At 38.0% G+C, this 144,179-nt stretch overlaps 1 protein-coding gene and 1 pseudogene across 8 annotated transcripts, besides 4 other annotated features; both read left to right on the top strand.

Annotated features, from left to right (window-relative positions):
- Nucleotides 35,979–36,478: an enhancer, noted in NCBI's record as "H3K4me1 hESC enhancer chr4:122159169-122159668 (GRCh37/hg19 assembly coordinates)". NCBI's record gives its function as "activates a minimal SCP1, AML or CMV promoter by ChIP-STARR-seq in naive H9 embryonic stem cells {active_cell/tissue: H9 hESC(naive)}" and the evidence as "EXISTENCE:reporter gene assay evidence [ECO:0000049][PMID:30033119]".
- TNIP3 (TNFAIP3 interacting protein 3) lies at nt 47,009–143,084 on the top strand. 8 transcript variants are annotated; one of them, XM_011532256.3, is made up of 15 exons: nt 47,009–47,107; nt 57,992–58,077; nt 91,696–91,816; nt 91,979–92,068; nt 110,346–110,432; nt 113,276–113,356; nt 115,740–115,805; nt 117,249–117,398; nt 119,813–119,941; nt 124,273–124,389; nt 127,318–127,443; nt 131,716–131,766; nt 132,578–132,676; nt 135,808–135,868; nt 141,830–143,084. In XM_011532256.3, the coding sequence occupies exons 1-15, from the start codon at nt 47,105–47,107 to the stop codon at nt 141,859–141,861; spliced, it is 1,299 nt and encodes a 432-aa protein (XP_011530558.1). In that variant the 5' UTR covers nt 47,009–47,104; the 3' UTR covers nt 141,862–143,084. The 8 variants fall into 8 exon arrangements, with proteins under 8 accessions (XP_011530558.1, XP_047272138.1, XP_011530559.1 ...); XM_047416182.1 differs by lacking the exon at nt 91,979–92,068; XM_011532257.4 differs by lacking the exon at nt 135,808–135,868.
- RNU6-948P (RNA, U6 small nuclear 948, pseudogene) lies at nt 81,589–81,695 on the top strand (annotated as a pseudogene).
- Nucleotides 105,086–105,135: an enhancer, noted in NCBI's record as "active region_21864". NCBI's record gives its function as "activates an Ori minimal core promoter by ATAC-STARR-seq in GM12878 lymphoblastoid cells {active_cell/tissue: GM12878}" and the evidence as "EXISTENCE:reporter gene assay evidence [ECO:0000049][PMID:35858748]".
- Nucleotides 105,706–105,765: an enhancer, noted in NCBI's record as "active region_21863". NCBI's record gives its function as "activates an Ori minimal core promoter by ATAC-STARR-seq in GM12878 lymphoblastoid cells {active_cell/tissue: GM12878}" and the evidence as "EXISTENCE:reporter gene assay evidence [ECO:0000049][PMID:35858748]".
- Nucleotides 118,244–118,538: an enhancer, noted in NCBI's record as "tiled region #6302; HepG2 Activating non-DNase unmatched - State 24:Quies". NCBI's record gives its function as "activates a minimal TATA promoter and a strong SV40 promoter by Sharpr-MPRA in HepG2 cells {active_cell/tissue: HepG2}" and the evidence as "EXISTENCE:reporter gene assay evidence [ECO:0000049][PMID:27701403]".
- Nucleotides 143,085–144,179: the final 1,095 nt, after the last annotated feature.

Genomic DNA, 144,179 nt, shown 5'->3' with positions numbered 1-144,179 from the left:
AGCTTTAAAGATGGTAGGGGGAAAAAAAATACTGAAGCCCTGATGCAGAGTATTACAATAAATTGCTTCTCACAGCTCTCATCCTCCTTTCCTGGACCTGGGAAACAGAGTGAAAACAAATCTTGTGAAGAACAAAGGAATGAGAAGCATGGATATTTTAATCTCTTGTTTCTTGTTAATTAAATAATCTTGTTTCATCTTGCACAGTCTTCTTCAGCTTAATAAAACATGATAATGATTACTTAGCTTTTAAAAAGCAGAAATTATAATCAATATTCTCAATAAAGAACTTGAGTAAACATTGGTTAAAAAAAAAGTGAGTACATTTTCTCTCCATGTATCAAGTCTTTGAAATGATCTTGTAGAAACTGAGCTGTGAGTTTGGGTAACACTTTTCTCATCTATTCCCAATCCTGGAATAGAATAATTAGCTCTAGGGGCTAGAACCCAATGGACAATTTTACCTACAGAAAAAGGAATGGAGCAAGTATTGCTATTACCTAAATATTTTTTAGAATAATATTTTACAGGAAATAAAGGGCAGTAAAATGATTTAGGCATATCTTTGTCTCTTATTATCTGAAATTTCCATGTCAGTGGAGAAAATGAATCAAGATATGCTTTGGTTTAGATGGTGGGACATGCAAAAATTTGGTAAATGCACTAAATATTGTGTTACAATGAATGAGTGAATGTTGCTTCATGTCCCAGGCAAAATAATCTTCAAGTAAGATCATAAGAAGTTATCTTAAGTGGATTTTGATATCTTTATTTTTATAATAATGAGAAAACCGAGATATATTTCCTTATGACCTAAAAATATCAATAATAAGAAATTTTATGTAGCTTAGAGACATATCAAGCTACAAGAAAGAATACATTTTAGGAAGAAGAAGAAGCAATTATTGTCTAATTTATAAATTAGAGTCATGTTTGCAAGTGTTCATTCAAAAAAAATTTTTTGAAAGCGACATAGCTTTTGCCTCTTTGCCTCTCTCTCTCTCTTTCTCTCTGCTTGTTCTTGGCATACATTCAACATTCTATGAGAAAGCCACCTGTAGAGGCCACATGTAAAGTTATACTGGCCACATAACTACCTGTGTGTGGTGAGCACAATGCGAGCTTCTGATGATTCAAGCCCCAGCCTTGAAGTCACTGAGCTTTGACATGCAGTGGATCAAATATAGGACCCTGCTTGTGGTCTGTCCAAATACAGGTGAGTAAAATACATGTTGTTTTAAGCTAAATGTTTTGGAGTGGTTTGTACGAAACAATAGAAAATGAGAACACACTAAGTAACCCTAAATTCAAGATAATAAATTACTTTTTCCTATTTGATAGAAAACATATATATTTTGATAGAAAACATATACGTTTCTGTTATCTTTTCCTCTCTGCATGAAAGGATATGTAGTCCTGTCTTTCTGTCTCATACACACACACTCTTTCTCTTATACACATCTGCCACATGCACGCTCACAGAGAAGTTCTAAGTTTTGCAACTACTTAAAGCTTGGGTCAAAACAAACCCTGAGATCAACCACAAAATAACTACCTGAATATAACTTGTTCCAGTAACAGGTAGCCCAACAGCATAAATGTGCTTCCCAACTCAAGCTATATGTTGATGACTTAAAGCTAAAAAACACATCTGGAGATGACACAGCTGATTGCAAATGACAGTAGGCTTAAGCGGACAGAGAGATGGTGTTTCCAGAAAACATTAGCATCCTGTTATGACTCACTATGTCCTCAGGCATGAGAAAGGTATGGTGTCAGTCCCTTATCTTTAGAATATTAGAGGCATTTTGTCCCTACTCAGCAACACTGAAAGAACAGATGACTAAGCAAAAAGAGTTGCAAGTAGCGCTGATTCTCCTGGCTGCATTCAGAAGCTCTCTAGTTATAATAATGTAAACATTTCCAGTAGTAAGAAAGAATTCAAGGTGAGTCACAGTTTACAATAAAGTTAAAATAGCTTATTAGAAACTACTCCAATCCAGAGTAGAGGGTCCTCAGAAAGCAAGAGGAGGAATACCCCTAACTCAAATGTAACACTTGCTTATGTTGGATATTAAAGATGAGAACAGTGTACTTTATTATAAAGGCTTGTGATTAGCTTGTGACAGACAATAATAATAATAATAATAATAGTGTAAACATATAATTTTCTCTATTTTTATCTGATGATCCTCAGTTTAAAGCAACAAATATTTATTTGGTTCTTCTTCTATGTCAGGCACTGTGCTAGGAACTTGGGTTACCATCCTGAACAAGGAACAACCCCTGGCTACATGAAACATGTATCCAAAAAAGAAACAGAAAAATATACAGGCAATCTCCATGTGGATGCTAAAGGCTACACTAGGGTGAAATACAGTGGTCTATGAGAGCCCAGAGAAGAGGCACTAAGCTAGCTTGAGAAGGGCTGGTTTCCAGGAAGACGTTATGGCAAAAGCGTAATCTGAATCCAGACCCGAAGGAAGCATAGGAAGTGAAGGGGAGGCAGTCAGGAATGTGTATAGATATTGGTTGCAGGGCAGGGTAGGGGACAGGCTGGAGGGAAGCTGTTTCATACAAAGGGCATAGGATGTCCGAAGGATCAGAAGCAAGACATTGCAACACTATCGGGGAATGAAAAGCTCAGTTTTCTTCCTTGTTTGGTTGGTTGGCTTAAAAAAATTTTTTTAAACAGTACGATGAAGAGAAGTGCTAATAGATGAGACTAGAGATGTGAGCCCCTGTCTAATTATGGAATATGAAAAAGTTTTCATTGGAGACCACTGAAGGAAGCTAAACCAGGGAGTAATATATCATATTTGTGCTTTAGAAAAAAAGCCACTCTGGTTTCACCATGAAAACCAAGTTAGAAGGGGCTACTAGAGCCAAACAAACAGAGTTACTGTTTTTCACACCCCTAAAGAGGAGAGCGCCCTCTGATAATTCCCTCAGTGCACCTCCTCCAGGTCCTGGGCTAAGGGTGATGGTGGCTTCTATGTCTGACACTCTCATAGTTTTCTGCGTGTGTCTGAGGACATCACGCCACCCTTTGTCAGCTTGTCTACCCAGCTCCTGGACAAGCACTTCAGCCTCAAGGCATGAACTTGGTGATTCATTTTCCCATCCCATATTTTATTTAAATCTGCTAACTCTCATAAATAAGGAATTAAAAAATAATTACCACGTTAAAGTTTAGATTTTATGTAACCAATAGAAAACAAAACAAAATAAATATTTTGATGCCTAATTTTTAGCAAGAAAAAGATAATATGCACAATGTTTAATGTTTTAAAGTTAATGTGTAGGCCGGGCACAGTGGCATAGGCCTGTAATCCCAGCACTTTGGGAGGCCGAGGCAGAAGGATCACTTGAGGTCAGGAGTTTGGGACCAGCCTGGCCGACATGGTGAAACCCTGTCTCCACTAAAATACGAAGATTAACTGGGTGTGGTGGTGGGCGTCTGTAATCCCAGCTACTCAGGAGGCTGAGGCAGAAGAATCCCTTGAACCTGGGAGGTGGAGGTTGCAGTGAGCCAAAATTGTGCCACAGCACTCCAGCCTGGGTGACAGAGCAAGACTCCCTCTCCAAAACAAAAACAAAACAAAACAAAACAAAAAAAACAAAAAAAAAACAAAAAACAGTTAATATGTATTATTTCTAAGCCCTAATTTCAAAATATCAAATCTATAGTCATTTTCTACAGTAATTTTATATAACTATCACTTTGTCAAATAAATTTAGAAACATCAGAAGTTATTATACCACACTTTTGAAGTCTATTTATAATGTTGATATTTAACTGACTCATTTATTTTGTGTTTTGAAACTGCTAAATTAAGAAATGGCTGATTTTGACATTTCTGAAAATGGAATCAGTGCAACAATTGTTGGGTTGACTAGGTGTGAGTCATGTATGCAGTGTTTCTGCAATGGAATTCAGGATGTACTTGAAGGCTGGTAAGGCTAGGTAAGGAGAGGACCCAAGGGGGGTCACCCTGTAGATGGATCACTTCTCAGTAGTGACTGTGGGCAATTACAATAGTCAATTTGTTTTGGTGGTTGGAAAACATTATCCTGACTCTATAAACCTAACATATAGGATTCTTTTATTTATTTATTTATTTTGAGACAGAGTCTCCATTTTGTTGCCCAGGCTGGAGTGCAATGAAACCATCTCAGCTCACTGCAACCTCTGACTCCCGGGTTCAAGCGATTCTCTTGCCTCAGCCTCCCAAGTAGCTGGGATTACAGGCATGCACCACCACACCCAGAAAATTTTTGTATTTTTAGTAGAGATGGGGTTTTACCATATTGGCCAAGTTAGTCCCGAACTCCTGACCTCAGGTGATCTACCTGCTTTGCCCTCTCAAAGTGCTGGAATTATAGGCATGAGCTACCGCACCCAGCCCTTATAGGATTCTTGATATGAAAATATACCTTTGTGTGTCTGTACACAGTTCTTGAAACAATTGCTCAATGGAAACATCCACCTAATGTCACTTAGTTTGCTTCTCTTAATGTCAGGTGAAATCATGTACATTGCCACACAAGAAGAATCCTTCAAGATGGTAGGAAGTGGAAATGCAGAGTAGTTAGGAGTGTATCCTCTGAAGGCAGGCATGTTTCTACCTCTTATTTGCCGCTGCAACAGGAATTAGCCTCTCTCAGCACTACTTCCTCATGAAAATAGAAGAATACCAACAAGAGCACTTACTCAGAGAGTTGTTCTCAAAAGATGCTAGCAGTTGTTTGACTCTAGTACCTTTTCCACTGCATCATACTGAACATATATAGAAGGAAATGTAATCCCATGGGCTTGGTTACATATTCTGTGTTAGAAATCTGCCTCTACCACTTACTACTTGAATGGCATTAGATATGCTAATTAGTTTCTCCAAAAGTCAGGTGCCTACCTCATAAGGTTGTTTTGAAGATTAAATTAGAAAATGCATATAAATTACTAAGTTGGTGCAAAACTAATTGCGGTTTTTGCCATTAGTTTTGCACCAACCTAACACTTATGCCATTATGGCAAAAATCACAATTAGGTTTGCACCAACCTAATACTTAGCACAGTGCCTGGTCCACAGTGAGCAGTCAAATAATGTCAGATGTGATCAATAGTTTCAAATGCTACAGAGAGGTTTGTAAAGATAAAGACAGAGAATATGCTCTTGGGCTTAGCAAGAAAAAGGCTTACTTCTTTATTTAACATGTATACATTGCCTGAATGCCAAGCATGTTCTAGGTGATGGGGTCAACAGCCTCTGCAATCTGATAAGAAAAGAGACTAAGTTAGGAGGAAATCTCCATGGAGTGTGATGAGTACAACCAGAGCAGAAATTTCAGCAGCTTCAATGGCTCCCATTTACTGTGTTATGTGCTTTACATATGCAGATTCCTTCAATCTTCACAACCGCTTCATGAGGTAGGCAGGGGTGAATTCAAGTTTTGTGGTGCTTGAATTTCAAATATTTGGGTCCCTCCTTAAGGAAAAGAACATGAAATTGCAAAAACAAAATGAGATACAATCACAACTATTCATTTAAAATGAGAAATCACTATAAAGTATACATTTTTAAAAAAGATGATGAATACAAGAACCATCACAAAATCAGCATTATCATTTTATTAAATAATTGCTAATATACATATACAACAGTTTATCCATAAATTTTTAGCTGCATAATCTTTGATCACCTCCTCATGTAACAATATTGTTGTAGTATTATTTATAGAGAGCATTAAATTTCAGAGATGGCCCCCATTTTCAGCCCTGCTAATATCCTCACCATTGTCATATAACTTTGTGGTGCTCACCTACTTTGATTTTGGGCTTAACCATGTGATTGGATTTGGTTAATGGGATGTTAACAAATGTGAAGCAACTGAAGGTTTGAAAAGTGCTTGCACAGTTGGCCTTCCTCTCTCTCACACCTCTGCCTTTTGATAAGAATGTACTTAGACCAGCTTAGATAAGTGCAGCATACCCCAGTCACCCTGGTTGTCAGCTGAAGCCAGCCTAGATCAACCTACTGGTAACCTACCCACAGAAAAGGAGAAAACCAAGCTAAGATCAAGAGAGCCATCTGGTCAACTCCCATCTGACTTCATTCTCATAAACAGTATGTTTATTGTTGAATGCCACTGAGGTGTTGCAGTCATTTGTTACACAGCACTACTGAGGCAATAGATAACTGATTCAGACAGAATAGAAAATTCCCTCTAACATGCTTGATAAAAAAAAATATTTATTATTGTTGATTTAGAAAAGTTTCAACTTCACAACTCATATTGGTGATGTCACCAATGTCAAGAATGGTTTGTTAATTTCATTATTCATAAAGTGATAACTTATCTTAGCAATATAATTTTTTAGTATTGTTGTCAAATTTTGGGAAAACTTTTCAGGCTTCCTTAACGTTTGTCACAGATATAAATGGTATTTATTTTAACAGTGCTGCTATTGGTTTGTGTCCTACAAGCATAGGAATTCAGGTAAGATTTATTTTGCACAATTTTTATCAAAATAAGGCAGAAAGCATAGGTGCATTCACATTTGTATTTGCTGTATTACTGAATATATCCCTGATAGTCAATACCTTCCATTCAAACTGATCTCTATTGGATCTGAATCCTCTGCTTTTTTGTACCTGATGGGAAGAGTTTTCCACAGACTATCTTCAGGCTTTGTACACTTCACATCTTGGTTTTCCTTTTGCATTTATGTACTTCTGATGCCAGGCTCTGTAGAAGATGTTTCTATTTTGCCATGACCACAGGTCCTGCATCTTTCTCCCATAATAACCTGGTGAGTTGCCACATGTGGCAGCAAAAATATTGCAGGCAGACATTTCTAGGTGGGGATAGCCAGCAAAATTTAATCATACATGAAAGCAATTGTGAAACACATAAATATATTTTTCTATACTCAAGTTGAATGTATCACCAACTAAACTTCCCTGTAGCTGGACCCAAAAATTGTTATGACCATTTCAGATACCATCCAGTGGAGGGGAATTACAACAGAAGAAGACAGACAGAAAAAAAGAAAAAAAGCACTTTTGCAAAATGTTAAAAAGACATGACTTAGAAAATACATTGCTCTGGTCCTTCCTCCCAGAGCTTGCCTTCCTCCCAGGCAAATGAAGGGCCCTAAAGCAGGAGCTTCATTTGGTGCTACTAATATCCCCCCTTATAGTTTAGAGAGACTGAGAGAGTTTAAGTAATTTGCCCCAGGTCACAGGATTAATTTGATAAACTTGTGAAGAAGACCTGGCGGTTCAGCTAGACTTGATTGCAGCAGCGATTACACAATCTCCAACTACGGAAAGAAGAGAAACCTGGAGGCTGAAAAGCCAGCCCAGCAGGGCCTGGAAGTCAGGTGGGCAAGAGAGGTGACCCTGGGGTGGGAAGATTGTCAAGTAGCTGAGAAGAAGGACCCCCCCACCAGACTGAAGGAAGGAATGACTAAAATGTGTGTTGAGTGGATAAAGAAATTATAGATTTTAGTGATTGAGTGGCATTTATAAGGTTCTGCATGTTTCATGAGTGTGGTTTAACTGACAGGAAAATGTGCAACCTAAATCTTTAACAAACAATTGGTTTTGAAGTTTCAAAGAATAGAGAGTTGGGGAGAAGATGGAAAGAAAAAAATTCAAGCTGAGTATTAAAGGCCTATCCGGAAGAGAAGGAAAAAAAATCATTGTCTCCTGTTCAAAACCTTCTACAGTTTGAAAACTATAACTAAGTCTCTTTCAAACTTCTCTATTAATCCAGTGTACCTTCAAGCCTTCATCAAAGGATATTCCCAAGTTTATAGTTGCTTTTGCCTTCTGAATATTCCTTAGGTTTCTCATTTTTAATTATGGTATCTCCAAATTAGCCTATTTTATGACCTTCTAATAATGATCTGGCTAAGGTTAGAAATGGAGAGAAAACCTTATTCCTACCAGTAAGCCACAGTCATGTGTTTACATCTATGATAATGTGGTGGTGCATCACCCCTATTGTATCAAATGCAGGTTTCACAATATTCAAGAATTTCAAGCTGAGCTAGTTAGTGTCTCCAAGGTCAATACCACCATGACTTTTCTTCCAGAGTTCATGGTTTTGTGTTCGTGACTATGGACATGAGGTCTAAACCAGATACACTTGGAGACAAGGCCTAAAGCACTTTAACTCTACAATGACAAATGGACTGTGGACTCTATTCTTTCAAAACACTTTGCATGAAAAGAACTGTAATAAACTAAAAACATAGATGGACATGGAGAGGTTTATTTTTCTTAGACAAATAATGAAAATAGAGCCCCACATTTTCTCCACTTGATTTTCTATTTAGACTGCAGCACTTCGTCTTTATCCTCTCCTGGGTGAAAGAGACCCCTTAGGCTAAGAGGAAATTGAAAGTCAGCAGCAGTCTCCTCAGTCCCTTGATCTGCCTGTTGACCTAATGGGCTCCATCTTTTGAAGAGAGTTGAGGCCAAAACTTTCATTTCTGAAATGTCAATGAATTATTAAACTCATAACACAAATGACATCAAAGGAAACCCATGGTGCTTTTGGTGTCCCGGGGAAAATTTCATCTTATATCTCAGATTAAATATAGTCTTGCATAAACAAACAAATGAACAAACAAACAAAAACGCAGAGCAGTTAAATTGTCAGTGATTTGGAAAGCCCAAATCAAATATTCTTGAGGATGTGGCTTGTTTAATAAACTTTTATGCAGTTTTGGCTGGCTTCATTACATAGAGGGCTAACCAGTGCTGCTTTGAACCACTGAAAAGAACAGATGAACTTGGAGATACTGTTTTCACTATCTAATGAGAATAAAATAGACCAAATGTGATTGTTAAGAAATTGCTGTTAGGGGAAAAACCTTTCATTGTTTTTATACAAAGTTGCTATTGCAATGTACCTATTTCAAATCATTTTAAGGTTTAACAAGTTTGTTTATAAACATGGATTTCTTTCACTAGTACAATAAACCCATTTGGTGGGCAATGCTTTTTTTTTTTTTTGAGACAGAGTCTCGCTCTGTCACCAGGTTGGGGTGCAGTGGTGCAATCTTGGTTCACTACAACCTCCACCTCCTGGGTTCAAGCGATTCTCCTGCCTCAGCCTCCCTAGTAGCTGGAACTACAGGCATGCGCCAACACACTAAGCTAAATTTTGTAGTTTTAGTAGAGACGGGGTTTCATCATGTTGGCCAGGATGGTCTCGGTCTCTTGACCTCAGCCTCCCAAAGCACTGGGATTACAAGTGTGAGCCACTGCTCCTGGCCTAATTTTTGTATTTTTAGTAGAGACGGGGTTTCACCATGTTGGCCGGAATGATCTCAGTCTCCTGACTTTGTGATCCACCTGCCTCGGCCTTCCAAAGTGCTGGGATTACAGGCGTGGGGTAATGCATATATTATTGCTACAGTTTATATATGAGGAAGCTGAGGATTTGTAATGCCAAGTTCACTTACAAAAGGCCACACAACTAATAAGAAGCACAGCCTGGACTTGAACCCAGGCTTCTGTCTTTTAGACCAGTGACGTTCTTATGTGTTAGTCATATTTTTAACTTTCTGTCTTTTATGATCTTTGATATCTTGGGTTCTTGCTAATGCTAGAAAATCTGCCCCTCCCATGGCTAGCTAATTCCTATAGAGAGTAAACAACTTGTCTTTCATATGCAAACCAACCAATCCAAAACCCATACCCTAAACCACCTGCTTTCTTTAACTCTCACACACCAAACTAGTATTTCCCCTGCATTAAATCAACTTAGGACCAGGAACTGATAGCTAGGGACCACCCCTATATTATGGAGTCAAGTGAAATTTTTCAAACTAGCCAGTCCTCAACTGCTTACCTTGCCTCGACTTTTCCTTTCCCCCCAAAACCACAATAAAAGCCCTTTGCCCATACTTTCTGCTCATTGTTTCTGCCTTCTGATCGAAGCTGGTGCTTCCCTGTGTGTGGCCTTGTATGGCATGGCATGCCCCTCCACTTGGGAACTGTGAGTAATAAAACTCTTTCTTCAAAGGTAGTTGTCTCTATGGCTGCCACCTTGGCACATCTGATTAAAAGAAAAAATTCCAGATACATATCTAGGCATCTTCCCACATCAGCATCATACCCCTTTGGTAGTTAGCATTACCCTTGCCCCGTCCCTGGACACTAAGGGAGGAAGCTACTTATAAGGTCCCCCAGAGCTTCTAAGTTATACAGGCCCCATGCAAATAATTTTTGTATGGTCCCTGTCCTTATTAACATTCTGATTAAAAATAGACTGCAAGATTCATCAGTCCTTGCAAGTTACAGTGTTTTATTGATGAAGATTTAGAATAATGGGTAGAGAAGAGGTACTTAGGTATTTGCATATGATCCAATCAGTGTACTGAAGATTCTTTGTGGTGTCCAGGCATTGTCTTGTTCAGATCCGGAAACCATTTTTTAAATGTTCTTTATTGACAAATGTGCAGTTTCTGGCTAATTTCATATTTCTTACCACAAGCAAATGATAGTAATGCTGTTATTACTCAAAATGTGATGGATCTTTAGAATCTGTTTCATGTGGGAAAATATAGCTATTCTTGCCTCTGTTGTTGCCCATTGCCATTTGTTTACTGCTGGTTAGATCATTACCTTTGATGCTATATTATCCATCATGCCACCCATGGATGTTGCCTTCCAGCGACTCTGAAAGGGTTTGTTTCTGTGCTTTGTTAATGAGGCCCACAAATGCAAGCCTTGCCCCATCTGTGCAAAAAATATGAGCAATAATTTGTTTGATGGTCATGTTAAATTTGCCATTCAGAACTTTGTAGCAAAAGCATGTCTTCCAACTGTATCTCCTATAAACTCTTTAGACGATAATCACTGTCTTCTTAAAACTATCACTTTTTCAATGTCACCTGCACACTTTCCTCTATACATTGCTGTCAACAAGAGGTATAAGCAAGGGGCTAGTGAGTGGAGTGAGAAGGGCATTCTTATATGTGCAAAAAATGGACTCCCTCATATGACATGATTTAAGACCTGAGAGAACAACATCATAATATCAATTAGAGACAAGAGAGGACATGGAATAAAAGGGCCCTTTGGAATAGCAGTCACTGGTCTTTAACACTTTCAGACTAGATAGGTGCAGCCTGCACTGTGACTGTCAACCATATGTGGCATGAAGCCTGCTGAGAGGGTGGGGTGACCTCCCTGGGTCTCACATAAGCTAAAGGAAGGATGCCTTCTGCCACTCTCACCACCCTCAAGTGCTGTAGACAAGAGGTGGATCCTGGATGGAATTTGGGCTGGTGAAAGGCCAAGAATGCAGCCATAGGCCAAGAATCCACAGTGGACCAGAGGCCTGACTGAGCTCACCCTGCATCTTTCCAGAGCAAAAGGTACTTCGTGTGAGTGTGCCAGCACCATGGTATAGCCCAATTTCTTGTGATCACATGAAAGAAAGCAAGCAGTCAGTAGAGAGCTGCTTACCAGGCCATCCTCCTAGAACCAGGGCCTGACCAGAGAGCCTGGGGACAACACCTCAGGCATAAATCCGGGCATCTGTTGATGCCTTGTATGGGAAAGAGAATCAGAGACTGCCCCAAATAGGAAGATGCAAAGACCAGAACCCACAGAGCCCTGAGCTCAGAGCATTCTGCCCTTGTGCCTCTGCCAGCTGGTCCCAGGCACCAGAGGGTCTTAGAAATGTCAAGAATGGCACTTCATAGCACAGGGCTCTTGAGCCGGGGCCCTGCTTGTTCAGGTGTTAGGGTGATACTATACTGATTCCCTGCCCCCACTGCATTTTGTTACTTTTTCTGATTAGCAAGACAATGAAAAGCTCCAGAATACATGATGAGAAGCCTCATTTTCTGTAACAAATATCATCCATGTGCCCCTTCAAATCCATTTCCACCCCTTTTCACCTCCTCTCTGCTCTGGAGTGCTGACTGATAAGGACTGCATCTTCAAGGTCTCTGACCCTCTCACTTCCAGGTGGATTTCACCAATGGAAAGCCCTGGTTGGGGATCAGAGGGACATGTCAAATGAAATAAGAGAACTATTCCCCCTCATTCTTTCCTTGTGAAATCATTTTAGGTTTGTTTCCCCACCCAAGACCACTACCCCTCTTAGTCCGCCCTTCCCCATTTTAATCTCTCTCCTGGGTTCTGGCCGCTTCTCTCCCAGTGGTACCAACTTGGCTGCTTCTAGCGCAAGGGTTCTGCACTATCTACAGGGGTAGTGTTACTTCCTTTGTAATTAACTCTTCTAGAATTGTCTTATATTGATACACTTACAAATGCAATGCCTTGTTAAAACATACACAAGTGAGAGATAGGCAGCAACTGGTGAGGGCTCCTGCTTATTGGCCCATGGCCAGTGCAAGCTGCCTACAAGCCTCATGAACAGGCTAGTCTCACTCAGTCAGCTATCAGGGCCTGCACTTTCTGTCTAAGACATGTGAGCTGTTTGCAACAGAAGACCTGGGCATCCCTCAGCTGGGCTCACAGATCATGACCCTCTGGCTGCTTCACGGAGCTCCATTTCCTGGTCCTCCTCAGAAAACGTTATGGTTTGGCACAGGGTTATAGCCAGTCATCATGCTTTCCCATCTGTAAAATAAAGAGGTTGGATTAGGGGATGTCTAAGATCCCTTCTGGCACTAGCGTTTGAGATTTGGAGAAATTGCCAAAGTGGAAGTGCTTCCTTCCAGGTCCACCCTTAACATTTGCAGAGCTTAGTAAAGAATGCAAATGGAAGTCATCTTAACTGTGATTCTAAATCTTTAGAAGTTTCAAATAACAGTACAAACAATTTTTAAAAATATGTTCTACATTTTCACCCTGACAAATGATTCTTTAATCACAATAAAATTTTTTAAATGTGTAAAGCTATAGTTTATCAGCAAAATAGCAAAGATGTGTGAATTTTAACCATGACTGCATAAATGTGATTATTATGTTGGTTGGCAATATTTGAATGAGTAATAAAATGAAGATGTGCATAAATTATAAATAATTCTGTATTACTTCCAAATTTAAAAAAATATTTATTGTAGTGAAGGTGCTAATTATGGCTTTGCCATCAAAATTTCTTTACAATTTTTGTTCTTCTAACAGGGTCTAAATGATTAAAAAAATAAAGGCAATCGTATTCAAAGTATACAAATATTTTAATAGATTTTTACACAAATATGACTTACCGTGTAAAAATTCCAAACATTAAAGTTATTTCTATATGTTAAATTAGTTTTCTTCTAAATATTCAAATTTCTTCTAAATATTCAAAATAATAAGCATTAAGATGTAAAATAATATTAATGAATAACAAACATTCAAATAAAAATTATTTAAATAAAGCTAAACTTTTTGTTTGAAAATTTAATTAAATTTTCTTTTATTAAAAATCTCCCACATTCTAGAGTTCATTATCAATTATCCAGCATCTATAAGAAACTTAAACAAACTTACAAGAAAAAAACAAACAATTTTATTAAAAAGTGGGCAAAGGACATGATCAGACACTTCTCAAAAGAAGACATACATGCAGCCAACAAACATGGAAAAAAGCTCAAGATCCCTGATCATTAGAGAAATGCAAATGAAAACCACAATGAGACACCATCTCACACCAGTCAGAATGGCTATTACTTAAAAGTCAAAAGACAACAGATGCTGGTGTGGTTGTGGAGAAAAAGGAAGACTTTTACACTGTTGGTGGGAGTGTAAATTAGTTCAACCATTGTGAAAGACAGTGTGGTGGTTCCTCAAAGACCTAGAGGCAGAAATACCATTTGACTTGGCATTCCCATTACTGGGCATATACACAAAGGAATAGAAATATTTCTATTATAAAGACATGAGCATGTGTATGTTCATTGCAGCAGTATTCACAATAGCAAAGACATGGAATCAATGATAAACTGGATAAAGAAAATGTGGTACATATACACTGTGGAAATCTATGCAGCCATGAAAAGGAATGAGGTCATGTCCTTTGCAGGGGCATAGATGGAGCTGGAGGCCATTATCTTTAGCAAACTAACACAGGAACAGAAAATCAAACTGCATGTTCTCACTTATAAGAAATGGGAGCTGAACAATGAGAACACATGGACACAACGAGGGGGAACAACATACATTGGGGCCTGTTGGGGTCGGGGTTGTGGGGAGGGAGAGCATCAAATATAGCTAATGCATGCTGGACTTAATACTAGGTGATGGGTGGATCCGTGCAGCTAACTACCATGGCACACGTTTACCTATGTAACAAAACTGTACACCCTGCACATGTAGCCCTGAACTTAAAAGTTGGAAATTAAAAAATATATATCCCACAATTCTAGAGTTCAGTGTCCATCTAGTTGTCTACGTAAAATGTATTCCTTTTACACATATTATTTCCACACCTGATATATACAAGCTTAAGATGAAGATGAATTGTTTAATAACCTAAAATCTTACTCACCAGTCATGTGCAACTGTTGTGAAGAGTAGGCTAATTTGCAAAACCTCCAGAAACACAAATTAGAACACAAAAAGTAGGAAGAAAACGAACATTTGGCACTACCAAGAAACAATATTTCATTACTCACAGGGGCTGACATGTGGTTGGGCACAATAAAATGTAATTTTTATTAGTAGAAGTATCAATAGTCATGAGTAATAGTTGTAGTATTAATTATGTTTATTTTAAAAATTTTGTTGCTTTCTGCAACAACAGAGAGCAACAAAAGCTTATATACAATAAGTTTGTATATATCAGGTCTGGAAATAATATGTGTGAAAGGAATACTTACTTTTTACATTGGCAGCTAGGTGGACACTGCTCTCTGCTTATTCTTTTGCTCTGTGTTGCAGAATTATTTGGGGGCTAATTTAAATAAACATAGCCTATTCAATTTCTCCTCTATTTAGACCTAATTAAATCCTAATTTCAATTCAATAGACAATTAGGGGGTTAATTAACTACTGTTGTCTCAATAGTTGTCTCAATTTTACCTAGAGAGAAGAGATTTTTAGTAAACAAAATCATCATTCTGTTAGAATCTAACTGATAAGTATTTAGCAAAAAGTTTCGATTCAGATACATTTTGAGCTAAATTGCCCTCATAATTTGAACACTGAATCTTGGCTTCTAATTTCAAGGACAGAAATGTAACTGCAAAGCAAAATTTTATACAAAGCCTGATACTTTATCTCTTTCAACCTCAACAGGCTAGGAGTATTATTAATAGAACTTTAAGAAATAATCTTTGCATTCCTTTGTCCTATATTAATTTTCATTTCTTTGCCTTTTGTCTTTTTAAAATTTCTCCACTACCTTATCAAAGAGAAATTGGCAATGATCACATTTTCTACTTCAATTTTCACAATGGGTATGTTTTAAAATGTAGACTAATAGACCAAAAGGAACGGAGTTGATCAGAGAGTTCTTGTGCTTTTGCTTTTGTGAAGTAAGCTCTTCACATCAACCGTCGCAAGATTTCTGTCACACTGGTACCTTTTGAAAGTTGGGTTCTTTCTCCTCCAAGAAGGAAAACAGAATTGAGCTTAAAGTGCTTTTAAAGTAGTAATGGCATCTGGAAAAATTATATTTTAATGCTATATGAAAGAACATCTCCAACAGAAATAACTTATCTTGAAATTAGCAGAAATGTCACCTAGATTGAGAATGCATGAGCACCTTTTATAAGTTAAGGTGGAACAATTTATAAATACAGTAATGAAACTACAGGTATTGGGATAGTATACTGCTTTTTTCAGCTGCTTACCAATTCCTTTTTTCCTTCCAATGAAAGAGAAGGATAGAAGCCACAAATCCTTCTCTGTTCTCTTTAGCGGAATAGTTATATCTAGAAGAATTCCCTAAAAATTTCCCAAGACATTCTGGCCTGACAGCAGAAAAGGAAAGCCCACTGTCAGATAGAGACCCTAAATCCATTTCCATCTGAATACAGATTATCCAAGACCTCTCTGCTTGTGGAAAATATTTCTAAATATCCAAACAAAGGAACAAGTCTCTGAAAAATGGGGCAATAATCAATGTTTGAAAAGGAACAGTCCTGGTAGTATCAAGCATGGCTTATGAATATTCAAATTTTAATTTTCAGTGGCCAGGCCCCGAGAGCCCCGACACAAAAAAATAAAATAACATACAAATACAAATAGCCACTGCACCTGGTCAGTATCTTAAAGATTCTTAGAATGTTTGAACTGGCATGGATTCTAAGTACCAGATTTTTCAGAAGAAAGAACACCAAGAGGTAGTGACCTGGCCAATGCCACAGCATTGGACCTTGGCAAAGGCAAGGACTGTGAAGATATAGAGGAAGTATAGTGGCGTAGAAAAATCAAGGGTTATGTGAAGAGGCAGACTTTGGTTCTAGTCTCAGTTCTGCCACTTCCAAGAATGTTGAGGAAGTCTCTTAATGACACTGCCTTTGCAAAATTATGACTGAGACAGCGAAAGAGATCTAACATAACTGATTCCACCTTGCTTCTAACCTCCAAGCTGTCCTTGTTCATTCCTGGGCGTAGACTGAACTAACTTTGGGAGAAACTTGGGGAGAAACTACTTTTTTTTTTTTTTTTTTGAGATGGAGTCTCGCTCTGTTGCCCAGGCTGGAGTGCAGTGGCGTGATCTCGTCTCACTGCAAGCTCCGCCTCCTGGGTTCACGCCATTCTCCTTCCTCAGCCTCCCGAGTAGCTTGGACTACAGCTGCCCACCACCATGCCTGGCTAATTTTTTTGCATTTTTAGTAGAGACGGGGGTCTCACTGTGTTAGCCAGGATGGTTTCGATCTCCTGACCTTGTGATTCGCCCTCCTCAGCCTCCCAAAGTGCTGGGATTACAGGCGTGAGCCACTGCGCCCAGCAGATACTTAGTTTATAGTTTAAGCAAAGACGGTAACAGCCCTTTCCCAAAGCAGACCTCCTTCTTGCCTGGGGACTAGATTGCCTTTGCACGACTAACATTAGCCACAAGATTAGAAATTATGGTTTAGGAGTCATGCAGCTGGAGGCTACAAGATTCTGACCCTCCTTAAACTGCTCCTAAAATCAGTGCTTGAGATATTTTGCAGACCCTGCACTTGATGGATCAGCTGGCACCACCCATATCAATAAATTGGCTCATCTGATCATGTGGCCCCCACCCAGGAACTGACTCAGCACAAGAAGACAGCTCTGACTCCCTATGATTTCATATCTGACCAATCAGCACTCCTGGCTCACTGGCTTTCCCCCACCCACCAAGTTATCCTTAAAAACGCTGCTCCCTAAATGCTCAGGGAGACTGATTTGAGAAATAATAAAACTCCGGTCTCCTGCACAGCCTGCATGAATTGCTCTTTCTCTATTGCAATTCCCCTGTCTTGATGAATCAGCTCTGTCTAGGCAGAGGGCAAGGTGAACCTTGGGTGGTTACATTAACATAACAGAGCCCCTGTATCCATTTTCTTGTTTTTCAGAGTGAAGACTACTATGTGCTTACGGATTAAATAGACAGTATATAAAGTGCCTAGCACAGACCAGATGTGTTGTGAACATAGATTATCTCTTTTTTTCTCAAATCAAGAATTCTTTGAAATACAGACCTCTGTATGTGATCCCACTAAAGGCACTGAATAAAGGGAAATGTATAGTAATATTTGAAAAAAAAATCTCTGACCTAGAAAGTCCTTACTTTCAAAGCAATAGGTGTCAGTGACTCATTACTATTGGACTCAAACAGAAGAAAAGGGATGGGGGTTGGGAGGTTCCTATCAAAGCAAAACATAGGACACAGATGAATAAAAATACACACATATATGTTTTATACACATGTTAAACTATCTGCATTTAGGTGGAACTAAAGAGAGTTCAATCATAACTGATTCTACCCTCTTCTGACTCATAAGCAGCATTAAGTAACTTCCTGTACTCTACTGAAATGAGTTTTCTCTCTGCCCACCCCAGCACCCTGTAGCCTGAGAACCTGGCTTCACTTCAGAAGTTGAGTCACTGCCTTTTTCTTAAAGACCATTTCTGCCAACACATTTCTCCATCTAATTTCAGAAAAGAAAGATTCACAAAGTCAAGGAGTCCCATTTGAGTAGTATCTTTTTTTCCCTGGTGCAGCTATAATGCCACCATGCATTTAAGGTCAACATTAAAGAAACAGAAGGGCAATTTTGAGAAGTCATCTAACCAAAGAAAATTAAAATAAAATTCAAATAAAAAGAAAAATATCAATGTTTCAACATCCCTCACAGTTGAATTCAGCTGCAATTTCTAATTTGCAAAAGGAAGTGGTTATTCATCTTAGTTCATAATGCTCCCCAAAGTGCTCAATTTCTCTTGCTTCTCTTAATCACAGACTCTAAAGGGACATGAGAGATGTGGATTAACAATGTGGAGATTTGAAATTGTTTTTAATTTTGGTACTATCAACTAAAATATGTAATCTTTGATTAATTTAAGGAATTTCAAATTGAAAGGAAAGATAATTTTCTTTTCTTTTTCTTTTTCTTTTTTTTTTAAGATGAAGTTTCACTCTTGTTGCCCAGGTTGGAGTACAATGGCATGATCTTGGCTCACTGCAACCTCTGCTTCCCGGGTTCAAGTGATCCACTTGCCTCCGCCTCCTGCATAGCTGGGATTACAGGCACCCGCCACCACACCCGGCTAAGTTTTGTATTTTTAGTAGAGATGGGGTTTCACCATGTTGGCCAGACTGGTCTCGAACTCCTGACTTCAGGTGATCTGCCCACCTCGGCCTCCCAAAGTGCTGGGATTACAGGCGTGAGCCACTGCACATGGCCAATGATTTTCTTAATTCAAGAGCACTATAAATTCATATAGAATTAAGCAATAGACACATTAACAATAAAACATGACTTATCACATGAAGTAAGAAGTTAATTATAGTGAATGTACTCAATTTCAATATTTTTTAAAACTCCAAGAGGAAATTGCTATGTTGAAAATAATAAGTGGTGTACACATGTATGAAAAGGAAGATCATGGGAAATGTGATGTATATGGTTACATCAGATGTACTTCTTTTCCATCCCTGTAGCTATGGTTTGGAGCAGGCTTCAACCAGGTTTGTACAGGCACGACCTGATAGTCTTGCTTTGAGCTATGTCATATACCTCATAGTGTGGCATGGGAAGCCCATGGGAAGCCACTTGGTGCTCACCCACGTGTAACCTGGAAGTACTGAAGAGTTAACACTGATAGAGCATACTTGACAAATGAAGGATGGGGCTGCTGGAAATGCTTCCCCCTTGGATCTTCTAGAGGGACAATTCTGACATTCATTACATAAGGCTCCTCAGAAGGTCCTGCTGGATGGAGCATCAGTTGACCATAGAAGTAACCAACACATGTCAGGCATGGTGGTTCATACCTATAATCGCAACACTTTGGGAGGCTGAGGCAGGTGAATCACTTGATCTCAGGAATTTGAAACCAGCCTGGGAAACATAGTGAATCCCCGTCTCTACAAAAAATACAAAAATTATCCAGGCATGGTGGCATGCGTGTGTAGTCCCAGCTACTCAGGAGGCTGAGGTGGGAGGATCACTTGAGCCCAGAAGGTTGAGGCTGCAGTGGACCAAGGTCATGCCACTGCACTCCAGCCTGGGTGACAGAGTAAGAGCCTGTCTCAAAAAAAAAAAAAAAAAAAAAAAGAAAAGAAAAAGAAAAAAAAAAGGTGACCAACACATTCTTACACTGCCTTTCCCTCCTCTGCTTGACTTCCTGTATCAGCTATCTATTGCCATGCAACAAATTACATAAAAAACTTAGTGATTTAAGACAACAATTTTTTTTTTTTTGAGGCGGAGTCTCTGTCTGTTGCCCAGGCTAAGAGTGCAGTGGCGCGATCTCGGCTCACTGCAACCTCCGCCTGCCGGGTTCACACTATTCTCCTGCCTCAGCCTCCTGAGTAGCTGGGACTACAGGCACCTGCCACCATGCCCTGCTAATTTTTTTGTATTTTTAGTAGAGATGGGGTTTTACCATGTTAGCCAGGGTGGTCTCGATCTCCTGACCTCGTGATCCGCCTGCCTCGGCCTCCCAAAGTGCTGGGATTACAGGCATGAGCCACTGCGCCCGGCCTAAGACAACAAACATTTATTCTCACAGTCTCTGTGGTCAACTTCAGAAGCAGCTTGGCTGAGTGGTTCTGTCTGTCTCAGGGTCTCTCATGAGGATGCATTCCAAATGTGAGCTAGGAGTGCATTCATCATAAGGCTTGGCTGGGGCTGGAGGACCCACTTCTAAAGTTACTTACAGGGATGTGAGCAGGAGCACTCAGTTTCTCACTACATGGACTGCTGCTCACGAGGTGGCAGCCAGCTTTCCCCAGAGTGAGCGATGTAACAGAGGGCAAAGGAGAGTGCAAGCAGGAAGCCACACTATCTTTAATGACCTAGTTTCAGAAGGGACATACTGTCACTTGTACTGTATGCTACTGGTGACATAGATCACCCCAGGTTCAATGCAGGAGGGGATTACACAAGAGTGTGAATACTAGGAGGCAGGGAACTAGGAGGCCATCTTGCAGGTGAGGCACACTTTCTCTATGCCTCACTCATGATCCCTGGGGTCATTTCAGAAAAAACACTTTTCTATTGACAGCACATTTGTTAAATTCCCCCAAATTCAGATATTGAAATCCTAATCCCCAAGTGGTGGTATCTGGAGGTGAAGGGTTTCACCCTTGGAAAGTAATTAACCATGAGGTTGGAGCTCTTGTGATGGGATTAGTACTCTTATAAGAAGAGACACAAGAGAGTTTGCTTCTTCTCTGTCCCCACCAGGTGAAGATACAGCAAGAAGGCATCTACTCGCAAACCAAGAAGAAGGCCCTCACCAGGAACCGAGTTACTTGCATCTTCATCTTGAACTTCCTGGTCTCCAGAAGAGTGAGAAATAAGTTTCTGTTCTTGACATCACCTATTTCATGTTATTTTTGTTACAGCAACTCAAGTTGACTAAGATACACTTGTATGAAACTCTTTTATCACAGGCTCTAGACTTGGATAAAAACTATGATAACATGGTGAATGATTTTCTCTCTGTGACTTTTCTAACGAGGTAGATCTATACGTGTATATGTTGATATATGGAAATATCTTTCCAAAAGATGTTATTTTGTGCAAAAAGTAAGTTGCAGAACTGTTCTATTGTATGCATAAAACCAAAACATTATAAAGGAAACTTAATAGTGGTAATTTCAGGGGGGAAGGAGATGAGGAAAGACTTTCTAATTTTCATTTTATTATTCTCAGCACTACTTGAATTTTTGAAATATATTTATGTATTCCTTTAAACATAATTTGATTTTTTGGGGTGGTGAGATTGTGGGTCACTTTAAATTTCTCTATAATTATCTATACACAAAAGTATCATAGTGTTTTTAAAAATAACAATTTTAACAGTCAAAGAGACCCTATTTTGTCAGGAACTATTAAAGATGTTCAAGAAATGGTTTAGTTAAAACAGTACATGAGGCCCCTATGTTTAATCTTTCCAGGTAGTGAGCTTCTGTGTTAACCCAATTATTTCACACAACAGAAGCAGGGAGACATTCCAAACTGCAAGAATCCATGCCCAAAGACAGCACACTTCTGTCAATCAGTCATTGTGCTGGCTGGGAGTCGATTCTCTTAACATTACGTTAAACCCGGGAGCACATGGAAGAATTACCTGGAACCATGCTCCAGAATTTTGCTCTTGTCCTCTGTTACTTTTCATGTGTTTCAAATTAACATAAACCCCTCAACAATACAGCACCAAGATAATGTGAATCCTGATAAAAAGCAATTGGCAATTGGTTGCTACTATTTTCTCAAGGGAGGTCAGGTAAAAGATCTTATCTTGGAAATGTCAGGCAACATTGTGTGATGAAGCAGGTGATAACGTGAAGGGTGGCTCCCTGCATCCTCAGTATTTTCCTAGCCTAATATCCCACAGTTACAGCCAGAGAAATGGGGATCAAATAACCAGAGCTGGGGTTTCATTGAGCCTGTCCTGGAAATCTCCTGACCACTGAGATAGTTAAGCTGTTGTGGACTACTGCCACCAGGTGGCAGCAAACTGAGTTGGGACTGGGATGGATTTAGATTATGCTTCCAGATCTCTCTTGTCAATTGGATACACAGATCCAACAAGCAACTCATTAACCTCGAATAATGCAACCCTGCATTTTACCCTTGGCTTTTTAAAACCCCACTTATGTAGTTATGGCAAGATTTTACTATCGTAAGATGTCTCTTACAGCCCAGATGATCTCTCAATAATACTAATTTATATCAAAACCAGAAAAGAACCTATAGTAATCTATTAAAGAATTTGAGTTTTCAACTTTATTTGACTGCAATTGTAAGGCATGGAGGAGACAGACCAAGATGCTAACAATGCTTTTTGAAATCATTTTTTTATAACAAGAAAAAAGGTGAAGGCATGTAGCCTTCCCAAATTATAGGAACATTTCTTGGTAAGAAAGTTTGTGGCCTAGAATTTTAATTGCAAATCCAAGTGTCCTTGCCAAGTTTTCCATGTTGTCGGTGAGGAACAGAGACGACTGTGGCTAAGACATTGCATCCTTTGGGTGCTGTGGGCCATGACCACTGTGCAGTGGACACTAGCAAGGTTCAGTATTACAGTCAGTATTGAAGTCTGTGAATATCTGGAATGCTAATATCAGTCAGTAGATTGGTGGATACCTAATATAGTGCATCACTTTCTGCTCATCCCAATATGAATTTAGTGTCCCCCACACTTCCAGCTTATTTTTGTGTTTAGCAGAGACATGAAAGCATGCAATGAGATCGAAATCTTGTTAACACGATAAAAGTTCAAAATGTGACGTAAATATAGAAAAAAAGTGGAAAGTTTTTTTGTATAAACTGTCTCTCTTGTCCTATAAGTTTTGTCCCCTTAAAAAGTTGTTGGTCCACTATACTCCTCTGAATGCCCCTCTGAGAGAAGTTATGTTTACTCAGGACTGATACATATTGTTGGATTTTCATTTTTGCCTTTTTATGGTGAATACATAGTGTGTGGATATAAGATTTAGCATACAGTAGATATTTTTTGAGTAAGGGTAAATGTGGCTACAAATATCCTTGCCTGCAACAGAAAGATCAGTAGGTATAAATTTAAATTCTATGCAAACCCACTTCCTTATACTCATTTACCCTTAGCTCCTTTTTATCACATTAGACTGAGGTAAATATTAATAAAATGTGCATATATTAACAAGTTTTCTCAGTTATTTTCCTCTGTTGTAAAAGGTTTTGAACCATAGAGACAGCAATTCTTCTTTTTCTCTGCCGATGACTCTTTTGGCTGGGAGAGACACTGCATTTTTGAAGCCCGACCCAGAATATTCTTCTCTTAACCCAATTAACTATTTTCATAATCACTGTAAAATTTAACCATAAAACTCATCTCTCCCACCTCAAGTTTTTTGTTTCTCAAGTGAAAGTAGAAAAACCTTGTTTATGTGAGTTCCTCATAATTGCTCATCATTTAGAGTTGTTGTTTGGAAAATCTTTGCAAAGATTCCTGTATCTTCAAGGATGTGGTAGCTCACTGACTGTAGAGACAAGACTTTACTGAAAGTTCTTTCTTAGATATGAAGAGTATAGTATTTACACTCTCCTTTTACTTAGGGAAATTAAAAAATATTATTTGGAAATTGATTTGTGGACATCAATGTAAATGCAAATAACAAAGAAAAAATTCTTTTCTTGGTCATATTCCAAGAGTTTCCACCCGGAGGAGACTCAGTTTTGGAGTTAACACTTTGGTGAGCCTGTTTGGAGTCTCCAGGGTTACAGGTTGGCTGGCACCTGAGATAGATTTCAAGGAATGAGGGAGAGCTCTACTATCTGCTTAGGAGGGGAGAGATTTGAGACTTCACATGGGAAGGATGGTCAGCGGGAGATCTAAAGGCTGGTAACTGAGAAGAAAGGTTGAGAAAAATTTATGGCGATTTTTGGAGTTAAATACCATATGTCATGCAATGCAAGCTCTCCCTTAATGTCCTCTGCAAAATCATTGGTAAATTTGCATTGCTCACTCATGCTTCATAGAGAAGAGTTTCTGTTGGGAAAAACTAAAAAGTACTGAATTAAGGTTTGTGTAAACTGAAAGAAGCTGTCTGCAGAAGAAATTACATATAATATGAAAAAATATTATAATAATATGATTTTCAAGCTGGAGAATCTCTTCCTTATCTAAGATGCCACACTTCTTATAATTTACATGAATAGAACATCAGTTTAGATGTCCTAAGAATAAATACTTACAGTATGTTAAAGGGAATGGTCATACTTAGTGTGTACCTCTCTGGGTTTGTTAGGGAGCAAGGACTTGAAGACAGAAATATATAAGCCTGATGCCTGAAGTACCTGAAACCTCTGGAATTGTAAATTACATAAACCAATGATTTCCATTTAAGTTGGTTTGGTTTGAATTTCCATCACATGCAGTGAAAACTCTCTTGCCTTTGATGCAGACAGTAATTCTAGTTATCATCAGAAGTAGTCAGAAAAGGAAGACTCATGGGGATGAGAGACTGAGAATAAGGAAGGAACCTGGTAACCATGGCGATTTGCCATCCTGTCTGCCTGGTCTGATCAGTATCCAAGTTCTAGCTTCAGCACTAGGCTGGGCGCCTGAAGAATTCCAAGGACTTCTTTATGTGAGAAACATTCTATCAAACCTTACCTGTGCCTTGGATATTGACGAGTGCTATGATTTGGATGTCCCCTCTAAAATTCATGTTAAAAGTTTAATTGCCATTGTAACAGGATTAAGAGGTGGCATGTTTAAGAGGTGATTAGGGCTTGAGGGCTCTGCCTTCATGAATGGTTTAGTGTCATTATCTCAGGAGTGGGTTAATTATTTCATGTGTGAGCTTTTGATAAAAAGGTGAAGTTCCGACTCCCATCCTCTCTGTCCCGCATTCTCTCTTGCCCTTCACTATGTTATGATTCCGCAAGAAGGCCCTCAGGAGAGGCTGACACCATCCTCTTGGACTTCCCAGTTTCCAGAACCGTAAGCCAAATAATCTTCTATTCTTTTTAAATTACTCTGTCTGTGGTATTCTGTTATAGCAGCAGAAAATGGTCTAAGACAAGGAGCTGGCCAGCTGCAGACTTGATCACAGAGGATGGATCACTGAGGGTAACTGGGATAAGAAGTAATGCATAATGGTGCACAATGAAGCAAAAAGGTCATTTCTGGTCTAAAGGTCTGTCTTACCTCTGAACTAGCCTTGACCCTCTTCCTTGACCATACTTCAGCCAGTTTTTCCAACTTGACTATGTACACTTCCTATTCATGACCCTGGCTGAAGCCATCTCCTTCATCCTTGACCCTGCTAACCCAGTCATTACCCCATACCTCCCTGGGGATTGCCTGAATCTATCTCCCACTGGGCTGACCATGCCCAACTCTCTAGCTATGTTTGCAGTTGTAAGTTTGGACTCCTGCCATCTGTTCCCTTTTTCACACAGGCCCTCAGTGGCCAGACCAACATAATGTTCTATCCATTATGTTTTAACAAGGCATTAACTTTGACTCTTTGGGGCCTGTGATTTACTACTGTGAGAGTTTTATTTGGAGGCTTGTGGGCGGTAATAACTGAACATGGTAGTTTAGAGGAAAGAGCAGTGAGAAGACACAGCTTCGAGACAGAAGGAATAAAAATTAAAGATTATTAATAATCTTATTGATTGCTTAATAATTTTGATCTTCACTTTCTTTCCATTTAAAAAAAAAAACTCTCTTGTGCTGTCTTCCATCTCCTAAAATTAGAGGAAGAATTCTAGTCATGATTCCCCAGGGGTTTGCGGTGAGCTACCGTGATGGTTTCTAACCTTTGACATCTGGGTATATCAAGGCCTGAGTCAGGGGAGGTCAACTGAACAGCAGAATACCAAGTTAATACTAAAATTTGTCTTGACTCCCACATTCTTCTATATTTTCTATAGCTCTCTCAATGTGGCTTTCACTTCAATCCTCCAAAATAAATAGCTCCTGTCAAGGTCACTAAATGAAGTCCACTTTTTAAAAACCAGTGGGAAATTTTCAGGTCGCTTACTTATCACAAGTGATTGCACAGCAGATCCTCCCTCCTCACTTGGCTTCCAGGGCACCATACTGTCTGGTTTTCTCCCTGGTAAGTTGATGCTTCTTACCAGTCTTTCTTCTGATTTCTCGTCTTTCCTATTCTTTTAATATTGGAGTGGCCCAGGGCTAAATCACTGGACCTCTTCTATACTCAGTGTGTTGGTGATCTCTCATGTAATCTCAGGGCCTTAAGTACCATCTATTTGCAGATGCTTCCCAAATCAATATCTCTGAGCTGATCTTCTCTCTTTAATTCCCAGGTGATATATACAACTTCCTACTTGATGGCTCTACTTGGATGTCTAATTTGCATCTTAACTCTAACATCTCACAAACTGAATTCTAGATCTTCCTCTTTAAACCTTCAACCTCCTCCTCACATAGGCTTCCCCATCTCAGTGAATGGCAACACAAGCTGTCTAGTTGCTCACACCAAAAACTTTGACATAATTCTTGTTTTTTAATTTAATTTAATTTAGTTTAATTTATTTATTTTTATTTTTTGGAGACAGAGTCTCAGTCTGTTGCCCAGGCTGGAGTGCAGAGGCATGATCTCAGCTCACTACAGAACTGTCTCCTGGGTTCAAGAGATTCTCCTGACTCAGCATTCCAAGTACCTGAGATTACAGGTGTCTGCCACCATGCCCAGCTAATTTTTGTATTTTTAGTAGAGAGGGGGCTTCACCATTTTGGCCAGGCTGGCCTTGAACTCCTGACCTCAAGTGATCCACCTGCCTCGGTGTGAGCCACAGCACCTGGCCTGACGTCATCCTTGAATTCTGATTTTTTTTTTTTTGGTGATGGAGTCTCACTCTGTTCTCCAGGCTAGAGTGCAGTGACATGATCTTGGCTCACTGCAACCTCCGCCTCCTGGGTTCGTGTCATTCTCCTGCCTCAGTCTCCCGAGTAGCTGGGACTACAGGCAGCTGCCACCACGACCGGCTAATTTTTTTTGTATTTTTAGTAGAGACGGGGTTTCATCACGTTAGCCAGGATGGTCTCGATCTCCTGACCTCATGATCCGCCCGCCTCAGCCTCCCAAAGTGCTGGGATTACAGGCGTGGGTCACCGTGCCTGGCCCATCCTTGAATATTTTTTCTCGAATACCTCCCATCCACTCCACCAGCAAATCCTTTTGGTCTAACTTCAGCTTATACTCCACCCACACAACCCTATCATCAGAATCCTGTGTCTGAAATAGCCTCCTACTGGTCCCATTTCTATCCCTGCTCCCCTAAAGTTTATTCTGAACATAGCAGCTAGAAAGATTCCTTTGGGGGAAAAAAAAAAAGTGAGATTACGTTTTTTCTCCACTCATAAATATCTAATGTCTTTCAGTGTCTTCCAGAGTAAAAGCCAACAGCCTTATGAAGGACTATGAGTCCTATGCAATGTGCCCTTTTTAATTCCTCTGACCTCATCCTCTCTCCTCTCCCTTCAGCATACCTCCTCTTTGTGACCTTTGCCCTTGCTGTTGCCTGGGCCTGGAACACCTTCCCACACTCCCTTGCCCTCTCTCTATCTGGGCTTCAATATCACCTTCTCAGTAGAGCCTTCTCTGACTACCAAATCCCACACCCCTTCCCCGTCTCTGTTTTGTATTTCTGCATACTTATCACCCTCTGACACATTCCATGTTTTGTTTGTTAGCATTCTGTCTTTCTCTAGTTAATCTTATGCTCCACCAGGGCATACAATTTTGTTTCGTTTACTTCTGTTCTCCACCTAAAACAGTGCCTGGCACATCAGAAGTACTCTATAGATATTGACTGAGTGAATAAATGACAAAAAATAAATTAATATTTCTACTCTTACTATGTAATCTCCCCTACCTCCCACAGAAAGAAAATTAGTAATAAACACTATCTGCTAGAGGCAGTGTTAAAGACACGGCTCTTTCCCTACTCATATGTATGCAGCAGAGTTTTATCATACATATTTCAAGACATTTAAGTATTAAAAATAAAGTTGATGCAGAAAAAATTTATGAATATAGTTTCTGGAAAATTAAATGTAAACAAAAAGTTTTAAAATATATAATTGTAAAAGATTTGGGGGGAAATTACATTTGGAGGATATGAAAGTCAAAGTAAACATTTTAAAATTATAAATAGGTAGGTATAAACTTAGTTTTAAAATCTGACACCAGATGACAAATTTTTATTCTTGTTATTGACCTGTTATGAAATATTTTAGATTACAGATAACCTAATAATTTCAAGGCTAGAGAGACTTTAGCCTAGCCAAGAAACAGTTTTTCTCATCCACATAACGCCAAATGGGAAACTTCTGAGATAATTACAATGACATTTAGCAGTATCTGACCAACTTTAGAAACACACAATGAGAGTCTGCCACTCACCGTTGTTCTGCTGAAACATTAATTTATATAAGCAATGGCACTGAACAAAGGGAAAGGTCATTATTTAAATGACAAAATTTCAATAAAATATCACTTTAATCAGAGGATAAATGAAACCTTACTTTATTATATTTAAATTCACTTAAGGAATGTATTTTACCAACAATTTATCTATAAATCAATTAAATCATTGAGATTTTCAAATATGATTTTGGAAAATATATGTAGAGATTTTTTTTCTTTTTCTTTTTCTTTTTTTTTTTTTTTTGAGACGGAGCTTCGCTCTTGTTGCCCAGGCTGGAGTGCAGTGGCGCCATCTCGGCTCACCGCAACCTCTGCCTCCTGGGTTCAAGTGATTCTCCTACCTCAGCCTCCCAAGTAGCTGGGATTACAGGCGCCTACCACCACGCCCAGCTAAGTTTTGTATTTTTAGTAGAGACGAGGTTTCACCATGTTGGCCAGGCTGGTCTCAAACTCCTGACCTCATGATCCACCTGTCTCGGCCTCCCAAAGTGCTGGGATTACAGGTATGAGCCACCGCACCCAGCCCGAGATTTTTTTTTCTTTCGCCAAAATAATATTTCAGGCTATCCTCAAAAGACTAGTTTCAATAATTTGAGATTGATGCTGAGAATTCCAGAGGTGCAGATGGGTCAATATAGATTTAGGTTTGCTAGTGATGAGTAGGAACACCTAGGGGAAAATGTCAGATAAACCAGGGGAAGCATACACCAATATCCTGCTTACCTTGTTACTGTGCCTGACTTCTCTCTATTTACCTATTTACTTCCTCTGTGTCAACCTTGGCCTACTCTCCTCTCACCTTCTTCTTCCCTAACCCACTAGAATCATATCCTATCAGAAACACTCTTAATTAAACAGACACACAGCATTTTATACATACACAAACACTTCCACACACCCTCTTGCACACACAAGGGCACACATACAGACACACAGGAGCACACATACACATATCCCATCGTATTCTCATATATATCAGACTTTATACTACATTTAAATATGGTGCATCTGTAAACACAGGTACCAATAAACTTGTTTATAGACCCTAACACAAAAGCTGAAAAATGAAATATTAAGCCAACACAGGACTTTTATTTGTATACAATTTATTGATACCAAGTCATTGAAGAAATGTTACTACAATAATGAAAATAAAGTGATACTACAATTTGCTTTAGAATGTTCTTGTGAAAATTATTTATTCTTTAGTGTTCAAGTTTCCTTTATTTTAGTAATTTGGTTAATAACATTTGGTTTGTTTTTTGTTTGTTTGTTTTTGTTTTTATTTTGTTTTCTTTTGAGGCAGAGTCTCGTCTCGCTCTGTCGCCCCGGCTGAAGTGCAGTGGCACAATATCGGCTCACTACAAGCTCCGCCTCCCGGGTTCATGTCATTCTCCTGCCTCAGCCTCCCGAGTAGCCGGGACTACAGGCGCCTGCAACCACGCCTGGCTAATTTTTTTTGTATTTTTAGTAGAGATGGGGTTTCACCGTGTTAGCCAGGATGGTCTCGATCTCCTGACCTCGTGATCTGTCCGCCTCGGCCTCCCAAAGTGCTGGGATTACAGGCGTGAGCCACTGCGCCCGGCCAATAGTATTTGTTTTCACCTCATTTCCTGTGATTGTTTCCCCTCCCTCTTGGAAGGTGTAGAAATTGATGTCTTATTGGATCTATTTATAAGTACGTTGGGAGCATTTTAGCATATAATTTGTAAAAGAAGGGGGAGAATGGGGAGAGGGGTTACATAAAAGAGTGTGTTTGTTTTTCTAGGGTAATGTAAAGGGTAGGTTCTAAGCTCAGTGGGAGTTGAAGTTGGTTCCAGTGTCTTTGGGATTGTGCTATGAGAACTATACTCAGAAGGAGCGTCCTTATCCAAGTTTCCAAAGTTCTAGAACTGTCCTTAACACATGAACCAGTTTATGTGTAGCTGAAGTGGATTGTGTATATTCCCTTTTCTCATCTAAATGCTTTATGTTACTTTGAAACAAGCTTTAGAGTGTTTTGCACACAGTCAACAATCTTTAGAGACTTTAAAACATATTTTTAGAGGAAGCATAATGAAATAGTCATCAAAATTCTTTATGCCTCTGCAAATAGTTGAATTCAGAGGGTTAAGCAGCTCAGCCAGAAAGTGCCGCTATGATGTGGATGAAACAAAATGAAAGCAAACTTTATTCAATGAGAAAATTAGCACCAAAGAAATATTATAAATGCTTACTAGATAAGTATTTACGCTATGAGTCATGACCCATGGTTAGTGAAGTATTCCTCTTCAGCTTTCAGTAACCATGAAGGTAATTTTTATAAAAGTAGTTTTTACCCTACCCATAGTGATAGCTGGAAAAGATAAACTCCTACACAAAGTAGTGGGGGCGGGTATCGGAGGAGGAGGTTACGATCTGTGTGGGAAGCTGTAGGTTGTTGGGGACGCTTTATAGTTCCAGATGGCTCCTACTCATTCAGCATTAGCAATTCCCCGCTTCTTTTTCGTTGCTTAATTGGTCTGTTCTCTCTCTCTCTCTAATCCAATACATAATTTCAAAAAACAGCTTACAGTTCTTATTAAAACGCTTGAGTTTGTATCAAATTGCATCAGCACATGGAATGAATTATTAAGATCTATTCACACACATTTTATTATTCAAGCTGTGTGTTCCTGTAAATACCTTATTGACTTGTTCCATTTTAAAATAAAGATGCTGTGTCATTCAATATACTAAATTCAGCATTTCATTTGAAATTATCCAAAGCCTTAGGTAATACTGTTCACAGCTTATTCCAAGGAAATAATTTCTATCTTTCGTGGTTTGATTTAAGATTGTGGCTCAAAATTACCTTAGTGGAGAATGTTGTCCCCCACAGAAGCATTTACCAAACAGGGATTGCTGCTCTGAATTTCTATGTCTCTTAAAACTGACTGAATTAATTTTCAGATCTTAATAACAATTTTAACTAGTTTTTATCAAAAAACAAAGAATCTCAAACTTTCAACATCATACATGTATTTATACAAATACATTTCTATGTACTATAAGTATCTATGTCTTATATATACTCTGTGTGTGTGCACAAACACACACACTCGTATATAGAAAAGTAAATGAAATGAAAAAAATAAAACAGAAGTCACAGCAGCAGCACACTACAGTTTCACAACCATTCTCAGGTATTTTTACAAGTTCACCTCACCTGAAGAGGTCTCTGGTGTGCAACGCTAATTTGAAAATCTGACATATAGAGGTAATCCCCAGTTTCCCTAAAGAGCTCTGATGATGAGGCTATGCCTCTCTGTCTTTTTAAGAACTCTTTTGCTCCTCATAGTGTGGGGTAAATTGAGTGTGATGCTTACTTCACCAGTCTCAACAGCCTGTCACTACAACCCAAACAGGAACTTCCTCTTTATCCACAATTTTGGCATAAGTCTCTGGCCTAATTTCCAAAACTTAGCTTCTCTCAAAATGTCATCTCAGTCATTTCTGAGAACCCAAGGGAACCATACCATATATCCCCCAGGACAAATGTCTCTGGGTTTTCAGATTCCAGCAGACTTGCCCGACAGTTGCTCAGCTGCCACAGCTGAGTTGACCTTCACAAGCTTGTGGCCTTCTGTGGACACCAGTCCTCCAGTGTGATTCTGCTGGTGTTCCCTAGATGGCTTCAGGGAGGGTGGCTGCTCTTCAAAATTCCTGTTGCACAACTGAGATCAGGCTGTAATTTTTATCAAGAATTTCCTGAAAAGTTAACAGAAATGTAACTCAGAAGACAGCTTACAACTGCTACTAGAGATCAAAAGTGGCCTTTATCTTCCCGGGTAGCCTGTGATCAAGGCCAGCTCAACTCCCTCTATTCCCACAAAAAATTTTAAATGTCTAAGCCTCATGATCCAGGGCCCTTCTTTTTTGCCCAAGCTGATTGACATAACATGTTCTAGGTACTGTACATACATCCTCTTCAATTCTCACAACAACTCCATAATGATGATTATAACAACAATAATAATCCTACTTGCAGATGTGAAAAATAAAGCCCAAAGAGGTTAAAAGTTATCCTAGCCGAGATCACAAAGCCAGGATTTGAAAATCATGTAAGTATCTGACTCCCTCACATTTAGCTTTGGGAATCTAGAAGCAACTAAAACTCTGATAGTGTTTAGAGCACTGACCTCAAGTACACATTTTAATGAAACTCTAGCAGGCTTACCAATTGATGCAGCAATTCCACTAGTGGGTATCTACCCAGAGAAAAAGAAGTCATTATATGAAAAAGATACTTGCACACACATGTTTATAGCAGTACAGTTAGCAATTGCAAAAATATGAAACCAGCCCAAATGCCCTTCAGTCAGTGAGTGGATAAAGATACCGTGAGTCCGGACGCTCACGCCTGTAATCCCAGCACTTTGAGAGGCCGAGGCAGGTGGATCACCTGAGGTCAGTAGTTCGAGACTGGCCTGGACAACATGGTGAAACCCTGTCTCTACTAAAAATACAAAGAATTAGTGTGATGGCAGGCACCTGTAATTCCAGATGGTTGGGAGGCTAAGGCAGGAGAATCGCTTGAACCCGGGAGTCAGAGGTTGCAGTGAGCCGAGATCATGCCATTGTACTCCAGCCTGGGCAGCAAAAGTGAAACTCCATCTCAATAAATAAATAAATAAATAAATAATTTAAAAAATTATATATATATATATATATATATATATATATATATATATATATATATATCTCAATACTACTCAGCCATAAAAAGGAATGAAATAATGGCATTCTCAGCAAATGGGTAGAATTGGAGACCATTATTCTAAGTGGTTATACTCAGGAATATTATACTCAGGAATGGAAACCAAATGTCCTATGTTCTCACTCATAAGTGGGAACTAATCTATGAGGATGCAAAGGCATGAGAGTAATACAATGGACTTTGGGTATTCCATGGCAAGGGTGGGAGGAGGGTGAGGGATAAAAGACTACAAATTAGGTACAGTGTACACTGCTCAGGTGATGGGTGCATCAAAATCTCAGAAATCACCACTAAAGAACCTATCCATGTATCAAAACACCCCCTGTTCCCCTAAAACCTATGGAAATAAACAATAAAAATAATAAAAAAAAACTCTGGCAGTCTTGAGTGAAAGAGATGAGTGGGTACATTGGCAGTGAGGAAGGAGCCAGGAGCAGGAGAGCAGCAGCCCATATTGTGGATAGGCTAGGAGGAAGAGCTGACTCAGGTAGACCCACATGGGAAATTTGAAACACCTACCTTTTTGGCCTACCAATCTCCAGCAGAATTAAAGCTTGTGTGCTCTGAATTCAGAGGAAGAAATGTTCCTTCCCTCTGGCTGCCTTGCCTTGTGGCAAGAATCTCAATAGATCTGGATACTGCACCCCAGTATCATGTGTAGCAGGGAGAGAGGGAGGCAATGCTGTTTCCATTGTCCTTAAGCAAAAGTTTCTTCCTATTCCAAAGAAAGTCCAAATCTTACAGGTAAGACATGAATTAAGCCATGGTTCATTTGATGGCTTGGACGTGAAGGTGGTTCTCCATAAGCCATAAGTCACCGTGCTGTTTGCAGAGGTGTGGAATGTGATGTGGAGACATTAGCACCAAAAGCTAGAACCTGGAGATCCAAGGCCAAGGCCAAGAAAGGCGTGTGAGCCCCAGAGAGGAAGCTCACCACTGGAGAGGCCAGAAATCAGAAGAAGCAATGGGTGTGTAACTGGTGGGCAGCCACAAGTCAAGCAATAAGGTCAAGGCAAATTATTCATCAGTGAGACAAGCAAGAACACAAGTTCTCTTCAAAAACGTGGATAACAATTTATAGCTGTATCTGCTTGACATAATTAACTGCAGATGGTACAATTCTTTGTAGTGTCATGTAGATTTCACAATTTCTCTAAAATATAGCTATTTTGATGGCCACTTATTTTATTTTATCTGCTCTCTCTAATTATTTGGGGCAACAGTCTCATCTTCAAGTCATTTTACCTTCACCTTCAAGATTCTACATGCTCTTATCAGCAAATAGAGTGACAACAATTCTTACAAGTTTGTATATTCAGGTCAAAATCTGAGCTGAGAAAGTAAAATGCCTTTTTGAGATTTTATTGCAGAAATTTCTGTGTTCCAACAACATGCTACTATCTTCAAGGTAATTTATACAGAACTAAGATAATACACTTCTTCCTCAGTTGTGATAAAAACATGATTATTAAAGATGTACATATATTCCTGAACAACATATTTTAGTTCTACCCTCTAAGTATAACTAAACCTGACTTCATAATCCTAAATTCTCAGGTCAATAGCCAGAAGGCTCCTTTTGACCACAGAACTTCCAGAATTGTACATACAAGCCTCATGGACAGGCAAGCCATCCTCCTTTCTAAAGAACAGTACTCATATGATAATTCTAGAATCTGCTCTACTCAGAACCACCTTCCTCAGGGAGTTATCTTTTACTTAACTTTCCAGACTCTGACCTAGCACTTTTGTTCAGTCACACTTTGTGTGTGATTTCAAGCTATCCTTTCACTGGTCAAGATTTCCAACAGATGGCAACTGGATGAACTCATAATCACTGAGGGAATTCTCCAGGTGAGAGATTGATTGTAATTTTTTTTTTTTAGTATTTATTGATCATTCTTGGGTGTTTCTCGGAGAGGGGGATTTGGCAGGGTCATAGGACAATAATGGAGAGAAGGTCAGCAGATAAACACGCAAACAAAGGTCTCTGGTTTTCCTAGGCAGAGGACCCTGCCGCCTTCCGCAGTGTTTGTGTCCCTGGGTACTTGAGATTAGGGAGTGGTGATGACTCTTAAGGAGCATGCTGCCTTCAAGCATCTGTTTAACAAAGCACATCTTGCACCGCCCTTAATCCATTTAACCCTGAGTTGACACAGCACATGTTTCAGAGAGCACGGGGTTGGGGGTAAGGTTATAGATTAACAGCATCCCAAGGCAGAAGAATTTTTCTTAGTACAGAACAAAATGGAGTCTCCTATGTCTACTTCTTTCTACACAGACACAGTAACAATCTGATCTCTCTTTCTTTTCCCCACATCTCCCCCTTTTCTATTTGACAAAACCGCCATCATCATCATGGCCCGTTCTCAATGAGCTGTTGGGTACACCTCCCAGACGTGGCGGCTGCCGGGCCGAGGCACTCCTCAGTTCCCAGACCGGGTCGCGGTCGGGCAAAGGCACTTCTCACTTTCCATACGGGGCGGCCGGGCAGAGGGGCTCCCCACTTCCCAGATGGGGTGGCTGCCGGGCAGAGGCACTCCTCACCTCCCAGGCGGGGTGGCCGGGCAGAGGCACTCCTCTCTTCCCAGTCGGGGCAGCTGGGCAGAGACGCTCCTCACATCCCAGACGGGGTGTTGGCCGGGCAGAGGCGCTCCTCACTTCCCAGGCGGGGTGGTGGCCGGGTAGAGCTGCTCCTCACCTCCCAGACGGGGCTGCCGGGCAGAGGCGCTCCTCACATCCCAGATGAGGCAGCCGGGCGGAGGGGCTCCTCACATCCCAGACAATGGGCGGCCAGGCAGAGACGCTCCTCACTTCCTAGACGGGGTGGCGGCCAGGCAGAGGCTGCGAGATCTCAGCACTTTGGGAGGCCAAGGCAGGCTGCTGGGAGGTGGAGGCTGTAGCCAGCCGAGATCACGCCACTGCACTCCAGCCTGGGCAACATTGAGCACTGAGTGAGCAAGACTCCGTCTGCAATCCCGGCACCTCGGGAGGCCGAGGCGGGCAGATCACTGGAGGTCAGTAGCTGGAGACCAGCCTGGCCAACAGGGCGAAACCCCCTCTCCACCAAAAATACAAAAACCAGTCAGGCGTGGCGGCGCACGCCTGCAATCCCAGGCACTCGGCAGGCTGAGGCAGGAGAATCAGGCAGGGAGGTTGCAGCCAGCCGAGATCACGGCAGTACAGTCCAGCCTTGGCAACAGAGGGAGACTGTGGAAATCGGGAGAGGGAGGGGGAGCGGGAGCGGGAGGTGGAGAGGGAGCGGGAGGGGGAGCTGGAGAGGGAGCGGGAGCGGGAGCGGGAGAGGGAGAGGAAGCGGGAGAGGGAGAGGGAGATTGTAATTTTTAACCCACAATATCTTTTCTACAATCTCCAATAACCACACAATTATTTTATTGAACCTTTCGAAATACTTTCAAATCTGCTTTATTGGGAGTAACTGCCACATTGATGTTTACCTTGATTCCTCTTCTTTTTGGCCAACCTAGTTTAACTGTCTACCTCTAACTATCACAGCAAAAAGTCAGGAAGTAGTTTCAGCTCAAGCCAAGACCTTTGATCTCCAATATTACTGTTCTATGATTGTGCAGATGTGGACCCAAAGAAAGGTCCTGGGAATTGGATACCCTCACAACCCTTTGATCTTTTCCACCCTTTGCTGCTCATAGGCAATGATCCTAAGTCTCACCTCACTGCCCATCCCGGGATTTTCTGAAGCATGAAGCAGGAAATATTGTCTAGATGAACTTTCCATTTATAGGATGACACAGACCCCTTATAGGAAGGGCAAGAACAGGTAGGAAATTTTAGTCTCATCTCAAAGGGTCCTGGGATACAGTAGTTGTTCTGACTACTGATGCTAATGGTTGATTCCACCATGTGATCTCTGATCCTGATCTAGCATGTCCTACTGTCTGACTACTCTGGCCTGTCTGCCCCTTGGTTCTGTGTTTTGAGTTTCTCCGGTAACTTAATATCCTGGTTCAATGTTTTGACTGGGTTTTCTGTACTCTCTGGCAAGTCAGACATCCTGGCCTCCCGCAGAGCACTCTGCTGCCCATAGTCTAGCAGTTCTGCCAGCTGAAGCTCAACTTGCACTGAGACATTTCCCATTAAGGCTTTAATAACTACTATAACAACAGTTGCTTTCCAATTTCTGCTTGTTCTGAAACTACTTGCTAACTTGAGGAAGTTATAAAAAGTTATCTTCTAATTCTAAACTTTGTTTGCACTAAGCCTCACCTCACTTTGTTTTTTCCCCATTTGAACTCTTAGTTCGGGTACATCCATTGGGGATGACTTTGGCCATTTATCCAAAAGGCGTATACAGAACTCTACATGAATGTGTGAATCATTCACAACTCTGAGGCTCTTTTATTTTCACTTATCAACCCCAGAAGGTTTTGCTTAGGTGCAAGGTGGATATCTTTTTCTGAAAGAGCTTTAGGAGTTTTTCCCATAAGAAAAGCAATCAAAGTGAGAACAGAGCCCAGCTTTCCAAGGAGCACTGGCCACAGCTGTCTTTATGAGCAAAGGACCAGAGGACGTGCAGCTGCTGGATCTTCAGGCTACCCCCAAATAGGCAGGGACAGGTCCCCAGAGTCACTCCCTCAGAGAGGCAGCAAAGCATGGCTCTGTCAGAGACGGGAATTGAGGAGCCTGGGCGGAGAGCGTGCTAGGCAGAAGTTTGAGATGTGGTTTCAGAATGAGGAAAGAAGGTCTCCAGACTTGCTTGAGAGATGTCAGAGCAAAAGATAATAGGTAATCATTTGCATTATTTGTTTCTTTTCTTGGAAGTGGGCCTGTGGGCTGTGAATTGGATATCCTTCAAAGTTTTCCAAAAGACAAAAGTAAAACTAGAATTAAATTGTAATGTTTAATAGTTGTACATATTTTAGTACCTGATAAGGCAGTCTATTAGTTTTTGCTGTATAGCAAATCACTCTAAAACTTAGTGATATAATATAACAACCAATTATTTAGCTCTTAATTCTCACAGAGGCTGGTGAGGCCAGGCAATCACACTTCTGGGGCTTGGCTGGCTTTAACAAGGAGGAGAGTGAGTAGGGCATGGGAGGCACCTGATAATATGTCTCTCCTCTTGGTGGAAGACAATAAAAAGTCACATTGCTTCTTTTATTAAGAGGTGGAATCTATTTTTCCAGGCCTTGAATCTGGAATGCCCTTGTAACTTGCTTTGGCCAATAAAATATGCAGGAAGCATAGTTGTACCATTTCTGAGCCTATGCCTCAAGAGATCTATTCCCATTTACTCTCTCTCTCTCTCTTTGTTTTTTTTTAGAACTCTGCTAGTCACCAATGAAATATTAATGAAATTTCATTGAAATCTGAATTGCAATTTTGGGAAGAATGCATGGTTTAAAACTGGCTATTTCAGGTAGAGAACCAAACTTACACAATATTGAGTTGCTTCAATAATTTAAGGAAAACTCATTATCTATCTTATGAAGCGGTAAATCTGCCATTACCTTTTACCCAACTCCATGAAGCACTAAATTTCTTAGGAAACAACAAGTGTTTAGGTTATTATTATTATTATTTTGGGACAGAGTCTTGCTCTGTTGCCCAGGCTGAAGTGCAGTGCCACAGTCTCAGGTCACTGCAACCTCTACCTCCCAAGTTCAAGCAATTCTCCTGCCTCAGCCCCCTGAGTAGCTGGGATTACAGGCGCCTGCCACCACACCCAGCTAATTTTTGTATTTTTAGTAGAGACGGAGTTTCACCACATTGGACAGGCTGGTCTTGAATTCCTGACCTCAGATGATCCACCTGCCTTGGCCTCCCAAAGTGCTGGGAATACAGGCATAAGCCACCATGTCCAGCCTTATGTTTGTTTTGATTATCAGAGACTTACTGCTCTGCTTCACTGATATAAACCAGATTCCATATGGAGGTAGCTATTACTGTATGACTTATAATCAAGCAGGCTTTTGAACCATGTGCATAAATTATTTTTAACATAAACTAGAGAAATTCATAGAAAGCACTTCTCTAAGATCCTGAGGAACAATTCTGAGTTTTGTTAGAATACACTAGTGACACAGACAGCACGGAAGCCTCAGAGTTTGAAAAAAATCAACAGCCATATATGAGATTCCACACCTCAACTCTGGGGTGGCTCATGGTCTCAGACACATACAAATCATATACAGGGGCCTCACTGCCCAAGAACAAGTGGTCTAGAGTAGACAGTGACTGAGATTCACATGGTTTCCTGTTCCATTTGGAAGGCAATCACATAGATCAGGTGGGAGAAGTGACAAAAAGATGCTTGAACAAAGAGAAATAGGCCAAGTCCAAGTGAAATACACTTATAGCCAAGAATGGCTGAAAAATCTTGATACTCCCACACTAGGATGAAATACGAAAAGATGTTTCCAGTGGCCCTTCAAGGGCAGGACAATGAAGGAGATCCAATTCAAGAAAATGTGGACTCCGAGAGCTGGAAAAAATGTAAGTTTGCCATAGCTTCTGAAGTCAGACCCAACAAACAAGAACCTGGGGCTAGAAATAAGCAAGTTCTCCAATTGCAGTCAGCAAACACCTCACCTATAACTTTATTCTCTGACTCCATACCCTCCGATCAGACTGGATCTCAGTTTGGAGACCCCATTCACTAATTTGTCTTCATCAGGATGGGATGAGTCACAAATGGGAGGGCCACTTATCCCTGGTATTCACAAACTCTGCCATGGATAGGTAATGAAAACACTATCTCCTTGATAACATTCTGCTTCTTGATGTGGGTGCTGGTTACGCTGGTGTATTTAGTTTTTGAAAACTCATCAAATGCAAATGTATATGTACTATTTCTATATATTATGCATCAATTTAAAATGTAAAAGAAAAAAAAGAAAGATTACCTCCTAAATGCTTTCAACATTGAGGTTTGGACATAGCCCTGTATTTTTTTCGAATGAGTTGAAAAGGGACATCTAGAGGCAGCTTGGCTTGTAACTTGAGACGATGTTTTCCAGAGAAACAAATACTCTCTTTCATGTTACCCATGGTCCCAGCCCGAGCACACTCCTCTTCCCAGTCCTAGGAATGAAAGAAGGAATCATCCAGACACTACTCTGCTAAATCTGGCAGAGGCTCCTGAGTGCAATGACACTGACCAGGAAAAACAAAGATGAGGATCCTGCTGGACTGTAACTAGGACTCTGGAGTGCAAAATGAATGTTGACTTTCTCAATGTGGACAGTGACATACGTTTTACTACAGTTTCTCCAGAAATGCTTCTTAACCATTTATTGTGAGAATTACAGTCAAGAGAGTAAATTATTACATTCTTTAGATGGTCCTTGCAGGTAAATGACCCAATCTGTGGAAAGTCAGGTTCTATCAGTCCTCAAGGGGACTGGGCTTTGTTTTATGGTGACTGAGACATCAAACTACTTTGGTGGGGTCTGGATATATTCAAGAGAAGTAAAGCAGAAAAAATGGAAGTGAATGCAGAAGTTGAATGGGCAGAGAGAAATTGGAAACAATGAAATCTTTAAAGTTTAGCTTTGGATCAGGTTTTCACCCCAACTGACTTTAGAAATTCTTGGTTTATTTGTATAAAAGTCATAATAATCACTGTATGAGATTGTGGGAAAAATACAGGCTTCTGAGACTCACAAACCAGGGTGTGTTGGGCCTTAGATTCTGCATTGCTATCAATTTTCCTGGTAATACCAGTACTGTTGATCCAAAGACTCCACTTTAAGTAGAAAGGAGATAATGTTTGTAAAGCATCTGGTATACCATAGATGATCAGAAATAATTGCTAATCATTATTTTCTATCATCATTGTCATCAAAATCACATGTGTGAATTCCTTCCATTACAATTAATTATATACCACAACAATGATAATGTTATTAAGTTAAACAATAATTGTAAAATACTTATTTCAGCAATAAACTCTGTCCATATATGCTTATTCCTTATATTACACAATTTTTTAGTATTTACAGTTTTAAAAACAAGAGACTATGAAAGCCTGTTGAATTTATGACATTTTTTATTCTCTCTCTTCATTGTAATAGATATAGAAGATTGTGTGAAGTATTCTTAGTATTGCCCAATTAGAAATATTATTACCAATAAGAATACTTGTTGGCTTCATTCAGTAACAAAATGTTACGCCTTGTACAATATCACTTATTATATGTATAGAGGAGATAAGTATTAGAAGAATATACACCAAATTTTCTGAAAATGACTGTCATCTTTGGAAATCACATTCTAATAATAGGAGTCTACTTCTCCTTTTTTTTCCTTTTCATGTAGTATAGTTTTATACTGCTTAAATTTTGCATGATTCTTATGTTTGGCTTTGTAATTTAAAATATTTTTAAAAATAATTATTATTTTGGGTCTTTGGCTATGCTTGACTTTCCAGAATCCTAGCATCTTTGTAAAATAGAGAAAATTGTCTTAAGACTGAAGTACTTCTTCTTAATGTCAAATGTTTTTACAGCACAATGAAGTACACAAGAAGACAGCTTTTCTAAAGGCCTAATTACTCCTTTTCAGGAAATTAAGCATTCTGTTATATAACTGTTAAATTGTACTGGGAGTCCAACTCTTTTAGGTCTTTGGTACTTTGGTTTAATATCTGAAATCAGTTATGCTATTAATTCTGTAAGTAGAATCAACTCAGAGTATACACACTGTAGAGCAATGTGAGGGTCATAGTTTTGGGATATTTTTTCACAATGATACAAAGGACCTTAAGAAGACTATTGTTTTCATGCCATAAAACCAATCAAAATGGAAATGTGTTGTTTGCTATTTGGGGTGATATCAAATTAAACTCTTCGACTGGGAAGGGATTTTTAGGCACTATGTATACCAGTCTCATTTTTAGATAAAGGAATTGAAGCCTCCAGGGATTAAATGAATCTGATATGTAATAAGTATGTTAGAACAAATGCCCCTGGAGAATAATGCATTGGTTTAAATTAAACTTCTATAAACAGTTTTCTCTCCTTGGTGTATAAAATTACTTTTGATACAAGCTTTAAAATGTCTTTGTGAGTTTCAAAGTGCTAGAGGTAAACTTTTACATTTGTTATATAATCTTTTGGGTCTTTTGGGATAAAACAATGAGGGCTCTTCTCAAACTTCAGCTTAGTGAATGACTTTACCTTAAAATATCCATAAACTTAATCATTTTCGTAACTGTTTTGATAGTTCCAGAGTTCCTGTCTATTCCCAAGTGCATGAACCCCACAATACCGTAGAGCTGGAGTGAAGATCTGAAGATCATATAAAAACAACTGACTGTAAATGAAGGTCATAGAAGGTGGAAACCACAGCTTAACATTAGAAGTTATTTTTTCCATTTTAGATTTTCAACTGAAAACAAGAAACTGCTATAAGAAAAATGTCCCTTCAAATGTCTCTGTATTAAAAAACAGAAAAGGATACAGATATGGTGAGGGTAAAAGTCAAAGGGCCCGAGTGTCAAGGAGTTCTTTGGGGACTTCTCTGTCAACACCTGGGATTGCCTTTTAAAGATCACCATGTCTTTTGGGCCTGGCTTACAGTGATAACTGGACTTTGGTCCCAAACAGCTGCATTTCTGATTTATCTACATCCATGGTTCATCTCCTTTTTTTCATCCTCTTTAGTAAGGAGATTTATGCCCATCCTCTGTCCCAATAGTTTACATGATATATCCTCTTTTTGGCAGCATTTTACAGAACAAAAGTTGACTACAGTTCTTAGGAAAAAGCAGAACTGTGATACTTTAATGATTTAAATCATGTGTTGTTTACCCCTTTGCTATCCATGTCAGAGTAAAGACAAAAGCACATATACAGTAATGGAAGAGAATGTAGCAAAAATGCATTGAACGACTTGTTTCTCTAAAATAAGAGTCATCAAATATTGAAATCAGCTAGCCATACTTCTAGTTGTGATATGAGTTTGTATCTGTGAGAAAAAAAATGCCATTCTTTTTTATGAAGAGCAGAAAGCCCAAACTAACACTAAAGTTTGTTCCTAATAAACTGAGCCAGGAGAGAGTAGAACACAAGCCCATATTATTACCCTTTCTAGTTTGATATCCAGTCCAGCTGAGACTTCTAGCACAGCCACCCTCTGTCCTTTAAGTAATATTACAGATGATGTTCTGAAGTTGCCATGGGAATATACTCTCTAGTTTGCCTCTCTCATCAAAACAATAAAGACCAAAGTTTGGCAAGAGGCCATGGCCTCCATCTTGAAAGACACCGGAGGGTCATTAAATGTCCCTAATCCACAGAAAGCTCTCACCTAACAGACAAAATCCAGATCGAACACTTCCTGAGGAAACTGTACTTAAATGGGACAAACATTGCCAGGTTGGCTTTATCACACTTTGTAGAAACACCCTATGGTGGTGAAGACTTTTAAAATAATTTCCTCAACTGTGACAACTACATTTATTGTCTCCACTCAATCTCCATTTCTTACCCATGATTTGGAACTTGAATGTTGGGAGGCCGAGAGGGAAAGCAGCCTGAGTCTGTGGTGGAGAGGGAGGGAGGAGAGTGCCTGGAATTTCGCCAGAAAGTAAGCATGTGGAAGCACTTTGCCTGTCTTCTCGAGGACACCTGTGGACAGCCTACACACGAGGCACGCGGTGAGGTCCATGAGATCTTACTCTTGAGTGACGCATTCAGCTCATCTTCAGAGACAAGTTGGATTTGCCCTTTCTCAAGCCTAAAGCTTGGAAATTTTGTTATCTTAGGCTCTTTAATACTCTCGATGAATAAAAGAAGAAACATTGAATATGACTGCTTTTTTCCCCCCAACTCTAAATGGCCTTGTCTTACTTCGCCAGTCTCATTTTCTCCTTTCCTCCCCCATTTCCTTCAGACACTTGTACCCTCAGACATGTGAAATTAATTTTGGATCGATCACTTTCGACACTGGTCTTCAAGTTTTATTAATTTTTTTCCTAACTCATTTCCTCATTTTTCCCTGAAGGTAAATCACTAAACAAAATACTCTATTGTGAACAGTAAAAATCATTTAGTTGGCACATTGCCAGTTTCTGCTCACAGTTGATGTCAGGTGGCTTAGATGTATACAAGAAGCAATACAGCATTTTATGTGCAAATAATGCATTTATTTCATGGTGGCATTCAACAGAGTCCAGTTTCCCCTCTACAGTTAGAACGGTGAGAAGCAGTGATAACAACATCTGTCTTTCTGTTTTATAGACTCTTCTCTGCCAATAACAGTTCCATGAGATAAATAAATATGGTGTCTTTCTACATTTTCATTTGACTAGCATTACCATCCTCACCATCCATCTCAGAGTTTGGGGTTTTTTTGTTTGTTTGTTTGTTTTGAAACGGAGTCTCACTCTGTTACCAGGCTGGAGTGCTGTGGTGCGATCTTGGCCCACTGCAACCGCTGACTCCCTGGTTCAAGCGATTCTCCTGCCTCAGCCTCCTGAGTAGCTGGGATTACAGGCAGGCGCCACCACACCCAACTAATTTTTGTATTTTTAGTAGAGATGGTGTTTCACCATGTTGAGCAGGATGGTCTTGATCTCCGGACCTCGTGATCTGCCTGCCTCGGCCTCCCAAAGTGCTGGGATTACAGGCGTGATTTGTTTTTTTTTTTTTTTTTGGAGACAGAGTCTCACTCTGTTGCCCAGGCTGGAGTGTAGTGGTGTGATCTCAGCTCACTGCAACCTCCACCTCCCAGGTTCAAGCAATTCTCCTGCCTCAGCCTCCTGAGTAGCTGGGACTACAGGTGCATGCCACCATGCCTGGCTAATTTTTTTGTATTTTAGTAGAGATGGGGTATCACTGTGTTGCCCAGGCTGGTTCTGAACTCCTGAGCTCAGGCAATACGCCTGCCTTGGCCTCCCAAAGTACTGGGATTACAGGCGTGAGCCACCGCACCCTGCCACGGGTGTTTGTTTTTTTAGAGGCAGAGTCTCACTATGTTGCCCAGGCTGGACTAGAATTCCTGGGCTCAACTGATCCTCCCACCTCAGCCTCCCAAGTAGCTGAGTTATCCCATAGTTTTTGATGGAAATAACTTCTTGCTTGGATCAGCACTCTCTGAAATATGCTTCTGTACTCTCCCTCCACACTTAAATTGATGTGATTGTCAAATGAAAAGACATGTGGCTTAAGACAAGATCGTCTTTCAACACACTTTGGGAAAACTTCAGTTCTAATAATAGCAATCACATTGTGAATTTGCATAGCATTCTGTAATTTTAAAAGTACTTTCAGGAAAGAAAGACATTAGTTAGATCTGAAGATTCCAGTCTGTAGGGATGGCTTAAACTTTTAACCTCCTTGCTGTTGACTGATTAATTTCTCCTTGTTCTTTTGATATTGCACTAAAATAGCATACTCTTATGAAATATTAAGTAATTAATTTTCTCACATTGAAAGAAACTAACAGGGTAAATGTCATTTTGTGTTCATTTAAAAGGCTTTTTAAAAGACATATTCAAAATGCTTTAGAGGACCTTGAAACAATGGAATTTTCATATCAGATGTATTTAATTTCATAACTCAGGTTAAGGATGGACTGTTTACTTCCTAAGCTCTGTTTTGATTTTCTTTTTCAGTTCACTGCATATGCAAGCTACATCATATAATAGATTATTTTTTAAAATTTTTGAAAATACAGAAACTAAGATACAGTACAGAAAAAGAAAATACAGTAAAGAAAAATGTAAGAAACAGTTACAGCTTTACCAACCAGGATTGATATTTACAGCATTTTGTAATGAAAAAGATAATGTTGAGGCCCCCTTTGTCTCACATTTCCCAAGGCATGTCTGTAGAAGTGGAAGTGTAGAAGGGGCTCATCGTTGTCCATCTGCTTTTCTGAAGTCTTAACTCCTGTTGTGATGAGAGTTAAAGTAGAGCAAACAATCAAACTCTGAGACAATGTCTCCTCCAGCATATCGCCAGTATGCTAGCTGCCATTTTCTTAATCTTACCATGCCTATCTGACAAATGAATACTTCAATATAAGCAAATGGTATAACTAATCAATAATAATCACTATTAGGCACTTCATCAGCAAACATTTTATTCCCAAACTGGTACAAATGTCTTTAGCAGTTTGGAGAGGTTTGCCACTACTAATGATTATGCAGACTGTTTTCTGGTATGGCAAGAAAAATTCACATAATTCCTAATGATATAGTGCCAGTGAAGCCACATAGAGACTCTAAATATAATTTCCCCTCTAAGTAAGAAAACACTCAGCAAGTCCTATTTTTAAAAGGTAACCAGCTTATTTCTAAATTACTTTAAAGGTTGACTGTTTAAATGTTAACCTGGGTGCTAGCTCTCTCAGGGAAAGAAATAGGAAGATGAAACACAGGAACATTCCTAGAAATGAGTGTGTGACCTATGTGGTCCTTACAGTAAGTTATACTAATTCTAAATTTATGTTTATGTGTTGTGGCCCTATTAAGCTGATCTAACTTTTCCATTAAGTGGGCAGGTAGATTTCCTGTAGTACTCCTGATTGCCTGAAGAGGTATACTGTTTTCTTGTGTTTCCATTACAACATAGAGACTAAGAGGGAATCCTCTGTGGTATTTTCACATAGGTTGTGAATCTTTTATCTGTAGGTTGTATTTGTATCTGAGAGGTGAATATTAATAGTCTCTTGGCAGCAGAATGACTTTCTTAAAAAAGGGGTTTCCCTGTGTATGGGTGGATTAACCTTTCAAAATACATGTTTCTACTTAAACCACTTAGTTACTGTTTGATTCAAAGAGTCTTAAAGACAGGTCTCCGTATTAGACCTTGTAATACGCTTACCTAGATCTGAGAAGGACTTTCAGGATAGAACATGGTGAGTAACATAATGTCTTGTGCCTTTACTTTCATTTCGCTTACTTACCAGGGTTGGTTGTAACTTAATTTCTTTTTTAAAATGCATAAAGTTCTCATATTAAAAAGACATATATAACTGATCAGGAACTCAGTAATATTAACAATTAAGATAAGGTTTTATGTGTTCCCGGTGAGAAATAAGATAGAACTTGTTGTAAATGTAATAATGCATGGTGTTTCCTTTACATTTTTTATTTTACAGCTTTTGTTAGTTAGCCCCTTTGTGCACATCAGATAAAATAAGCTTTGGAAATGACACATTTAACTAAGTGAATGTTACCCTATTTGCTTTATTACTTCTAAAAATCCTATAAATAATAACTAAATGTAAGTACTTATATGAATAATTATGCTTTCCCTCTTGGGATATTACAGGGTTGAACAATCTTGATTAAGCAATGAGCAGAGCCAGCATCCATTTAGTGTGTTCCTCTGCAGGGGACATTTTTCACCGTGTTCTTCATGGTGCTATAGAATCACATCAATGGGGAGCATAAAACATTCTAAAAGAATGTATTTCTGAATATAAAGTTACTGGACTGTTTTATTTAAACAGTCAAATTTCCCAAACGAGATTGCAAAATAAACTTCCCTAGGAATAATTTAAGTGTGAGCAGTTAAACTATCCTGCAAGGAAGGTTCATTTTAAAAGCCAGCAGTAGACAAAGGTAGACTAGATGCTTACAGGCGCAGTGCTGATATTTCTTGAATCTGATAACATTTGCTTTCTGGCTTAACCGCAAACTCCCTGCTGTGAAATGCTGAGAACTTTGTTCTTCTTAGGAATCTCGATCAATGCCCTGTGGCAGAGACTCCCAGAGTGTCCTTTCAAGTGGCACTGCATGCACAGACCTGTCCCCACAGTGGAAGGCCTGAATCAGGCCTTAACCTAATGAGCAAAAAGCAAATATTTGTGGAATGGATCAACGTTAACAAACTATTTTCAGATATGATCTTCTCAACTTTTTTAGTGTATTTTTTATATCAGAATTTTAATGAATTTTTAAAGTCTAGAAGAGAAAAACATTATGCCTTTTCATTTTCTCTTTTCCTTTTCACTCTGTCTCTCTTTCTTTGTGCCTCTGTCGCTCTCTCTCTCTCTCTTTCCTATGTGTACCTCTGCCTCTGTCTCTTTTCCTGTCACTCTCTGTCTCTGTCCCCCTTTGTCTATTTCTCTCTTTTTTGTCTTGATCTCTCACTGTGCCTGTTTTTCTGTCTCTCTCTCTTTCTGTCTCCCCTTCTGCTTGGTCCTACTGTCTCTCCAAGTATATATTTAATTATCATTGGCTTCCAGTACAATTCTCTCAATGAAATTTGCAGCCATTATACAATTTCCCAATTTTAATGACATTAATGAGGCATGAATGAGGAAGAAATAATAATTTTTAAACATGGGAAATTGACTGTTAAATATGACTCCTCCTGTTAAAGGAACCTAAAGCACATAGCTGTCAAAGAGACCTGTGGCACAGTGTAGAAGAGACAGGCAAAGTTCCCATTTATCTCATCAGTCAAAGTCCCTGATTCCTCAAAAGTCCTGGGGGCCTCCTTGTCCAGGTCGGGGGCCAAGGTAGAGAAGGAGTGAGAAGGGGAAGGCAAAGGTGCTTACTAAGTTTTTGGCCAACTAAATACTTCCTGCTGAGGATAAAACCTTAGACCTCACTTTGTTAACTTTTAAAAATTGCTCTTTAACACTTTACTCTTTAGCTCTTTTTCTAAACACTGCTTTCTTGTTAAGATCAGATAATGATGAATTATTAGAGGAACACCTATTACTCATAGTTGTACTCCCATCTGTTTGGAGTTGTGACAGTTTGGATCTTTCAAATATTTATTTCATGAAGGATAAAGACCTTAGAACAAAAAGAAATCACTTTTCACGTGTACATCCACAAGTCTTAAAGAAAAAAACAAGAAGAAAAAATGCTTTTCTAATGAAATTGCACAGAGCATGAGTAAAAAATCAATTATATTTGAAAACATGACCAAGATTAAATATCTCCATTGTTTTGAAACAAAGACATCATATGGGGGGAAAATATTCTAGCGGTTGCAAAGCACAATCCAAACAAATGAATCTCTTGATTAATCTAAGTATGTAAAAAACCTTGGATGACAGTCACAAGGGGCAATTAGTACATAGTTAATGGATCATTGTGATAAGTAATAAAAATTAGTCATTCTCTGCCATTGCTAATCTGACATGTATGAATTCTGCAAGAAGAAAGGATATAGGATGTAATGTAGTCTTAAGCAGTATAGTTAATAAAATACATTTGAAGGCAAATGATCCCTTTCTCAGTTTTCAATTACATCTTAAATTTCAAATATGGTGAAATGTTTCCTTTTGATGTGAATAAATATAGATATATAGATTACAGCCAGATGACTCTCGGACACAGTGTATGCTGACACACTATATTCAGTATGCTGTTCAGTATGTTGTCATTTTTTTTCAATATTAGAGAATATGTTGTCATTTTCCCCCAAACTCTTTACTTAGAAAGGTGTTCAAAAATCTTCTAGGAAGATAGTTCACATTTTTTAAATTACGAAAGGCAAAACAATTATAGATATTAAAATAAGAGAAAAATTGTTCAGCTTAACTTTAAGCTATAAAAATCAAATTTTATTTATAATGAAAAGAAATACCTAAAATCATTTAACAGAAAAAAATGAGTAGAAAGATTATCAACTTTAAAGAGTTTAAGGTAGACAAATTAAAACCTGCCTAAATATGGGTGAAAACAATAAGATGAATTTCTAATTAGAGAGTGTTCTGTCACTTGTTTAAAAGCAATAAAAATATCAAAAAACATAACCATGAACAACATGAACATTAAGGTATAATTAGTCTGAGAGGATCTTGAGCTTTACAGGTAAAAGCCAAAGTGTGGATTCTGTATCGGAAGTCCAGTGCTCAGGGATCAAGTCTCATCTCAACTTTTCTTTTTCTTTTTTCTTTTTTCTTTTTATTTTTTGAGACAGAGTCTTGCTCTGTTGCCCAGGCTAAAGTGCAGTAGCACAATCTCTGCTCACTGCAACCTCTGCCTCCTGGGTTCAAGTGATTCTCCTGTCTCAGCCTCCCAAGTAGTTGGGATTACAGGCGCCCACCACCACATTCAGCTAATTTTTGTACTTTTAGTAGAGATGGGGTTTCGCCACATTGGCCAGGCTGGTCTCAAACTCCTGACCTCAGGTGATCTTCCTGCCTTGGCCTCCCAAAGTGCTGGCATCTCAACTTTTTATTATCAGCAGAGAGCACTAATTAAAATCAGAGAGCTGAGATCATTCATTATTATTCATTATTATAATTGAACAGTCTTCCATTTATTTTCATTTGAGGAATTGAGACAGCATAGTTCTTTGTATTGATGTTTGTTAATCTGGGGATAATCATTGTGTAGCCTCCCGTGGTTAGATTTAGCACAACTGATTGATTTTAATAGTAATAATGTATGTTTTTTTGAAAGAATAGTCTCTGATATTGCTTCTATTGCTGAAAATTTGATGGAAATCAGAATTCATTATACTCTTTCCTCTTAGTTGCTAATGATCTGTTGACAGGAGTAGAAAAACTAGTATTACAATTATGCATATACCTACTGTGCTAATGGATAGGGAAGCTAAGAAAGGTGTTCAAGGACACAGCTCTGGCTTCTGCTCTTCATGCTCTGAATCTCATAAAGCTATGATGAAATGCACGTGTGATAATGAGGCATTTTTACCTTTTCTAGTTTCTGTGGAGCCTTGTAAGGTCTAAATAAATGTGGTGGAATTTAAATCTTGTTTGATATTCAAAACTCACTGGAAAGCAAGTAGCAAAAGTGATTTTCTTATAGGACATGAATATTATTGTGTGTTATTATTTAAAACCATCTTTCAGCTACTTTACCATGGAAATAATGAGAACGAATCCAGCATTAAAGTTTGAATTGTTTTTGTACAAGACCAGGTTTAAGTTTGGTCATTGCTTGCTAAACTGCATTCAAAATTAATGCATAGTTATAAAACAAAATTTATTACTTCAGAACAAAATCCTGGTATGCAAAGATATCTGATAAATTGGCTCAGGCTGTCCTTTACTTCCCTTTCAAGCGGGTGAGCATCTGCCTGGAGGAACTGATACAGTTAGCAGGAGGCTAAGGATGGGCCAAGGCTGGCACACCTGTAATGGATATGAAAGCGATCCGTTACTAGTTTCACCTGAAGCATATTCTCATAAAAACAAACACACCTGGCTGGGCGCGGTGGCTTGCGCCTGGAATCCCAGCACTTTGGGAGGCCGAGGCGGGCGGATCACGAGGTCAGGAGATCGAGACCATCCTGGCTAACACGGTGAAACCCTATCTCTACTAAAAATACTAAAAATTAGGCGGGCGTGGTGGTGGGCGCCTGTAGTCCCAGCTACTCGGGAGGCTGAGGCAGGAGAATAGCGTGAACCTGGGAGGCGGAGCTTGCAGTGAGCCAAGATCGCGCCACTGCACTCTAGCCTGGGTGACAGAGCGAGACTCCGTCTCAAAAAAAAAAAAAAAAAAACGCACAAAAAACACCCTCAGCTCCACATTTTCATGATTTTCAGCAGAACAACCAACAATTAATAACTAATAACATGTATAATAACATTTATGTCCCATAAAAATCGCTTTCTCTACAGGCTTTCCAGTGAGTTTTGAAGATTAAACAAAATTTAAATTCTCTCACATTTATTTGGAGCTTACTATCTGCCATGCAACACTAGAAAAGTCACCTTATAGTGCAATTGAGGTGAAAGTTGCTTGTAAATGCAGTGTCTTGTTTAATCATTATGGACTTTTCCTTGAAGAAGGGAAGTGTTATCCTTACTTTGTAGGTAAGGACAGTGGGGCTCAGAGTATTTAAATAATATGCCCAAAGACATATAGTCTGTTAAACGTGAGAGACAGATTTGAATACACATCTTTTGACTCTAAACCCAATCATCCTTCCAATACACGTTTGAAAAAGCGAATTTGTAATTTGGGGTGCTTTGATGAAATTTATCAGTAGAAATCCACAATACAGGAATATTCCCAAATAGAGCTGAATAAAGACTCAGAACAAGGATATGCTCATTTTTCTGCAGAATGAAGGAACATTCTATGGAAAACTAGGTCCTCTTCGCAGGGGAAGAAATTCACTAATATTTCACTAAGCCTCTAAGATGCATCAAGAGCAATATAGCAACATTGCAAAAATCCTAGGATGACCAGTTTTCATAACACTTAAGTATTAGGAGCACTCTTAGCTACTATAATGTACAATCTGTTCTCATTTTAGAGCTGGTGATCGACATTCAGGGACAAGCAAATGTAGTGATAGCCCTGGTGACAGACAGAATCTTAGTCTCCTGACTCCTGGTTCAGGAACTTTTTTAGATTCAGTCCTCAAATGTCAGTTTTGCATGAAGAAGAAATGCAGGTGTTCTGATGTGATTGAGCTGTAGAGAACCTGTGGTGGCAAAAAACTTTACTGCTATAAAACAAAAAGACTTCTTAGAAGGAAATAGGTGATGAAAGTCCCCTGATTTGACACCTTTCTCAGAAATATGAAGTGGAAAAAAAAATAGTTACAGCTCTGTTGGGTAGTTCTTTCTTTTGGTTTAGCCAAACGATGTGCAGCCAAAAATCTCTTTCTTGTTCTCAATTTCCCTTGAGCCATTACTGTAAATGAGAGTGGTGTGTAATTTTCCTCTCCTCCAATTTCTTCCACACTGTAATCAAAGGTCCTTAAGTACCTGTTGGGTATAGGAATCTTATTTGCTAGAGGAAATAAATGAATTAAAATGTGTAACATATCCTTTTTTTGAATATCATTATCATATTCTTAACAACATTGAGCATTTGCCTCATTTTGCATAGAAATTATCTGAAATCTTTTATTGCTGTTTTAGCTTTGTGCTTGTAAATTTAGGTTAGTTTTATAGTCACGTGATCTGCTTTACTGTTCCTGTTTCTAGGCTAAGTGAATTCCTTTTTCTTTTTTAATATTTATGGAGATAAAATGACTGATAGGGAACTTTAAGGATAAAACTTCTTGAACATACAAACTGGCTATTTTATATATTAAGAGTGATTTAGACTGAATATTAAAGATATTATTAGAAAAACATAACCAAGGTTTTATACTAAAAATGTTATAGTTCTTTACATTTCTTTCTTACCAATAATAGCAAGGATCTCAAAATGTTGTCCATTATCATCCACATATTGGCAACAAATATCTCAAGCTTTGGAAACTGCAAAAGGCCATGAGAATTGCTAACAGTAAACCAAAAATTTTTAAAGAGCATTATGTTTTATTTGTTCTCATTGATTTTTTTAAACAGAATTTTAATACCTTTGGGGAGGATATGTCTTCACTTACTCACCACAGCCCCTACCACCACTTGTCACCAATTTATGTCAGCTTCCTGACTCTGCAGGCATTTTCCCACTCTTGACTGAACGTATTGCTCTTTTTCATCCCCTACTCAGCCAAATCACAGCAGGAACGAATCCTGCTGTCCATTCGCTCAGTAAAACACACAGACTGGCACTTAAGGCACGCTGAATGCTCACAGCTAAGGACATTCACTTATTTCTGACTCTAAAAGTTAAGTGGTACGTTTACCCAGGATCAGCTTTGTTTATTCCCCCACGCTATTTATGACAATTTTACTTTTTTGCCATTATATATTTAAATAAAATGTATATAAGCCGATGATACATGAGTACCAAAAGGTTAAAAAAAAACATTGTTTCAGTACAAGCTAGTTTTAGCATCTTGGAAACATCTAGTAAAGGTTAAGTTACCAAATTTGAATTGGATGATGGTGAGGGCAAATACAAAAAAAAAGTAGTTAATTATCATAAAAACCTAAAAGCATTCTGTTTTCAGATTGCTTTATGTCTTAAAATTTTTGCTCCCTTGTAAAGAAACCAAAACTAGAATTCACCAAGGATTTATTGTGGGCCAGAAGACACATGTGGACAACCACTAATAGATCTCTCCTTAGAAAACAGAGCCTAGCAATGATGTTCACCTATGTATTTTCAGTGACATTAAATTAATATGGTATTAATGTATTATTCTTCATGAGTCCCAGCTTTAACTAATATTTTGATTAACTGACTGCCTACCTGTAGGTCTCTTATGTGATCAATAAGAAAGCTTTTCATGTATTCTTAAATGGTATAATGTCATTTCTAAAAAATTAATATAAGTACTTTTATATCTGTAAGCATGTGAATGTACACATATGTATGGTTTTCAGCCTATTACTTTATAGAATCTTTATTATTTATTATATATGGATACAAGGATAGTAATTTTCATGATGGTTTAGTACCTGATGAGGACATTTTATCCTAAATGTATTGAACCTGGTTAACATTTAATGTTAATTTAGTAAAGATAGTGAAATGAAACAGTTTCCAGGAAGGTATTATGTGTTGTAAATTGTATGACCCAGAAAGAAACACATTTTATTTAAATAAATATGCCTTGTCAGCTTCTAGTCCTTTCTACCTTAAGTTTTCATGCATTTGATTGTATGTGAATTACATTTGGACACCTCTCAATGTATAACATAGACTTGAGCAACATAAATGTAAACAATAGTATAAGAATTCGTTGGTAATTTTTTATATAACATTTTCAAGGTCTGTAAAACCTATGTGAGTAAACTTTGAGTATGACTGGTAATACGAACACCCTGCCCTTGAATCTGACTTTAGAAATCCAAGTATATTAAAAGCTGTCACCAGAAATGTCCAAAAGCTCATAAAACTTGGTTAACTTCCAAAAGTAAGTTTATCCTTCAAAGTTGGGTTATTTTGGAACTATGGATTGTGTAAACTTCTGCTTAAACAATCAAACAGCTTATGATCTTCACTGATGTGCTGAAATGCATCCAAGAACAGAGGACATCTTTCGGCTAAGTGAAACAGAAAGCAACAGCTGCTTCTTTAGCAGTATAGGAATTCCTTAAAAAAGAGGAAAAGGAGGAGGAGGGAGGAAAAAGGAGAAGTAATCAAAAGATGGAAACAAAGACATGTGTTTGCTTTTAGCTTCAGAGGATGCTCAGCCAGTTGGATACTCTTACTTCTATGGGTTTTTTGTTTGTTTGTTTGTTTGTTTGTTTGTAATGGAGTTTCATTCTTGTTGCCCAGGCTGGAGAGCAATGGTGTGATCTCGGCTCACTGCAACCTCCGCCTCCTTGGTTCAAGTGATTCTCCTGCCTCAGCCTCCTGAGTAGCTGGGATTACAGGTGCACACCACCACACCCAGCTAATTTTTGTATTTTTAGTAGAGACACCATTTCTCCATTTTGGTCAGGCTGGTCTCGAACTCCTGACCTCAGGTGATCCACCTGCCTCGGCCTCCCAAAGTTCTAGGATTACAGGCGTGAGCCACCATGGCTGGCCACTTCTGTGGTTTTTAATTGTAAATCTTTTGGTTCTCAGAAATTTTATGTGGCTATAGCTAGGGAAAGTAGTGCACACCTGTAGTCCCAGCTACTCAAGAGGCTGAGGGAGGAGAATTGCTTGAGCCCAGGAGTCCCAGCTACTCAGGATCCTGAGGGAGGGGAATTGCTTGAGCCCAAGAGTTCAGAACTATAGTGCACTGTAATGGTGCCTGTGAACAGCCACTGAACTCTAGCTTGGGTAATATAGTGAGACATCGTCTCAAAAGAAAGAGAGACAGAGAGAGGGAGAGGGAGAAGAAGAGGGACGGGGAGAAGGAGGAAGGAAGGGAGGGAGGCAGAAAGGAAGGAAGCAAGGAAGGAAAGAAGGAAGGAAGGAAGGGAGGGAGGGAGGAAGGAAGGAAAATAAACTATTGGAAATTATAATTATGCCTGGGATATTGACTTTTCTGATTGTCACTGGTTAATATTTTTACTTCCTGGATAGAATAATAACAAATGTAAAATTCTAGCCTAGGAAAAGGCAATTTAGGAAGGAAATACAATGTTCAGTAAACTAATTAATGTCTTTGAGACCATTTCCATCTTGTCTGTTTCCAGTGCCTCTAAGATATTATTTGTAAATCTTAAACTATACAATATTAAATCTGGAGATTTCCCTTTGCACATGCCATTTTTGGGGTGTTTACTACCAGAGTTCAAATAATACAATGACATTGCCTAAGAAATATAGTGTTATGATGTTGTATCTGTAATGTAAAAATTTTGTAGGTTAGTTTTAAAATATATTAGTATTAAAATATATCAGTATCTAATTTTATTTTATTTCAAACTTAAAATTTCCTCTGTATAATTTTCAGTTATGAACAACAATGGAAGATCATGACTAGGAGTCAGATGGTTTGGTGTTTAATCCTAGATCAGTCATTAATTAGCCAAGTCATTTGTTTTCTCTGGAGTTCTGTTTCCTCTACTGTAAAATGATGGCATTATAATTCTTAGCGTGTTCTCCACAGTGTCAGATTCTATCATTCCCTGATACTCCAGGACTCCATGTGTAATTTCGCATATGCTTGGAAATTAGCATTTTAACGGTAATTTTTGAAATAGTGAAAGAATATAAGACATTTTAAAAACCTTACTACAAATTTCTTTATTAGTTAAATATTTAAGCCTTCATGTTTCAGAAATGGACACTTATTGCAGTCACTCTATCAGATGGTTATCACTTGGTTTCCTCTTCAACATATTTGCAGAATTGTGTAATATCTCCAGCGTTCCATATAAACAAGATGGGCAGTTTTGCAATTTTGCATTTTTAAAACATAGCTCTACTAGTTGGTGGTCCAACTCCTCCAGTCATCCAGAAAGGCATTTGCTTTCATCTAGTAACTGGCTACCATGGTGGTAACAGATGATTTTCAAACAGCTGTCACAAGCCGAAAACAACACAAAACAAAATAAAAAGCCACCCTCCAACACTATGTACAGCCAGCTTGCCAATAGCTGAAATGAATCTTTCCTGGAGCATTTTAACAAACTTTTTTTTTTGGTTGTTGTTACAATTAAACAGAAATGCTTGAAACTCAGACAAACTGGCTTCGTGTTTCCCATGGGCCTAACTCCTAAATTTTCTGATGGGTTCTCAGCAATTGGTGGTTTCCAGATGCATTTAAAATGTGTTAATTGCCTGCAGGAATTGGCTTTTAAAGCATACACAATTCTTCAAATTCTTCAATCTCAAGATTCTACTGTAAGTCCCATGACATACTATGTAGTCTGTATAATATTTGTCCACAGTTTGGTGCTTAAGTTGCACCAAACTTAAGTGAAACTTAATAATAAATTTAAAAAATGAGAAACAAATTCTGTCGGAAGTACAGTTTTTTTTCTCTTTTTTTTCATTGTCCATTACCACTTCCCTTGTTACCCTGAAAATCATAGAAATAATCATAAACTCCTGTTGGAGAAAAAGCTGGCATGAGCGGTCTTCCTAGAAGAAAGCTGCTGGTGTCCTGGGGTCAGTAGGCACTCCTGGAGAACTCATTCCTAGACTGGGGTTAATTAAACTACAAACATGTCAGTCTGACAACTTTAACCGTTCATGCTCTATGTATTAGAATGTCTAGCTTTCTTTTACTTGCTCCTGGACAATTTCTCCCTGTCATGAGATTCTTCCTTAACTCACTGAGCCTGTGTTTACACCCAGTGGTTTACCTTTCATTGAAACTAGGCAGAAGGCAGGCTTGTGGTCTGTCTTCTCAGGTCTGGCAGGGCTGAAAACAAGACATGAGAATAAAAACATGGCTTTTGATGAAAAATGCATTTAACAGGTGGTTTTCTCCTTTGGTGACTGACATAGTTAACTTCCCTTGACGTACATCTGAGCCTCATGTCCTTCATATTTTTTTATTTTAGATTCCATGTGGATGGCTCATGAACAAAAATGAGAAACACGACGATAAACTGGTAATGTTCACCAATCAATCTGAAGATTCTGAAAGGTAATAACAGTTTATTTGGAGATTATATGCTTCTAATACTAATATTCTAATTAGAGCACTTCTGCTTTGTGGCAATGATAGTGTATTAAGAGTAGAAGAGAAGCTGTCTGAATGGAGCTATATAGAATAGAAAAGGAAAAGATGACGGGTAACAGTATGGCCTATCTATCTGAACATATTTTCTTTTATTGCTATCCAGAGGGCAAAAGTCATGGTAGGTTATGAAGATAATTTGATTTTTAAAGTATTTGTAAATTTCCATTGACAAGCCTTGGTGGATGGTTTTTCTGTAATTGCACAAATTTTTCTCCTAGGAAACAACTGTATTCCACCAGTAAGTTGAAGGAGTTGCTGTATCTTTTCTCCTGATTTGCTTAATCCTTAGCTCACCTGAAGGAGGGTGAGAAGTTTACTGAGTTCCTTATGAAAAAAAATCCCTTACTTAGGCGCTTTCCACATTCTATCAATCTTTCAAAGTTTTTTTTAAAGCCTCCTTCTATTCGTTGGTTCAGTTATTTCTTTTTTTTTTTTTTTAATGTGGCACCTAATACATGCAAGATATTGTGTTTGTTACTTGCAGAAGAGGAATCAGATTCAGACCCTATACTCAAGCTGCTTGAAGTTTAGAAGTGAAAAGCCATGCAGATGCCTAAGCATCATATATGGTAGGATGCTCTGCCTCATAAAAGAGGCACAGATAAACTGTTCTTGGAAATCTGAGGAAAGTGAGATTTCCAGAGAGTGGGATAGAAATACACGAAGAAGTGCTTTAACCTAATTTCTGGTAAAGAGAAACAGGAGAAAGATGGAAAAATAGAAGGAAAGGCTATTCCAAGCTGAAGGCAGAATGTGTACAAAGACGTGGTGGTAGGAAAGTCACGTATTTGTGTCTGGATCAACTAACAGTTTGTTTTGGCTTCCACAGGTGGTGTGTAGTAAAAAGAAGGAAACTCAGTTGATACTCTCTCTTGAGTGAGAGACTAAATAGCTGAGAATTTATTCTACAGGCCAATATTTCTGTTTATAAAGACAAAACTTCTATTTTGTGATACCTTTCAAGTGAAAGATAATTTCAAGAAATAATAATGATCAAGTTCTCAAGTCAGTATTTCTTAAACTAGGGTTCTGAGATCCTGTGTGTCTGGAGTCATATTCTCAGATTCTCTATGAGAACGTTTTCATTAAAAGAGGCCCATCTGTACTTTCAATATGAAAATCATGACTTGACAAGGGGTACCATTAAGAATTTTGAGCCAAGGATTTCCAATAGGCTACTCTAACAATAGTGTTTAAAATTAATTGGAAAGGGAAAAGATCTGAATTTCAAATAAATATAGAAATATTGATTTCTCCCATTCACCTCAATCAATTACATTCAGTATCTTTAACAAGCATTTTAGCCTTCAATTGTATATAATTTAGCATTTTCCTGTGCACTATACTTTATTATTCTAGAACTGTGTTGGGTGTGTAAGTCTCTCCTTGTCAATATGATTTTACCTACCTCAACGGAAAGACTCGACATGCAGCAGAATACTCCCCTCAAAGACTGTGGGTCTACAATAAGCATTGATCTGTTTTATATACATTTGAATAAAATATTAGTAAAATTGAAATTTACATCACAGGAGTCATTTAAGGATGAAGTTATTATACTGACAACCTCTAAGATACTATAGGCATTACAGAAGCAAAAAATATATGATGTGATGTTGAACAACTTCTAGGAAAGATGATACCCATCCTCCTTTGGTAGCAGAAGCATATGCTTGGCAAAATTTCACCGTGTAGACAAGAAAGAAAGAAGGAAGGGAAAAAGAAAGGAAGGGAGAAACCTATTATTTCTAAGAGGTAGGGGCAATCCTCACCCGGCCACCTCTCCATATTCACAAGCCATTTCCTTCTACATGGAGAATTCTGAGGACTTTGTGTGAGCTCCTGAGTCCCATTCTCTTGCCTCTTCTCCACAGCCAGCAATGCAATTTACTGTTTAGTTCTATTTAACAATGATGAAAATTATGTAGAATTTAGTAGTTAACATTTTTTCTACAGTGGTTAAAAATTTGTATTTCTGAAAGAAATAGATAGGGTTAGGTTCTTTAATAGTAATCTAAAATGTTCAGAAGCTGGTTTTCAAGTTGCCTTCTAGGGTGTATATACCCGGAAGTGCAGAAGGAAGGATGAGGGATGAGGCAGTGAGGCAGGGGCCGCGGTCCATGTCTTTGTCTGAGGGAAGTGGGAAAGAAGAATAAAGACAAGAGGCGAGAGCCAACAGGACAGGAAGAGAATAGTGAGCACCTGAGTCATCTTTCCCTCTATCACTCCTGAACTGACTCCTTTCTCATTGAAGTGCTTTCGGTCCTACGTATTGATATTATGGTTGCCACACCAGGTTTCCTTTCAAAGGAAAATAAAGGAGCGGAAGGAATACTTTTGATTGTCAGTATGGGGGATTATCAAAGTAAACATGATGTTTTATAGTTTTTATATTTCCCTTTAACACAGTTTTGAAGTATATTGTTATTATGAAAGCAGTCCCACTCAACATGTATGATCCTGGGGTCATCCTTTTTTTGAAGTACTCTTGTAATACCAGTTCCTCATTTTAATATTTTAATTTTTCTAAAGCAGATGCTTTCCTGTGGTAATATTGTAAGAAGAATGTCTTTTTTTGTTTTTTTTTTTTTTGAGACGGAGTCTTACTCTGTCGCCCAGGCTGAAGTGCAGTGGCACGATCTCGACTCACTGCAAGCTCCACCTCCAGGGTTCATGCCATTCTCCTGCCTCAGCCTCCCTAGTAGCTGGGACTACAGGCGCCCGCCACCACGCCCGGCTAATTTTTTTGTATTTTTAGTAGAGATGGTGTTTCACTGTGTTAGCCAGAATGGTCTCGATCTCCTGACCTCATGATCCACCCGCCTCGGACTTCCAAAGTGCTGGGATTACAGGCGTGAGCCACCGTGCCTGGCTGAAGAATGTCTTTTTTTAAAAAAAATGGATTATGCATTCAGAAAATTATAATTATAACCATGCAAGAAAAATGACTATGATTCATTTTAATCTGAAGTAGAGCTCATCTCAGAAGAATGAGATGACTTTGTGTTCTCATGAAGTGACCCTTTTACCTGGCATTAAATTCATTCACAACAGCAGTCATTCAACCTAATATTAAACAGGATCGAATGCCATCAGTTTTTCATGCCTTCTGGTAATGATATGGTGGATTTCAGATGCACTTAAGGAGCTCTGTGTCTTTCTTCATATTCAAGTCATTCAAACGTCCTTTATGTAAAGCATTGGTGGACATTAAGAAAATTAAACAATACTTTTGTCTTTTTTTCTCCATGTGAGTAGCATACTCTCTTCCAGATGCAACATTGAGCAGCCAAACAGCTGCTGGCTATTAAAAGTCCCTTAAAGCTCCATTTTTTTTTCTCGTAAAAGGAAGAGAAGTGTAGGAATGTTTATGGAGTGACAGGCAGATGTTTTAGTTGTACTATGTATGTGCTAAGTGAAAACTAAAATGATCTCTTTTATGATATCATAGGCATTCTTACAATTCTTTTGGCCTCTTTATTTTTAACCCCCTTCTTACCTGACTCTAAATTAAACTATTCTGGAAAGGCAGAAGAAAGAATCATTTATACAGTTGCGGTAAGTTAAGTTTATCTCACACCTTTTCATAAAGACAGACATCCCTGAAAATGTATCTTCCGTCCATTCATATTGTTTTGTTAAGTAGAAGAGAACCTTATAGTTTGAAGAGCTAAATAAAAGTATTTTTCTTTTCACTAAACAAGCAGCAGCACTGATGAATAAGTATTTTTAATGACAGGCAAAACATCATAGACCAATCATAATTTTTTTCATAAATTTTACTAATTTATTTGCAATTCAAATTTGTTAGTTTTTCAGAAATTACATGTCTTCAAACTAATAAACATCAAAGTCACATTGGGTTTCTGGACAATAGACTAAGTTTCTTCTCTTTCCACACTAAGAAAGCAGTCTCTCAATCTTATTTATTTATATGTAATATATTAGATGAAATTAAGTTTTATTGGATGGATAAATTCACAGAGATTTGAGACAAGGAGCTTTGGGACAACTTGTGCTTTGAACCAGGCTCTGTAAAGCACATTTCAGAAAAGCCTCTTCCATGCAAACAACGCCCATGGGATAAACACAGATTTCCATATTTTGAGGCCTACCTTATCCAGAAGGTCCAAGAAGATATTTAGAGTACACCTTTTGTTCTGTCTGCCTTGAATACTTTATGCTTGCATAAACTCTTGGATTCAATGTAGAAATCACTTGTAAGGCTATTACTGTATGCCAGAAAGTGTTTGGGAGATGTTGAAAAGAATACCAAATTAGAATTTTCCCAAGAATCAACTTAGCATTTTTCTGGGAAGTACTGGTACCAGCATAAAATTTGTGTGTCTAGAGACTGGAAATCACTCAGCTTTTACTTCCATGGAAATGTCTTTGATAAAAGCTGTGGTGGCACAGAGCTTGCTTGGAGGTCTGTAGGAGGCCCCAGGCAGGCCACAGACAACCTGCAGCCAGCTGAATGAATTTTAAATCTGTCCTTTCTGTGTGTGGTAACTCTAAGGAGTTGCTCTCTTTTTGCAGAAGGCTTCAGAGTTTATGCTGAAAACATCTCTGAGTTGATAATTCAATATACAGACCCTCCATGGCAGTACATTCCATTTCTGTGGCTTAAATTTGAAGCAGTTTCAAAGCCAGTTAATATAATAGAAGGTATTGCATTAGTAAAATTCTAGTTTTCAGGGCAATTTGGAAATACCAAATTCACAACTCTCTGTGCTACTCTGACAGGAATTTGTGTAAATGCACTAAGTGAAGAAATAATGGGGGAAATGAAGAGACTAGAGTTTGGAAAATTCAATTTGGCTTTGGTTTGAATCTTTCTGTTTTTATTCCTTCACGTAAATTGAAAATTTAAATGTAATATCCTCAGTGAGTTGAGTTTTCATCCCTTGTAGGCTTTGGCTTGGGATATTACTTATGTCTCTGTTCAAATATGAGTTTAGAGAGTAGGCAGGTTACATTGAGGATTTGTTTTGAATACCTTTTTATTCCTCTTTTTAGTATTTTATATCATTTGCTAGTATTTATATTGACATAAGACTCTAGCTGTCACTTCATATTCTAAATATTCTGCTCTGTTAGTTAAATTGGATCATAATTATTTAAATCACACATCACCCCTCTTTCCAAGACAACTGAACTAGAGAATCACTTTTCAGTTTCACATCTAGGAAATATTTCTATGTCAGGGACATTTCTGCTTTCCAAGTCCAGTTATTTTCATTGTTCTAACCATGTAAGTTCCTTTATTTTCTTTATATTACCAGATCAGGGTTTTCAATTATGACAGAAAATACCAGCATACTAAAATGCAAAATAATATTTATTTTAAGATCCAAACCATTTGATGATTTCTCTTTTTTGTTTTCATTTTTTGCTGTGCTACATCATACTTTGTTTTAGAACACAACAGTGGGACTGAATTGTGTCCCCCTAAATTCGTATGTTGAACTCCTAAACCCCAATGTGACTGCATTTGGAGATAGGGCCCTTAGGAGGTAATTAAGGTTAAGTGAAGTCATAAGGGTGGGGCTCTGGTACAATAGGATTAGTGCCCTTATAAAAAGAGACACCAGAGAGCTTGCTGTCTCTCTCCACACATGCACAAAGAAGAGGTCATTTGAGCACACTGCAAGCCTTGAAAAGAGGCCTTAGAATGAAACCTACCTGCTGGCACCTTGCTCACAAACTTCCCAGCCTTCAGAACTGTGAGAAATAAATACCCATTGTTTACACCCAATCTATGCTGTTTCCTTATGGCAACTCAAGAAGACTAAGACACTATTTATGCTACTGGTACTTAATAAGGATTTTATTTGCTTTTCTTGTTGATCTATAATGATTTCAGAGGCTGTGTGAAGGAGTTTGGCTTAAGCAGCTATTAATATCTAATAAACATCTAGAAGTCCAGGCAATATATTAGAAGATATTCCCTTAGGGGACCACCAATACTTCTGTTATTCAAGATATCATTACTAAACCTGATTCAACTTCAGGCTATTAAAAAATGTTCCAGAAAACAAGGACTTATTTTATCTCTATGTAATAGTAATTTTTCCTTTCTTTATTATAAATTATAATTCATTAAAGGATGGTGAAATACCTTTTCATCCATGGGCTCAGGGCACCTCATACCTACCCTTTTGAGCAAAGGTGATAGCAAAAGTTCTTATTTATTTAGAAGTGAAGAGCATCCACTATCTCAGTGACACCATTTAAAATCAGTATTATGGTTAAGAGTGTGGTTTCTTGAGTCAGACTCCCTGAGTTCAAATCACGCTTCTTAGGTAAGTCATTTACTCTAAAACCTTAAAATACTTCAAATTTTAATAATTTTCTCTTTTCTTAGAAGCACTCATGTAAAATTCAGCAAAACTCTATACATTACTAGAAAAATGTGCCACCAACTAGTTTTTTACAGTAAGAAATATACCATAAGAAGTACGTAGAATAGTTCTTGGCCTGCAGCAAACTTCAATAAATATTTGTTGAGTGAGTGAATAAAAGTTGCATAACTAAAATGATCAATAAAACATCAATAAAATAATATAATTGATATTTATCTCTTCCTATTTGGAATAAAAAATAGAAGATCTTGAATCTTCTGTATTTGTTTAATGGAGCTTCAGAGGTACAAATATGTGTGATATTTGCCATAACTTTATTGGTCTGAATTTACAAGGCTAATCTGGAGCCTAATTATTTCCTCTGGGCTCACTGTTCCTTCTAGGAATAATGCTGCTTGCTTGAGTTCATTTAAGCATCCATTATACCCAGTGTGACATCTTTTTTCTGACCACAAATGCGTAGTTTTTTTCCCACAACTCTCCATGCCAACTATGTGTCCAATAATTCAATTTGGTGTTGACACTACCAGAAGTTAGTACAGACCCCACATGTTAAGGCCTCAGTCCCACAAGACTGCCCACACTTCAGAGGCCAGTTATAAGTCCAGTGACCACCCATACTTCTGACCAACATGCTACAAATTCAGAGGTTACCACAACCCCATCCTCAGGTTTGGTAATTCATGAGAAGGACTCACAGAACTCAGGAAACACATGTTGCCAGTTTATTATTAAGATACAACTCAGGAACAGCCAGATGAAAAGAATCCAAAGGGTGAGGCATGGGGATGCTGTCACACAGCGTCCTCGCCCTTAACAAACCTGCCATCTTCCCAGCACATCAATGTGTTACCAACCAGGAAGCTTTCCAAATCTCCTTGCTCAAGAGTATTTATATCCATACAGAACCCAGTAGACATAAATTTTTTAAGAGTATTTACATCCCAATGTCCAGCTCCCTCCCCTTCCTGGAGATTGGGGAGCTCCCTCCCCTTCCTGGAGATTGGGGAATGGAGCTGAAAGTTCTTACCTTCTAATCACAAATTTGATCTTTCTGGCGGCCCCACCCTGAAGCTCTCCATGGATTCCACCCTGACAGACTTCATTAGCATAACTTAGGTGTAGTCCAGAGGACTGTATAGTTAAAATAACAAGAGACAGTCATTCTTATCGCTTAAGAAATTCCAAGGGTATCAGAAGCTCTGTGCCAGGAACCAGAGACAAAGAATGTATTTTTTATTATATCACACCCACTTTTAACAGCCCAATGGATTCTCCTTGCCTGTTACCTAGACAAAGCCAACTTATCAAGACAGAGGAATTGTAATAAAGAAAGGATTTATTTCAGGCATAGCCAGCTGAATGAGAGACCAGTTTTATTCTTACTCAAATCTGTCTCCCTGAAAATTCAGGGATCAGGGCTAAGGATAATTTGATGAGTAGGGGATTGGGACATGGGTAGTGCTGATTGGTTAGGTTGGAGATGAAATCATACAGATTTGAAGCTGCCCTCTTGTGCTGAGTCAGTTCCTGGGTGGGGGCCACAAGACCAGATGAATCAGTTTATTGATCTGGGTGGCTCCAGCCGACACATTGAGTTCAGGGTCTGTAAAATATCTCTTCCTGGGTTTTACAATAGTGATGTTATCCCTAGGAGCAACTGGGGAGATTTCGAATCTTGATGTCTCTGGCTGCATGACTCCTAAACCATAATTTCTAATTCTGTGGATAATTTATTAGTCCTATAGAGGCAGTCTGGTCCCCAGGTAGAAGGGGGTTTATTTTGGGAAAGGGTTGTATATTAGTTCATTTTCATGCTGCTGATAAAGACATATCTGAGATTGGGAAGAAAAAGAAGTTTAATTGGACTTACAGTTCTGCAAGGCTGGAAAGGCCTCAGAATCATGGCGGCCGCAAGAGAAAATGAGGAAGATGCAAAAGCGGAAACCCCTGATAAAACCATCAGATTTCAGGAGACGTATTTACTACCACAAGAGCAGTATGGGGGAAACCACCCCCATCATTCATATTATCTCCCACTGGGTAGCTCCCATAACACATGGGAATTATGGGAGTACAATTCAAGATAAGATTTGGGTGAGGACACAGCCAAACCATATCAGGTTGTTATCATCTTTGTTTCAAAGTTAAACTATAAACTAAATTCTTCCAAAGTTAGTTTGGCCTACATCCAGGAGTGAATAAGGTCAGCTTGGAGGTTAGAAGAAAGATGGGATCAGTTAGGTCAGATATCTTTCACTGTCATAGTTTTCTCAGTTATAATTTTTATAAAGGCAGTTTCAGATTTTTGGTCTCCTTGTCTACATTGCTCTCCTCTGTGTGGCTGCCATGCCCCAAATCTGCAGGCTTATTGTTTTTATTAACTAATATCTTAAGTCAGTGTTAAAGTAGTTAAATAAAGCATTTAAACATCACTGAAATTATGAAATAATACAGAAAGTAAGATTTAAAGATATCTGCGTACAATTAATTGCCTAATCCATTAACATTTAACTATTATAAATCATTCATTGACATATCCTGGTTTCTATGAAACTTTAATAGATTTAAACTTAATGGAATTTTCTTGATTTTCCTGGGACTTGTTAGTTGCTCTTTTTAATTTAGAAGTTTCTGCTTTATAGCTGTCAATGCTTAATGTCTATTTTATGCTTTGAGTTAAAATATGTCATTGATCATTGTTTTTTACTGATCTTGAGGCTTTTTTTCTGTACTTCTGAACAATTCTCTGAATATTCAGGCTTCCTTCCTCTTCTTCAATTTCCAGTCATTAACAACAGCAACAAATAAACAGCAAGCAAAACAAAACAAAACAAAGAACCCCAGATCACACATACTATATTTTCACTAATATGATCTTCCATGACTGTTTTTTTCCAATGAAAACATTTTCGTCTACCTGATCACATTTTTTTGCCTTAGCTGTTTGCCCTTTGGAGTCTATATTTGAACTTATTTCTATTTTAAATTGAAAAGTTGATATTTGAATTCATGTACAACTCCCATGAATTCAAAATTAGGTAGCTCTGTACCCTCAGGAGCTTAGTGCAAGAAAGAAAACATGGCTGGGCTCAGTGGCTCACACCTGTAATCCTAGCACTTTGGGAGGCTGAGGCAAGTGGATCCCTTGAGTCCAGGAGTTTCAGAGCAGCCTGTGCAACATGGTGAAACCCCATCTGTATTAAAAGATAAAAAAAGAAAAAATTAGCTGAGCATGGTGACATGCACCTGTAGTCCCAGCTGCTGTGGTCTCAGTTACTCAGGAGGCTGAGGTGGGAGGATCTCTTGAGTCTGGAAGGCTGAGGCTAGTGAGCTGTGATTGCACCACTACACTCCAGCCTGTGTGACAGAGGGAGACCTCAAAAAAGAAAAGAAAAGATAAAACACACACACAATATATACAAATGTAACATCTCAACACCTTTAAATACATTTATATTTTAAAAGCCAGAACAATAAATTTATGATAAAATTCATGTGAGCATAATGAATAATTTACAGATTATTTTTAAGGAACAAGTTGATTATCATCAAATTTAACTTAACCGAGGATCAGGGAATAACAGCTCCTTCCTAATTGTGTTAAGGAGAGGATTAAATGAGATAACGCATGCAAAGTGTTTAGCAAAAGGTTCATTTTGATTAAGACTTGTGTATTCATCTACCTAATCAACATGTCTACTTGAGAAGTCTAAAAGACATCCCAAGTAAGAATCTCCTAAGACTAGTCTAAATTTGCTCTTCTTTTGGTCTTCCCTGTCTGATATTGTTTGGCTATGTCTCTACCCAAATCTCATCTTGAATTGTAGTTCCCATAATTCCCAGGTGTTGTGGGAGGGACCCAGTGGGAGGTAATTGAATCATGGGAGTAGTTACCCCCATGCTGTTCTCAAGATTTTGAGTGAGTTCTCAAGAGATCTGATGATTTTACAAGGGGACTTCCCCCTTTACTCGGCACTTCTCCTTCTTGCCATCCTGTGAAGAAGGTGCCTTTCTTCCCCTTCGCCTTCCGCCATGATTGTAAGTTTTCTGAGGCCTTTCCAGCCATGCAGAACTGTGAGTCAATTAAACCTCTTTCCTTTGTAAATTACCCAGTCTCAGGTATTTCTTCATAGCAGCATGAGAACAGACTAATACACTGTCTCAATAAAGGGCAACTTTATTATTTCCAGTTTCTTAATCTGAAAGAACTTGGAGGCATCCTTGAGCTTTTTCTCTCTTTCCCTTTTCCCTCCTACTGGCTAAATTCAAATTATGCCCAGAATCCCACCTTTTCTTTCCACATCCCTCACTACCATTCTGTCCAAACCACTAGCATCCCTAGCCTGCATAATTTCAAGAGCTTCTTAAACTGTCTCAGTACCTTTACATATGCTTCCCTACAGGCTGTTCTAAACCCACCAACGAGAGTGATCTTTCCAAACTATGTCACATCATATCCCTCCTTTGCTGAAAACCCCCATTCACTCAGAGTAAAATGCAAAGTTTTTACAATGCCCACGAACCTCCTTGAACTGGCTCTCTTTTACCTTTCTGGTTTAATCTGCTACAATCCCCCTTCTTACTCCCCCAACTCCAGCCATATTTTCCTTCTTGCTGTATGTTGGAAAAACCACACAAGCTCTAGCCTTAGAGATTTTGCACTGGCTACCTTTACAGGGAATGCTCTTTCCCCAATAAGCCACATGGCCCATACTACACCTCCTTCACTCCTTGCTCAATTGTCACCTTTCAATAAGTCCCACCTTTGATCACTCCATTTAAAATTGCAATTCCCATCTCCCCAGCTAACACCTCATAACCCTGATTCCACTTACATTGCTCTATATTTCTTCTATGACACCTATTACCTGTTAAAATGCTAACTAGACAAAGAACTACTACAAATGGGAAAGGGAAAAGACACCCATAATGAAAAATCAGTCAAGAACCAGAATGAACAATTACGGAAGAGAAAAGCAAATGAATAATGAACATACTGAAATATGATCAATATCACTGGTAATTAGGAAAATACAAATTAAAACAATGGAATTCTTTGGTTGGCAAATATACCAATAACACCTAGGACTGACTTCAGTTGTAGGAAAATAAGAATTCTTACACATAGCTGATAGAAATGAAAATTATTGCAACCAATTTAGAAAATAACCAAGAAGCACTATTAAAAGTTTTAATGTCCATACCCTTGGACCCAACAATCTAACGTTGGTAAATCTATTCTATATAAATAAAATACTAGTATGTAAGAATATATCTAGACAGGTATTTCTATTGTGCATTGATTGTAGTGACATCAAGAAGAAAAAGTAATTAGAAACAACTTGCTATTCCATCATAGAGAAATGATTAAGTTGTGAACCCTGAAAATCTGAGACAAGTCTCAGTTAATTTAGAAAGTTTATTTTGCCAAGGTTGAGGATGCACGCCTTAGGAGGTCCTGATGACATGTGCCCAAGGTGGTCAGCGCACCGTTTGATTGTATACATTTTAGGAAGATATGAGACAACAATCAATATATGTAAGACAAACATTGGTTTGGTCTGAAAAAGGCAGGACAACTTGAAGTGGGTAGGGAGCTTCCAGACCATAGGTAGATAAGAGGCAAATGGTTGCACTCTTTTGACTTTCTGATTAGCCTCTCCAAATGAGGCAATCAGATATGCATTTATCTCCATGAACAAAGGGGTGACTTTGAATAGATTGGGAAGCAGGTTTGCCCTAAGCAGTTTCCAGCTTGACTTTGCCCTTTAGCTTCGAGATTTTGGGCCCTAAGATTTATTTTTCTTTCACAAAGTAAATTTGGTCCATTCATAATTTTCAAATATTATTTGGCTATTTAAAATAATTAGAGCAATATGTATGAACTGAAGGAATAGTCAGAGATTTTTTCATAAATGCAAAATAACCAAATAGCAGAGTTATATATAATACAATATTTGTTTTAATATTAAATATTTAATTTAAAATATATATATATTTTAAAAAGAAAGAAAAATATTTTGTGTATTAGTATATATATATACACACATATATTGTATATATACTCTACTTATATTTGTATAAACACAGAGAAAAATATGGAAGAATGATGTTAATACTAATTATCAGAGTAGAGTGGAACTGAAGGAAGCATAAGAATATTGTTAACTTTTTTGTGTTCTCTAATGTTTGCTTGTTAAAATGGGTGTATTTCTATAATGTAAAATATCCATTAAAAAATAAAACAGGCTACTATTTGAAAATACATGGTCCAATAACCTGATAAATAAGTTTATGTATTATATCAGATGACCTAAGTTGTTTTGAATGTTTTATTTTAATAGGTTTTTGGGGAACAGGTGGTGTTTGGTTATATGAGTAATTCTTCAATGGTGAATTCTGAGATTTTGGTGCACTATCACCCGGAAAGTGTACACTACCCAATGTATAGTCTTTTATCCCTCACCCCTGTCCCATTCTTTCCCCTGAGTCCCCAAAGTCCATTGTATCATTCTCATGCATTTGAGTTCTCATAGCTTAGCTCCCACTTGTGAGTGAGAACATATGATGTTTGTTTTTCCATTCTTGAGTTACTTCACTTAGAATAATGGTCTCTAATTCTATCCAGGCTGCTGCGAATGCCATTATTTTGTTTCTTTTTATGGCTGAATAGTATTTCATGGTATCTTTCTATCTATCTATCTATCTATCTATCTATCTATCTATCTATCTATATCACATTTTCTTTATCCACTCATTGATTGATGGGCATTTGGGCTGGTTTCATATTTTTGCAGTTGTGACTTGTGCTGCTATAAACATGCTTCTACAAGTATCTTTTTCATATGATGACTTCCTTTCCTCTGGGTAGATATCCATTAGTAGGATTCCTGGATCAAATGGTAGATCTACTTTTAATTCTTTAAGGAATATTCACACTGTTTTCCATAGTGGTTGTAGTAGTTTTCATTCCCAACAGCAGTGTAAAAGTGTTCCCTTTTCACCACATCCATGCCAACATCTATTATTTCTTGATTTTTTTGATTATGGCCATTCTTGCAGGAGTAAGGTGGTATTACATTTTGGTTTTGACTTGCATTTTCCTTATAATTAGTGAATTGAGCATTGTTTCATGTTTGCTGGTCATTTTTATATCTTCTTTTGGGAATTATCTATTCATGTCGTTAGCCCACTTTTTGATGGGGTTATCTGTTTTTTCTTGCTGATTTCTTTGAGTTCCTTGTAGATTCTGGATATTAGTCTTGTGTTTCATGTGTAGATTGTGAAGATTTTCTCCCACTCTGGGTTGTCTGTTTACTCTGCTGATTATTTCTTTTGCTGTGCAGAAGCTTTTTAGTTTAATTAAATCCCATCTATCTTGTTTTTGTTGCATTTGGTTTTGGGTTCTTGGTTATGAAGTCTTTACCTAAGCCAATGTCTAGAAAGGTTTTGCCAATGTCTAGAAAGGTTTTTCCAATGTTATCTTCCAGAATTTTTATGGTTTCAGGTCTTATATTTAAGTCTTTGCTCCATCTTGAGTTGATTTTTGTATAAGGTGAGAGATGAGGATCCAGTTTCATTCTTCTACATGTGGCTAGCCAATTATTCCAACACCATTTGTTGAATAGGGAGTCCTTTCCCCACTTTATGTTTTTGTTTGCATTGTCAAAGATCAGTTGGCTCTAAATATTTGGCCTTATTGCTGGGTTCTCTATTCTGTTCCCTTGGTCTATGTGCCTATTTTTATACCAGTACCATGCTGCTTTGTCAGGTCACTATGGCCTTATAGTGTAGTTTGAAATTGGGTATTGTGATGCCTCCAGATTCATTCTTTTTGTTTAGTTTTACTTTGGCTGTGTGGGCTCTTTTTTTGGTTCCATATGAATTTTAGGATTGTTTTTTCTAGTTCTGTGAAAAATGATGGTAGTATTTTGATTTGAATTGCACTGAATTTGTAGATTGCTTTTGGCAGTATGGTCATTTTCACAATATTGATTCTACCCATCCACGAGCATGGGCTATGTTTCCATTTGTTTGTGAGATGACCTAGATTTTTATCTCAATGCTTCAAAATAATGTGACATTTAAAATAAATTATATGATTTCAATGTTGGAGTTTAGGCAGTTTCCTTAATTTACATATGAGGAAAATGTGATCCTCATGTACTGATACATAGCAGATTCTTGATATATAACTGTTGAATAAATGAATATGTGTGTATTAATTAATATACAAATGAATGAGCTAAGTAATTGCCCAAATCATAGCTAGTTGGTTAATCTAGAATACAACTCTTCTGATTCCAGGTCCAGGGCTCTTCCCATCATGACACAAGCCTGGGAGAACAACATGCAGACATGTATTGCATGAAGCTAGATAGGCTTAGCTAGAAAACTCTTACAAACATTCTAGCTCTAAGTTTGCCTAAGGCAAAAATCATGATACTCATGCTGTAGAACCATATTTATGTCTTCTTAGAAAACCTATTGTCTTTTATTTTGGGAGTTTTGTTTTATTTTGAGACATACAATATAATGCTTAAAAACTAATTTTAAACACATGAGATACAAAACAATGCCTAGTAACAAGATGTTCCACTCTGGACCCTGCTGCTTTGTAAGAAGCCAGCCATTGACCACACGCCATCTTGCATAGAACGTCCTTGTGGTTTCTGCAGTAAGCCCTCCTGTGGTCCTTCCAAGCACTAAATAAAGCATCAGTATGGCCACTCAGTTGTCCCCTTTCATGGAACATTTGATTAGCATGTTTTCTGGACTTTCCTCATACCTCAAAACTTTCTTTCCTGCCCCCTACTCATCCAGACTCATCAGAAGCATCCATTTACATAGCTTAGAGTCCATTCATAAATTAATCATGGTTATTGCAGCCACCAAAGTTCCCCTTGACCTTCAACTCCTACTCTCTTCCCCAGCACACAGTTCCACTTTTGCTAATATTCAGAGTATCTTACCAAAAATTGACCTTTACTTTCACTCTCACCAAGCAGATCCAAAAAGCCAGTTTCACTTTGTGACACTTCCCTCCGGGTTTATTTCTACCCATGATAAGTGATTTTCCAGTACAGTTTTGTTTGTTCTCTTAACAGAGCCTGAACAGAGGACTTGAAATGGCCAGCTGAGCTGGGGTTCCAGAAATCTGCTGGATAAAAAGGAACAAAAAGCTCTCTGAGGAAATTAAAACAAAAATAAACAACAACAAAGAATCTGTTGAAAAAAAGGTAGCCAAGGTGCCTGATTACTGGCAGTAACTCCAGGATCATTAAACCAATAGCTTTGGCATTAAGTGTTTGCAACAGTTCTCTTTGAACTAGATTGTTCTATCATAGGAAAAGACAGCAGTTTGTTGGTGGTTACTAAAAGCACCACAGGAGCCCACTGGTCAGGGTATGTGTGCTCGGGGGTCTCTATGAATCCAGAGACTGCCAGGGACCCCACAGCTGCCAACTGTCAAAGCTCTGCGTAAAGATGAAAAACGTTGCTCAGAAGTGTGGAAAACCCCCTGAGCCTGACAAGTTCTAACTAGGTACAGTTTTGAGACATTGTGTCTAAATAAAGTCTACTGAGGGCCCTACTATAAAGTTTTTGAGAAATCTTGGACTGTAAATATTCCTCTTCTTAGTGGATTATGCAAAAGGGAATTTGTAATTTTGTAGCATCTCTGTCGAAACTCTTCTGCAGTTGTCTCGGTGAACCCATTGTTCAGCATTCTCAGGGGTGGTTGGTGTTACCTATTTGGGTGAGAACCAAGGCAAGAGGAAGCTCCCTTAGCATGTCTGTGCCCATGTGGGGGCAGTAAAGGAACCCAGTGAACGTGGTCACAGTGTTGCAACACACAAAAGAAAGAAATGCCAAATGCCATCTCAATATTGACAGGTAAGGGCTCTGCCTCTGACCGTGGTTTTTGAGGGGATGCAGTTCCCAGGACAATGCTAGCTTGTGTAGTGCCTTTGTGTAATTGAGAAAAAAGCACCCTTTCTTCTGGGCATATGCAGCCCCACACGAGGTGTCTTGGCTGGGCAAGTAGAGAATGGGCTGTATCCCAGCCTTCGCTCCTAAGCCATGTGCTGTTACACAGCAACCTACACAACCGTCCTCAGGTACCTACCCTGACAAGTTACCTACTCTGATGCCACTTGAAAAGATTAGGCTTCCTTGGTTTCCTTTCTTATCTGAGGGTACCAAAAGAATGATGCCTCTATTCTGGGCATTGTGAATTTGTGTTTACATGATCAGCTTTCTCTTCTCCAGGCCATTCTTCTCAGGCTGTTGAAGCTTGGTGCACACACTATTCTTAATTCCATTGAAGAATAGAGGAATGTGGGAGATAAAGATCAATTCAGTGATAAGCTTAATCTCAGATCTCTCAGCTTGTCATGGGTTGAAATCTTTAATCAATGGTTCCCAGGTGTCACTTCCTCCTCCCATTCATCGATCCCTGCTCATAACCAGGGCCTTTGAAGACCTTGTTTTTCCTGCCCATCTACCTCTGCCAGAAAGGAGTATTTCTGGGCTAGAAACATAGTAATATTGTTTTCTTATAGACCTCATGTCCGACTTCTTTTAAGTGCAAACTGCTGTCTAAGTAACAACTAGCTTTATAGGATATCTTGAAGCTTAGTGTGCTGTAGATATTATCAGTATTTTACTAACAGTTTCCCAGCTCTAGCATCCATCCCTTCCTGGTTCCCTGAAGTTGTATCGCCACCATTTCCATGAGTGTGTCCCAGGTTTCCCTAAATTTTCTGGTTTTGTTTTTTGTTTTGCTTTGTTTTTTGTTTTGAATTATCTATCCACTCTCTCTCCTTGCTCAGTGCTTTCAGCTGGACCTGCCATGTCACATCTGAGTTTTCTCAAGTCCCTTTGTTTGTTTGGTTGGTTTTAGGATTTCACTAAACTTCCTCTTAATTGTTTACAACTTTGTGACTCTGGCCATCAAAGAGGATCTATACCCTTTTCAAAGATGTCTTTTAAAGGTTTACATGTTAAAGGCAGTCTCTTTCTCATTATCCTCTCTAATTCTTCATTTTTATTTAAAAATTTTAAATACCTCAGAGCTATATGTATATTTTATGACAGCTCAGGCCATCATTACTTTGAAAGAACAGCTTGTTCTCATAACGTATTCCATGATTTTGTTAACACTGTCTTTGAACTTATATTTTCCAGACACATAAACCAACTTTTAAAAATTTTGCCTTAAGGCAACCCATCTTCTTGATCAGTTGAGTTGGCCTTCACTAGATCTTTCAAGCCATGTTTATTAAGGAACTTGAGGGTAAATTCACTATAAGTTTGTTTAGAGGCAAAATAATGCTATAGTTTTTGTTTTTAACAGAAACCTTGAAATGTAAGCTCCATGAAAACAGGGATTTTTTTCTGTTTTGTTCATTGACATAATATGCTCACCACTAAGAAATGCATCTGGCCCATAATAGGTGCTCAGTTGTTATTTGCCAAATGAATGATAAAATCTAGTCATTGAGAAATTTTGCACTGTAGCTCTGTGAGAATGATTTCATAAGCAAACAATCTAAATGCCTTGTAAACCTCTTTGCACCAGAAAGTTTATGCTATATATATCAAATCCATATGTTTTGGGTTATTTTCTTCTCTAAATGCAATTCTTTACAATGAAGGTCATGTGCTACTTTTCAGCCTATTCCTATAAATTTGTGCATTTTCTCTGTAGCTTATTCCTTTTGCTTTAGCATTTTGGTTTGAAAAGTCCTAAAAATGTCATTGCTTACTTTCTCTTACAAGTAATTTCTAAAAAAAAAAAAAACAAGAATGAAACTTCTCCTAGCCAAGGTCCTTAAGAAAGAACAAATATTTATACTCACCCAGAAACACATCTATTATCCGCATCCTCTAGTTCTTTTCTAGGATCTATTTTTAAAAACATGATGAACATTTTCATAGTTACTCAATATTTAAAATTGCCTTTGCCTGTAATATCAGTGAATCTTTCACATGTGTATTTATTCAGTCAAGCAAGATTCGTCATTACAGAAACTTTTCTTTCCATAGCGCAAAACACTTGAATAGTAGTGAATCTATACCATGACATTCCATTGCTCACTGATAAGGACTTTGACTTTCTTATACGGCTCTCCTTATTAACAAGAATAATACCAACAATCTTCATTTCTCTTTCATGGTGGCTAATGTATTTTGAGGAGGATTTCTAAATTTGCCCCCAAATTGCTTCAGAATTCTTGGGTAATTCCCAGTTTTTTGTTTATGTTTAGTTTTCCAGCTAGGTTTGGAATAGATTTACATGTTAAAGATAATCTCTTTCTCATTACTCTCTTCGATTCTTCATTTTTATCTAAAAAATTTAAATACTTCAAATGTGTATTTTAGCTTGAACTTAGGTGTTCTTTTTTTTTTTTTTTTTTGAGACAGAGTCTCGCTCTGTCACCCAGGCTGGAGTGCAGTGGCCTGATCTCGGCTTACTGCAATCTCTACTCCGCCACCAAGCTCAAGCGATTCCCCTGCCTCAGCCTCCCAAGTAGCTGGGACTACAGGCACCCGCCACCACGCCCAGCTAATTTTTGTATTTTTAGCAGAGAAGGTGTTTCACCATGTTGGCCAGGCTGGTCTCGAACTCCTGACGTCAGGTGATCCACCCGCTTCAGCTTCCCAAAACGCTGGGATTATAGGCATGAGCTGCTGTGCCCGGCAGGACTTAGGTGTTCTTAAAGAGAGCATTCATGTAAGAACATCCAAAGTCTTTAACAGTAAAGCTAAACAACAAGTTTCTTAACTCTTAGCAGCCATCTGCTTGTAATTTATGAGTACAACTTTTATATTGCACTGATAAATAGCCCACTGCTTTCTAGTTGATTTTTTCCCATTTTTGATGTATTTAACACATTGTATTTTTTAAGTTCATTAAGACTTTGAGTCAAGTCTATTTGTGTTTGTTCTTGAATGCTTTAAACTGAATTCTTATTCTACCCATGGTTCTTTGAGTAAAAGAAGGAGAATTTTATTTCTTACATTTTTTTAATGACTGATAAAACACTAATCAGAAAAAATAAAATATAAAACAGTATGTATCTCTAATCTCAATTTTAAAAATACGTATATAAATCGAAAGAAAATAGAAGCAAATCTATCATAATTTTATTTTAAATTTTCTACGTTGAAATTGTATTATTATAACAATTATTATAAAAACCTTTATACAGAAGATTAAAGTACTTGCTTTTTCTATTTATTTATTTATTCAGCATTTGTTGAGCCTTTGCTAAATATTTATAGTTATCTTTGGTATTAATGTATATTACTAAGCAATTGTTAATTTTTTTCATCTTCAAAGCTGTATATACTTTATATCTCAGGTAATTTGTAATTCCATTAAAAAAAATGTGACAAATTCTTTGGTTTTCCAAACTGGGAATTTCACATTTAATTGTTATGATTTCTATTACATAGTCAACCACACAAAATTGCTTCCTATACCAATTCCAGAATTTTAGCTCTTTAGAGCCAAATATTATATTCGTCGATTTATTTTCTAACTTAAAAAAAACCTATACTTGTTACAGGAAAAAACTTATTAAAAAGACCTACCTCTACCATTATCACTAGTTGATCTGTCTTAATTCTTTACCTTTAGCAATTTACAAACACAGGTTTAAAATGGATTTTTATCACAGTATTAGTTTTAGACACAAAAGCTATAAAAAGAAAGTATTGTAGACCTTGTCAATTTATTTCTGAGTACAGAAAATGGATCATTTATTCCTAAGTAAATGCAGTGGTTAAGAGCTCACCGTGAGCAAATTACTTAATCTCTGTGAGTCTCAGTTCCCTCAACTCTAAGAACAGGGAGACAGTTTCCACCTTAAAAAGGCCTTCTGAAGACTTAATAAAATCAAGCGTGTGGTGTTTAATGCAGTGCCTGGCTCCATGAATCCTGCCATCACTGTGACTAGTCTGGGCAGGAGGTCTGTTTGTTTGTATGTATTTCTACAAGCATCAGCAACGTGAGTGTAAATGTCATTTATTTAGCAGAATGCTACTGTTTCCCATTCATCCTGTCATCACTCACAAAACCAGTTCACTTCACTCCCTGCTGGTCCTTGTTCTTACTACCAAATGCTATCAGCCCTGGTCAGTTTATTTCTGAAATGCCAGCTATAGTCAGGCTTGCCATTGCTGCCAAGTAATCTAACTTACCCAGTTTTAGGAATTTGTCTTCTAGCCTTTGTATAGCTGCATTACTACAAATACTAGATTTGCTTTTATGTCAATCATATAAAGAGGATTATGAAGAACAACAAATAATTTTATTCCAAACAATTTTAATACAAATAACTTTTAATTTCCTGGTCTCCACATTGTCATGACCCTTGTTAATTCCCATCTGAATTCGATTGTTTGACATGTTATAATAAACAAAGAGTACCCAATGTTTTTGACATTTCACCTGTGAAAAAATGGTCCACTCTCTATAATCAGAAATAAATAAACAAGGTCCATAATACTTGGGTTTTATAACTTTTCTAGCCAAAGGTAATGCTGTGATATAATTCCATTTTAATCTATGTGATGCTGTCTGATGTCAAGGCTCATACCACTGTTGTTTAAAGAATAATTTTAAAAATTCCCTTATATGCACATTTCTTCCTTCTATAATCCCATCTGAAATTATGAGCATATAGACAGTTGATTTTGAAGGTGTATGGGGGTTACTCAAAGACGTTTTTAAAAAATATTTATTGACTTAATTAAGAAGTTTTTTTTTTGTTTTGTTTTGTTTGCTTTTTCACCCAGGCTGCACTGCAGTGAAGTGGCACAATCTTGGCTTACTGCAACCTCTGCTTCCGGGGTTCAAGCAATTCTCCTGCCTCAGCCTCCTGAGTAGCTGGGATTACAGCCACCTGCCACCATGCCAGGCTAATTTTTGTAATTTTAGTAGAGATAGGGTTTTGCCATGTTGACCAGGCTGGTCTCGAACTCCTGACCTCAGGTGATCCGCCCACCTTGGCTTCCCAGAGTGCTAGTATTACAGGCGTGAGCCACTCTACCCTGCTGAGAAGAAGTCTGTGTGTGTGTGTACTTTTTTTTTTCTATTGTTCATGGATATTAGCACTCACTCATATTTCCAAAAGCAAGTTTCTATAATCTGAGGATTCCAACAGAGCCTATTTGTTTATTATGAGAAGTCCACAGGGAGGTGAAATGCCAGCCATTAAATAGAGCAAAGATGAAGACACTCAAGGTTTAGGGGTTTTGTTTATTTTGTGTTTTTTACTATTTGAACTTTAAATATTATGATGGGAGTATTTCATTTCATTTTCTAGAATCCTTGGGCTAGAATACGCCATCGCAGTAATATGATGCACACAAATGCTCTTCCTCCACATCCTTTTAGAAAAACAAAACAAAAACTAAATCATCTTAGTTGCTTTGGTTTGCACTAATTTCGTAAACCCCAAGAAAGATTTATTGGTCTGCATCTTAGTTCCTGCTACATAATGAAATGCTAATTTCATTTTTATAAAATAATTTCTACATTGAGCAAAAGATAATTTTAAGATCAAATCAGATCTTATCTTTTAGGTTTAATATTTTAATTGCTTTTTTGCACTTATAAAATAATTTTAAACTTATCAAAAAATTTTTAAGACGTGCACAAAAATATTTTTTTCCTCAGCCATTTGGAAATAAGTTACCACTGAAAGTTTAAAGTCTGCTTTGTGAGAAAGAAAAAAATTTTAAAAAGGTACCACTGGATGATTTAGTATGCGTATCCTTAAACAAGGATATACCACAAGATAACCATCAAAATCGGAAAATGAACATCGATACACTACTACATCTAATCCTCAAACTCCATTCAGGTTTTGCCAATTATCCCATTAATATCCTTTGCATAAAAAAGGCTCCAATCCAGGATCTTACATTACATTTAGTTTTCATAAATTTTATTCTCTTACAATCTGGGTCAGTTTCTCAGTCTTGGCTTAACTTTCATGACCTGACACTCTGGAATATTATAGGCTTGATATTCTGTAGAATGTCTCTCAATTTTCTTTTGGCTAATGTTTCCTTGTAATTAGATTCAGGTTGTATAATCTTGGCAAGAATATTACAGATGTGAAACTTTTTTTAATGCATCTTGTCATATGATCATAGTTTGGATTTTTCTCATTACAGGTGATTTTAACCTTGATCATTTGATTAAAGTGGTACCTGCCAAGATTCCCCAATGTAGCATTATTCTTTTACATTTCCCCTAGTATTCATTACATACTTGGTGGTAGGAGTATGAAATTATGTAAAGATCCCATTTCTTATCAAATTTTCAGCCACCAGTCTTAGCATCTATTGATACTTCTTACTGAGATTATTACTATGACGGCTGTCAAATAATGATTTTCTAATGGGATAATGTTCTCTACACTTATCAGTAGGCATTCTAATGTAAAGAAAAGCCTTTTCTTACCCCCACTTATGTTTATTTTAACATTTGCATCAGTATAGGTTAGTAATTCCTACTTTATTTGATGAATTCTAATGTATTCTTATTATTACATATTTTGATATTGAAAGTATGCCATATTGGATCAATTTTTTGAATCCTGCCTAATTTCTGGCACGAAAAGAAATTCCAGGCTCATCAATTTCACATCCATATGAAGATCACAGAAGAAGAGAATGAATATGAATTATTGCAATTTTTTATAAAAATGAGCTTACATATGACAACATAATGTCTCTTCTCATCTCTGATAGCGTGTCCCAATCTTTTTGTATAGCTGATAAAGCAGAAGCCACTTTTTGTCAGACCCCTTGCATTAGTTTTGTTAGAGATGATACGAAACATTCTGAATCAAATCATGATCTGTTGTTATTATGTATAGGGTAGTTCTACATATATATAAAATGAGAACTGTTTCTGAAAAGCTTCTACAGAGCATATACGAGGAAAGTTATTGGATGTAAGTCTATTATATAAATGTCCAACAATGATTGCAACTTAAAAACCAGCTTCATTAAGGAATAAATAATTGTGCTCACTTCAGCAGCACATATACTAAAATTGGAAGAATACAGAGGCAATTAGCACGGCCTACATGAAAGGATGCAATGCAAATTTGTGAAGCATTACATATTTTTAAAAAAAGTTTTAACATAAATGAGACAAAGGAAATGAGTTATAATTATTACTCACATGTACACTACAAATTCTCTACACCCATACCCCTTCTCCGGAACTCAAAATTCAAAGTGAAAACCTTGGGGAAAAGAGCAAGCAATCTCAGAAACTATTTTCGACCTGAACTGAGTGCAGAGTGCCCTCTAGAGGCATCATTAAATCAATGCAATTTTTCCAACGGCAGATGAACTGTTTTAAAGCTCGATAGAAGCTTTTCAGGAGCAGTTCTCGTCAAATAGGTAGAATTACCCTACACATAATAACAACTGATCATGATTTGTTTCAGCATATTTTGTAGCATCTCAAACAAAACTCATGCAAAGGATCTGACAAAAAGTGGCTTGCGCTTTATCAGCTACACGAAGGGACTGGGAACGTGCCATCAGAGATGAGAAGGGACGTTAACGCTGTCCTATGACATTTTGTAAGCTGTTATGACGTCTTCCAAATATTTCAAGCAGAAAGAATGTCTTCAATAATTTATTCCATTATTTCTTAACATTCCTTAACACCCACAGACAGTTCAGGCGTCGATTGAGATTGGCAAACTGCTTCAGCGGTCAGACTTGGCTCGGCATCTCTTTTTTGTATGCACACGAACTTAAAAGACTCTGGTGAGGTAGAATCAAGACTTGTAATCATGTCTTGAAAGGAAATTCCAATATAGATGTGAAAAAAATTCACATTTAAACTGTTGTTTCAAATAAATGTTATTTAATGATTAAACAAAAAGGTAATGCATTTCTATTATAAAATTTTTAGACAGCTCTTAAATATATGGTATCTAAATAACTTAATATGCCAGATATACTCATAAAAATTATGTCCTTATCACCACCTTTGTCATAATTTCCAAAGATTTGAATAAAATTATTTTTATCAATGGCTGTGTCTTAAAGAAAAAGGTCCTTTCAAATATTTGTCCCAATGAAACTCAGCCTTAACAATATTGGTTTGAGTTGAGAGAATAATTTTAAGATAGTAGTGTTTTGTCATATGATAATAATCTTTACTTAAATACATAGTTAATAAATAACAATGAGATACTAGGGAAAATTATTAGACATGACTCAAAATTTAGTCTTCTCATATTCCTAGAGAATGTCACAACTTGGAACTGTACCTGTCTAAAATTCAGGTAGCGATTTGAGAGAAACATTTTGATAAGTTAAAGGACAACTATAGTTGACACAGGATGTGGTTACATGAGGTGAATGTATCAGACATAACTTATATACTCTACTTCATTTTGCAACATAGACACAACTGTAAAATACATCATTTAAATGTTCTTGTTGAAATGCCTATTTCCAAGAAAACTAACAATAAAATACATAATTTTTCTGTGCATGTGTAGCTAGGTTAACTTTGTTCTCTTCCAGGTGTTTATCAATAAACCCACCTGAGTGTATTTCCACTGTAGAACAATGGTGCAAAAGCATTAACAGGTGATACAAATGTTAGATCAAGTGCCAAGTTTTTCTTCACCTAAATATAGGGGCTCAGCCTTGTTCATAAAGTTGATTAGGAGCCAATGTTTCCTATTCTCTAAATCTTTGATTGTGCATTCCTTATAGTCTCTGCTTCTTCATGAAAATAGAATTTCAAATAAATAAAAATAACCTTAATGATAGCATGCCATACTAAAATAACAACAACAACAACAAAAACAAAAACAACAAAAACAAGGAAGCTCCCCTCTGTTGACCCAAAATGCTATTAAGCTATGTTCTTCCTGTGTCCCTGTCAGAGGGTAAATTTTGTGTAATTTTCAACTTTGGAATAAATGGTAGTGAGAGTAACAGTGTTTGACCCTCTTCTTGGTTTTGTCCTTTTTCTCTACTAGGGTCCTGGCTCCCTGGGTAGAAGATCCCATCTTAGCATAACTTGGTCTTCCAGGCTTACCTTACCCATGAAATCTAATGTGACATCATTTTTCTTTGAGCTTTTATGAAGAAACTCTCTGAGAGTTTGTTCGGGGAGTATTGAGCTCAACACTTCGGTTAAGGTTCTACCCTTATTCATATTTATTTCGAGTATTGGCCTGACTATGGCTTTAATTCCAGGGAACTTGGAAAGGACTTCTGAACTCCAGTATACCTCCAGATCCCTGCTCACTGACATTGACATTCTATGGCTTATAGCAGACAGGTGTGTCCCCTGTTACGCAACTCAACTGTTAAGCCTTTGTCAGCCCCTTTTCCCAGAATAGGATTTACTGAGGCTGAGAAGGAAAGACATAATATGGATAACTTAGATAGAGTGCATCTGAAGAAGACAGGGGACCAACTTGCACAGGACTTTTTAATGGGAGCTTCTCCTCTTCCAATTCAGATCTAGTTATTCTTGTCAATTTACTCTCTTGTCAAATACTTAATAAGTATGTGAGGCTCTGAAAAATACAATGATGAGGCTCTGTGAGGCTCTGAAAAATACAATGATTAGCAGGCTAAACCTGTCTCTGCCTTCATGAAGTTTATAATTCAAAGGATACTAAATATGAGTAAACACGCCAGGCAAAAAGGCCAAGATATGCATGTATCAGAATATCTTCTGTTAAAACACTGTGTTTTCAAAAGCTCTATATTCTGTTTTAATCTGTCACTCTGTTTTGTGAATGAGATTGTTTCACCCATGCAGAGCAGTCCCAAGAAGAAGGCCAAACCTATGTCAGCAGGATGCCTGTAGGAGGATGTGGTTTCTACACAACTCTGTTCACTCCTAACCTCTCACTGGGGCTAGCACCAGCACCTGCAGCTGCACTCTATCTCTGCTCCAAACTGGCTCCTCTGCCTGCACGGTCCTCCTGGGCACAGCCACAAGAGGTTTGGATCTAGTTTGTGGCATCAGTATAGTGAGCTGGCACATCACAAAAGCAGGGAGGAAATAAACAGGGAGCTAGCCAAGAATGCAGATTGAGGGCAACAACAGAGCCCAGGTTTATAAGAAACATTCCCCACCCTATTCTCTGGGCTTTCATTTCAGACATGCAAATACAATTCTTCGATATCTATTTAAATTTTTAAATTACATAGCCTTGGGTAAAACTTTAGAAATGTTCCTTCTTGTCCGAGGAAAATGTTACTTTCAAAATTCTCTCAGCAAACCCTCTCTCTTCTACTACAATCTTAAGCCACAACTGTTAATATTTCCAATTACTCAAGTAATTAAGACACCTGAACTCAGTCATCTAAAACACACATACACAGAGTAATTTATGAGTCACTTGTTTCTTCACAAAATCACCAGGAGCATAGTTACAGTAAATCATAATAACAAAAACTAAAACCTGAAAATTGCTGCTTGATTAGCATCTTTTACACAACACTTCTCATTCTGGGTCACCCAGATTCCTGATGTTTGAACATCTGGAAGCATTTCCATTATAGAAGAATCTACTGTCAATTCTTCCTTTTCTCATATTTGAAGATGAGCTTTGTTCTCCAGGGTCTTTCCTGAAAATAATGGTTTATGACATAAGATCAAAGCAGAAAATGTGACCTTGGCAATGGACTGGGAAGAAATGTGGCATTTGAGGTAGGCGAGTGTGTGGAGGAAGAAAGAACACTAACATCCTAAATTCTTATTTTGGCTTTGCTATCACTTAGCCCCACTGAGCCTCATTTCTTTGTTATGTTAATGCAGGAGGTCAATTAAATGATTTTTCAAGTTATTTCTAAGACTGTGGTTATGTGTTTTTCCTATTGAATGTAATTATTTTCCTCTAGAATTTACACTACTTGCCAATACTAATGAGGCAACCGTACCATGTAACCATAAAAACCAAGTCTGGTGGTTTGGGGTTGCATGCTCACCAGGCATCATTAGTGTCAACTTGAAATTCAATGGTCTTAAAGTACTGATATCCAGGGGTGTTAATGTATAATTTACAAAAAGTTAAAAACATGATGGTCATGCAAACAAAATGAACCCATGTCCAAGGTTTTATTCAATGTATTAATTAATGAGGTATCCTGAAACATGAGACAGCTCATTTCAGGAGCATTTGAGGAGCTGGGTATTCATAAACAATTTAATGGAGAAGTGTTAGAACAGGATGATTAGATACAAAACTGCCATTCAAGGCAGTAAACCATAACATTTTGGATTATCTTCTCTACCAGATAGGATTCTACAAGTTTAGAATCCTATTTATTTAGGTTCTAATCAACTAGTAAAATTTAAATAAACTTTAGATGAGCTCATTAAACAATGACATTCAACAACATATTGGACCCTTTAGATAATTTTTTGGAGACTTCTGTACTGGAGACCTTTGAACAAGTAACAAAAATATGAGGGCTCCAAACACCTGAAAATCATTGATCTCTTCCTGTGTCCTCTCTGGCTGCTCACAGAGATTACAGGGCAGACCGTTATTTCCCAATGTTAGTCTGGGAAAAACAGTTCACAATAATATATAACTTAGGGGAGAGTTTTTTTTTTTAAGTTTCATTGTCAAATTGGTGAAACCTACTATCCTATTGATAACATCTAATTCATATTAATATCATTTCTATTTAATTTCTATGTTGATTTATTCTTGTGAGTGAAGGGCAGGAAGGAAGGAGATTTCTGTCCATGTAAGTTTAAAATAAGCTGTGAAGAAGCCAAGACCCAACAGATATTTACTGAATTTCATTAATTTCTGTTACTCTCACCTCAAACTCTTTGCCTAATAATATTGCCTCCATAATTCCCTGTTCATTTATAATTTAGTCAAGAGGCCCCCTTAAATCAAGATTTTAGTAATAGTATTTGGTTCAAAGAGTCATTTCTGAATTTTTATAATTCCTGGATGGTTAAAAAAAAGGAAAGAAAGAAAACATAGTAAAAGTGTACTCTTAGACCAAAAAAAGTAGTCACATGTGAAAGTAACTAAAGTTGTGTCAGGGCTTTTAAGCTTTTGAGAGGTCCAGAACTTGTTAGAGACCCTATCTTCAGGAAGAGACGATAAACACATAGCACACATATTATTCTGTATTTAATTTGATTGAATCCCATCCATGGACTTTGGTCAAAAATATAAAAGATAGACCTGATCCCTATATCTTATCTCCCAAGCCTCTCTGAACATCTGACTTTACAAATCAGCTACATTTCAGTTGGAGGGACCTATAGTTGTTTTCTTTAGAACTAGAGCAGAAATGCCTGTCAAAATGGAAAACCTAAAACAAATTCTTTGGAAATAGCATAGCCCTCCATGGTCCTTCTTTATTAACAATGGCTGAGGTCACTAAGATCCCAGATGTAGAGTAAAAAGTCACAAGCTTCAGCATGAAATCTTACCCTGCTCTTCATGAGTCAAGTGACCTGGGAGAAGGTGTCTAGCCTCACTGCTTAGCCTCACTGACGCTCAAGCTTACTATCTGAAAAATATGTATGAGTAAGAGGTAGGGCCCAGAGCAGAGATCATTGGAGCCATAACTCTCAATCAGTTGAGCAGATTCTTGGAACAGATCCCAAGGTGGGAACAACTATGTACCCACAGAACTAATGCAAGGGTTATATAGGATCTGTTCTATTGGTGTTTAAAAGTTTGGTAGGGTGTTTTTTTTGTTTGTTTGTTTTACCCTCAGGTCATAGTATTGTATTAAGAGCACAACACTGTTGGATGCAATTATTAAGTGATCTCAAGAAAAAAGGAGGATTTTCCAACTTTAGTTAATTCTGCCTCTCAATTGTCAGAATGTTGAGCTTTATAGGAAAAAATGAACTTTGATAAGCACTTTCTTCTGTGAAATAAATCTAGGTCAAATCGAAATTTATGAAACATATTGATTTCACTAATTCAAAAGAGAATGTAAAATATTTTCATGTACAAATTCCTATATTAATTAAAGAATAATCTAAAAGGTTTCCTAAGAATGTTATAAAGCCCAAGTAGGTGACATAATTCTCATTTATTTGAGGTGTGACTAAACTTCTTGAGAATATTTTGAACCCAATGAACATTTTTTGTGCTTTTCTTTTCTTTATGGTGGTATACTAAATTTATGGCTCCTACTTTCCAAACTTGTTTGTTAGAATGTTTGGTAACTATTCCACACCCTCAGAATAATAACAATAGTATCGATCACTGAGCATCTGTGGCATGCCTGGCACTGTGCTAAGCATTGTACATATGGCATCACTAATCCTACTGTCAGCCTCACAGCATTACATTGTTTTCCTCCATTTACAAAACAGGCCAAAAAGGTTCATAGAAGCTAAAGGACTTACACTAGGTCCCACTGTTATGTTCAACTCTAAAAGCATGTTGATTTTCTACTGCATCACAATGCTTCTTTCAGAGGGTTCATATGCAAGTTCTGAGGCATATTCATTATAGTGACAGTGACAATGTCAATCATATTGGCAATGAGAAAAGACAGTGAGTGCAAGTCCTTACTGTGCTACAATCCCTGGAGCTCCACCCCTCCTGTGTGCTTTCAGTTCCCAGCTGGATTCCTGAGTGCTCAAAACGTATCCCTCCCACAGCGGTCAACACTGACGCCCACTCTCTCCATAGGTGTGACCAAACCCCCCCACGTCTGGTCACCACCATATGGTTCTCTTTTTCTTTGCTGCCACTTCTCCTCTTTCTGCAGTGGCTGAAGTTAGTGAAGCTGTAGTCACCACGCTCAGTCTCACTGTGCGCCAAGCCCAGAAAACCACTATCCTCATGAGGGCCCGTCCCTCTTTGGTTGTGGTCCTGAGGGACGTGTGCTGAACCAGGCTCACGTGAGAGGACGCAGGGCCCCAGCTCTGAGGCTGATCCTTCACCACTCTGTCCAAATGAAGAGGGAACAGTAACTGCTGGCTTCTAACATGCTTGCCACTGAAGTTGAAACAATTTTAACAGTGATGACTGCATGTGATTATTTCTGTGAAAAGTCAGTACCTTGCAATAATGGATACTCAATTGTTGTTTAATATCAAAGAACACATATAATACAAGTAAAAAAGAACAAGGCAGCCATGAGGGCAATACCAGCTGAGCTTGAGTGTCCATTCTGAAGCTGCTGCTAGTGTTTCCTTGCTTACTGATTTGTGTTTCCACTTTATCAGTCCTATGAGTTTGAGTTTATTTACATACATTTTAGGTAAGCACTTAATTTATTGGTTAGATTTGAGTTAATAATTAGGTATTTTGAGTTAAATCTCTTCCTGGAGTCATATTTATTCAATAACAAATCCTTATTGATGTCCTACTGTGTGCTAAGAGACTGAGCAGTGAATAAACACAGACAAAGGCCTTTCCTCTTTCCTGGGACATAGATGGGGCAAGGGAGGAGAAAAGTAAACAAATAAGAAATCAAAATAATAAAAAATTCAAAGAAGAAAATAAAACAGAATTAAGGGACAATAGTGATGGGGCTCAGAAATCTAGTTCAGATAGGTTAGTCAGCAGAGGCTTTCGCCATAAAGTGACATTTAAGCCAGCACTGAATGAAGTGGGATAGCAAGTTTTGCAGAGGAAGAGCAAACACCAAGGCCTGGAGTGGGAACTGCTTGGCATGTTCCATAAAGTTTGACGATGCAAACGTGTCTGGAAGAAAAAGAGCATGAAGGAAGAGAGTAGAAGGTGAGATTAGAAAGATAGCAAGGAAACGAGATCATTTGAGGACTTGTAGATCGTGATGAGTTTTATCTCCAAATGATCCTGCCTGGGATTGAAGTGGCTCAGTAACTTTTCTGTCACAGAGGGATGTAGGACCAGAAAGTCTTGTGACATCTTGGCAGGCAAGTCTGGTTCAGAATAGGTCCGAAAGCTGCCTCAAGAGCTTAACATTTAGACTAGTCCAATTCTGTTGCTACTTGGGAATCTAATTAACCTGAAGGATTTAAGGCAGTTACTAAACAAATTTTGTGACTTTCCTCCTCACAGGTTTGTGGAAAAAACCTGAAGATAGGTCCAAACTCATTGTTATGCATATGCAACCTTTTGCACCATGAAGGATTTGCTGTAGGCCCAGTAGCCCATATTTTACAATGGGATCATAAATGACACATGATGTACAGATATTTCACAGCCTGAAAGAAACAATATAAATATGAAAGTCAAGGTGCATATATAGGGATTTTTGATTATAGATAACGGAAACCAAGCAAAGCTAGCTTTAAAAATAATGAGAGAATTCATTATAATGACATGGAGTGTTTCACAGAATCTGAAAGTTGGAAGGTAGTCAGGCCTTAGAAGGGGCTGATTCTAAACCAGAAAATTGTCAGGACTCTCTCCATCTCTCAGCTCCGCATTTCTCTACCCATATGATTCATTCTCAGCTCACTCCAGACACAGAGGAGAATCCCACTGGCCAAACTGGGATCAATTGTTTACTCTTGGTCCAATCAGTTATAACCAAAAGGCAAGTTCAAGTCATATCAATGGAAACATGGCTGTCAGAGCCTACTCCTGTGAGCTACTCTCAACAAGGGTGGTGGATTGAGCAGACAACCCTAGCAACCTCTGCCATACAGGCATTTGATTAGGCCATTCATCTGGTTATTTATTTTATTTGGAGACAACTTTGAGAAGTACTCCTGCAAGAACTCCTCCCTCAATCCAAGAGGTTATTTTCAGGGGGTGAGATATGATGAGTCAGGCAAAAAAATATACATATGTAGAGAGAGAGAAAGAAAAAAAAATCACACAATTAATGCATTTTTCCTTGTGAGTTGTTTTTAATCAGATAATTTCTCCATTATGCCAACATCATATAAAGCAGTAGTCCCCAACATTTTTGGCACCAGGCACTGGTTTCATGGAAGACAGTTTTTCGATGGACTGGGGCAGGGGGTAGGATGGTTTCAAGCACATTACATTGATTGTGCACTGTATTGGTATTATTATTATATTGTAATATATAATGAAATAATTACATAACTCACCATAATGTAGAATCAATGGGAGCCCTGAGCTTGTTTTTCTGCAACTAGATGGTCCCATCTGGGGGTGATGGGAAACAGTGACAGATCATCAGGCATTAGATTCTCATAAGGAGCAGGCAGCCTAGATCCCTCACATGTGCAGTTCACAATAATGTTCTCACAACCTAGACCCCTCACATGTGCAGTTCGCAATAGGATTTGCGCTCCTATGAGAATCTAATGCCACTGCTGGTTTGACAGGAGGTGGAGCTCAGGGAGTAATGTGAGCCATGGGGAGGGGCTGTAAATACAGATAAAGCTTTGCTCACTTGCCTGCCTCTCGCTTCCTGCTGTGTGGCCCTAACAGGCCAGACTGGCAGTGGGGGTTGGGGACCCCTGGTATAAAGGAAAAATAAAAATTTGATTTGAGTAGGAAGCTCTGGTTTAATTTTGGCATTATCAGCTAATGGCCATGTGACTATGAGCAACTCCCTCTGGGAAGCAGCTGGACTAGATTCTCCTAAGGGGGCTTCCAGATACTCTTCAGCTGTAATATATTATTTCCATGTGGTGGCAAGTAGCTGCTTAGGGATTTGTTTTCAGGTTAATTGAAGACATACAGCAAAAATGGTTGAGGCAGACTGTAGAATTCTACAGGTCTGAGTTTGATCTTGGCCCTGCCGATGTTTCAGTTTGACTTCACTTAAGTTAGTAAATTAGTTAACTTCCTAAACTCAAGTTTACTTACCTGTCTAATGCCTGGGACAGTGACTACTTTAATAGGTTGCTGTGCACATTGAATAAGAAAATGCGTGAAAGAACCTGGCTCACCGTGAGTGTTCGATTCAATTCTTGCCATTGTTCTCAGACTGAAAATTCCTAAACTTGTCCGTATCTTCCTTTGTAAGTGAAAATTAAACTCTAATGCTCTTTCAAAGTGCTCTCATGGCATGGACTAATGAAAACATAATGAGATTAGAGTTTGGGAGATCGTAGAGAAGTATCATACATAAATAACACCTCCATGTCATCCATAAACTCACTCTACGCCTGAATAATTTTTAATTACCTTTGTATAATGTAACTTTCCCATGTCTTTCTGGGCAGATGTGAAAGCATGGAGCTGGACAAAAAAATCCAGGATCTGATTGAGAGAAATGCGTCTCCTCATCCAAAACGGTTCACCCCAGAGGCCATGCCAACTCACAGAAATCTATGTTCTCTGAAGGTAAGAAAACACCTTTTTTCTCCTTATCTCGATGTACCCTTCAGCAGTTTATTCATCAAGAAGAATTTGTGGAGACAGTCCCCAAGTCATTTACCGTCAGTCATGTACTTCCTTGTCAGCTGAGAGGATAAACTGAAGCAGTATAAAACTTCTCTCACACAGCCACTTCCTGTTACTAAAGAAATTCTTCAGCAGAAGAATTTGCTGGCACTTTCCACTTTAAAGTGTCCAGGCAGCTGTGACTACAAGAAGGTGAGGAGATCATGCTACTAGAAAGAATGTTTAATGCAGGGACAACTCTTTCCTGGGAAGAAGTAACCCATTTAAATTGGGTTACCAAGATCAGCACAACTCATGTCGATGATTTTTTGTAGTTGTTTTTGTTTCGTTTTGTATTTTTGTAAGAAAAAGCAAGGTTTCATTGATTAAAGGAGTTGTTTGACTTTGAACTTCCACTCGTTTCAGGGTATTTGTCTATGGTGCTTTATATAAGCAAATAAAATTCAAGGGTAGGCTCAAGCTAGGAATTTTACAGATGACTTTCTTGACATGCATCCTATGACAACATGAACTCTTAAACTCTGTAATCCTCCCAATTAAAAACTATCTTTCATGATTCTTACTAAAAAAAAAAATCTAATGTGAGAATGTGAGTAGTTTGAGAGCATGGCTGGCATTTTAAAAAGTAATTTATACTTCTTTATAAAAATAACATTAGTTCTTCTTTCTAAAGAAGTTCTTACTCAGTGTTGAAAATGTATATGGATAAACACAGAAAACTATAAAAATCATGTAGAGACAGATTCATTGTGGAGATAATGGAGTGTGGCCTCCCTTAAACAAATATTTACTTTTATAACTAATTTGCATCCATAAATTTGTTTCTTTTTTCTTTTAAAGGAAATCCCAGAATTGTATAGGCCTCAGACTTCACTAAACACAGAACTGCCTCTGAAACCACCAGTAGGCTCACCACCTATAGAGACCATCTCTTAGCATTTGGGATACCTCTGTGTTTTACACACACACACACACACACACACACACACACCTGTCTTATTAACTTACCCTCTTCACTTAATATGCTGTGGATACTCCTGTACCTCTTTCTTTCATTCATGTCATGAACAGTGTTGTGTGCTTTCTGCATTTAGTCACTTTTTCGTGTCTAAAAACTCACTTCTTCCTGAACAGGTTGTCTTTATTTTTGGAGTTACAGATGAATGTGTACTAATGGTTATGAGGTCAAATAAGGCCTCTTTCTTCTGTTTTCTTCTGCTCTTCTCATCCCAACTCGAAGCCCTCACATATACACCTCCAACTCCCAACTAGAAATTTATTCCTTCATGGAAATATGTGCTTTTTCCAGCCACCTTCTTGTCTAACCTCAGAAAGAAATTTCATGGTGACAATATCAATTCCCTCTGGTACCCTCATCCTCATATCCTCCCATTATCATCTTCTAAGACCTATTTGCTCATGACTGACCTTCTTTGCAATTCTGTTCATTCGACTTCTTGGTCCTCCTTTACATGGTAAAAACCTCTTCTACATCCTTATTACCTTCCTCTTAGCTACAGGTTATGTCTCCTTTTGGGACTTCACTGAAATTTATGTCTCTCTCTCTAAGATACTGATTTTCCTACGACCTCATTGAGGAAATTTGCTCATTCTCCTGCACTTCACACTTCCAGGCAAAGGGCAGCAGATTCTTAGCTGATGTTTTCTATTTTCTTTGTGAAGTATGAGGTAAAGACATCTACAGAGACTGAGAGGGTAAGAGGTGAGACCCAAGGCTTAAGGGAATTGGGGAAGATATGAAATGACTATTGGAAGGTAGGGAGACAGAATAGATAAGTAAAACGAAAATGAGTTGCAGAGTAGTAGTGAGGACCGAGTTGAGTTTGAAAACCACCACTGTATGATAAGACCAATCACTTAACAGTGTGGGGGTTCCTGTATCTCTAATCTCTCCATCACCTCTCACCAGCTCAAAATATGTACCATTCTCCTCCACTTCAAACATATACGAGACCCCATCTTCTTTTATGGGTAATGTTTGAACTCACTCTTACACAACATAGCCAAGCTCATTGATCACAGCATCCAAAACTTTCCCTCTGCTATCACACCATTAATAACCTCTATCTGGATAAATCCAATGGTCATTTTGCATTTTACTTTTCACTTGTCTTTTTATTTGCATTTGACACTATTTAGTCATTCAATTTTCTTAAAATATCTTACTCCTCTGACATCTATAATTTTTTTTTTCTGAGGCGGAGTCTCGCTCTGTCGCCCAGGCTGGAGTGCAGTGGTGCGATCTCGGCTCACTGCAAGCTGCGCCTCCTGAGTTCATGCCATTCTCCTGCCTCAGCCTCCCGAGTAGCTGGGACTACAGGCGCCCGCCACCACATCTGGCTAATTTTTTGTATTTTTAGTAGAGACGGGGTTTCACCATGTTAGCCAGGATGGTCTCGATCTCCTGACCTCTTGATCCACCCGCCTCGGCCTCCCAAAGTGTTGGGATTACAGGCGTGAGCCACCGCGCCCAGCCCGACATCTATAATATTAATTCCTGGACACCCTCACCACCCCTCCCCGCTTTTTTTCTCTGGTCTCTCCTTCTCACTCACCTTCACTGGCTTCCCTTACATCACCTGCTTGTGCTACATTAGTGTTACTCAAGGATCTGTCCTGGGCTCATTAAACTACAAAATATATGACAATGACTCCAGACACATGTACTTACTAAACATGGAGTGCTTTTCTACATGTACTTTCTTTCCACTCAGTCTTTCCTGAAGTGAATTCAATATATTTCCTGCTATATCTGCTTGTCATCCCTCCCCCACCCTGGCCACCACACACACATTTTCTATGCTGGTGAATGAATCACTAGGCACCCAATCATCCAAACTTGGGGGAATCCTGGATTCCTTCAGGGCCACCATGCTGCACCACTCAGGTGGCACCATTCACAGAATAGTGCCATCTTTCGTTCACTCTGGACTTTTCCTAAGGGAAGGTCTAATCTGCCTTTATTATATCTTTGGACTTTTTTCCTTTTCTTCATTCTATCAACATAGATCTTACTAATGTACTGAAAACCTAAAAGTGGTTAAAACTTAAAAGTAGATCTCTTTGCACACATCATTGAAACCAAATGCCTTTGCATCATATATACATTCCTCCAAGATATAGCTTCTGTCACATTTAGAACAAAACATTAGAAGAAGGATGTAATACTTGTTGGGGTAAATACCTATTGGGGTAAATATTTTATTTTGTTTTCTACCTACAACAACACTTAAATATGACTGTCTTTTATCCACATTTTCCAGATGAGGAATTAAGGCTCATAGAAATTTTAAAACATTGCCTAAATTCACAAAGTTGTATCAGGATAGAAAGCCAAGTTCGTACATATTTTTCCTGTAGTGTTTTAGTGTCTTCTATACATTCTGCTATTTCCCAAAGTGCACCCTGTGTTCTAGCTACCCATAAGCCTTTAACAAACCATGAAGTTTCCTGTGCTATCATTTCACATGCTGTTTACTCTTTCTGGAAATCCTTGCTTCTTTGCCCATTTGATGAACTGCCTTTTTTATCCCAATTCAAACCTTTCTGGTTTTGAAACCTTTTCACCCTCTCTAGTCCCACATGGCGTTACTCAGCCCCCTCCCTGCTTTGTCCTACATCTTTATCTTCTTTATATGTCATTTATAGACTTTATCATTTTGTTTTTATGATCACTTATGTATCTATGTGTTTTCTCTCATATGGATTATGAGAGACTCATGGATTTCTTGAGGATGGGGTATAAAGTGTTCCATGAAGGTATAAAAATCACAACATAGAATTTTCTAGAAAGCAACAGTAGTAAACAACTTGTTTGGTTTCATGAGACATGGTAACACTGAATATACATCGATTTATCCCTATAATTCCCCTACAAATAGTTCTCAGAGTCTGCAGGGGAGTATCAAATGTACACTCTTAAGCTTAATCTCTCAGTTCTTGTATGGAAGCTACTATTTGGTCTTACCCATCCTGGTGTCATGAAGTTATTGACTGCTGAAAGTTTTCAGGTGCTCAAACTGTCCTTGTTTCTCAAAGTTTGCTGTACCACTCTTAGGAGCACCTTTGGGTACCACTCACTGTGCCAAGTGTGCTCAATGTGGAATATGTCTTCGAGAACTCCAAATGCAACCAAACACTATTGCTCTTGCGACTGAGGTGAAGAGACTTCTTCTTTTCCAACTTTAGCTTGCAATTCCAGTGTTTGCCGGAGGGTCAGAGTCCTTTCACTTTGTCGTTGTTCAGGTTTTAGCTGCTGTGTATTGAGCACCTACTCTTGGCCAGCATTTTTGCAAAGTATTTCTATTCATTAGCTCATTTCATCTTTACCCCTCTACAGATGGGGAAACTGGAGTTCAATGCAGCTAAACAATTTTCTCATGATTGTACAGCTAATGGGATTTAGATTCTGGACCTAAACTCAAATATGTCTAATGAAAACAATTGCCCTGTACTTTCTACTTTTAATTTTCCCTCCCTCACCTCAGAGTTATTTGAAGACTAGAGCAGAGCTCCAGCTGGTGTCAGGAACGATACTGTCATCAGACTAACTCCTCCTCTTTGAGCTAAAAGCACCACACTTGGATCAAGCCACTGTTACTTGATTCTCTCCCCCGGGTAAATTCTCCTAGAACAGCCCCCAGGAGTCTCCATTCTTTATCCCAATAGACCACTGGCATATCCTCCTCAATTGTCCTCTGCAGGTATTTCAAATATTTGATTCTTTGAGTAAACATGGTTTAGTTTCCAGGTGGAATCCCTGCTGAGCTACTATTTACACAATAGCATTCTGCAGAAAGAAACCCTATATTTAAAACAAAACAAAGACCTTCACATTTTTGCTGAGATATTGATAGAAAGGGAAAAAATATAAGAAAATTTCTATTTGGTTAACACAAGCGTGAGCCAATGACAGGGAGTGAAGGCTTCTCTTGTTTTCACACTGAATGAAGTTAGCCTAAGAACAATAAGGTAGATTCCCTTTCCAGGAGCAGGAAATTGGTTTCTTTATGACTTTATGGGATGTGAAGGGTGTGACTGAATAAAACAGATATTATTTAGTGAAAGAGCCTGAGATATATGTCAAGTTCCCTTTTTGTTCAACTACTATTGCCAAGAATATGAAAAGAAGAATTACTATAAGAGAAATGAACAGACTGACTCACTGCTTTGAGGAAACAGAAAACCACTATTGATGAACATGAGGAACTCCATGAGCATGAAAGTGTGCTTTTATATTCTGGGAGAGTTGAAGAAGTAGAAAGTTAGTGACCAAAGGTCATTTAAAATCTTGTAGGCAAAGGAAAAATAATTGCCTAAGTGAGAATGATATTAAGATTCCAAAATGAATGTTAAATGAAAGTTATATATAACCAAGTTATAGTCCAAGTACTATGAGAAAATTATGAAAATAATATATGAATCTGCAGTCATGTATCTTCAAATATAAAAGAAAGGGACAGGATGCTTGAAATGTATTTCTTGGATAAACAAATATGGTTCCAATAATGCTTGAAAACAAGGATGAAACCTGGGAGTGAAAGGGAAAATGCCCAAATTTTAAGCAGACCTGCCAGAATTGAATTTACCTAAAATCTCCAACCTGTCTTTGGATTCCATTGCTTCTGATTTTAACTTAGAGGCAGAACTAGAAATGGGCTTTTAATGACTTTTGATACAAGTTAAGGGAGGAACTCCCAGTGGCTGGGGACAAGTTCTAGACCTGGACACTCTTCCCAAGGTAAAAAGCCTTGAGAAATTTCTTTGGTTGGTTCAGAGATTAATATATACTTATGACACTTCACAAGATTGTGAGGGAAAAACTTCTTGCAAACTACCGTAAATTGACACATGTTTTCTGTAACCACACTGTAGGAAAAAAAAAAATCTGGCTTTCCTTTTCTTATTTCCCTTTTTTTGAAAGCTGTTTTTTTTTTAATCAAAATCTTGTTTTCTTATCTGTACAATGGGTTGTGATAATTATACAAAGTGAGAGAAAGTGCACCCTGTAAATATAAAGTGCTAAACCAACACAACACTATCATCATCATCATCATCATCATCATCATCATCATCATCATAATGCTAGTAGGATGAGCTTGAGCCTCAAAATTTTCTTTAATGGTTTTCTCATACAATAACTGACTTCCTCTTTGAATCTCATTATCTAATTTCAAAGGTTGTAGCTGTGGAATGTTTTGATCTATTTTTTTCTGCTAGAAAAAAAAAAGTTGCATTGTTGTGTGAGGATCTGTTTAGCTTTCACTGGGAAACCTTTGGACACCTGGCTGAAAAGCTCTGCCTGCATGTTCTCAGGCAGTGAGGAGCCTGTCAGCTCAGCCGCTGCACCTTATGGCATTTGACGCTCATTACTGGCAACATGGGTGAAGTTATTTAAATGAGCCATGCATCTTTCTTTTATCTGTAAAGCTTGGCTATTCTGATTCTGAAAGTATTATAAGCCCTCTAAATTAAACAGATTAGTGGATAAATAGGCCAGGTTGTATTTCCCAAAATATCACCATAGAGTTAATTTGATCCCATGGTTAATTTATGACATATTTCTCCTTCCATTCATTACGAGGATTTTTAAAGGATTCCACTCTACATGAATATCAGGCATACATCCAGATAAGGAGATCTGACTGCATATGCCCAGCTTGAACTCTATTTTCTAATAAAGTACACCACCAGACAACCCAGGAAAACAGAGACATAGGTCTGTGAACTAAAATTGGATCCTAACACAAAATAATTAAAACTCATAAAAATTAAAGGAGAGAAAATATTTCCCTAACTTTTGAAAGCCACCCACCTATTGGGCAGAAATTTCTACACAGGACAGAAGTGGTGCAAGGGGGGAATATAAACTGAGGCTCCATTCTTGTTGATAAATAAGACACACTTTTGAGTAGGATGCTTTCTATTTACTCAGAAGTCATCTGTTCTATCACTGGGAGAATTTGTCCCATGTTCCACAAAAGAAAGAGTTACAGAAAACTGGGAGATGCAGATTGTCTTTTGGAAGATGTAAGCAGTAGGTAGAAGAGGATTCTCTCTGCCTTAGTGAACACAGCAGTCCTGGCTGCTCCAATTTGGGTCAATGGGGTGGGCAAGGGAGCAGACGACAACACTGGGAGGCTTGGTGGGGGAAGCAACCAAGACTTGAAGTGAAAAGTGGCATCTGTGTGGAAATTATAAATGTTAATTAGAAGAATATAAGTCTTCCTAGAACCCTACAAAGAGAAGAAAAAGAACTTGAGGTCTCAGGGTTTCTACTGAATGGACACTTAAAGCCAAAGGTATTATCCTTACTTTTGGAATTATCACTCCACCTTTGTCTTCTTCCAGACTTGCATGACTTCAGCAAGTAAATCTGAAGAAGTTTTGGATAGGTATTCCTTTTAATGTAAGAAGAAGAACAGCATAAGCCTGTGGGTTAAGAAATATGTAAACTCATGACAATGTTAAGGAAGCAAAATATTGGGCTTGAGAGGTACCATAAATAACATGTTCATAAGAGTTGTTTAGCAAATGTGTTCATTATATTCTTGATCTATTTAACTTTGTGACAGGATGTGGATGTCTCCTAGGGACATCTCAACCCAAGCTGGGTTTTGGAATCTAATGCATCAATAAGCCTTCTTTCTCAAGTAAGCCTTCTTGTTTCTAGTTTGATTGAAAATATTTTTGAATGGGTATGGGAACAGTACCAGCAAAATGGACACTGTAAGCTCTTGCTGAAGAATGTTCGTGTCATTCTCATGTCCACCTTCTAGATGAAATGTAATAAAAACACTTTTTACTTTATTTTGTACTTGTGGGGAGAGTGAGGCATAACTCACAAAGTATGTAAATATGTTTTCTTATGGGACTCTAGAATAAGTAGCAAAAAAAAGATCAATTATTCCTTTTTTTTTTCCAGTGAGGAAGATAGCTATTCTGATTTCTTTTTAAAATAAACGTTTGTCATTAAAACCGACTTAGCAAATGTTTGCAATTTTTTAGGCTAGCATATTGGGAGATTTTTTTGAGTCAGGCTTATTTTCAGACAAAACACTTCTGGTATGTGTTCCTTGTATCACCCATGTTTTGAGTCCTCACCATAGCCTTTCCATATACCTACATCATCTTTATATGCACATGTTCTTTCTTATTTTTTTTATTTTGTTTATTATTATTATTATTTTAGAGACAGGGTCTCGCTCTGTCACTCAGGCTGGAGTATGGTGGTGCAATCATGGCTCACTATAACCTCAACATTTTGGGCTCACACGATTCCCCAGTCTCAGCCTCCCAAAGTGGTCGGATTATAGGTGTCAGCCACCATGCCTAGTCTCTTAATTTTTATAATTATAACTTTTGGTATTTAAAAATAGTGTCTAAATCTATAGATACGGTGTTGAAATATATTGCCTCAGGAAGAAGGTAGTTCTCTTTCACCTGAAGTATCCAAGCTAATCTGGACAACCCCTTGGCAGGAATGATGCAGAAAAGATTCCATCATCAATGGAGTGGTCCCCTCTAATGTTGAGATTTTATATTCAGAAAACAGAAAACACAACTGAGATGTGCCTTTTGCTCATCTTCATATTCTAGTACTTAGCACAATACTTGGTCCACAGACAATAATCAATAAGTATTTAATACAAGAATGCATACATTGGTCAGGTGCAATGGCTCACGCCTGTAATCCCAGCACTTTGGGAGGCCGAGGCAGGTGGATCACTTGTGGTCAGGAGTTTGAGACCAGCTTGGCCAACATGGTGAAGCTCCACCTCTACTAAAATTACAAAAAAATTAGCTGGGCATGGTGACACACACCTGTAACCCCAGCTGCTCGGGAAGCTGAGACAGGAGAATTGCTTGAACTCGGGAGGCAGAGGTTTCAGTGAGCCAAGTTCTCACCATTGCGCTCCAGCCTGGGCAACAGAGCCAGATTCCATCTCAAAGAAAAAAGTGCATACATGAATGAAGGTGAAGTCAACACATGAGCAAAGTACAAGAGAAAAACAGAGTGATCTGCATTGCTATAAAATGATCAGCAGCTAATTTCCTTCCAGAGAAAATAATTTTTAAAAAAAAACTCAAACACAGATTACAGTTTTAAAAGGCTGAATTTCTCTTTTCTAACCACTATAGTTTTTGAAGGCTGAATTTTCTCTCTTCTGACTACTACAGTTTTTAAAGACTGAATTTCTCTTTTCTGACCACTAATTTCTATTTTGGAAATGCAAATTAATCTCTAGGCATGCCATGGTGGGAATTTGTTAAGATTTTGTTTGGATACAACGTCAAAGGTCAAGCCACCTCATATCTATCCCTCAAAAACGCTTAATTCCCATAAAACTTCCCTGAATCATATTCCTAATGACTTAGGCTCCTGCGATGCTTTTCCATCATTGGTAAATGATGTCTCCTGCTACAATTTTTAGGTGTGTTATTTACGTCTACCCACACAGATAAAAGGTTCTTTGGGGGAAGTAAACCAGGAAGACTAAATGAGCTCTGATATGGGTTCAGCCACCCACTTGTCACATCATAATTGTGAGCAAGTCATTTGCCATCTCTAAATTCAACTTTGTCCTCATTAGCATTAAAGCTGCCTCTTCTTACGGGGCTGTTATGAAGTTCAGATTGAAGCAAATAAAGTATTTTAAACCACATAGCTCCTTAGTACAAAATAGTAATTTTCTTTGTTTTCTTAACTAAATTTAGTTCCATTCTAGGACCTCTAGCTTGTCCTTTGGAAAATAATTTATCTAATTGACCGCAGAAAATTTCAGTCACTTCAGTGTTTTCTCAGGCAATTTATATTTTCTGTGCAGTGGTATGCAAGAATTATCCCCTGTCCCTACACATAATGGTACCTAGGGATTTGTGGAACAGATTTTGTGAAATAATCTGGGTGAAATAGAGTTGCCAGATGTAGCATATAGAAATATAGGATGTCCACCTAAGTTTAAATTTCAGATAAACGGCAGAATATTGTATGAGACAAACATACAAAAAATTGTTGTCTATCTGAAATTCAAATTTGACTGGATATTTTGTATTTTTCTGGCAACTTTGGGGTGGAGACATCAGGGTTACAGTGATCCCCCATCTGACACTGCCATTGGCACTGATGTAGTCTATCTCTTACGGGTTTTTTCATTGGCCTGTATCCTCACTGGCAATCACTAAAGCTTCCAGGTCACTCAGCACATCTCTAGTCCTTAGGGTCATGTGGTAAACACTACATCCTCCTCAATTTGACTCTGAGGCCTCCTCAAACCCTCAGTTAACCACTCTTTCATCCTTCCCAGGAACATAGGAAATCTCTGGCTCTGCTTCCACACCACTCTAAGGTTGAGTTGTCTCAGGACCTCTCTACTTAGACAAGTCATAAGGCCATGCATGTCACAGCCGTGTACCATGGTGGTGTGGAGAAATTCTCTTCAAGGCTTGTACCTTCCCTGGACTTAACCCAGTGAGTAAGGCTGGAGCTGACTCTGCTCTTTGATGTTCAATGTAAGCAATTTGGAAGATGACAGATGAGTACCTAGAAGTAGGGGAATAGGGGCCAGGTGTGGTGGCTCATGCCTGTAATCCCAGAACTTTGGGAGGCTGAGGCAGGTGGATCATTTGAGGTCAGAAGTTCAAGACAAGCCTGACCAACATGGTGAAACCCCATCTCTACTAAAAATACAAAAAAATTAGCCAGGCGTGGTGGTTCATGCCTGTAGTCCCAACTACTTGGGAGGCTGAGGCAGGAGGATCGCTTGAACCCAGGAGGCAGAGGTTGCGGTGAGCCAAGATCGCATCACTGCACTCCAGCCTGGGTGACAGTGTGAGACTCCATCTCAAAAACAAAACAAAACAAAACAAAAAGTAGGGGAGTAGGGCTCCATTTCCTCATGAGAACTGAGAAACATCCAGGCAGTACTCTTTTTGCCTGAATCATTTTCATTTTCCTGAGGCATGAAACCTTTCTCTTCTGGGGCAGATGGTGAAAGTGGTAAGGACAGGTTACACTGACTCTTCATCTACTAATTTGTTTTATTGGTTATTCTTGGTATAAGTTTTTATGCCTTGATTCAGACTTTTCCCCTAACATTTTATCATGAACATTTCAAACATGTAGGAAAGTTGAAAGAATTGTATGGTATACACATATACCCACCATCAAAATTCTGCCATGAACATGAACATTTTACTCTACTTGTTCACCATCTATTCATCCATCTATCCACCCCTCTTTTAATCCATCAACTCATGTAACTTTTTGAGGCATTTCAAAATAAATTGCACAAAATAAATTAGCCTAAAATCTTTAAAAATTGTTTTGAAAACACTAGCTCTTGAAATTCAAAGGTTTGATTCTCCAGATGGTGTCTAGAGTTTGGAGAGTCTATTTTGAAATGCAAAGGCCAAACAGGGGCTGTTCTCCTCTTTTTATTCTATGACAAACTTAATCTGACAAAAGATATCCCTTACTGGCAAGGCATGGTGGCTCACGCCTGTGATCTCAGCACTTTGGGAGACCGAGATGGGCAGATCACCTGAGGTCAAGAGTTTGAGACCAGCCTAGCCAACATGATGAAACCCCAACTCTACTAAAAGTACAAAAATTAGCAGGGCATGGTGGCAGGTACCTGTAATCCCAGCTACTCGGGAGGCGAAGGCAGGAGAATTTCTTGAACCCGGGAGGCAGAGATTGCAGTGAGCTGAGATCATGCTACTGCACTCCAGCTTGAGCGACAGAGCAAGATTCCTTCTTTAAAAAAAAAAGATATCTCTTACCGAGCAAAGAAAGAATTAGCTACATAAAACAAAAGAATAGTGTGTGTTTTGGGGGATCATCAGTTAATACTTCAATATATTAACTTATAAGATCTTAGAAAGCACCATGAAAATGTAGAAAGTATTATTAAAGACAACAGTTCTGCCTTTAAAAAATTTTCCCATAGCATATCTAATTATTTATATTATTTATTTATTAAATATTAATCAAAATCAAGTAAAAAATTTTAAGAGGCATTTGTATGAAGGCTAAAGACTATTGACCATGTAACCAAAATAGGATGAAGTAAAATATTTGCCTATAAAATGAATAAAAAGAAAATACACGGAAACAGGCCAGCTCTTTAAACGTGTGTTCACAGTCCTACCTGATCATTTCTGGTTTGGAGGCAAAGCCTATAACTTTGTGTATCCCCGTGGTCATTGTGTGTTCTGGACTGTGTTCTGAAAAGCAGGGGTGTGCTATGATTTTGTACTATAGATTCATACATAAACGGACTCATTCAATAAAAATGTATTGTAATACTCTGTACCTTGAAGGTACTGTGGTAGTTCCTAAGGCTAAAGTGATAAATATCGACCTCATCTTCAAGAAGCTTATAGCATCTCAGAGGAGAAAGGTACATCGAATTAACAACTGCTTTACAATAAGTGCTAGAGTTGATGCTTCACAAAGCACCATGAGATCATAAAGAAGGAAGTAGCTAACTCCACTCTGGAAGACCAGGGGAGACTTCACAGAGGAACTGATGGTCAAGGTGGGTCAGATTGTTTACTGCTTTGTGGGCACTCAGAAATCTTTAAACATGGATTTCACGAAGTCTGCAGTTTTGTAGAGGCTGCAGACTCGTCAACAAAAGCCAATTTGCCTTCTAATGTATCTGATGTGCCCTAAAAACTAAAAGTATATAATCAAGACAGACTGCAAACAACCTCGCTATATCGCATAGAAGCATTGTTTCAGAGTTCCAACCAGGCGGGACACAAGTGAATATCCTCTAAGAGGCTATGGAATCTGTGACACCCCATTCCCCGATTCTCCTAGTTCAAAACCAGGTTTGGGGGATCAAAGAGAGGTGATTTACTAGTTGGAAGCCAAAAAGTTGAAGTTTCTGATCTTTAGATCCCATTTAATCTCTTGAGAAGATGTATGATTTGGGAGCATCATACATTTGTTTTGGGGTAAGGAAGGCAATTTGTATGTGTGAGTCCCACATGAACACGCACAGGCACTAAAATGGCACTACTTTGGGCTCGAGAAACACAGAGTGAACACAACACACAAAAGTTGCTATCATGGAGTTTACAAGCTAGTGTCGGGAGGCAATCAACAAAAAGAAGAAAAAAATTTAGTGTTATGGAAAAATAAAGCAGGAAAGGTGAATGGAAAGTGCTGGGGTGGAGAGCAATTTTAAATTGGGAGGCCAAGTAAAGACTCAATAAACAGATGTCACTTACACCATTACCTGACAAAGGTGAGGGGATGTACCATGTGGAGATCTAGGGAAAAGACAGTTCGAGGCAAGAGAGAACAAGTTCAAGGGGCAACGGTGTGGCCAGGGCATGGCGCAGAATGGACTAACGGAAGGATACCAAGAATGAGGTCAGAGAGGCCTGGGCTAGATTGTGCAGGACCTTGCCACTATAAAGAGTTCTGCTTTCACTATGAGTGACATGGGAAGCCACTGAAAGGTTCTGAGCAGTGGAATGACATGAAATGACATTTTAAAAGTCTCACAGTGGCCACTGTGTTAATAATGGGGAGGGGGGAGTGGAAGCAAAAATAGAAGCAGGAAAACCCTTAGGTTATTGCAGTAATCCAGCTAAGAGATGATGGTGAGTTGGTGTCATGCAAAAATGCCAATCATCTTGCCCAAGGTCACATAACTAGCAAGTGGTGGAACTAGGTTTGACACACAGTCAGAGATCAGTCACTGCTGGACACGCTCTTAAAAATGTTCCTATGAATAAAATCAGGAAGCAAATATTAAAGTCCTCATTTTGAAAAAGTTATTAAAAGGCATTTTTTTTGAGAAGCTGTGGTGGGAGGATCATTCAAAGCCACGAGTTCAAGACCAGTGTGGGCAATATAGTGAGACCACATCTCTACAAAAATTTAAAAGATAAAAATAGCCAGATGTGGTTGTACACACCTGTAGCTACTCAAGAGGCTGAGGCAGCTGGATTGCTTGACCCCAGGAGTTGGAGGTTACAATGAGCTATGATTGTACCACTGCACTCCAGCCTGTACTACAGAACATAACTCTGTCTCTTAAAAAAAAAAAAAAAGCAAAGAAAAGAAAAAAGAAAAAGGCTGGGCATGTTGGCTTATGCCTGTAATCCCAGCACTTTGGGAGGCCGAGGCGGGTGGATCACAAGGTCAGAAGTTCGAGAACAGCCTGGCCAATATGGTGAAACCCTGTCTCTACAAAAAAAATTAGCCAGGCATGGTGGTGCATGCCTGTAATCCCTGCTACTTGGGAGGCTGAGGCAGGAGAATTGCTTGAACCCACGAGGCGGAGGTTGCAGTGAGGCGAGATTGTGCCACTGCACTCCAGCCTGGGTGACAGAGCGAGACTCTGTCTCAAAAAAAAAGAAAAAAGAAAGAAAAAATGGTAAGTTTATTTCACCTTGCCACTTGCTTATTAAACTGAGAAGTCTCTAGGCTTTTGTGGCAATGTGCTCCTCCCCTGTCTGGATATATTTTCAAAAAGCCTACAAAATGTTCAGATAGATTGGATGCAGGATGTAAGAGAAAGAAGAGTCAAGGATGACTCCAAGATTTTTGATCTGGAGAATAAAAGGTGTTATTAATTGTAACAGGGAAGGCAAGTTTTGCAGGGAAAATCATAAACTAAGCTATCCTGATCAAACAGGTCAGGTGAAGAAGGAGGTAACTATTATGCATACAAGCAGAGATGACAATTAAGCAATTAATACAGGAGTCTCGAGTCCAGGGATATGGTCCATTCCTAGTGCCCCTGGTGAACTGAGTGCTAAATATTCTGATTGTCACAAGCTGTTAAAATAAATATTTTGAATATTACTTTTGCTAATGTATATTAACTGCATTGCAGTTTCCAATCTCTCCCATTTAATACATGATGAACTAAAACCAATTAAAAAACCACTTTGATCATGTAATTCCTTTGCCCAAAGGTCTTTAGTAACTCCATATGGCCTATAAGGTCAACATTTCTTAATCTGAAATTAAAATCTTTTATGATTTCATCCAAATAAACTTTGAAAATACCACACGGACCCTACTCTAGGTAAACTGGATTTGTCAGAATCCTTCATAACTAGGCTTGCCCAGTTGTGTTCTGTTTCTTACTGTGCTCCCTTTGCAGCATTTATAGCTCAGCTTTCACTCTCTGTCAAAATCCTATCTACCCTTCAAGGCCCAGCAGAAACTCTGACTCTTTCCATAGCTATTAAAGGTGATAATGAGCACTCTCTCCTCTGAATTCTTACAGGCTTTATTGTCTCTATCATTCATTTCCTGGTCTTCATTTACTGTTTAGTTTTTCAAATATATATATATTGACATACACACAGCCACACACACATATGTATGTGTGTGTACATTTCATCATAAGCAGGGAATTTTTGCTTTTGTTTTCCTTTGGAACCCACACAATGTCAAGTACAGGGTGAGTGATGCATAAATTGTGGATTTCCCTTTCCTTTTGTCATGTTATTTGTTTCATAAATAATTTGATTGATGGTCCTATCTTTAAAACCAAATTGTTATTACTATATAAGCTCAGATAGCAACCCTAGGAGAAGGATACTATTACTATCCCATTGTATAAAATGGAAATTGAGCCTTAGAGACCTTAAGCATCTTAGATGACCAAAGGCACAAGCAGTGAGTGGCAGAGCCAAGCTGTGAGTCCAGATAATCTAATTCTAGAGCTAGATCTTTTAGTCATTACTAATCCTCTCTTTCCTACCTACATAGCACATACACTTAAAAATTCATGCAAATAGATTCAGGAAACAAAGAAGGTTTTTCAGCTCCCATTGTAAAAGCATAAAAAGGAAAAAGGCATGTTTCTTTTACCTGCCAAAGAATGCCTCCAATAACTTATAGAAATATAGTACTCTCCTCTTGGACTAATTTTAAGATAATTATTGTCCACCAGAATGATGGTTATAGACCAGTGACTGGTAGTCCTTGTTCCTTTACCACATTTCCCTTTGTTAATTTTAATTTTCTTTCCTCTGTATAATATTTTAGTGACTTCAGAAATGAAGACTCTTCACAACAGCCTTGGAAACATGGAATGACACCTCTGTTTCTCTGAAAGTGATTTCAGCTAGTGATACTTCTCATGAAACAAAGCTTGACTAAAAGCCAGACTCTTAAAATATGTGGCACAATGTGAGAGGGATGGAGGTGAAGTGAACAGAGCATATGTAACAGAAAAGACCCAATTAATTCTTAGGGATGGCATATTGAAAGTCTCATTTTTCTGAAACCAAACTTGTGGCTCTTCAGAAGAGTTATTACTTATTCATAAATAACCATATGGCTCTCTTGAGCTAATAGAAAATCTGTTTGTTGTTTATCTGCATAACAGAAGAGGCAAAGGAATTGTAAAGAAAGAAGCAAAGGTATAGAATTTCCATTTAATAGAAGCCATCACACCTAACAATGTATGTGCATCAGGATATTTTACAGGGGAGACTCAAGAGGCACAATGCCAAGGATGGTATTTCCTGGCAAGAAAATGTTCTTCCCACCCACTTTTCTAGGTCAATGTTACCACATCCCTATACAAATACAAAGTTAAAGCTGAAGAGAACCTTACACTATATAAAACTATGGAGTGTGTATGTGCATGGTATGTTTCAGAAGAAAAATATTCTTACAATAGAGTTTTCTTTTTCTTTTCTGATGAGCAGATTTTAGTGTTGATAAAGTGTCAGTTCAGGAAATCGCTGCTTCTGTACCCTAAAGTCAGATCTTATGTGAGTTATAACTTTTTACTTTCAGAACCCTGAATGAACAATTTGATTCCTACCTGTATTTTTGGATTTTGCCTTAAAGCAGCGTCACTCCCTTTCACTCAAGCGTAGACCCAAACATAACAAGAAACCAGAAGAAAGTAAACACACACACACACACACACACACACACACACAAACTAGCAAAAAGTTCATCGATTTTGTAAATCATTATATAGATATTCATTCATTTATTCATGTAGCAAAATGTGTTGAATGCCTGCTGTGTGCCAGACAGCTCAGTGCCTGGGTGCGTGGACACAGAGATTAACACAAGAACATGGAAATATGTAATCGTAATGCATGATGAAGTGCTCTCCTTAGCTGATTAGAGGAAGTCAAGAGAAGATCAGAAGGAAAGAGAGGCATTGACTTAGGTTTTCCCCGTCATAAGGTTGGATGGAGGGCCCAGAGAGGAGACATCTGAGGTGGCAAGAACAGCATGCACAGAGCTCAGGGGCGTAGAACCATCTCACTCATTTCAGGAAAGGGAGGTCAGTCAGGATGGTTGGAGCACAGGGGAGAGTTGGAGAGTAGGGGGAGATATTCAGGAGAAATGGGAGGGCCAAATGTGGGACACTCAATCACTCTCTTTTGAATTTTAGGAGTTTTAGGCTTTATCCTATATATATGTGAATATCTCGTAGGCAGGTTAATGAAGTTAAATGATTGACCATAAATTCTTTTCTCTTTTTAGTTACACATTCTTTCCTTTTTTGTATTCCTTGCCTCTTTCCTTTTGTTCCAAGTCCAAAATGAGGTCTTCTGTTCCATCGCAGTTCACTTATGCAGCTCCAAGTATCTGCCATTTCCACGCTTTTATCTGTACTACCCAGTAGTGCTCCATTACCTCAAGGCTCCTAAAATGATAACAGTCAAATAATTAAAGTGAAAATGATTCTCCATGAGAAGATTTCACTTCAAATGAGTCATGGAGACAATCTGGACTTGATTTATAGAAAAGACAGACTTAAACTTGAGACAAGTTTAACCTTTCTGCCAATATAGAAGATTAGATTTGCAAACAATGCCCATTTTCTTTACAATGAATTATTTTCCCTTTTATTTCTATAAGAATTAGTGGCACTTATATTATTATGTATTATGAATTATGTATGACTCATTAAGTTCTACCAAGCTACACTCACATTTAGAAGGTATTGCCAGAAAATCTCGCCTTTAGGGAAACCGAGCTGTCAAAAAGTCAACAGTTACCTAATTGCTCTGGGAAATACAATGAATTTATAACAGTTAGGCTACTGAGGAAACACTTGGATTGCCCAGGCTTTCTGTGGTGGAGAACTTCCTCCTCCAGTGGGAGAAACTGCCAGTAAAGGAAGAATGACGATTTACATACTATAGCAAGGCTAATCTGCCCCAGGTCTTAGTCACGGCCTGCCTATTTGAGACATCCTGGGAAATCCCTATTTGGAAGAGAAGAAAAGTTAAAATCCCAGTTGCAGTGCTTATAACTTTATTCTGTGTAATTCCTATCCACAGTCACTTCTGTTCATTTTTAATGAAAACCTATTGCTGTTATTTTCTATTATGAGTTAACGGTGATGTGTGTTTTTTAAATTTTGTATACTTGCTCTCACCCTAAAATATACCTTAAGAGACTTTTCCCCTGTTTTTCTTTCTGCTTTCCAAGACTCCAGGAAAAACAGCTTCCATGGCACATTTTGTACAGGGCACATCTAGAATGATTGCCGCAGAAAGTTCTACGGAGCATAAAGAGGTAAGAACATATTTCTAGGAGATGAGTTGATCACATCTAGCATTGATGGCATTTCTAGTGGTTAATTGTGCACTTATTAATAAGAACAGAAATGGCTAGTTTGCTTTCTTTAGCTAAGATTTGCTCTATATTTTTAACCAAAATTATGTAACATAGAAAAAAATATCTAAGTAACCAGTACATTGCTTTTAACCCACGGGGCTTAAATTCCTTTCAGCCTTCCAGTTCTGTGGGTTCCTTATTTTGTTCTTGATTTTTGTTCTATAAAAATCTTAAAAGAATACTATATTGGTGTAGGTAGAAATAGAACATATTGTAACAATAGAGTATCTGTAGTAATATTTTTATATATTTACAATTGGTACCATAGATTTTGTTCAGCAACAGAGACTACTGCTAATTGAATGAATGAATTCAAATATTTTCTAGTTTTCTTTTACAGATAACCAAGGTATAATGGGAAACTAAATGGAAACTTCTATTCATTTAAGTTTTTAATTTAGTAGCATCAGACCTTGAATATACATTGGTAAGGATGTTATCATAGAGAAAGAAGTGCCCAGATGCTTTGAACAGAAATTCTACTTTATAGGGAATAATTATAGGAAATTATGTATAGGGAATAACTGTTCCGTAAGCAGCCCTTGCTAGAATCAATGACTGAAAATCTTTGTAGTTACTGCAAATCAGATGCCTTCATTAGCAACTGTAAAGCAAAGTAAATACAAATTGAAAAGGTCCCCCAAACCTTTGTATTTGATTAATTTCGCTTTATTTTATAGAAACCTGAGACATATGAACTATAACAAAATGTTGATTAATCTCCAGAGAAAGCTTTGGTGATACATTTGTGACTTACATGCCATTCCTAGTCACTATGTTTTCTATTTTTCCTCCCTCCTATCCTCCCCCACCTATAACTGAATATTACTTATGAATTTCAAAAACTAGTACTCGTGCAGTTACAAATAGAGCCTCTTGCAGATTTGGTATCTAGATTTTCAGTAATTTTTATTTATTAAAGAAAAATCAAGGGTGAAATGTATTATAATTTTCTTCCAGAGAAAATTGTTTATGGGGAAACAAACAAAAAGCACACTGTCTCATTGTTCCACATCTGGGCTCCCAAAGGCAGGGACATACAAATGTTTGCCAATCACGGATTTTTGTCTACATCACAAACAGAGAGGAGACATTTTTGAGGACCCATAATTTATTCCCTAGAATGGGAATATATTGAACTTTAGTATGAATCAAAATTACCTAGGAAATGTATTAGAAATAGAGGTGCCCTGGCTGCTCTTCTAGAAATTCTGATCCATTGTTCAGGATGCTCTATGTTTAGCAAGCTTAACGGTGACTTTGATGTGCTCTTGTGGTGGGAACCACCATTCTAAAATCCAGTCTTACTGTGCCCCTACTTTGCTGATGACCTCAAGATACACTAAGTAGGGTTGGCTCACAGCATTTTCCAGATCAAAGATGCTTAATAGTTAGTCTGTTCTAACCCAGAATGGGTCCAGTTTCTTGGAAGTCTTCCCCAAAAGAAGAAGGTCCAATTACGGGCCCCAACATACTTGACACTTGGGTTTCAGTGTCACTCTTGGTGCTCAGCCAGAACACCTTCTTGAGGTCAAGAGCAAATATAATCATTCAGAATTTATTGACCCACAGAAGACTGTCTCTTTTTAAATGTGGTCTTAATTGTAACATAGGTCTAAATAGGAAGAAGCTAAGGAAACGAGAACATCTCTGCTTACTTAAAATACCATCAAACCCTAAAATGCTGAAACATAAACAAACAGAGAAAAGATAGAAAATACAGTTTTATAAATAATTTCTGATGAAAAAAGGTGCTTGAAATCCCATGATGATTGCAAAGAACAATTTCCTGTACACATTTCTGGCAAAGACCAACAACATGTTTTGAAAATATTTCTTAATGGTTCACAAATAGCTTTAAGCAACTTAGTGATCCACAGTAACTATTAAGCCTGAAACAGATTACAGATGTAGGAATTACTCTCATCATCCAATAAATTGTATTACTTATATGACTCTGAGATGAGATAGTAATAAGACTATTGAATTATTATAGAGGATCCAGTCCTTTATTTAAGTAAATATTGTTCTTAGTCGATTTAGGCAGATGGCAGACAGCTTCCACAGCTTTTGTGTTATCTTTAAATGAATACTCTCACTCCTGAAAAAAATAACTGAAAAGAAAGGTGGTAAATTTTCATTATGCCAGTAATTTATTATTAATCTAAACTAGTAACCTAGTGACTTTATTCAAAGAGCTGGCTAAAATTACACAGTAATTACACAGTAATGGCTGTATGTGTTTGTCTTTTTCTCGATGATTTTGTCGTTCCTCTGACGTTTACTGGGTCTACTTTTCAGAATATTACTCACATACATGTTCATGGGCACAGCTACCAAAATGACTTTTATGAAATGTTTACTATAAAAATACCTAAAATATATCCATGAAACTTACCTGATTTCTGAATTGTCATTTTTTTGGAAAAGGATTGAAATCCAAATTCATAAAATTTTAATCTCTGACTTACCCGTTATAGTATACAGATATATTTATAATTTATTAAAGAATTATATTGGTAACTAATTTATGTAAAGCATTCTAAAACATAATATGAAGCTGACTCATCCACCAGCCATGATGAAGGACTTAGGGTATGAGGATTATTACTGCTAGAATCAGGTATTTTTTAAATCGCAACAGGAGAGTTGGCCAAATGCATGGGGTTTCTGAGGAACAGTACTTCTGTTTATTTTGTAAACAGCTTTGTTTCAATCTTCTCTCTTTTTTTTTTTCTAAGTGTGCTGAACCATCAACAAGAAAGAACTTGATGAATTCTCTTGAACAAAAGATAAGGTGTTTGGAAAAACAAAGAAAAGAGGTAACTTAGAAATATTCGCTAAAGCCACAGGTGCCATGGATTAATGCTGAGGATAAAATAATGTATTATCCTTGTGCCTTTTATTTTTGTTATCAGGTCACAGTATTTATCTTTAAGATACTGGACTGCACTATTTTGAAAGCAAACGCCTTCTTTCTTATTCACCTGTATGTTTCATACTTGTTGTCTCAGTGTCTGTGCAGTGACGAATGAAAAACGACAAAGTCATAAGTCTGGTAATATAATCCTAATTTTCTCAAAACTTAGATGTTTCCTCCACACAGACCAAGTTACTTTATCCTTTATGCCTTTATCGTTTGTGCCTTATGACCTTTACCCTTTATGCCTTGCAACTTGACACACCTTGAAACTCAAGGTTTCTTGAGTTACTTGAAAAGTCTTTAAGTATAGTTGATTTAGGTGCTATGACTTCATGAACTGGGCATCCAAACACATGGGAGTTAAAAAGCATTATCATAAATAAAGTTTGTTTCTAAAATGTTCCTGGGAATTAATGGGTATTATTTGGAATTTTATTTTTCTGAGCTTAATGAATGTTAGAACCTCTTTACTCTTCTTGACAGAGGAAGTAGTGAAAAGTATAACAATTTTAGCACTCTGTATATTGTCAATTTTGTAATTCCTTCTTTTTTTTTTTTGAGACAGTGTTGCTCTGTCACCCAGGCTGGAGTGCAGTGGCACGATCTCAGCTCACTGCAGCCTCTGCCTCCAGGGTTCAAGTGATTCTTGTGCCTCAGCCTCCCAAGTAGCTGGGATTACAGGCGTGCACGACCATGCCCAGCTAATATTTGTATCTTTAGTAGAGATGGGGTTTCGCCATTTTGGCCAGCCTGGTCTAGAACTCCTATCCTCAAGTGATCTGCCCACCTCAGCCTCCCAAAGTGCTGGAATTACAGGAGTTAGCCACCGTGCCCAGCCTGTAATTCCTTTTCTAATTCATTCTGTGTACTACATCTTTCATGTTCTCTTGCATGGTGCCTTCTACTCTTCTTTGATACTTGAAGAATATTGTGACCTTCTGGAAAATTATTGAACGATGGCAGAGTAATGTTACTATAGTATACACATGGGAATCCCTAAAATGCCAACAGAGTAACTCTCAATATAATAATATTATACAGTTTCATACTAAATAATGATATGTATTTTCAGCATAAGAGTTACCTAGTAACTGCCACTCTGGATTCAGTAGTTTGCTTTTTAATTAGGAGAAAGTTTTGCTACTTTTTAGTCATTATGACTGTCTTCTCAGTGTCTGTTCCCTATAGATAAGCGTTGGAATTTCTCTTAATGCAGAAAACTACAAACTTCCCCAACAAAAAGCCAACCACATATCATAGCACTTCTTCTGCCTTCTAATTAGCAGATAGTCTTAAGATCTTTAAATTATTTGTAGCCTAAAATGCATCTAAATATTGTCCTATGACGAAACTATAATTTCTTGAAAATCTAAATTTTCAAAATGGTGATATTACCTATTTGTTGAGTATTTATTATAAATCATGTGTTAATCTTTTAAAACACATTATTGCAAGAAAATCGTGATCAGTTAATGGAGCCTAGGCTTTGTTAGCATAAATTCTGCTTTAAAAGAGCTGGAAAAAATATTTCATTATAATCAGTGTAAGCACAAAGAAAAATACGAAAAAGTTTGGGAAAAGAACCTCCATGCATTAAGAAATCTTACAGACAATCATCAATACTTACAAATTTTTATCAGATTGTGGTTGGATTAAACAAAGAAAATGAAAATCCAAATAACTAAAAAAAGTTAAAAGTTACTGATAAACTGTTCAGCTGACTTGTCAAGATATACCTGAGACTTACTGGTTTTTCTTTTCTTTTCTTTTCTTTTTTTTCTTTTCTTTCCATGAGATGGAGTCTCACTCTGTCGCCCAGGATGGAGTGCAGTGGCACAATCTCGGCTCACTGCAACCTCCACCTCCTGGGTTCAAGTGATTCTCCTGCCTCAGCCTCCCCAGTAGCTGGGACTGCAGGTGCATGCCACCACGTCCGGCTAAGTTTTGTATTTTTAGTAGAGACGGGATGTCACCATGTTGGGCAGGCTGGTCACCAACTCTTGACCTCAAGTGATCCCACCTGCCATGGCCTCCCAGAGTGGTGGGATTACAGGCGTGAGCCACCGGACCCAGCCAGTAGTTTTTCATATACGAACCAGTTATAAACAGTGAGAGTGTGTTCAATTTAATCATCCCAGCACAATCAGAACTTGATGGAAAAAAATATTGTCTTCATCCATGGCTTCTAAAACCTTAATAAGCTCAGAAAGTAATTTCTTTTTGACCAAACTTCCAAATGGGCAGAAATTCTTTGTTGATTCACCAAATTTTAATGATTTCAGCTCCTGGAAGTTAACCAGCAATGGGATCAGCAATTTAGAAGTATGAAAGAGTTATATGAAAGAAAGGTAAATACCTCTCTCTATTCGGTATTTTCTTTAAAGCCATTATCCTGGTGGGGCCAATTGTGTGAAGAGTCTCATTCATTTCAGCTACAAAGAGCTTTGTGGATAGCCAACTGTTGGAAAATGACGGGAAGGGTGCTAAGTGTAGTATTGGTCTCATGGCACTGAAAATTAATGAACGGTGTCAGTGAGTTGTCTTGAGCAATAGCTAAAGAAAGGTGCAAAAATGGCCCCCAGTGATGTCTCAAGAGTTCTTGTGCACATTTATCGTGGCTCACAGAGTATCCCAGCCTTACCTTTGTCACTAGAAGCCACAAATACACAAAGTTATATGTGAGGTGAGATATGGTTTAAAGTCCATACTGTTTACGCCAGGTTAGCCCTAATTCTTTAATTAGATAGCATGACCTATTTTCCACAAATAGAGAAACAAATGGTGGTAACAGTGAAAATGTGAGTAAAAATGGAGCAACCTCCTCTTCCATCTAAAGCATATTTGCTCTCAAGAAGCTCTGGTGAGAAAGGGGCTTTTGGAAGAAAACCTCCTTTAATACATAAAAGACAATTTATAATTTAAAATTATTCTATTTTCAAAAAGAGATAAAAAGAGCAAGTACTTTCCCCTAAATAATTCAGTATTAAGAAACTTGACCATGAGTATTGTAATATAGCAGCATTTTTCCTTTCTTCCTCATTTTGTTACCCAGAAGTATTGAATTTAGAAGGTGCAGGATAATGTTCCTGCTGCACCAGGCAATGGTCAGGCAGCCTTGCAATATCCCTGCTGGGGCAATCCGGATCTGTAAATGTTAAAGATGATGATCCCAGAGAGAATGCTTAAGCTGCTTTCTCGAACGGCTTGCAGGTGTGTGAAGACAGTGTTAGTGATGGCTATAATCTCCATCTTGGAAGATGCATCCATCTCTAAGATTCTCCCTCTGGACTGTGGCCACTCTGAGGACCTGTCACTCTGTCATCAGAGTGATTTGGCACCTAGTAGGAGGTCAAGTGCTGCAAATTACTGATAAATTAAAGGCCATGTCTGTTTTTCTCTGGTGTAGGCATATGCTACTTAACCTGCTGCCCCTCATTGCCCTTTCCAGACCAGGCTAGGCTCACCTGGAGAGTTGAGAATAGAATGACAAACCTACAGATTCCCCTGGGTGGGGTCTAAGTCTTTTATCCCCTCTGAAGTAGGGGTGGTTTGGAGAAAAGAAGGAAGAGCTGGGTGGTTTGGAGAAAAGAAGGCTGTTTTGGTGCAAGGCCAAGCTCCCTTTGAAACGCGAGTATCCCGATCTGTGTTCGGGACGGTGGGAGCTAGAACCTCTCCTTAGGGGACGTCCTGGGGTGGGGCGTTTCTGCCAAAGTTCATAGCCTGGGAATAAATCCAGGGGCTTGTGAGCTTCAGAGAAGGTATCTGCAGCTGTCTTTGAACGACCTCCTCAGGTAGCAGAGCTGAAGACGAAACTGGACGCCGCGGAAAGATTCCTCAGCACGCGGGAGAAGGATCCGCATCAGAGGCAGAGAAAGGACGACAGGCAGAGAGAGGACGACAGGCAGCGCGACCTGACCCGGGACCGGCTGCAGCGGGAGGAGGTGGGCGGGGCCCGGGTCCTCGAGCCCGGAGGATCCAAATAAAAGCAAAGGGGCGGGGGGATTTCCTGTAGAAAACCTACCGTTTTATTAAAATCAACTCACTACTGAGCAACGACCGATGTGCAAGGGTGCATGGGTTACGCAAGTCCCCAAGAGCCATGAACAAGGGTCACTTCTCTAGAATAAGAAGGAAGGAGATTCTCTGCCGGCTTCCTCCTGGTTTGCATAAATAGGCAGACAGTCATTCCCCAGTCCCTTCCAGGAAGAAGAAAACGGATCCATAAATTTGCTAACTCTCTAGGGCATTTCAGCCTAGGAGAAATTTTTTTTTCTTTTGCTTTTATTCGTATTTATTATTTTTATTAGTAGTGTTCATAATAATAATATGGCAATACCTTGTATTTGTGCAGTAGCTTTTCAAGCTTACAGAGAGATTTATATATGAGGTCTTACTTCTGTCACCATAAATTTATGACATTTTTTAAAGCCTTCGTCCTCATTATCTCATTTAACATTCTTGGCCCACCTGTGAGCAAAATATTATTTTTGCTATATTAAAAATGAGAAAGCTGAGATGTAAACAAATTGAATTGCCCACGTTGATGAAAAAGGACTTGAACCCAACCTCCAGATTCTAAAGCTCTATCAGTCCCTTGCTGAGAACTGGATGGTGACAATTGAGATGACAGCTTTTCCTGAAGAACACTTTTTCTTCCTGGTTTTACTTTCAATTATTGGACTTCATGAATATTGTAGAAAATGGGAGGAAACCTTAAACTCTAATGGCCCCTCGTTATTTTAGGTATAGTAAGAAAAAACAAAGTGTAAAGACTCTGAGGGGAAATCTTATCACTGATATCGTGAGGCAATGGCAATATTTTAAAACATGTACAAATCTTAAGGCAATGTCTGAAATTCGCGCAGACAATGCCAGTCCAGGTTTTCCTATCTTGCTGAGGATGTCTTTGTCACAGTGAGTCAGGAAAACAGAGTTTAGCAACACTCCCTTTCTGCCATGTAGCAGTCATTTCCTTTTCCAATTACACTCTAGCCAGGAATCTGAGTAATTTTTCCCTCAATGCAGTTGGGACCATTATCTTATTGGAATAATTTTCTCTTAAATTATGCTAAATTAGAAAATAATTGGCTTATTTTCTAAGTGTATATGTTCATTCTATTTAAATAAAAGCAAATAGAAATATTTTCCCTTTTAAAGAAAATGAATTACCTAAAGCGGATTTCTTAAATTTAATAATCATATTGGGAAATATTAGTTACTCAAATAACACACTTTAACACATATATTAGCTATTTTTGCATGTCAAGTTACCTATTTTCTGCAATATTTATTTTACTGGGTTAAAATCTCAATCTCATTAAGAATCCAATTTACTTCACAAAATGTTTGCTATCTATTATACAAAATTAAGAGGTAGGAGATATTGTCTGAATCCAGAGCCTGTTGATGTTTACGCAGCTAACCTTCAGTTGTTTAAAACACTGCACTTCTGGATGACAATTTTAGATTGTCATCTAAAATTGGAGGAGTGGTGGCAGTTGGACTAGTTGATTTCTACCTTTTAAAAATAATAATCACAACAATAGAGTGCTCTAAATAATGATCTGTAATGAAAGGTCTTATTGGCCTAAGGATTATTCTCTTTTCCCTCTTTCTAATACAGAATGATGCAGGAATGAGCTTTGAGATATTTAGTATTGTTTTCTCACAATGAGAGTTTTTTCTTTTTAAGACTTTCAGCTATTTTTCTTAATCACTTATCCATCACCTAGTGACAGTATATAAGGACTTGCTTATCCTGCAGACCCATTTGTCTGATAATTGAAAGTAAGAATTGGGAATCCAGCACTTTGGGAGGCTGAGACGGGCAGATCACGAGGTCAGGAGTTTGAGACCAGCCTGGCCAACATAGTGAAACCCCATCTCTACTAAAAAATATAAAAAATTAGCCGGGCGTGGTGGCAGGCACCTATAATCCCAGCTACTAGGGAGGCTGAGGCAGGAGAATTGCTTGAACCTGGGAGGCGGAGGTTGCAGTGAGCTGAGATCACACCATTGCACTCCAGGCCGGGAGACAGTGTGAGAATTCGTCTTTAAAAAAAAAAAAAAGAATTGGGAATTTTGATTTTTTTTTTCCTGGGGTCACAAAATTTCTAAGATACTTCAGTAAATTCTGATAAAAGAAAGATTCCTTCAATCCTAATTCTAGTGTGCATCCAAAGAATATTGCTCAAATGGAACATTAAGTTTAAAGTCTTGCAGGTCCTGTTTTTATTGTATTTCAGAAGGGTGACCCCTCAATCTGCCTGCCATGGCTGATATATCAGAATTCCTACAATATCATCTCATTTGACTTGTACTGACTTTTATTTTCTTTTCTTGGTCTTAACTTCAGAAGGAAAAGGAACGCCTAAATGAAGAATTACATGAATTGAAAGAAGAGAATAAACTTTTAAAGGGAAAAAATACTCTTGCGAACAAGGAAAAGGAACATTACGAATGTGAAATAAAACGCCTCAATAAGGTATCAGTCAGGTCAAGCATGGGAGATTAAAATGAGAAGTCCCTGCATAAAACATTCTTACTGACAGTCGCAACAAAATCTAGGCTGCAGTGTGGGTCCCAGCCTTGGAGGCTTGCACAAGAAATTATCTGTGATTTTATAAATCACTCCTAGCTGCAGCTTTCAGTCATACTTGGCTAAGGAGGCTTTAGAGAATTTTTGTCCCTACAAAGATTCATCATGAGAAAGAGAAATGAGGAGGAATTACAGAGACAGTAAGAACATTTCTTAGTTTGAAGAACCACATAAAGCAAGTGGGTGTTTGCGAACAATAACGTATCTCTTGGTCAACCGCAAAAGCTTCCTCAGGAAACAAACTGCTCTTTAAAATGATCACTATGGAGTTGGGTGTGAAACACACTCTAAGGAAGCATGCTAAATGCAGAATCCAAGGCTGAGATGATAGCTCTCTCAAGTGCAAGCCTAAAACCTACTTTAAACCTACTTTAAAGTCAGAGAGAGGAAAAGTGTGCGTGTGTGCATGCAGGGGTGTGTGTGTGTGTGTGTGTGTTGTTTTATGGACTAGTTCATTCATGTTTTGGAGGAATGGGTCGCTAACTAGTTCAGGAAAAATAATCCTATACTGTTGACTTTTCCAAGAGCCAACCCATATGTGGAACATAGGAATGCGCTAGCACATGGTTGAGTTGAGATATGCCTCTCTCAACTAGATATTTCATGATAAAAGCAACAGAAATTGTCTTCTGAAACAAGAGTAGGTGATTGGACTTGAAACAGGTGCTCAAACCCTGTATTTTGGACCACATGCCCATGATTGTAGTTAACTGGTGTTCAGAGATGTTATTTAAAGATCCTCAAAGTATTAAGTATGTGCCTGCATAGTTGATAGGATGCTTTGCAAATGTGATCCTGTAGTAGATCTGTGTGTGGGACAAGTTATTCTTCAGGAGAAAATGGGAAAATGAGGATAAACTTCATAAACAATATACTTTATCCTCTAAGACAGAAAAACCATGCTCAGACATACAAATGCGGGGCAAAATCTATCTTTTCCCTTTTTTTCTTTTCCAGAAAATGTTGCACAAATGCATTAAAGGAACTATAAATAATTGAGATTATATTTAAAATCCTCCCATTTTTGATACCGTATTACAAGTTTTCTTACATTGTCTAGTTAATTTCCCTAAATGTAGACACAAAGATATAAACCTTGTAGATATTAGAACAGCCAAGAATGCTGTAGTTTTGCTCATGTCCATGTGCACTCTTCATGTTTGTGTATCCATATTTGTAGTTCACAGAAAATTGTTTCAAGTTAGAAAAATACAATTTTTCATCATTCCGGTGATTATATAATTTAATAATTCTACACGAAATTTTACATTTTAAAATTTTATGATTTTACAATTATAAAATCTCAATGAGAAAAAATAATTTGAGTAAAATCAGATCTTTATACAAATGTCACCTCTCAAAGATGACTTTTCTGGCTGTCCTAATTAAAATTACATACTATACTACTGGTATTTCCCGGTTTAATTTTTCCTTGGAATTTATTACTATCTAATGTATATATAATGTCTAACTTTTATGACTTTATTTGTTTTCTAGCTACTAATCTTGGTTGTTAGTTCCATGAAGGTAGGATTTTTGTGCCAACTCCTCCATTAGGCACCAGAGGCACAGTGGCCAGGCCTACAGTACTGTTAGGGACCCATAAGTATGTTTATGTTTAATTTCTCTTAAAATTAGAAGAAAAAATAAACTTTGGGGTTGAAAACACATTTTCATATATTATGTATCCATCTTTATAACAACACATTTGTAAAATATCATTTTAACATGTATTTTTAGGGAGGGAGGGACTCAGGCAATGTCATAATGTGGTTCTGAATTTTTTCTGTTTTGTTCACTGCTTTATCTTGAATACTTAGAACAGGACTTTGCTCAGAGTAAGTTCTTAAATATTTATTGAATGGGTGAATGGATGAATTTAATTAGCTAGTATATAATATGTTTGGTAGACAATTCTGGACCCAGAATTCATGCTTTAACAGGCATAATGCATTACTTATGGGTAGTGAGCAAAAAATAAAAGGATGCTTAAAGCCAGAAAAGACTTCATCCCACATCTATACTTTAAGCTGTCCCTTAAAAGTATAGATATAAAGTGATGAGTTATGACAGTAGATTTTTGTCTTATTTAAGATGGGTTTTGGTACCTAATGTAAGATATTATTGTTCTTCTATTTTACAATGAATATTTTTCTTTTCCTTCTTACCAATGTGATAAACAAAAGTTACTCAAAATGTTGATTTTGGTAGCTGATTTTGCACACCATCCATCACAGCATGGAATCCAGGGCCTACCCTCTATGTACAAGCTGAATGCTTGCTGACCCATTCACTCAGAAAAAATTTGTAATATGTCAGCCTTGTAATTAACATACTGTTTTTAGAAGTTCACACAATTATGTGTACTCTATTCAATTTATTTGCATTGAAGAAAATGGGGAAATATACCTAGGAGTTTGTTTTTATCAGGCTCCTGAAGCCAGATGTTTAACCAAAGTGAAAACAATTACCTAAGGCTACTCAGCTCGTGCCACCCGTGGGCAAAATTGATTTGTCTAACATCTCAGTAGATCTGTTTAGGATATCCATACTAATCGTAAATATTCTAGAATAGGTTATAGGTGTTTGTTCAAGGAAGTTGGGAAAGCCCAAAATGGAATAAATATCTATTAGACTCATCTTTCATTTATGACTCATTTACAAAATTTCTAGGATCCCAAATAGCATGAAAAGTAGATCAGAAAATTCAAATAACAAGATCTACAAAAGTAGTCTATTCCCAGGTGTAGGATAAGGAACCAGCATATTCCATTGCCATAATCCATTTGGCCCACCCCACCCTAGATTCTCTTTACTACTATTCACCAATTGAAAAAAAAAAATTGAACTATTCTGACACTTCCTAGAGCTTAACACAAATCCTCAAAAAACATAAATTATTAAACTACTTTTGTTGCTTCTTTAAATTCTCCCTGAAGGATGAAAAAAGCTCTTTTTTTCTCTTACAACTTCCTGAAAAAAAATGATATTCATATCAGGCTAGACAGTATTTGTGTATTCTAAGACATTCTATTAGGAAATTCCCAGCCTATTCACATACTCAAAACCACACATTTGCTTTTCTTTTCCTACCTTTATGACCATATTATATAGTAATGCAGTGGAGTAAGTTACCACTAATATCACCAAATAGACACTGTTGAAGTTACTAAAGAAATACAGAAGCAAATTATTCTTAGATCTCTGAAAATGAACCTTTTCTATTTGTACAGAGGACTCATTTGATAATGAGCAAGTAGTCATTTTATGGTCTCTGAGGCCACACCAGGATGAGAAGTGTTCTGTCACAATATTTGGAAGTAATTTTTATTGAACTTATCATGAACCAAAGGTCTTCAAAATAGAGGCAATGTCTTTCATATGATATTACCAAACATAATGTAATGATATGCCCATCATGAGCTAATGACTAAAGATGATAATCGTTCTGGTGAATACAGGTATTACTTCTTTCTTTCCTCTCCTCATGTCATGCTAAAAGCATCAACTTATACTGGATGTCAAGAAAGCAGGGCACTCTCTCCACTCGGTAGTGAGTTAATGAATGTTTTAACAGAAAATAAACAGGACTGTGGCTAGGCCAGGGCAGAAGAGCAACGCAACAGAGCTAACAGATAATGAATCTGCATGGGCTTTCATTTCTGTGGATGTCCCTCTCTCTTGTTGGAGGCATGCCATAGTTATATAGTAGAATGTTACTCAAAACATCACCTGGGACCAGCAGCACCAGCTTCTGAGAAATGCAAATTCTCAAACCATACCCTCCAGCCTACTGATTCATCATCTCTGGGAGTCAGTACCAAGGGATGGGCATATTTGCTGCCTCTGATTTTCCCTAAGGCTAAGCATCATTGAAAGGGTATACATTTGACTGAAGCAGAGAATCTGGAGAAAGTCTATAGATACAGATTTTGTTTTCATAGTTGGCTAGGTGGAGGAGGAGGGTCCAATATCAAAGCCTAAATAATAATGAGGATTGACTAACATAAGCATCATCATGGAAAAAAGACAGAGATTCTGAAAAAAAAAATACATATATGAGAAAATCAGAAAGAAGAAAGTTACTTGGTTATGTAAGCAGCGTTAAACATGAAATGCATATTTGTGGGTGCATTTGAGATGATTGTAACAATTATAAAAGAATTCATTCCATGTGGTAAATCTTAGATCAACAGTGTACTTATCTTATTACGTAGGCTCTTCAGGATGCCTTGAATATCAAGTGTTCATTTTCCGAGGACTGTTTGAGGAAGTCTCGAGTGGAATTCTGCCATGAGGAGATGAGAACAGAAATGGAAGTTCTGAAGCAGCAGGTGAGAAGCTGGAAGTGGCATGATCCTGTGGAGAACATACTGCCCATTTTTCATGCTTCTTTGGGCATTTTTAGATGTCTTGCTGCTAGAAATATGTCAAAGGTTTTTGCATTTATTTTAAGTAGAATTATCTAATTTTCAAGCTTGATAGAAAGAATACAGATCAGCTAGTTCAGTCCCACCATTTAGAACATAGGGAACTGAGTTTCAGACAGATTAAATGCTTACCCAAGATCACACAATTAAAAGAGGGGCACGCCAATTAACCTTTGGGTGAGGTTCTATTAGCACTGGGGCTAGGGAGTTTCACGTAGACATGGTTTTTGTTTTTGTTTTTGAGACAGAGTCTCCCATTGTCACTGAGGCTGTGGTGCAGTGGTACAACCTCCGCTCACCGCAACTTCCGCCTCCCAAGTTCAAGTGATTCTCCTGCCTCAGCCTCCCGAGTAGCTGGGATTACAGGCATGCACCACAATGCCCAGCTAATTTTTTGTATTTTTAGTAGAGATGGGGTTTCACCATGTTGTCCAGGCTGGTCTCAAACTTCTGACCTCGTGATCCACCTGCCTCGGCCTTCCAAAGTGTTGGGATTACAGGCGTGAGCCACAGCACCCAGCCACGTGGTTTATTTTAAGAACACTATTAATCCCAACTCTGGACTTTTTCAGAAAATGGTAGCAGCTGAGTGGTGATTCTGTAGTTGCTAGCCTCTAGGCCTTCGCACAATAAGAGCAGTTTCAAAGAAAATACTTTGTACTTATTATAATCACTGAAACCAGGTTTCTCAGCTAGTCCCGTGTATGGATGGCACCACTTAGCAATTCACTGATGCACAAGAGCATTCTCCTCCCCACTCACCTAACCTCACGCGCTATTGCCAAGTGGACAGCAAGAGTAAGGATGCACTCTCTACAACTTCCGCATGTATCTATTGGCAGCATAGGGCTGTGGAGATACTGCATTGGTTAAACTACCTGTGTCTAAATTTAATCAATCTGCTGAAATTCACTTAGCTGAGGGGCCGACCATGCATATCATGTCTCTTTTTATGTGAGAGGTTAAATTAATGTAGAGAAAAATCTGGAATGGTTCATGGCAATAATGATAAATACAGGATACATAAAGGAACCTCAATCCCTGAGGCACACATTGTCAGTAACATATTAGCAATGGGAGACAGGGTGTCATAGAACAAAGGGCTGGAAAGCATTATTTTTCTGATGTCCCTGGGTATGATTTACTGACTGGTTTTGCCCTGAGCAAGTACTAAGTACAAAGATTTTTGTTGCAATACATGGAAAAATTCAGCAATTGTGTTATGATTGTTGCTATTTACTTTATTGTTATTGCTTCATATGAAGTAGCCTGTGAATAGATCTAAAAATTTTATAGCATTTGATGGTGAAGTTGGATTTTCTGTTCTGTCAATTTTACTTGAATAATCTGCTTCATTACATTCAGGGTAAAATACATAGCTGAAAAATAAACCGACGAAGAGAATAAGGGTAATATGCACAGTCTTAAAGCTCTGTCAAACTCTCAACCCCTAAAGTAACTGTTGGTGCTAGCCAGGATTTCTTCAAAAACCAAAAGCACTGCTTATGTTCAAAACACTTGACATCTTCGGAACTCGCATATAAGGTACACCACATGCAAGAGTCACTTTTACACATAAAGTTTATAATAATGATTTGGTTCATATTTGTTACAGTGACAGATACTCTTTTTTCATAAACCCTGTGGGAAGACCAAAATCCATCTCCGTAGTTTTGCAGTGCCTCTACTGCTGACTTTCTCCATAAATATTTTAACTGTGCACGTTTCTAATCAGGCACCCGCAATCATTACATCACCAAGTGCCGCATGAAACACTAAAGGGTTTAAATGCACAAAGAAACTGAGTTGGAATCTTGGCCCCTACCTGACTAAAGTGATGATGTTGCCAGTGTTTAATTCTAATCAGATGGGCTCCTCCCATTTAAAATGCCTCTGGTAATTGTTTACAGAGCATCAGTTTAACTGTCTCTGGAAATGAATGTCAGTTCTCAACCAAAAAAATCATCAAAATGTCAATGTGGCTGGATGTAGTTTCCCTTCAGTGCTTCTGGTGAATAAAGCCTTAAAAATGTAATATGTGTATCTGCATGTAGATCTATACAAAATTTTTAATTTCTTCCCTTGCATATTTTGTTCTATTGCTGTCGACTTAGAACAATAAAATTGATAAACCTTTAGTTAAAATTTGTTGGGCTGTTAGTGATGAAAGTGTAATGTGCATTAGTTTTAATAGATAAAAATCTAGCTATAGGTTCCAATATAAGTAGTAATTTAAATCAGAATCTTAGAGGAATGTTTTTACTTCATTCCTTACCTTTCATTTGTTTTCATAGCTTTATATACCAGTCTGCTAACCTTCAGTCAACAGTAAGTCAGTTGAAAACAGTAACAATAATTAAACCTGTTTTTGTTTTTAGTTTAGTCACTTTTCTCAAATATTTGGAGTGCCTCTCAAGAGGTGTTCCACTCAAATATTACTATTATTTATGAGATACATCCAAAATAACTTATAAAAGGAAAATTTGTGAATACCTTTTAACAATCATGCTTTGCTTTTCCACATATGTAAGGGTTTCATTTCTTTTTTGCATTCAACTTATAATTTATGTCTGGAAACTTGGGCATGTCAGTATTTAGTGGCATCACTTAACATCTATTGTCAGTAAACTGTCTTTTAGAAGTTCAAGCAGTATTCATACATCAAAGCCCTTGTGTTAGGGATGGATGACTTGCTCCAAAACAGTGACACTGAACACTAGTTGGGAGGGTTCTTTACAATAATGGAGTAGGCAGCAGTCATTTAAAATAAAGTCATTTAAATGGCTTAAGTGAAAAGGAAGCTTACAGTAACAGCAAGCTAATATTTCTTAGGTGCAAATATACGAAGAAGACTTCAAAAAGGAACGATCGGATCGAGAGAGACTTAATCAAGAGAAAGAGGAGCTACAGCAAATTAATGAAACTTCCCAATCCCAGTTGAACAGGCTGAATTCCCAGGTACAAGTCAAAACAAAATAATCTTTGCCAGCATGTATGTATATTTTTTTCATTTAAAAAAATTCAAGACGTTTGGACTTCTGTTAATTGACATTGAATTTTTTTTTAAAGGTCAGCACCTGGGATGAAGTCATTCTTAAACAATCTTGTAAAGAGATGAAAATGACTGGAAATTTCTTTTAACTTAAGTATATTAAGGAATTGCCCAAGAAATTGCATTCCAAAGTTTTTTTTAATAAAATACAGTCCTTTTGATCTTTTTCTCATAATATTTATCTTGGTAGAATGAGAGTTGAACTACCTAGTACTCAAATAAAGTGAAGTGGTTTTTAAAATTCTTGTCATTTTCTTTGAAGGGCTATGTTGGAATGCTCCTGTCTGCCAAAAACATACGTATTTCTAAATGCCATTTATATGTGAGACTGAGGATTTTGTTCAGTGGTTCCCAGATGTAATGTAACTGGAGTACTTTGAAGGAAGCCAGATAATGGTCACCAGTTTATTAAAATAGAATATATTAAATGTAAGCATACTAAAATTAAGTGTAATTGAACATATTAAAGTAGACTCAGGAAGTTGCCACGATGGGTAAATAGTGATGTTAATGAAGGAAAATGTAGCTAACATAATTTTGCCTTAAAAAATAAAACAAACTGCACCATTTTTATTTGTAAAATATTGCAATACATTTAAATAAATAGAACATTGTTATGAGAATGCTGTGGCAGCACTTAGCTTCAAGATTCTTCGTCATAAAAAAATTTAAAACAGTCATCATTTTCTTCCAAATACAAAGTGGATTGTGAATTAAATTTAATTTTATCTCTGATTTTTTTAAGATTAACTTGAAATTCTTAATTTTACATGGAAAAAATTGTTTTGCAGAACCATTTTCTCTGTAAGAAATTAGAAAAAATAAAATAGTAGTAAAAAATCAAATAATTTTATGAAAGTAATTCAGGCAACCTAATAAATAATTCATACAATAATAGGTAAGACAATGTTCTGATTACTCTTGGTAAAAAAAAAGAGTATATATTGTATATTCTCTCTCTCTCTTTTTTTTTTTATGAGATGGTGTTTTGCTCTTGTTGCCCAGGCTGGAGTGCAATGGCATGATCTCGGCTCACCGCAACCTCCACCTCCCAGGTTCAAGCTAGTCTCCTGCCTCAGCCTCCCAAGTAGCTAATTTTTTTGTATTTTTATTCTTTTAATGTGTTTCTTACATGCCCAACTACTCTAATTTCTTTTAAGTTGTCTCTGCACAAACTGTTTTACTTGCTGCCAGTAAAACAGTTTTAGAACAAAAAATATTTGTTTTTTAAAGCAATTTTAAAATTTGCTGCCAGTAAAACAGCAAGTAAAACAACTTTAATTTTAAAACAATTTTTAATAATTTATTTTTATATGATAAATTATATATCAATATATAATTATATTTAATTAAATAATTTTATTTATTCTACTATATTAAGATTGGTGATAGACTGGCAATGTCCTTGCCATTACAGAACTTTTAGTCTTGTCAGGAATGTATATCTATCTACTTAACGTTGTATACTATAATCCACAAGTCCTTAACTGTGTCACCTGTAAAGTTGATTGGTATCAACAAAATAAATGTATTTTCTAAATGCAGTATGGTATAATTCTGCCTTGAACCTAAAGGACAATCTTAATGATATCTAAAGTGATAGATTAAAGCTATGAAATTTTTTCTTTAAAATAATGAAAGCTCAATCATTTTTTTAAAGTCTCATTTACTCAATAGGAGAATGATAGAATTCACAGAGATGTAATAGATGGTTTGATGATCTGTGTTAAATGTGTTAACAGCAGATTAAATGCTATGATATTTTAAAAAGAACTGACATTACCTTAGTTGAATAACATATTATTTGTTGTCCAAGTGGACTTTTAGAGGAATATTTAGGTCAAATCATTCTGGCATTCTGAGTTGCTTTCTTACCAGAATGTATTCATTCTATCACTGAGGATGCGTTAAGTCAGTGAAAATAAGTAATGTGGTAAAGTGAAAGATGCTTAGGGTACTTAGAAATATGAGAATTTAGGGGGAAAAGACTTGGTGTTCCTGCCTGCTCTAATATTCCATTGGTGGTAACCTTGAACAAGTTATTTAACTTTTCTATGCTTCCTTTTCTTCATCTGTACAATGACAAAGTTGAACTAGATGATCTCTAAAATGCTTCTTATTACTCTAAAATCTCTCTCTAAAAAATAAGTTCCTTAACCTCTTTTAGTATACCTGCCTGTAAAATATAGATAATGAAACCTACCTTGTGACTTCCTAAGTTGTTCTCAATATTAAGTGAAAAAAGCAAAAACAGGCCGGGTGCGGTGACTCATGCCTGTAATCCCAGCACTTTGGGAGGCCAAGGCGGGCAGATCACCTGAGATCAGGAGTTTGAGACCAGCCTGGCCAAAATGGCGAAACCCTGTCTCTACTAAAAGCACAAAAATTAGCTGGGCATGGTGGCACGCGCCTGTAATCACAGCTATTTTGGAGGCTGAGGCAGGAGAATCACTTGAACCCAGGAGGCAGAGGTTGCAGTGAGCCGAGATTGGGCCACTGCATTCCAGTCTGGGCAACAGAGTGGGATTCTGTCTCAAAAAGAAAAGAAAAAAACAAAAAAACGCTTTAGAAAACATTTAGCTCAAGTCAAGTCATGGCTCAGAGGTATTTTATAAATTATTTTAGTCTATTAGAAGAGGGGGCATGTTTAATAGTTTCATTTAGTTTATAATTAGCATGGTACTTTCAGTTCTTTGTAATCTAATTTTGATGCTTTCTTTTTGCAAGGCATTCTGCTATATGCTGTGAGAAAACGAAAACTGGTTCTTGCTAGTAAATAACTCACAATATAGTAAAAGAGACATGTACAGTCTATCCTCATCATCACAAATTCTGCATATGTGAATTTCCCTACTGACTAAAATGCATTTGTCATCCCCAAATCAATACTTGTGGTGCTTTGTGATACATCCTTACATATGAGCAGAGCAGCAAAGTTGTTTCCTGACATATACACATTCCTAGTGTTCTTTTTGTGATCTATTTAGTGCCATGTTTCCTGCATTTTTGTGCTATTTGTTGGTGATTTCATGGTTTAGAATGGCCCACACGTATATGCTGTCATGCTCTCTAGTATTCCTAAGCATGAAGGATGTGATGTGCCTTATAGAGAAAAAGTGTGTTAGAGAAGCTTCATTAAGACATGTTATAGTACTCTTGACCATGACTTCAGAGTTAATCAACAATACATATTAAATAAGTTGTCTTTAATCAGAAACACACATGAAACAAAGTTATGTATTGATCCATTGACACAAATGTTGTGACAAGAGGCTAGCAGAAACTTAACCCAACATTTCTCCTAGGAGCAGTGGTTCAATATTCACTAATTCAGTGTCCGTGGTGACTTTATGGAATATGACCACCACAAGCAGCAAGAATTGCCTGTAAATAGTACACATTGGTCTAAAAAATCACACAGTAAATATACAACACTACATAAGAGGACAGAATAATTCTGATAAGTGGGACTTGGAAAGGTATCATTCAGAAGGGGATATTTGACCATCCCTTATGGGAATGTGGGACATGGAGTGTAGGAATGACAATGATGTGAATGAACAGTCAAGGAAAAGCCAGCTTTCTCTAAATGTGTCTTAAGTTAAGGGAACCCAGGGTAGGTGATTCATCTAGATGAGGCTGGGCCTTAAGTAGTGAGAAGCTGTGGGATATAGCAGTGTGACTTTGAACAAGTTACTCAGAATCTTATGTCTTAGTGTTCTCATCTATAAAATTGAGATAGTATTAAGTATCACATAGAGGGATTGGGAGAATTCAGTGAGTTATTGCATGTAAAAAATTTAGATAAGTTTCTGACATGGATTAAGTGCATATATAACTTCTAACGTTTATTGTGGAAGCCTTTGAATGTCAGGTTGACAATTCCAATGTCATTCAGTAAGCAATGGAAATTGTTTCTATATCTGTATCTAAATAGATCTACCTAAAACAGAATTGTAATGGCCTCAAAAAACTGGAATAGCAATTTAAAACTATCACATTTTTCAAACTGCAACTGGAAATTTTAAGAATCAATGCATGTCTGCAAAAACCAACTTGTGGCTATTTTTGTTGGTATTACTGCTGTCAATGCCTGACACTTGAGTAGGTCAAGAGTGGCTTGGGAATTAATGATTTTAACTTGTCTTGATTAACAAATGCCTTTGTTTTGTCTTTAGATAAAAGCTTGTCAGATGGAGAAAGAAAAACTAGAAAAGCAATTAAAACAGGTATGTTGATCTAATTTTCACGCATACATTTATTCCCATGTACAGCATTTCTCATTGTCCCAATTAAAGACATGTTCAAGCTCTGCTACAGGTGACCTACAACAACCCATGCTTTTCATTACTGACTACACCATCAACGGATAGACAGTGCTTAGGCACCACCAAGGCCTTTCAACCCTAACACTCATAGAAAGCATATGCTTTATAGAGCATGTTACCAGTAGCACAAGTCTTAGTGCTCCTTAGACCCACAAGCACCTGGAAATAGATTTCATTGGTATTTCATGCAGTTGCTGACACAATTAACAGTAGAAAACTAAATCAAATACTGCCTCTTTTGAAAAAATAACATGCCTTCTTGAGCACTGAAGCATTCTATCCCATGGGTTCTCTAATAGCCTTAAATAATGAATATTATTTGTCCTAATTCCTAATTTCCTTTCTGGATTTTAGTTTTCCCTGGCTACAATTTAAGAAAACCTATTTTATGACTCAATGAATAGATTTTCTTCATTGAGGGCCCTCAATAAAGATAACTCAAAAACATAAAGTTAACTCTATATACTTTTCAAGTGTGTCTAATTTCTTCAAAATGGGGAAATGATTATAGTTTCACCTTAGGTAAAACTTGACCTGTGAGCCTCGTTTGTATTGGTCCTGAGTCTATTGACATGTTTACTATTTTGAGTTATAATTATGCCAGATTAAGTGGAACCTTAAGATTGAAACCAAACCTTTTGTATAAAGCAATGTCACTGCAACTCCTCAGTCTCTCCCACTGGTAGTGACCCCACAGTTTTGTTCTCCTCAGATGTATTGCCCACCCTGTAACTGCGGCTTGGTTTTCCACCTGCAAGATCCATGGGTACCAACAGGCCCTGGAGCTGTGCAGAAGCAACGGGAGCACCCAGTAAGTAAGAGTGCATTTGAAAAAGTGCTTAGTATACTGTTTTGGTAGAAATTATGTGCATCTCTGGAATTTCAGCACATTATATTATCTACAGCAAGAGCCTCTGTTTTCTCTCAGCCTCTAACTTGCAAAGTTGGAGTGGTCAATGTACACTAGAATTATCTTTGGGACACTGAATCCATAGGACACATAGATACGAATAAATTAACTGAAAGGTATTAAATTGGGAATAATTCCTTGAACAACATATAACATTTTCAATTGGCATACTTCATTCTACCCAAAGGACATTTTCTGTATAAAGTGTATTTATGTATAAAGGAAAGTGGATATGGCAAAACAAGAAAAATGAGATGCTTTTGTTCGGTTGTAAATTTATATTGAACTACTATGGATATTGCTACATATGTGCAAAATAGATTTTGACATTTTCCAATTGAAAGGATTTTCTTAAAGGATCCAAGAAAAAGTGACCCACTTAAGTTGTTCTCCATGGCTGTGTCTTCCCAGACAAAATGAAATGCAGAGTTGAGCAATTATTTGTGAGGGGAATTGATTTGGACAGTCAACCTGAATTAGTGAGGCCCAAAGCACCCTTTTTTTCCTTCTCAATAGCAGTATTCCACCTACCCTCCTCTACTTTTTATTTTGCCTACATAGATAGAAATTTATCCAGGAAAAAAATATGCATTTTCTGCATTTTGGATTTACCCAGACAAATCCCGCTACCCTTTAGGTTTGATTAATTGTGTTTCTCATGATGAAAAAATCTAAGATTTTTAACTGGGATTTTCCTACCAGAATGCTTACAGAGAACATGATTCTCTTGGCTTCCTGAAAGTTCTCATACTTTTGTTCGAGTGTGACTCAAAACCCTTTTCCCAAGGGAGGAGATAATGACTCTTTGGGTGGCTGAAGGAATGTGAGGATTTAATGAGCATCTCTTATTTGACCCTGGTATGACACAGCACACCGCTAAGAATTGAGTCTTTTCATGTTATTGCGGGTTGCTAGTTCTGTCTGCTCTCCCTCCCCCTTTTCCTTTTTTTTCTTTACCTGTTTGCTTACTTTTCAGTCTTTACCAATAACATTAAATTTTTTTTTCAAGAATGTAGAAGTCAACTCAGATTGTGAGAAACATAAAGAGAAATTTACTGTAGGAGTGAATTAACCTATAGGAGTTGGCTTCTACAGGTTGGGGGATTGGAGAAATATTCTTATGAAAGGTTAACTATAAAACCAATCAGTCATTCACATTTACCTAGGAGTACAAATTATTGTTTCAGTCAAATATTTCTTTATGGAAAGAAGGAAGGAATTCACCTACTATAGCTCATCAAACAGTCCATGTCAATTAAAAAAGGCAAGGCAGTCCAGGTCACATAAAATTGTCACCAAATAAAGGCCTATATTTGAAAAAGGACTCCAAGCCATGTAGAATGGCCTACATTTTCTTTCTTTTTTTCTTTTTTCTTTTTTTTTGAGAAGGCATCTCGCTCTGTCATCCAGGCTGTAGTGCAGTGGTGCGATCTTGGCTCACTGCAACCTGTACCTCCTGGGTTCAGGCAATTCTCCTGCCTCAGCCTCCCGACTGGCTGGGACTACAGGCACACACCACCACACGTGGCTAATTTTTGTAATTTTAGCGGAGATGGGGTTTCACCATATTGCCCAGGCTGGTCTCAAACTCCTGACCTCATGATCCGCCCACCTTGGCCTCCCAAAGTGCTGAGATTACAGGCATGAGCCACTGCGCCTGGCCAGAATGGCCTACATTTTCAAGCAGTAGTCAGATGAAAAAAATCTCAGCATAACAGTAGAGTTTACAACCAAATCCTCAAAGTTAATTTAAAAATAATATTTCATGTTTCTTGTCTATATCGAAGGCTGAATTAAGTCACATGCTATAGTGTTGGTAACATTACAGGATATTTACCTTCTCTTGGCAACTCTCCTGGAATATAAAACTGAGGCTCACGTCACTTATCCTATGTGTTATTTGAGACATCTAAAAATAAACGAGAAGATAAAAAACAGAGGTGATCTCATTTCCTCTTCTAGCTTTTTCATAAGCCAGAGGAGCCAAGGGCCTAGGTGTCTAGAGTAGGGGTACAGTGGGGTCAAACTGCACTAAAAGCAGCATTTCTCAGTGTCTTATTGAGTAATTGAACTTTCTGGGCTACTTTCAGTGGTCTGGCAGCCTTGTAAATGCTCTCTGTTGGCTCATGTTAGAAAAATTTTCCTCAAGTTATTTTTAGGAGATAATTGAATTACAGAACAACAAAAAAATCTATATTCTCTGTGTCTTGTGGAGAAGTAGGAGGCAGGGGTGAGCATTCAGAGCAGAAAGACAGACCTGCTTTGTGGGCAGGTAAAGCTGAGATTGCTCCATTCCTAAGCGTTAAATACAGAGGTGCTGGCCTTGGAGATATCTTGATGATTCAGGCCTATGGGTTTACTATTTATTCAATGCAATTTGTTCGACATTCAATATCTAGCTGTTCTTAACTGGTGTAAACCTAGGAGAAAATCCCAAGAGAAAAATCTTGTCTCTGTAGACTAAACTATATGAGCAATTTAGAGGATAGGTTCTGCTGGATCGGTTCTTCACAACAGCAAAAAGGGAAAGATTTGCCCTGCTTCACCATCCTGAACTTCTGTCAATGCCAAATCCCCATTTAATAGCTTAAATTTCTTCCTTAAACCATTAGAAAACTTGTATTAAACTTTTTTTCCTGGCCTTCTCATTGCCTCTAGTGTGAGGGTCTCAAAAAGAGTATTTGTTGATGCTAAGTTGCTTTGTTTTATTGATGGGCTGTAGTAAGTTTTACAAGTGTTTATACTTCTGCAGATATTCAAAACACATCTGTTTCAAAAAAAGAAAGAAAATATGTCACAACCTCAAAGTGGTAGAAATTCTGGCCAAACACAGAGTGGATTTAAGAGGGGGTAGGGAGAGATGATGGCAGTGATGGGGGGTAAGCAGGATGAGTGAGGTTGGCAATAGGTTTGGATAGAAATTACTTTTGTGTTGCCTGCTTAATAAAAGCCACATAGCCTAATTGTATTTTTGACATGCCACTATATTTGAAGTCCATATTGCTATAATAATGTTGTATTGTTCCACACAGCCAGACTATCAGTGGTATGCTCTTGACCAGCTTCCGCCAGATGTACAACACAAGGCAAATGGTGAGACCACAGCTGTATTGAGCATTCTTTCATGTTTACATCTTAATGGGATCTTTTGGGGATGTTTACTCAACATACATTCATTCGTACTTGGGGAGGACTTACTATAAAGTTGTGTTACATACATAACTTTAATTTGATGCACCTGGGGTTAAATTGAACTCCTTAAGACAAAGAAAATGTGCGAATGCAGAAATGCATGAACCTCAATTCTGGCTTCTGTTCCTTTTTCAGTCTCAGAGTCAGAATTCCATCTGGGGTTAGAAATGAAAACTGTAAGCAGAGCTGTATTATAACAACAACAAAGCTCTGCAATTGTACTACAAAGCACAGATGCACACCCACTATTCCAGGTTGAGTTTGCTAGACAGATGTTTTAAATGTCACTGGCAGACAGACAGAGGAAACCAAAGGCTCGGAACTGTGTTCCCTTATGACTAAATGTCAGACTCCAAGGCAGGGCTCTTAGTTTAGGCCAGGGTTGCCCACAACGCCCACCTCAAAGTATGCTGGGGAAAACTAAAAGTCACTTATGAAGTACTCACAACTAAGAGTACTTTTTTAAATCTTATTTTTTATTGATTTAACATTTTCTGTTTTCTTTCTAGAATCTGCTATACTTTCTACTGCTTGTTTCTATGGTCTTGTGAGGCCACCCAGAAGCGGGCTGTATAAACTGAGCTATAATCAAAATCCCACTTCTATTCTCATCAAGTATACATAATCAAAAGTTAGAAATGTCTGCTACATGTTTAAAGTCTCATATGACACACACCTGGGACTCTAACTTGTTAATTTCCAAAGATTTGAATCTATCTAAAAATGCTGAAGATGAGCTATGTAGTCTAATTTCAGGCCATTCTTGAAATTTGATCTCGTTTGAAGTCAGAGCTGAGATCACAGAAATCTAGTTTTTAATACAAGGAGTCTGTTATGGAGTGTAAATAGGGAGTCAGGGACACCACATGTAGTTTTGCAGGTTGTGAACTTTACAAGTCTGAGGGGCTCATCATGGTACTCTATGTGAATGGAGCCTGCTGAAGTACAATACGCAATCTGGACAGCTGTACACAGCAGCAATGGGAGTGACAAAGGCCATAGATTACAACAGCATCATAGAAAAGAAATATGAAATGTGAGAATTCCATAATAAAATATCCAGGTATTTATCAAAACACTATAGGACTCTCTTTTTTCTTTGCTTTCTACTACAAATATAGCCAGTGGTTTTAATGAAGTTCTTGAGTTCCAACAATAATGGAGTTGTTTTATTAGAAAGGCATACCATTAACCGGAATGTGTGTTGCATAATATATGCAATTTTAAAATCTATTATGGTATAATAACAGAATTGCTACCCAATTATAATTTTCCATTTTATATTGCTCTGGAATGACTATTAAAGATATTTTCTTTCTGAATTGGAGTTTAATAACTGGAAAATAAAATTACTTAGTACAGAATTTAGTAATACCATAAGGTCATTTATATATCATTATTAGATTCTTGCTGGACCAATATTACACAAGCTAATGATTACATAAAATAGAAATGAATTGTGATGACATTCAGAAACTAAATAGAATATGCAATAATGAAATGTTGTAGTCAGTGTATGAGACTTACTGATTTTTGTCTAGCTAGGAAAAATGTAGTGAGCTTTGTGATGTATAAACATACCATGTAACAGTGTCTACAGATGTAAAACTACAACAAAAAAATCTCCATGATGTACCAACCTAAGCTTTTTTTTTTTTTTTTTTTTTCGGAGACAGTCTTACTCTGTCACCCAGGCTGGAGTAGTGCACTGGTGTGATCATAGCTCACTGTACCCTTAAACTCCTGGGCTCAAGAAATCATCCCACCTCAGCCTCATGAATAGGGCTACAGGCATGAACCACCATGCCCAGCTAATTTTTATTTTTATTTTTTGTTCAGATGGTGTCTTGCTCCACCTCCAGTCTGTTGCCAGGCTGGTCTCGAACTCCTGGCCTCAAGTGATCCTCCTGCCTCTGGCTCCCAAAGTGCTGAAATTTCAGGTGTGAGCCACTACACCCGGCCTGTTTTTAAAGCATTATTTCAATCTTCACAACAAAGCTATGAAATAGGTTTTGTTTTGCACTATTTAACACATGAGGAAACTGAGGCTTAGAGAATTTAAGTAACACGCCTAAATCACACAGTTAATAAAATTTAGCAAGGGGATTAGATTATTTGATATATAGGATTCTAAAACATATGGTTTGAATTATATAGTACAGTGCCCCTCTTACTGTACCTCTCTCACTTTATTGAAATTTTCTGAAAGTATAGATACAAAAATGAGAAGGGGACTCTAACATAGATAATAATATGACTAGCATTTAACCCTCAATAATCTCATCTTTGTGTGAACTCACAGCATGCTACTCATTTGACATTTAGAATATCACAAGTAAAAGGCACGGTACTATGTAAGATTAAGTGTGTAATAAATATGTTATGAACTAACCTGTGCATGGACAGCCCTGGTGGAACCTGACCAGGATATGTTGTCATTTGAAACCTATCCTTTTCCATACTAACACAGCTCTGCAACTAACTATGGCTGGCCAGCAGCAGAGAAGAGGGCTGATCATGGTTAGGGCACCACCAAAAAATTCCTCACTCAAAAGTCTACCTGTTTGGGATTCCTATGCCTCCTTTACTAGCTTCCACAGTTGATGTATTTCATAGCTTAAGCCATGTCATAAGAATTGGCAGAACTCTGACATCACTCTTGTCATAAATGATGGATGTGTCATTATTTAATTTCAGTAGTGGTTCTTGCTGGTTTGGGGTTCATTTAATTAAAACGGTCCTTTTAATCTGTTGGTGTAACTGAATTGCTCAGAATTCTCATAAAATAATTTTGTGGTATTGACTATTAAGAAATCACTAGTTTAAGGCCAGGAGTGGTGGCTCATGCCTATAATCCCAGCGCTTTGTGAGGCCAACGTGGGCAGATTGCTTGAGCCTAGGAGTTCAAGCCCAGCCTGGGCAACATGGTGAAACCCTGTCTCTACAAAAAAATACAAAAATTAACCAAGTCTAGTGGCATGTGCCTGTAGTCCCAGCTACTTGGGAGACTAAGGTAGGAGGATCACATGAGCCCAGGAGGCCAAGGTTGCGGTGAGGTGAGATCACGCCACTGCGCTCAAGCCTGGGTGACAGAAAATGACTCTATCTCAAAAATAAAAAAAAATAAAAAAAAAGAAGAAGAAGTAACTTCATGCATTTGAAAAGGTATGGCAGATAATGAGTGATTAAATTTCAATGATACCACTAAATCCTCCTCTAACATTTCTGGGGCCTGGAGCAAGAATAAGTGGAGAGCTACATCCTATCTGTGTAAATCTCATGAATCAAGCATAGAAACTGTTAAAGTATAATCTATCCTCCTACCTTGATAAACATACATGGAAAACCAAAGTACAATTTACAATGCTCAGTTTCAAAACCAGTCTGTGACAGGACATGGTGGCACAGGGAGACCTAAGCCCTGGCCTCCTGCCTGGGACCCTCGACCTTCTCTCCCCACCTTCCCATCATAAGGACTCTTGAGTGCAGACTTGAAGACAGCCCAGCTGGGAGATCCCACCCTTGTCCATACACCCCTCACCACTCTACACACAACACTCTTTCGACAGCCTTCAGGCTGGGAAGAGGACCACATGAATCTTGGAAGCAGGCCCAGAATCACCTGGGCAGGGACTTCGGGGATGTGCATTTGGGTGCCAGGAGGAGCTTGTTCTGGAGGAAACGTCGCTCACACTGTGAGGAAGGGTGTGGCTGGAGGAGGGCTAGAGCAGAGTCCTCTATAAGATGGGGACATCAGTGAAGGGCTTCCTGACTAGGGACTGAGGGTGGTAGGTGCTGAGTACCATGGTGCACAGACTTCCAGTCAACTAATTTCCAGCTTTGCTCTCAGTTACTGTCTGTGGTTATTTCAGAATGCTTTGGAGACACATTGAAAATCAACCCTTCTTTCAAAAACTAAAGATTTTAAATGAAGGGTTTCGAATGTTTTCAAGTCATTTGAGACTTGGCTTTCTCTCTGTATAGCATTAAATAATGATGTTTTTAATACATTGAAGTCCACAGATATTAATGAGTTACAGCTTTTGTTTAGAAACGTGATTTTACAAAGAACATTTTCATCTTGTTTCATCTGTTATCAGAACGAGATGCAAAATGACTTCCATGTTTATAGAACAATTATGTCATAACAGAGTTAGTTTAACCTTGAAAAACATGTTGTTTGTTTCTTCCTTTCTGAAATGTCAAAAAGCTATGGTTTCTGATTGCATTGCATGCCAGTCACTTCTGTACATTCCAAATTTTTCATAGGGTACAGAGTTATGCTTTGTCTAATGAGCCAGAGATGGATTATTAATGTATCTAGAAAGGCATAAAATGTAGGGATGTGAAACTGTGTTGTGAAATTACTTCTTTACAATATAGAAGATCAAAGCCTAAATATTATGATTAGCTTTTACTAATGTCTAATACTAACCAATTAAATACTGACTGGATTTGTCTCCTAGGATTGCCATAACAAAATACCACAAGCTGGGTGGCTTAAAATAGAAAAACTTTTTTTTTCATAGCTCTGGAGGTTAGATATCCAAAAATCAAGATGTTGGCAGGGCCAAGCTCCTTCCAAATCCTCTGGGGAGGAGACTTCCTTGCCTCTTTCAGCATCTAGTAGCTCCAGGTATTCCTTAGCTAGTGGCAGCATCACTGCAATCTCTGCCTCGGTCTTCACATGACCATCTTCCATCTGTGTCCAAATTTTCCTGTTCTTACACACACACCAGTTACAGTGGATTAAGGCCCTCCTCCCACCTTCACTGTACATTTAGGGAAATTCTGCCTTCCCTTCAAGAACCTAAAGACCTATCTTTGTTTTTGTTCAGATTTCCATTCTGCCGTGGATTATCTCATTGGCCACAGCCTCTCTCCATCTAAAATATCAGGCTATTGATCTTTAATTCTATGCCTGTTTCACAAGAGCACTGTACAAATTGAAAAGGAGTTAATTTTAAAATATTTAAGATACCTAGGGAGAGGTATCATTAGTGGATTTATTTAATGTTAACTTCAGATTGGTTAGATCAATTAATTTATGCTTCTGAGTTCAAATTTATGTTCTCAACATATTAGATACCTTTTTAACATAGTGACCACAGTCCTCAGCAACATAATTTTTCAGCCTGGAAAAGTAACTTATTATCTTCCTATTTGCTTTTTCTGTTACCAAAATGTTAGTTTAGCACATCTTTGGTATACCAAATGAGGACAACAAGTACAAAACATTCAGCATATTTTTAAGTTATCAGGGATAAGGATAACTCTTTGTTTCTTGGCATTTCTATGATTATTTTTTCCTGTTGCCATGAGTAAACTTATTTGACTTTGTCTTTCATGTAGTATTCATTATCAAATAGTACTCAATCAAAATATTCCAGATTTTTCATATTGGTCTTCATGATACACCAACAAGTCTTTCTATAGGATATTTTCCATAGCTTTGGCAATAATGTACCCAGTACCATATATTAAAAGATCATATTTGGCAAGTTTTCTTTCTCTGGGGTAAGTACTGAACCTAACCTAAGTCATATATATGACTTACTTTCACATGCCCAAGCCAAAATGCCAGCAAGAGTGAGAATTAGTATAGAACATTCCTCCTCAGGCATAATTAGAACGAGGCCACAACTTATTTCACAAAATGGTAAGCATATGTCAATGCTTAAAATAATAACCCTCCATCTCCCGCTTCTTGATTTCTCAGTGTAAACTTGTGGGGAGCTTATGAATATAACATAACTTTTTTTTTTTTTTGCCATCCTGGAACTTTATGTCAGCCTTAAGCCAGAAGAAGAGAAATGAAATGTTAATTTTTAATCTAAAACATTTTCCTACTGTTTTCCATAGGTTTATCCTCAGTAAAGAAAGTCCATCCGTAGAAGTACACACTAACAGAGAGAGACAACAGGCAACGAGGGAGCGTGGCTGAGGACCCTCTTCTTTGTTTATACTGAGGCTTGTTTCTGCCACAAAGGCACATCATCTACCCTGTTATTTGTGCCTGGTCATGTTTTCCTTTGGTATGAATACAGGAAAAGGCTTCTGACAGCTAAGATCCTGATCAAATTGGAGGAGCCAGTTATTATACAACCAAATACAACTTCCAGTTTCCTTGAAATGAGACTTGGCAGATGGATGATGCACGACTCCCTGAAAATCTCTTCAGCATATTGCTGTTGGATGCACAAAAATGATTCTATGATTTAGGCAACTCAGTGTTTGCTGCAGGGATATTGTATGTTGATTTAAAGTGCATATGTGTGTGTGTGTGTGTGTGTGTGTGTGTGTGTGTGTGTTTCCTGGGGTAAAAATTTCTGCAGTTGTAAACGTTTAACATTGCTCCCATTCTTCTTCCACAGGGCCTTAGTTCTTTAGCTATTTGACTACATATTGTTGACCTCAGTGATCCTAAACGTAGAATTGAAGAGGTGTATATACCTCATTAAATTAAATAAGTGGTTCAATCTGAATAAGATGGTTAATTGGAAGCTATTCCTTAGACAGATCATTTCTTTAAGATGATGAGAAATTGTGCGCCTGCATCACAAGACTTGATTATGAAAGATAAAGTCTTGGGCTGGGTGCAGTGGCTCATGCCTATAATCCCAGCACTTTGGGAGGCTGAGGCAGGTGGATTGCTTTGAGGCCAGGAGTTCTAGACCAGCCTGGCCAGCATGGTGAAACCCCATCTCTACTATAAATACAAAAATTAGCCAGGCTCGTGGCACACACCTATAAACCCAGCTACTCAGGAGGCTTGAGGCGGGAGGATCACTTGAGCCCAGGGAGGCAGAGGTTGCTGTAAGTTGAGATCGCCACTGCACTCCAGCCTGGGAAATAGAGTGAGCAAGACTCAGTGCCCCCTACCCACCCACTCCACACCACCAAAAAAAAAAAAAAAAAAAAAAGGAAGACAAAGTCCTGATGGGATGATGATGGCTATATGGCTATGCTGTGTCCATATATACTTACAGAAATATTTCAGACATATGGATTTATAGTTAAATCTGTGTTTTTCCTTCCCTTGGATTTGATTAATTTTAATGAAAAACTTAATTCTGACTTCTCAAGCCAATTAAAATGAAAATGGAATTTATTGAAATTTTATTGCAATTAAATCTTATAGTGACATGACAGATGTCTAAAGATTAAGCAGATTTAGAAGTATTAAGTTTATCCATTTAATAAGAATTCTGCTAGGACTAACTTGAGATCCTCTTCGTGATCCTCTGTATACATATATACATATATATGTGTGTGTATATATGTATATTCTCACAAATATGATCTCAAATTATACATTTATATGTATATACATATATATATATATACATATAACAAGAAATGTGAGATCCTTGGATATCTATGCTTCTAGAAGTAAACCTAAAGCAACTGCAAAGCTGAAAATGCAGTTGAAGAAAACAATCCAAACATACTGCTAAAATTATCCAGTTTCAGCTTCCAAAAATTATGCTACTTTATTCCAGCTCAAATTATTATTATTCCAGTATCTGGATACACCTGAAGCTCTGTATAATGGGAAGATGAAAGAGCCTTAGGAAAATAAATATTTTCAGGTTCAGCCCTTTGCAACCCTGGAACATAATTCTTGACAAAGAATTATCCTTGTCTTACATTAATTTTCTGAATCTTGTTTCTGTTACTCTTTATCAAAGAGACAAATCATTCTTGGATATTACTTCAGTATAAGTATAAGCGTAAGTATAAGTCAGCTGCTGACTTGTTAACTGTTGTTTTCCTGATTCACCTATACTGAAGTAATACCCAGGAATGGAAACATTTTGGCATTTCAGATTAGTGAAAAAGTCATTGTGATGTCAATTTCTTGTGGTGGATTTAATTTGCCAACTGAGGTACGCCCACTGGGATAAAAACTGAACGAACACCCAAGAAAGTACTCCTTGAGAGGCCAGGCCCAGGCCTATTTAGCAGCAGGCAAATGTGATTTAACTCTCCAGTCCAAAGTCATCCTCTTACTAATTAGCAAGTTGCCAAACGTTGGCAAGATTGTGGAAATGCTAATGTAATGGGAGAAAACCCAATTTAAGTGAGACCTAATTTAATTTGAACTCCAGTGGGGGACTACAAATGTGGAAAGAGGAGCCCTTGCTCAGGGCAACTGCCGTTCCCAAAAGATGGATTTCACAACCCTGTCCTGAGAGTGACCCAGCCTCTC

The sequence above is a fragment of the Homo sapiens genome, chromosome 4 (assembly GCF_000001405.40).
Source record: "Homo sapiens chromosome 4, GRCh38.p14 Primary Assembly".
NCBI classification, from domain to species: Eukaryota; Metazoa; Chordata; class Mammalia; order Primates; family Hominidae; genus Homo; species Homo sapiens.
This window is presented reverse-complemented; position numbering and strand designations above follow the sequence as displayed.

Excerpts from the sequence above, each read along its gene's own strand:
- TNIP3 (XM_011532256.3), top strand. Across the intron at positions 110,433-113,275 it reads GTTCTACGGAGCATAAAGAG|TGTGCTGAACCATCAACAAG; the intron begins GTAAGAACATAT and ends TTTTTTTCTAAG. Across the intron at positions 127,444-131,715 it reads TGAACAGGCTGAATTCCCAG|ATAAAAGCTTGTCAGATGGA; the intron begins GTACAAGTCAAA and ends TTTTGTCTTTAG.